Source organism: Eretmochelys imbricata, chromosome 1 (assembly GCF_965152235.1).
Source record: "Eretmochelys imbricata isolate rEreImb1 chromosome 1, rEreImb1.hap1, whole genome shotgun sequence".
NCBI lineage: Eukaryota > Metazoa > Chordata > Testudines > Cheloniidae > Eretmochelys > Eretmochelys imbricata.
Genome location: NC_135572.1, coordinates 79,239,091 through 79,360,986, shown reverse-complemented (window position 1 = coordinate 79,360,986; position 121,896 = coordinate 79,239,091). Strand labels below are relative to the sequence as shown.

The following is a 121,896-nucleotide window of genomic DNA, read 5'->3' as shown; positions in this document are numbered from 1 at the left end:
ACATCAGGTGTTTCCAGAAGTTTCTGTTGAAGGTATGGAACCACTTATCAGAATGCATGCAACACTGAGCACTGGTTCCAAACCAGGGACAGAATCCCCCAAATGGTGGAGAGTCCTAGTGAACATCCACAGGCATCTTCCTGATCCACGGACCTTCAGGTACTTGCAACAGATGCCCACCTAAAATGTTCTATTCTAAATAGGCTTATATACCACACCAACTGAAGAATGTGTGCTTTCCAAAAGTGCCTAGCATCAGCCTAACACCAGTCATGTGTTTGTTCTCTCATCTTCTTCCCTAGGGAAAAGTGTGTGCAGTGGAGTGTCTTGTTTCCTGTTTTACAGGGACAGACACACCGCTATATGTTGTTAGAAAAAGCAGTCAAAGAAATGAGCCTTGCAATGGCGCAGAAGGTGGTTAGGTTTGTGACTGTCCTTGGCTCCTGGAGGAGTTCATTCCAATCTTGTTCTGGCCTCCATGAAAGTCTCCATTGCCTGAACAAACGAGCTTTACCCTTATTGTAAAGTTCCATTTTGCCAAAGGAAGAAAGTCGGTGATCCTGGAGTTCATTGCAGATCTTTATGCAATCTGGACCATAGGCCCAGATCACTGAGCTCACTGAAGATCAGGACCAAGGATATTAAACAGGACTAGAGCAGTGTTCCCTCTAATTTTTTCCATCCATGTGTGGAATGAATTTTGTTATGTGCACCATACCAAGGTAATGTGCAGATGTGAGCCACCAGTAGAAACCAAAAACCTAAATATGGTTTTAGAAAGTTACCATAGGGATAATCATTCCAGTCAGGACAGGTTGGACATTTTAGAACTCACTACTCAAAGAATTAAATTTAAGCATAAGAGAGAAATAAAAATTATGAAATGCATAGATCAGTCCAAAAACTCAAACAGCACACTTTAAAAGAAGTATCAACCGTACAAGTATGTTTTGGGAGGTGAGTGTGAAAGAGAGAGAGAGTGTGTGTGAGAGAGAGACAGAGATGTGTGTTGCCCCTTTAAGTACGCTGACGCCACTATAAGTATGCTGCCCTTTTAAGTAGATCAGCAAGTTCAGAAACAGCAACACCTGCCAGCAAGCGCCCTCTGTCGTGAGCCCTGTCGTGTTCCCTACCCCCCCACTCTGTGGAGATGGAGTACAAGGGGTAGGGGACACCCTGACGTCAGTACCTCTCTCCTCTGCTCTGCATAGGAAGCTGGAGGCTCCCGGGAGCAACTCTAAGGCAGACAGCAGGAGCAGCGTGGCAGTAGGTGGAGGGACACCTGACCTGTGTGGCATTTGATAGCCTGCTGGGCAGCCGCAGAGCTTACAGGGAACTTAGCCAGAGGGTGAACTGATCCGTGTCGCATGGGGGAGTATATCTGGAATACAGAACAGCATAGGAAATGTATTGCTTTGTAGACAGGAATGAAACCATCAGTCTCTTGGAGCTCAGATCAACAAAGCTATCCCTCTGCAGGTTCCAGAGCCACCTCAAAGGCAACCACATGCAACTCAAACTGGACACCATCACAACAATGGTGTATCTCAAAACCAAGAAGGAACTTGAAACTCAACCCTACATTGGGAAGCAATAACAGTAATGAAATGGGTGGAGGAGAATCCGGTTTCTGTAAGAGCAATACACAAAGGGAGAACCACAGCAGAAGGCAGATTAGCTCAGCAGATGTGCAGCCAAAATTCAAAATGGTGTCTGAGGCAGGTAGTCCTCAAATGATCTCAGAGAAATTTGGTATTTCAGCTGTCAGTCTGCATCACAAAGACAGAATGGTGCCAAAATACTTCATTAGGGAAGAAGATCCAAGGTCAGTAGATATGGATACTCTTGTACATAGGTGGAAAAAGGGCTGCTTTCCCACGACTTCCACTTCTAAGGAAGGTAGCTCAGGAGATAAGGCAAGAGGAAGCAATGGTAATAGTTCTAGTTCTACATTGCACAAGGAGACCAGAAGGCTTATTAAAGATTGGTGTGACTGCAACTCTAGCCACTCTTTCCTAAGTGGGATCTACCGCTGGTCCTAACAGCCCTAACCAACCAACCCCTTGAACAGCTGTTACGCCATTCTTTCAAAACCTGCTTCTTGGTCACTAACATGTCTGCTAGATGAGTAAATTAGCAGCCCTATCCATGCAGGAACCATATGGTGTATTCCACAAGAACATGGTTCTAAGGGGTCCAGACTCTTTTACCAACAGTTTAATCCTCTTTCTGTGCTTTGGAGAAAATGATCTTCCCATCATTCTTTCCAAGTCCACAGCATCCTACTGAAAAAACTGTAGCATAATCTGGATTTATGTAGCGCACTAAAGATCTGCCTCGAGCAAAGATCTGCCTCAACAAGATCAGGTTCATCCGTGTTTGTGTCCTTTCACCCGAAGTATCAAGATCTTTGGGCATCCAAACTAACACTGGCCAGATAGATTAAGTTATGCATCGTAGAGGTGCATACAACATAGGCCTGAGATTTACTTTCTATTCAGGCACTTATTTTCAACAAAAGATTTCTCAGTTTCAGTCTATTCTTTATCCTTCCTGGCTTAATGTTTACTGCTCACTACTTCCCATAGAACACAAAATTATATGGAACAATGGGGCTGCAGAAGGCACATAGGGCACATGTGCACTTCAAGTGGAGTAGCTGTAGGGATACTACTCATTGTATGAGAAATTTCTTATCCAGTAGTTTCATTTCTGCTAGCAGCATCTCCCACAATTCTACCCTCCTTTGTATGACATTTAATTTGTCTACAGGTTGTGGGCTAGTTAGACTACTGAACATAGTTCACCAGTTGCCATTAAGGTTATCACTCATTATATTTAAATTTCTACACAGCTTTGGAATGAATCTTCGGGCAGCAAGCCAGAGATGTGAGCATGACCAGCAGAAGGCTATGCTGTAACACTGAACTACCTCCAGAACCACAGAAAGGAGGGGAATATCCCATACAATCACAGAATTGTGGGAGATGCGGTTAGCAGAAAGGAAGTTATCCCCGTAAGAAATTTGTCTTTCCATACCCATTGAAGACAGGAACAAGTAAAGGCAGCTGAATACCCAACAGTATCCAAGAGTTAGTGAAGGATAATGCTGCATATTTGCAAACATTCTTGGAGACGGAAGGAAGAGAATTTGGAGGGGTGACAGTAAGTGGCATACACTTCTGCAGAAGGGAAGCAAACTTGTGAACACAAGTGCTAACAAAAAGGGATAAGCAGCAACAGGGGAAAAGATGAAACGAGGAGCCTGCTGCTACTAAGCAAAGCTGCTGACTCATGGCATTGCTCAGATCAAATATTCTGAAAAGGCCAAGGGTTTTGCCACCTACTTAAGTCAACCTGTGGCTCTGGTCTACTCTTCTCTACTTATGATTCTTCCTAATGGCAAAAAATATGGCTATTGCTTTATGCTTTATTGCTTTAAAAAAGCTGTTTCTTTCCCATACACAAAACCACTGCCACTTAGCACCAGTAGTTTTCCACATACTTGAAGTCATAAGTCACCTCCCTCTCTCCATTCTACTGCCTTAGTTCATTTTTTCAAAACTTCCTCATAAATTCAAATAGTCAGAGAATACTGAAAAGGGACCACTACCATTTGACTCAACTTGTGCACAGTCTGTTGTATTAGATAATTTATAACTAGCATTATACTCTTCAACACCATGACCTGTGCAGCTCATTGTAAGTTGAAGCATCAAAATTAGGGCTGTCGATTAATCACAGTTAACTCATGCAATTAACTCAAAAAATTAATAGCAATTAAAAAATTAATGACAATTAATCAGTTTTAATTGCACTATTAATAGAATACCAATTGAAATTTATTAAATATTTTTGGATGGGGGTTTTTTTACGTTTCAAATATATTGATTTCAATTACAACACAAAGTGTTGTACAAAGTGTACAGTGCTCACTTTATATTTTTATTACAAATATTTGCACTGTAAAATGATAAACAAATGAAATTTTTCAGTTCACCTCCTACAAGTACTGTAGTGCAATCTTTTTCTTGTGAAAGTGAAACTTACAAATGTAGATTTTTTTTTGTTACCTAACTGCACTCAAAAATTAAACAATATAAAACTTTAGAGCCTACAAGGCCACTCAGTCCTACTTCTTGTTCAGCCAATTGCTAAGACAAACAAGTTTGTTTACATTTAAGGGAGATAATGCTGCCCGCTTATTTAGAATGTTACCAGAAAGTGAGAACAGGTAGTTCACATGACACTTTTGTAGCCGGCATTGCAAATTATTTACCTACCAGATATGCTAAACATTCGTATGTGCCTTCATGCTTCAGCCACTATTCCAGAGGACATGCTTCCAGGCTGATGACGATTGTTAAAAAAAAAAAAAAGAAAAAAAGGCATTAATTAAATTTATGACTGAGCTCCTTGGGGGAGAATTGTATGTCTCCTCCTCTGTTTTGCCCCCACTCTGCCATATATTTCATGTTACAGCAATCTTGTATGAGAACACTTTGTTCATTTTAAGAACACTTTTACTGCAGATTTGACAAAACGCAGAGAAGGTACCAATGTGAGATTTCTGAAGACAGCTACAGTACTCGACCCAAGGGTTTAAGAATCTGAAGTGCCTTCCAAAATCTGAGTGCAACGAGGTATGCAGCATACTTTCAGATATCTTGAAAGTACAACACTCTGATGCAGAAACTGCACAACCTGAACCACCAAAATGGAAAATCAACCTTCTGCTGGTGGCATCTGACTCAGATGATGAAAATGAACATGCGTCGGGCTGCAATACTCTGGATCGTTATCGAGCGGAACCAGTCATCAGCATGGACGCATGTCCTCTGGAATGGTGGTTGAAGCATGAAGAGACATATGAATCTTTAGCGCATCTGGCACATAAATATCTTCCACTGCTGGCTACAACAGTGCTATGCACGGCTGTTCATGTTTAGGTGACATTGTAAAGAAGCGGGCAGCATTATCTCCTGCAAATATAAACAAACTTGCTTGAGCAATTGTCTGAACAAGAAGTAGGACTTGAAGGCTCTAAAATTTTATATTGTTTTGGTTTTTAATAGTTTTTTTTGTACATAACTCTACACTTGTAATTCAACTTCAATGATCGAGATTGCACTATAGTACTTGTATAAGGTAAATTGAAAAATACTATTCTTTTGTTTTTTACTGTGTAAATATCTGTAATAAAAATAAATATAAAGAGTACGCTTTGTAGTCTGTTGTAATTGAAATCAGTATATTTGAAAATGTAGAAAACATACAAAAATATTTAAATAAAATGTATTCTATTATTGTTTAACAGCACAATTAATCTTTTTAATCACGCATTAATTGCAATTTTTTTTAATTGCGCAATTAATCAGGATTAATTTTTTTAATTGCTTCACAGCCCTAATCAAAATCAAAATCAGTACCTTCAACACCAGACTTACATCACAATAAAATCAGCTTTAGTCCAAGTTGTTTCCTGCCCCACTTGAAAGAAGAGAAGTATCTTAATGTCCTTAGTCTGGCATGATACTAAAAACAAAACTATTCAAAACAATCTAGGGTGTGAGGGAGAAACAATCAGTCTTTATTACATTAAATCGCTTAAAATTATACAATAATTTTCAATATAAAAAACCCTTGTTAAAACAATATAAATTGTTTTCTTTAAATGTAAACAGTGACCATTTTGTGCAATATGTGCCAACTGATGAATTAAGTAAAACTAGATAAATGTGATGGTCAAAAGGGCACTGTAGTTCATTAGTACAGTAGGTTTTCTAAACATAATTTAAAATGTTTTTCTTAAGTCAAAATAAATAGTTGGTTGCTTCTTGGCACACTCTATTTGAAGAGAGAAAAGAGGATAGACAATACATACAAAAACTTTTATACAATTCACTATTTTCACATTCATCCAGTTGTGCTATTCATTTTTTGCCTTACCTATGAAAAAGCTTATTTTACACAGGGAACAATTAAACAATTTTAGTGATTACTTTATTATTTGTGACTAATTTGAAAACTCTGATCATTGAACATGCAGCTCTGAAGAATCCAACTAAAATTTAATTTTAAAATGATAAACCACATTTAATCTCACATTTCAACCAGAAGAGTCCAGAAGTTCCACTGATACTACAGGGATCATTTTCATTACTGGTACAGGGCAAATTCTTTGGAAAAAAATGTATTGTCTTAGAAATACTTGTACTGGTCTACCAATGTGCTTCTAGCATAATCAGCTCACAAGATCCAACCTTACATTCACATAAAATTCTGATTACCATATTGCTTTCCCTCTTCTTCCCCCCACCTTACATTGGCATAATATTAGCATCCATTATATGTTGGTTATCATAAAAATATAAAACCCCAAACATTCCTTATTACCCTCTGGAAGTCTGAAATCCTTGCTTTCAAATGGCATAAAGCATTAAATTATCTGTTTTGCTAGATAGTGGCTACTAAAATCATGCCAATACAAGCAGGATGCAGAAACGGGGAAGCAGGATGACAAACAATGTTGTTTTAAATTTCTGATCTCATGACATGCCAGAGAACAGAATGCTTTGCACACCATTAGAAAGCAGCATGTTCAGCTTCTAATGGTATAAAGATATTTTTATAACCCTGATGGTTTGTGAGATCACACCTAAGTATACAGTTCAGGACATAAATGCACTGTAAATTTTTAATCCCTGTATTATTCAAGTGGACCTAAGACACAATACAGAAACGTAGTGCCAAACCTAGTTGATAGTTATATCTCCTATTTCAAGGGTTTATCATCACAATTAAATAATGAAGTGTGACTTATCCTCCTTGGCATAGAGACTATGGCAGGGACCAACCTTTATTTATGCCAAGAACCTTAAACTGACAGGTAAAGAAGGACAAAGTTTAAAAATGTAAAAAAACCAACCAAACAAAAAAGGCACCTCAGAAAAGTATGTTAATTTGTTGATTACACATTTTAAATGAATCACAAATTTCGATTTTTTTTTACAATACTTAAGTTTGAAGAAACAGAAAATTAATAATATTTTATTGGTGATATAGAAGTCTTCCTGTTAATTTCAATGTACATTTTCTCCAGAGTGGTCATTGCTGAGGTAAGGATAACAAACATACAGAGGTTTGTGATTTGACAAAATTTCACAAGCTATTTTGCCTTTCAAGTAACAATTCAGATGACTTGTTTTTTAAGTGCCATACAAATCGTTCTCACATTTTATCTTCAAAAAGTGTTCAAAATGTAGTTCAAAATGCAATTGAGACACAACTGATTCCATTTGCAAAAGTCATATGTGCCAAAGGCTACTTGTCAGTCTTGGTCTAATCACTTGGATAGAGGCATTTCTTCAGGTTATTGCATAGAATGACAGGCAGACTCTCCATCCAATATCTTGGGACTGTTTGTCCTTACTATAATAGAAAAAGAAAAAAAAGCTTAACTGAAAGAATTTGATAATGGGACAAATGTGCATTCTAAAGCTTCTAAGATTAAGTTATCCACAAAGGTAGAGTGCCAAGTTCCAATATCTTTGTCTCCAAGAGCCAGGCTGGTGAGTAATTCAATGTATTGTTTCTTCAGGTTTTTAAGTCCAATGGTTTTTGTAAACTTGGCTAGTCAAAACTGACATGTTATCTTTGCCAGTTTGCACCACTAACTTAAACAAATCCAACAATAGCAAAATTAAGGATATATAATATAGTGTTTTTCTATTGAATATCTATTTTCAGTGTTGTCAAATCATTCCGGAAGCTTTGCTAGAACAAAAAAAAAAAAAAAAAATTGAGAAATATTCTCTCATCGAGTCCCTCCACATTCTCTCATTTAGGATTTGCCCTATACAGTGATGGCCACTGTTTATTTTTCTGAATCATCAGACTTTTCTTAGTCAGTCTTGAATTTTTCCCCCTGATACAGTATGACTACAGCAACTTTTTGTATAGCATCTTTCATGCAAACTGTATCCCCAACTGTTTTTCAGCGTTAAATTACAAAACACAAAGTAGATGCAAAATAGAAGAGAATTGAGGCAGATATGGGAAGACTGTTGCAAATATCAGAAACTGTAAAGGAGGTACCAGCAATGTAGATATTATATAGAGGGCCACAGGTCAGTGGTTGTAAGCAAACGGTGTAAGAAAATATCTGAGTGATTAGGGCAAGTCCATGGGAAGTTTTTAAAAACAAACTTCTCTTCGTATTGAAATTGATAAGGAGCTAGTTGAGTTGATTGAGATGGAGATGATTTATTCCTTAGAACAGACAGGAAGTTATTCTGCAAATACGATAGTCCACAGAGGTGGGATTTGGGAATTACCACTGAAAAAGGAAGCTGAAAAAGTGAAATCCTAGCTAAGATGTCAGTGTATATGGAAGTGAGAATATGAACAATATTGCAGAGAGGTTGACAAGCCAATCTATGAACCTAGGAAAATGTGAGAAGAGGAGCAAGAAAATTAAGATCACAAGTTATATTCGGAGGACAGTGAAGGAAAGTGGAATAGATGAAGACGAAATTGGTAAAAAAGAATGAATATGGGAAAAGATCCTTGTGGAACTCCATAAAGGAGAAGTCTTTGTGTAGAGGAAGTATCAACAGGGAAAGAAAACTATCAGATACAGGCAAGAATGCAACTAGACACCTGCACAGCTATTGAAGTTGGGCAGGAGAATAGGGTAGTTCAGTTTCAAATACTCAGCAGATTTCAAGGAGAAAGAAGAGGGAGAGAGCATCAGCAACAATAGAAAAGACATAGTTAACTAGGAAGAAAGGAGTGGCTTCTATACAGTGGCCAAAAATAAAACTAATATTTTCATACTGAAACTCCAAGATACTATTCTGCTAAAAAGTGTTTAAGCAATGAGGTTAGAAACTGAAGATAAAAATTGGTCACTGTGTACTCTCAAGAACTGGTAAAAGTAAAAGGAGTGGTTGACAATTGTCCACTAGAGTGGGCAGATGACAAGCAAGGGCAGGGGATAAGGAGGTAAAGTTTTTGGTAAAGAACTAGGTATCAAACAAGTCCCAGAGGAGTCCCTCACTGCTACTTCTGTGCTTAAATCCATCGGACCACACTCAAGAGAAGTTTTCTTTTGCACATTCAGGAAAAGATTATGAGGGAAGTGTGAGCTAGTTATGGAGTGCACAATGAATAAATAAGGATTACCAATACTGTAGTTATGGAAATAGAACTATATTGTGTGCTTCACACCACCATCTGGCAATTTCACAGCAGATATTTTGATGTAACATGAACTCCGCCCCGTCCGTGAGATGTTAACTAAGCATTTGAGGGCCCATGTCTGGAAGAAATATTGGTGGATGAAAACTAGAGGTGCTGATCAGGGCAAACTTGTTCATGGGCAATGTCTAGGTTACATGTATACTAAATGGCTGTGTTGCAAAATCTAATCTACTTTTTGCTTTATTTAGAGAACAGTGAATTTACAGAGACTGTAGAATATAGTATCCCCAGAATATCTTCCAATAGCTCAAACTGGTTTCTTGTGAATTAGGGATGTCAAGCTATTAAAAAAATTAATCACGATTAATCACACTGTTAAATAATAGAATACCATTTATTTAAATATTTTTGGATGTTTTCTACATTTTCAAATATATTGATTTCAATTACAACACAGAATGCAAAGTGTACAGTGCTCACTTTATATTTATTTTTGATTACAAGTATTTGCTCTGTAAAAAAACAAAAGAAACAGTATTTTTCAATTCACCTCATACAAGTACTGTAGTGTAATCTCTTTATCATGAAAGTTGAACTTACAGATGTAGAATTACATACAGAAAATAACTGCATTCAAAAATAAAACAATGTAAAACTTTAGAGCCTGCAAGTCCACTCAGTCTTACTTCTTGTTTAGCCAATCACTCAGACAAACAAATTTGTTTACACTTGCAGGAGATAATGCTGCCCGCTTCTTGTTTACGTCACCTGAAAATGAGAAAAGGCGTTCTCGTGGCACTGTTGTAGCCGGTGTGGCAAGATATTTATGTGCCAGATGTGCTAAAGATTCATATGTCCCTTCATGCTTCAACCACCATTCCAGCGGATATACGTCTATGCTGATGGCAGGTTGTGATCGATAATGATCTGAAGCAGTGCAAACCGATGCATGTTCATTTTCATTATCTGAGTCAGTTTCCTCATCGGAGTGTTTGCTCTTTTAACACTTTTGAAAGCATGCTCCACACCTCATCCCTCTCAGATTTTGGAAGACACTTCAGATTCTTAAACCTTGGGTCGAGTGCTGAAGCTATCTTTCGAAATCTCACATTGGTACCTTCTTTGTGTTTTGTCAGATTTGCAGTGAAAGTGTTCTTAAAATGAACAACATGTGCTGGGTCATCATCCGAGACTGCTATAACACGAAATATATGGCAGAATGTGGGTAAAACAAAGCAGGGGACATAAAATTCTCCCCCAAGGAGTTCAGTCACAAATTTAATTAACGCATTATTCTTTTAACAAGCATCATCAGCATGTCCTCTGGAATGGTGGCCAAAGCATGAAGGTGCATACGAATGTTTAGCGTATCTGGCATGTAAATACCTTACAATGCCGGCTACAGAAGTGCTATGCAAATGCTTGTTTTCACTTTCTGTTGACACTGTAAATATGAAGTGGGCAGCACTATCTCCTGTAAATGTAAACAAACTTGTTTGTCTTAGTGATTGGCTGCACAAGAAGTAGGACTGAGTGGACTTGTAGGCTCTGAAGTTTTACATTGTTTTGTTTTTGAGTGCAGTTATGTAACAAAAAAATTCTACATTTGTAAATTGCACTTTCACGACTCAGATTGCACTACAGTACTTACATGACGTGAACTGAAAAATAGTATTTATTGTGTTTATCTTTCACAGTGCAAATATTTGTAATCAAGAATAATAAACACTTTAATTTCAATTACAACACAGAATACAATATGTATATAAAAATGTAGAAAAACATTCAAAATATTTAATAAATTTATATTGGTATTCTATTGTTTAAACAGTGCGATTAATCATGATTAATTTTTTTTGAGTTAATTGCATGAATTAACTGCGATTAATTGAGAGCCCTAATGTGAATGTTGTCCAGTGTCCAAACATGGAAACATTAGATTAAGAAACTGCTAAATATTCACCCACTCTAAGGTTGCTAAAATGTAGAGTGTATTTCTATTGAAGCTGGTACAGCTAAGATTTGGGAACAATTTGACACCTCTAGAAACCTGCCACTAGTGTTCACAGAAACAGCTCAAAAGAAAAAATGCTATCAATTTTTGTTTCAAGTCCAGCTCACAGCCTCCCTAATTTTCCATGTCCAGTGGATGTGGGTTAGGAGAACCTGTACAGATTCCTGCTTCCCAGCTCCCTATAATACATATGAAACAAGCAGCAAGGCAGCAGTTTGGTCTGCTCCCTGAACTCATTTGTAGTATTACTGTGTTCGTCATTCTTCAGGTCCTACAAGATAAATTATTAACAGGTACCAGCCAATAGCATTTTAAGTTCTCCATAAAAATCCACATACCATTTTTGTGTAATCCCTGAATCTGATGTTCGTTGGTATGTTTCCAAGTAGAAAAGTTGCAAGTTGCATTTTGGCTGAATAATGTATTGTATGTTTTTACTTTATGGAAACATGGTTGAATCTCTGGAGACTTTGCTCTCAACAGCTGATTGTCTTTATGGTTTAAAACAGGAAACTCCTAGGTTTGTAAACAAATTTCTTTTATTATCATTCTTTCAAAAATTCTCATTTCAATAAGTTAACAATTCAGACCTCACTTCATTTGAATCAGTCCCTGCTATAACGGGTGCTGATCTCAGGATATTACAGAAACAAGGTGGTTGAGGCAATATCTTTTATTGGACCAACTTCTGATGATGAAAGAGAGCTTACACATGCTGTAGAAGAACTCTGTGCAAGCTAGAAAGCTTGTCTCTTTCACCACCAGAAGTTGGTCCAATAAAATACATTATCTCAACCATCTTGTCTCCTTGTTATAAAGGATCATTTTGGGGGTTAAGTCACTGGAAGTTTCAGATCACCAGTATAAAACAGTTTTATCTTCATCCCTTCCTGAAAATTAAAACAGAAATAAAAAACAGCTATTTCCCCTATAGTAACTATGGTTCTTAGAGGTGTTGTCAACTTCTGGTGCACATGCACCCTGTGTGAGTGAGATCGGATGCTTTTGGCCTGCAGTGTCCATTGGGGGAGAGGCATGCCCTGATCGCTCGTGTGTGTCATCATTTCCCCCTCCCCGCAAGGGCATAAAGGGCAGAGCAGAGCCAGCTGCTCCTCAGTTCCTGCACAAATACAGATTTGGGGTAAAAGGGGACTCTGTAGTAGTGGGGAAGGAAGACAGGTCATGGAATACATATAGACAATATCTCAAAGTTACCATTCGCTTTCATGTGATTCTCCATACATATTTCTCTGCTGATGATTCTCAAGCTTTGACCTGATGTATAGAATGTACTTGCTCAATAGCTACTCAAATATCAACTGCAGGACCGCTCTGCCAAAACGGGTATTAGATCCTGATGCCTCAACTGGGGAATAATGTCATGTAAATATATGACCAGATCCCCAGGTCACTGAAGACCTTCAGATTTCAGAGATGGTTACACTTTTCAAAAAAGCCGTAGAATTTACCTCAGCTCTAGTGGAGTGAGCCCTAACCTGCACTGAGGATCTAATTTGCCTAGCTCATAAAACCCTAAAGTAAGTAGGCACCCACTTAGATAGCTTCTGGGAAGATGCCTGACCTTTCATCCAACCTGCAAAAGCTACAATTAGTCAAAAGAAAACTAAACGTTTTGGTCCTATCCAGATAAAATAACAGAGGCTTAAGCACATCCAGGGTATGCAAATTTGGCTTCCTCTTGGTGGGAGTGGAGTTTAGGGAAGAGCACAGGTACATGACTCATTTGATTCAAATGCAAGTCTGAGACTACCTTGGGTAAAAATGTAGTGTGGGGCCTAAGGGTGACCTTCTCCTTATGGACTACAGCATCTGATGGGCCAGAATTAAGCGCTTGTATTTTTCCTATTTTCCACGCTGATATAATTGCCACTAAAAAGGCCATTTTCAAGGACAAATGATATTAGGAGCTCAAAGGGAGTTGCCATCAACCCAGCTAGGACTGCACAGAGATCCTAGGGGGGGAAGTGACTGATTGGGGAAAAACTGATTGGGGAAAAAACACATGAACGAGACCCGTAAGCCTAGCTACCACAAGATGGGAGAAAATGGTGTTGCCCTGCATGGAGGAGATGGTCAGCTGATTCACTGCCATAGAGCTAATGGATAATCCTTTTTTTTAAAAAAAAAATCTTAGTAGATATGCAGATTCCAGCTATTCTGGACTCTGCATATCTAGAGGAAATATGCTATTGACCCCACTTTTGAAATGTTACAGATAAGGATCCTGAGTGTCCATTTGTGGTCTTCTAAGAATTGCTTTATTAGGTGGCAGTTCCCTGGGGACAACTCCAACGTCCTTGGTGCCAAGATCATCAGTCCTGAGAGAGTAAACATCAGTACCATAGATTTGGTATTGGGCATGGCTTGAATCTTTTCATAGGCCAGTACCATTGGTCATGTACCATGTTCTCCAGGGTGTCATCAGGACTCATTCTGGGCTGAGCCACCCTTTGAGGGAGTGAAGTGAGCGTTTTGCTTCTTCCAGCTAGGCCCTTCCCAGAGGCAAAAAAGGCACCTTGAGTGACCATTGTTAAAGAACACAGCTGTCTCACATGAAGGGCAGTTCTTGAAGCCAGGAGACTTTAGGTTGAGCTGGTTGTGTGATTCCCAGCTTGCATAGACATACTTGGGCTAGCTCTTATCAACCTACCACACAAAACAGTAATATAGCCAGGGTAGCACAGACGGTAGCAGTGGCACAGGCTAGCCATGCCAAATACAAACCCATCTGAATCCTGTGCATACATATTCAGCACAGTTAACCTATGCTGCCACTTGCTGCTTCCCATGCTTCACTACTCTCTTTAGCATGCTAGCTACACAAACTGGGAATCACACCCTCAGCTCCAAGTGTAGATAGAACCTTTGGTTCAGACAGAGGAAAAAATTCCTAACACTAACAGAAGCTTGGGGGTGTTTTTGCCAACAGATGTACCAACCCTGTACACACTAACAGTAACTAATTTAACACCTAACTAACAATACAAAGATATGTTTATTTGCTTCATAAAGCACATAGTGATGCAGACACTGCAGGGTTCTGTCTCACAGCCATGGATGGTAAGAAAGAACTGAAGGGCAGTCGGACCCATTCTGACCTTGGGTGGGGATGTCTGAGGGCATTCAAGCTGCAGACACAGCCCCAACAGACACTGCTGTGCAATATAATCTGATTTCATGCACACAGGGCATAGGTGTACCAAGAGTGGAATACATACAAACATTTGAAGAACTGAATAATTCCCCTTTGTTTTAGTCTAATATATCCCCTTTCACTATTCTCAGAAACTGTATTATGTGTTTGTTGCTTTCCCTTGCCTCTATACAATGAGATCACAAGTGGAAGTAGAGATCTCAAGTTGAAAAATTCTCTTAAAGACATTCCTCAGCATACTGAATCAAGTCAACACCATGGAACTTTTAAGATACCCAGGGACGGCACGTTGTCCATTTGTAGTCTCACCAATGTTTTTGCCAAAGAACACTGGACCAAGTTCTCCCCAAGCCCCCAGTGCCTTTTACTCCTGATGGAATTCTGCATGCCTGCACAGGCAGGGAATTGTTATGGTGATCAGATATTCTATCCCTCCATGCAGAAAAAAGAAGAAGAAATCTGCTGGGGACACGTGCCTCTTCCTGGACAGCCTAGGCGGCGCATCTGTTCCAGCACACCTGGAGCAGCCATCAGAGACGCAAATCACTGCGGGGGCGGGACGTACGCACCTGCCTGGGAGACATTAATCACCGTCGGGGGTGGAGTGGGCTGGGCGTGCATGTGTGTGAACAAGCCAGAGAGACTTGCTACAGAGTGGCTTGCCAGGCATGGGGGGCTTGGGGTTGTTAGGCATGAGACAGGCTCTGTCCCCCGAGGCAGAAATGTAGTAGCCTGCCTGCCTATGTTCCTTCACTGCAAGGAAGCAAGCAGCTGTTTTGCCAGAGTTAGAAATGCAATCAGCCAGTGCTATCCCTTAAACTGCATGGAGGCTCATTTTATAACAGGGATTGGATTGAAACAAAATTCAGTCAGTTTTTGCTTGAGACGGGATAAGGTGTGGAAGAATAAGAGTCTGCTCTGTGCATTCCTTCAAAACTGTTTCAATGTTTGAAATAAAAGATTGTTCTAAATGTGAAAATAACACATTGTTAATGTTGCTATTGATCGTTAATTGATCTCATTCTCTGAGACAAAAATGTAGCAGCCTGCCTGAATAGTAACATTGTTAATGTTCCTATTGTTAACTAACTGTTCCCATTCTCAGCCAATTCCCCCCAGAAGTATAAAACACGGAAAAGTTTTAAGGCTCCTTTACATTGCTAGAGTGATGTAAAGGAGCCTTATTATAAATGACCATAAGGGAATCCTCAGCTAGGAGATCTATGTGCTTTCTCACTTTTTTTCCTGTGCCAAAGTGGCCCAACGGAGTTAGATTACAGATCAGGATTTATTTTACTTACCCATTAAAAAACAACAACAAAAAATAAAAGACTGAGGGCAAATAAAACATTTATCAAGAAGTCACTAAAATGTCAGGACAATCAGAACCAAGCACTTCCCAAAATACCCAGCCCGGTCCAGATGAAGTTACTAAAGGGCAAAAGGGATATATTTGTTCTTTTGCATGACATCAAAAACAGCTACACCAGGTTCTCATGCTCGAGAATTCCCTACAAAACTGCATGTAGACGGGGACAAATTATTTTGCACATCCTGCAACGTTGTTCTCATCCATGACTGATGGTCTGTAATTGTGGATCATTTTGCATTTAAAAAACAAAAAAAACCCACATTATTTTGACAAATAACATATGCAGAATTTTTAATTTTTTGGCACAGAATTCCCCCAGGAATAGCCTTTGCTGTCATCAGAACACGTGAATTTTAAAATTAGGATTTTCAGTATATTTTTCTTTATTTTACAGATCCATGTTTTTAATCTAATACTTGACACTAAGACCAAATAAATTTGCTGTCTACAAGTTCCCACAAGTTCTTAGAAACAATCTGTCAAATCCCTGACCTAGCAGGGAGTGGTGTGAAGGAATGGATATTGAAAATGGAAAAACATATTCTACAGACTAACAAATTTATTTGAGCATAAACTGTAGTTCACGAAAGATTATGCTCAAATAAATTTGTTAGTCTCTGAAGTGCCACAAGTACTCCTTTTCTTTTTGCAAATAGACTAACACGGCTGCTACTCTGAAACATATCATTCTATGCATTTCCTACCTTAGTTCTGGAAAGCTGAGATTTGTTCTGAGCCTCATAAGAATGTACATTATTGTCTCTGCAATTGTTCTCAGCCCCAACAGTATCCATAATGCTGCTTCCACATGTCTGTGTATTATAGCCACTGTCCACCTAGGAACAAAAGCCAGGAATTAATATCCTATGTACTCTGTTCCAGATAAGCTCCCCTATTTCTTGTGCATTACTTATTTTAATTTACATTTGTATTGCCCCTACTTCATAATCCTTTCATATTGTATTTATAAACTTAATCTATCATACAAGCTATACATATCACTGATTAAAATATGAACCATTGAAATACAGCCACATCTAAAGGTGATATCTGGCAACTGTTTAACAATGCATGCTTAGAGTCACTTCTGTCCTAAACTATTATCTGATTGAAACTTCAGGGAAAGTTAAATAGGCAAATTGGAAATACTTGTGAGTACAAGTACATGCCCGTTGGACATTTAATGGTCACAACACAGAACTTTTCAAATATTAAGGTGTCAGCATCTTCAGCAGGACAGTTCCTACTACTATCATCATAGTTTCTTCACTACCTTCAAAAACCAGGACTTCTTTGGAGACCTCCTATACAAGGTGATATGGCTAGATGTGTGTGGCTTGCATATTTTACAAGATAATACAATTGCAGGATTAAATAAAATTGACAATCTATTTGTGACTTAAAAAGCAAAAGGCAGCTGCATTATGTAATAACTTAGTTAACTGCAGCAGATTCATCAGAAACAAGAGGAGATAGTAAATTGGTCAACCAGAATCCAAGTAGTTTGGGATTAATCCACATTTACTACTGTGGTAGCATAAGAAATATTTCCTTGAATTGCTGTGTTGCCAGTCAAATAGAACAAGCTTTAAGTCACACAATTCAGTGTTTACACCCCATCAGATAAGAGCTGACAGAAAGTATATCCAGAATGGTAGAGGGACAAATGTGAAAACTGAGAGATTAAACTTGGGGTATAATTTACTAAATTATTTAAATAAAACAAAAACCCTTACCTGAATACTACTGCTGTCACAAGGAATTACACTGCTTTCTGCAAGAGGTGATATGCACATGTGAGAGCTTTCAATACTGAAAGTAATTCCTGTCATGAAGCTGGTCATTGGCATACTGCTATTACCAACACATTCCTTAACCCAAGTGTTCTCATCTGACACCTCAACTGTATCAACCATATCAACAGTATTATTTTCTTTTAAACCTTCTATATCCTGCAACGATGCCAGTCCTTGTTCACAAGCTTCAGAGTGATCTGGTGAAATAGATACAGTCGCCACAACTAGATGTGTACCGTGTGCAAAAGTATCACCATCCTGCTGCTGTAAATTTACTCCAGTGTCCATCTGTGGTAACAGAACTTCTGCAGGTAGGGCATTCTCTTTGTCTTCTGCCTCTTCGTTGTGATTTTCAAGGGTAAATGGTATCCTAATAAGGGAAGTTTGATATTGTGCAGTCCCTCTGCATGCTCCAAGTCTCATAGGAGAGCAATTTTTAATTGGAGAACAGCCATCTATATAAGGACTTCTAGTACTTGGGGGTGTCATTCTGTTTGAGACTGGTGCAGACGGAACATCCGGAGAACGAAAAGTCAACTTTCTTTGTTCTGTCCATAGTAAAAACAGAATAATTCAATTAATTAGATATCAGATGGAGGAAAAGCTAACAGTCTGAATCCTAGGACCAGAAGTCACTAGAACAACTACAGCCACACTAAGCGGTGATTCTCTTGAGTATCATCTCCTAGCACTAAAGGCATTTGATACAACTATTTTTAAAAGTTATACTTGTTACACACACGATTAGCCATCATACTTTCAAATTTTAATCCTGCTTACCTAAAGCTTTCCTTTCTCTGAAAGGTCTATTACTGCAGAGACCAGGTCAGGGATCGGCAATCTTTGGCACACAGCCCGCCAAGATAAGCCCCCTTGCGAGCCGGTTTGTTTACTTGCCGCGTCCGCAGGTTCGGCCGAGCGCAGCTCCCTCTGGCTGCGGTTCGCCGATCCAGGCCAATGGGGGCTGCGGGAAGCGGCAGCCAGCACATCCCTTGGCCCACACTGCTTCCCGCAGCCCCCATCGGCCTGGAGTGGCGAACCATGGCTAGCGTGAGCTGCGATCAGCCGAACCTGTGGACGCGGCAGGTAAACAAACCAGCCTAGCCCGCCAGGGGGCTTACCCTGGCGGGCCCCCGCGTCCCAAAGGTTGCCGATCCCTGGATCAGGTTTTCAAATGGCAGTACCAAATTGTGTCAAAATGAACAGTCCCTTACCCCAAAATGCTTCCAGTCCAATAACCTAAAATCCATACTAGGCAAGTACTGTAGATTTCTTAGAACACATTAGTTCTACAAAAGCTTTTTGAGGGTGAAAATTATCAGAACTTTATACAATCAGGCATAAAGTGGAAAGTAGCTATTCAGACTTTATACATAACTTTGCAGAAGTATCTCATAGCAGGTTCTGACTGAATCAGCTATGCAAACAGACTAAGATTTTACAGAACACAAACTACCAATACTGCCAAATTGCAACAAATTATGGAGTCTGATATGGATAAGCATCCACTAGGTTTCTAAACTAGTGAATTCATTTAATCTCAGCTTAATTTAGTTATGGGGATCAGGGCTCAAATGTAAGACACTAACCCTATCAAAATAGTTTTTCCTACAACAACTCTGACTTCTCATCTTATTTTTGATACATAACTTCAAACAAAACCCTTCTCCTCAGATCATATTGCTCCCCTTTACTTTATTTCATACTATGAGTTTTCATGATTCCTTTTTCCACTTTTTCCCACTAAAAAATTTATTTTTTTGCACTTTCTAAGTAATTCTGTTCAGGTAAACATTTTATACATTTACATTGATGACACTTTACTGTTCAACATGCCATGTGCCATACTAGATGAGACCACTGGACTATCAAGCCAAGTACCTGCCTCTAGATGGATCGTTTTTTCATCACAAGAAATACAAGCTGCATGAAAGGAGACTGTAGATAAAGTCAAACCATACCTGACAATGGTGTCTTCCTTATCTGAAAAGCAATTGGAGAAAAAGTAGGGGAAGCAATATTTGCAGGGGACCTCTCTGGAAACGTGGGACTGGTAATGCTTCCCAGACTGTATGCCCTTGTACCTCCCTGAATAGGACTGGAGGAAAACTGACCCTTTAATACAAAGAGTAAGAATTAGCTTTTACATAATATAAATTTATAGACTGATGTACAAATTTGTAGACTTGAAAGTACAGTGCTACTGGGAAAATAATTCTATTCCTGCTTCACTGACACTCTCAATCAAGCATTTCACTGCTGCAATATTCCATTTGAAATTCTCCAGTTGGATTTTATGATGCCTCATAGGAAATCCAATGCTTCCAAAGAGGAGTACTAATTAAGACTATGTTATCAATCATATTAGAACTAACAGGAGCCAGACTACTGTATAAGGATTTTCCTAATCAACAGCCAAATTACTGTTTAGTATTTGTATTATTGTTATGCCTACAACGTTTCATCTCCCAAATGGCAGACACCCCAAAGCAGAATGGAATGTTGCCCCCAATGCAGTGACAGATTGAGTAGACTGCACACTGACACCATTGGATATTTTAACAGAATCCACACTATCTGAAGGACATAACTTTGAAGTCAACCAAAACAGACCTTTCATCTGAAAGAGTCAGAAGAAGCTGTGCTCTTATCTCAGGCCAAATCTACAGTAGGAACAGTTTGTTGTCATAGGTATAACCCACATATTGTATTGGTAAAGTAGTAATTGTGTGGACACAGAGTTTGCTGGCAAAACTGCGGTTTTGCCAAAATAGCTTATTCAAGCCCCCTAACAAAATAAGTTCTACTGGAAAAAGCACAGTACATAACTCAGCGTTTTTGCCAACACAGTTATAATGGTCAGAGACCACAGACATAGCATCTCTGACTAACATAACTATGCCAGCAAAAGTCTTTTGTTTAGATCTATTCTCAGCAGGAAGTAGCAATTTGCACATCACCAGAAAATGTGAGTTGGAGCTAAGAAAAACAACGTTCAGACATTCATGCCTTAGTTGTGATCTTGTTTTCATTTAGTATAATATGCTCCTGGCTGGTTGAAGGTCTCATTTAAAGTGAGTTTGTGTTGGAAACTGATGGCTCAAGAAATTGATGGACTTCCAATTCACTTGCAGTTCACTTCCAATTCACTTTGTATATTAAAGCATGCCAGAGGTGCATCTGTAGTTTACATTCCTAGACCTAAGAGTTCTGAACAAAGATCACAAATGAGTAAATAGCACTGTAAACATGGCAGTTCTGTAATACGATACCACCCTTTCAAGGAAAATACTTATTCTACTTTGAAGTGTAAAAAAAGTGCCTTTTTTGCTTTATTATGTATAGGGCTTCTCATTTTTGGTTTTATTCCATAAACACCCTTGACACAAATGAGCGGGGGAGGGAAGAGAAACTGGAGTTCATCCACTGAATACCAGAAAATCACCACAAATGGTTACTTGTATCTAAGGCTTGTTTACACAGAGAAGTAATGCAGACTACAGGGGAGAGATTTCTAAAGTGCACTAAACATGCTGCATGTTAACTGGTCCATGAAGATCCTGCTGCTGTGCACTTAAGGTTCCCTAGGGTGCTCTGAAGTCATGTTGTTTGAAGCATTATGTGTTAAAGCATTCTAGGGAACATTACAGTGAGATTACTCATTACAGTATACATAAGCAGAAAGCCCCTATATTTTAATATATTATATATCCACCTATATTTTATATATCTACATAAAACTTGAAAATTGCTACAAACAGCCCCAAAAAACAAAAGCCCTAACTACATATAAATATCTGTAAAGTTTTCCTCAGACATTCTGCTTTTCTTTTCTTTTTTTTTAAATTAAAAATCATGTTTTGCCTACTTTTCCCAGAAATACTATGGATTACTAGAGAATTAGTAGGTTTAGGATATACACCAAGAAAGTAAGCAAACCCTGTCTGAGAAGGAACATGATTTTTATTCAGATTTGTTAACAAAAAGTTAACTATTGTTTGGAGAATGGATCTTTAACATTCAACACTTCCCTTTCAATTAAGGGTTAAAGAAAGTCCACAACCTCACTCAGACCACCAAGTTCTCTGCAAACTCAGGGAAGACCAGATTTTACAATCCCAATATTTCCGAAGTGTTTGTTTTTTTAAAACAAGCACAGAACAACCCCCTTTTAGGTACACTGGGTCATTTATACAAGAAAGAAAGAAAGAAAGAAAGAAAGGAAAAGAAAGGTACAAATCTTTCTTCTTTGCAGATCAACTTTAAGGGAAAGCAACTAGAGCAATCATATACACCAAATGGTGTTTTAGGTACTAATCAAGCCAAGGACTAAGATGATATTTTTGGTATGCAAACTTAATGAGTTTACGAAGGCATGGCTGCAATATGATCTCAGCCAATAAAGTCTTTCTGTAAAGTGCATCCTATATGGAAAGATCAAAGAGACTTCACAAGCTATTCATATTCGAATCATTCCCTCTCATTCTCTTACGTCAATATCATTCAGACACAAATACATTGGGCAGAGAAAATAGCAGCTCTTCAACAGTGAATATCAGGACTACACAACAATTTGATAGGGAAAGAAAAGCATAAATTTTAAGTTAAAAAACATGAAGTTTTAGTTAGGCACAATTTAGTTCCAAAATTGGAATTTGACCAGGACCCTTGGTATTAACACCACACTTTAATTACTTCAGTTGTGTAGACTATTCAAAAGCGGCACTTCAGCTGGTGAAATCTGATCAGACACAATCAGAAGTGGTTCTGCTGCTTTAGAATCAGAGGAGTAGCCTTGTTAGTCTGTATCCACAAAAACAACGAGGAGTCTGGTGGCACCTTAAAGACCAACAGATTTATTTGGGCATAAGCTTTCGTGGGTAAAAATGTTGCATCTGAAGAAGTGGGTTTTTTACCCACGAAAGCTTATGCCCAAATAAATCTGTTAGCCTTGAAGGTGCCACTGGACTCCTTGTTGTTTTTGCTGCTTCAGAGAATTTCATGTGTACCAGCTAAATCAGCACATACACAAAGAAAATGAAAAGGCTTCTTACTGAACTAGATGTTTCCACAGGGCTTCTGCACCGGGCTGGAGAAATATCTATTGAACATAGCACTCCAAGTGATGCTGGTGGATTATTACAAGGGCTTTGTGGAGAAAGAGACAAACACTCAGATACACTTCCATTCTCATCTAAAAACAGCTTTCTTCTCAGTGATGAGGAGCTTAGGCTTTCCTGAGACTGGTCTGCAAATTCTTCTGTTCTAAAATATTCACCTAAAGAAAAAAGAAAAAGTTTGTTGGCAAGTTTAATTAGCCAGTCTTGTCTTATTTCTCCTGTCTACAGAAAAAGTATGGGGGAACAAAGGGGACAAGGACCTCGTCTGCACAGTCATAAACAGCCACTGAATTCTGTAACTGCTGAAATTGTTAATAATATTTTAGCCATGCTGTGGGCATTAGACTAAGCAGTGTTATAACAAGGTTAATATAAAGTCAGGGCTTTCCCCCCATAAACGCTGGGTTTATTAAAATTTGCTGTAATGTGATTTTTCCCACATGGAAGCTGGTCCAAATGTATCAACCCCAGTTCAGTCATGACAATGTTGAATAGTTTCTGTTAAACTATTCTGCTTGTGTAGACAAGGCTTTTCGGACAGCTGCCATTCCAAATGATCATGCTTACAGAACTCCCATAGAATCACAGGACTGGAAGGGACCTCGAGAGGTCATCTAGTCCAGTCCCCTGCACTTATGACAGGACTTAGTATTATCTAGACCATCCCTGATTGTCCAACCTGTATGCAGTGGAATGCACATTCTGGCCATCTTACCCAAGAAAAGATGTACAGGCAGGAAGCACCCAGCCAGAAGGCTGGAAACTCTTCTGAACGGAAGACTGAATCAAATCTGTCTAACAGAAGTATCATTAAGGATGCAATCAGTATTTTCCTCCCTATTACCAAGTTCTAGTGCAGGGCTTCTCAAACTGGGGGTCGGCACCCCTCAGGAGGTCCGCGAGGTTATTCCAGGGGGGTTGCAAGCTGTCAGCCTCCACCCAAAACCCTGCTTTGCCTCCAGCATTTATAATGGTGTTAAATATATAAAAAGTGTTTTTAATTTGTAAGGGGAGGGGGGAAGGGGTTGCACTCAGAGGCTTGCTATGTGAAAGGGGTCACCAGTAAAAGTTTGAGAAGCACTGAAGTGCAAAGCGGAAGTGGTGACAGATAAAATTTAAGAGCCACTTTGTGGAGTTCTATCAGAGATAGAAAATGGTTTATCAGGCTCCCGTTCTCAAAAGAGAAGGGTAATCCCACCCCATCCACCAATGTAGTTCAGTGATGGGATGGAGTCACAAAACCATGGTAGAGATAGAGACTGGTAATTTTATTTGTAATAAGTTGAAAATTCTAAATATTCCATCCAGTGTGTTGCTATGGGTTGAAAGCCCCACCACCAGATGACAGACTGAAAGAAATATTCTGCACTTATAAGCTGGCTCCTCCCTCTGCTCCTTGGGTCCTGCACCATCTCTCCTTGCAGTGGCTGGGTCATGCTTTGTAGCAACGCCGAAGGAAAAACGGTTACTCACCTTCTCGTAACTGTTGTTCTTCAAGATGTGTTGTTCACGTCCATTCCAAATCAGGTGTGTGCACGCCGCGTGCACGGTCACTGGAAAGTTTTTCCCCTAGCAGTTCCCGTCGAGTCAGCTGGGGAGCCCCTGGGTGGCACCTTCCTGGCACTCAATATATGACCCTGCCGACCCAACCCCCTTCAGTTCCTTCTTACCGTCCATCACGGCCGCTGGAACTGTGGCTCGCTTGCTTTGCAAGTCCTCCCTTAGTGCAGTTATCTAGTCTAGTTGTTCTTCTCGTTTTCTAGTTGTTTGCTGATAGTATAGTTATAGTTAATATAAGTGTTTGTGAGCGGGATCTTTCCCGGTCCCCTTACCCCTTCTTGAGCTCTGGGGCATGCCGCAAGGCTTTAAGTCTTGCAGCGCATGCCACAAGCCCATGCCAAATAATGGCCTCCTGGACTCTCGCCTGAGGTGTCTGTGCGTGCACACCTGATTGGAATCGACGTGAACAAGCACTCAAAGAACTATTCTTGGTAAAAGCACTCCATCTGTAAAAATCAGGATGCTGGGATGAGGTTGAATTGCATTTTTTTGTTGTGCTGTTTCTCACTTACTTTTTCCCTATGAGCTGTTTGTGTCAGTCACACAGTGGATGTGACCAGGAAGTAGTAACTCATGAATTATGTGGCCCCAACTAGAGGTAAAGGGAATAAGATGGACTGGTCTAGAATAGCTTATTGATCTCTTCCTACCCAAGTTCTGTTACATAACTCCTGCTTTTTAAGTATTTCACAAAAAGCAAACATTTCCTTTAGATAGGTCAGTGTGCAGTGCAGATAGTATGCACAGTCTTCCTAGTCTGTGTAGCCTAGGAAAGCATGGATATTTTCTTTTGATTCAAGACCTGTGGTCTTCCATTATACCAATGATAAACATGAGGTTACTGTATGCAGTTTTTAAATTCCTGCAAAATGGTCATGCAAACCCAATCCAGCAATTGAGACTGTTAGGCTTCCATAGCTAACTTCCAAGCCAGTCTACATTATGAATGCTGGCCCATACTTTAACATACTATCTTTTAAAATATAGCAATACAATGTTTATGTACACTCATCATTGTCCTACCATTCACCATCCCTCCACCTTTTGTTTCTTGTCCTCCCTTGCTGAGCCATGTCTAAATTAGAGCAAGAGCTCCACAGGACAAGGAGCTGTTATCTGTCCAAAACAACATTTGTACTTTGGGCAATTCTATGAATACTCAATTTTGAATCACACTAGATTTCCAGTGCATTGTATCTCCATTCCTAATCAGCATGCAAAATAGATTTTCAATTTAGACATTCATACATAAAGTACAATACGACATACCTAATATTTTTTCTAAGTTAAAATCCACAGGCAAAGACAATACTGTCTGACAAGCAGCTGCAATGAATAAAAACAATGAAATTAGCCTACAGTAACTTAGTCAACTAGTGCAAGTAAAAAGTTTAACTTTAAATTGTATTTAACACATAGCTAGTTAAATTAGTGAAACACAATGTGTTGCCATGAGGAAAAGGGAAAAACTTATAGGCCTGGGGTCCTGAATTGGCTACAGTGTATGGAGCAGATCAGGCTCAGGGATAAGTGAAAAGGGTTGTTACACACCAGCTCTCCAGATGGCACCATATCCAGCCACACCTTAGCTGGGGGAAAGGCATTTAAAAAAAAAAAAAAAATTCAAGCAAGAAAAATCAATGGAATACCCTGAAAATTGTGTGTTTATGTACAGGTTTCAGAAAATAGTTTCTGTGACCTCGTACAAAATGGAGGGGAGAGGATGTCAAAGAATCTTTATATTATAATGTAATTAAGTTAGTATGCAATTTGGGCTTCAAAGCATAAACAAAAAGAAAAGGAGTACTTGTGGCACCTTAGCGACTAACCAATTTATTTGAGCATGAGCTTTCGTGAGCTACAGCTCACTTCATCAGATGCATACCGTGGAAACTGCAGCAGACTTTATATATACACAGAGAATATGAAACAATACCTCCTCCCACCCCACTGTCCTGCTGGTAATAGCTTATCTAAAGTAATCTTCAGGTTAGGCCATTTCCAGCACAAATCCAGGTTTTCTCACCCTCCACCCCCCCACACAAATTCACTCTCCTGCTGGTGATAGCCCATCCAAAGTGACAACTCTTTATACAATGTGCATGATGCACATTGTATAAAGAGTTGTCACTTTGGATGGGCTATCACCAGCAGGAGAGTGAATTTGTGTGGGGGGGTGGAGGGTGAGAAAACCTGGATTTGTGCTGGAAATGGCCTAACCTGAAGATTACTTTAGATAAGCTATTACCAGCAGGACAGTGGGGTGGGAGGAGGTATTGTTTCATATTCTCTGTGTATATATAAAGTCTGCTGCAGTTTCCACGGTATGCATCTGATGAAGTGAGCTGTAGCTCACGAAAGCTCATGCTCAAATAAATTGGTTAGTCGCTAAGGTGCCACAAGTACTCCTTTTCTTTTTGCGAATACAGACTAACACGGCTGTTACTCTAAAGCATAAACAGAACTTTACGTGTAATACTACATGTAGTCACATGTAGAACACATTTATTCCTAGACAAACAGTAACATAAATACCTTGCTGAATTGGGGCCTAAATACATGCCTAACTTTAAGCACTAAGTCGTCCCATTAAATGAGACTACTCATGTGCTTAAAGACAGGTAAGTGCTCAAGCACCCTGGCAGTATTGAAGCCTAAGAAACTTGTTTTTAAAAAGGAGTTCAGTTAGCTTAAATAAAAACTTTTTATATTCCTTTGAGTGCATGTTCATTTTGTCACTTGATACTGTTTTATACCAACCATTGCTTTTTCCAGGTTGCACAGTTAGCTGTCTTCCAATCGGTGAAATGTTATTTAAATCTATACCTGTAAAGCATCATTTAGATAAATTCAGTTAAAACTTAAATTAAAGCTTTTTACCATTCTGAAACATAACAGTTAATCCGATTGTATTGAGGAACTTCTCAAAAATAGTTAGCTACAATAAAATATTGTAATACTTTAGTTTACATCAAACCAAAATATTTTCAGAGAATAAAACTAGAACATGATTTTTGCAACTAAGTTTGGGACAGAGTAAAAAAAACAAACCTAGAGAGACAAGTGTCAGAGAAGCCAGAGAGAGGTTATATCAGTTTTTCTGACCAGCTTACGTTGTAAGAGTTTTCCATCAGAAAATGCAATTCAATTGAAATCTAAAAGCTTGTCAAATTATGTTGATATTGACAACATACTGTTATTTTTTGGGGGGGACGGGGGCGGAGGAAGGGGACACAAGTGAAAAAGTTATTATAGTGTTAAAAGGCCATTCATGACATTTTGGGAATGAAAAGCTTCAATTTTTCTTTTCAAATTGATGGTTTTGAAATTTATTTTGGATTATGTTATACTAAAAAAATCAAAACTATACGTTTTGATCATTTTTTTAAATTACTCAATTCTAAAAAATTTGGTGTGTTCAATAAAATGTAAGAGTCTGTTCAATTTTCCTAGTCAATATAATTATGCTTGTTTTGTGAAAGGGAGAAAGAAGCAAAAAGGTAATTCCAATTATTACAGTGAAATTTAGGTAATGAGAATATAATTGAGACAAAGTATTACCATGAGATCAGAGCTAGGATGAAGTTCACAGGAACTGAAAAAAAACATGAAGCCTAACTTTTTAGGCAAAATCGTGGCCCCACTTAAGTGAGTGTTCCCATCTAGTCACGCTGTCTATAACTTAAAAAAGTTAAACATATACATATTAAACATGCAAAACAGCTGATTTCTAAATTTAAGCTACTAAAAGACACCTTTAGAAACATACACAACTTACATTTAGTGGAATGAAACTGGGAAACTTGCTTCCCTTCATGATCAGTCCAAGGAGAGGGAACGATAAGACTTTTGGTGAAAAACTAGAGGAAAACACATAACAATTAGATACTCCCAAACATTAAGACTATCTACTTAATTTTATAAATATGTATTTGCAAGCAACTAGTTGTAAAATCTTGAGTTTTGATTCTTATGGGCATGTTTAACATAGCCAAGATTAATCAAAATTCACCTTGGAACAGCTGATAGCTTTCTATCAGATTTCTTCAGCCACTTATTTTCAAATTCCCTCTCTGAGATACAGCCCAAAACAACACAATTTCAGTTCAAATTAGTGTGGCTGGAAGATATTTTAAAAAACCATCCATTGTTAAGAAAAAGGTTAACATTTTGAAGCGCCCCATCTTTTTCGAATTCCACAAGTATACAAATACGTATACCATGTTAGCTTTGACAAAGCTTTCTTCACACATCTGTATTAACATACTCAATGCTGGTGTCTCAAACATGTCTCATTACTCCAGCAGAGTGATTAGATTTTAAGAGGTCCCATGTACTTTACAGCAAGCTGGAACTAAGTTCTGAGGCAATATAGTGCAGCAGAATGGAAATCACATTTTCAGTACACCACAGTTTTGTACTGACAATTCGGACGCTTTGTAGAAGCAATCAAGAGGAAATTGAAGTTGTTATTGAAGATGAATATGTGGTGACTGTTGGGGCTTTTGGCACCTTGGAAGACATTTAGGATCATAGAAATAAGCATATTTATGACAGGTTCCTGCTAAAAGTTAACAGTACTTGACACTCAAATCATCACTGTTAGGTTTGGATTTTGGAAATGCTCAGATATAAAAGGTGATGGAGGTCATTATAAAAACCTGGATAAACAAGGGAGAAATTCTCCCACCCTAACCAATACTAGCAAGACCCAAAACACAGTCAAAAGGAAAACTGAAGTAACTGGACTTCTTTGAGAAGTGCTGACCGTATATTCCATTAACAGTGCACAGGTTTCAGAGTAACAGCCGTGTTAGTCTGTATTCACAAAAAGAAAAAGGAGTACTTGTGGCACCTTAGAGACTAACCAATTTATTTGAGCATAAGCTTTCGTGAGCTACAGCTCACTTCATCGGATGCACACTGTGGAAAGTGTAGAAGATCTTTTTATATACACACAAAGCATGAAAAAATACCTCCTCCCACCCTACTCTCCTGCTGGTAATAGCTTATCTAAAGTGATCGGATGCACACTGTGGAAAGTGTAGAAGATCTTTTTATATACACACAAAGCATGAAAAAATACCTCCTCCCACCCCACTCTCCTGCTGGTAATAGCTTATCTAAAGTGATAGAGTGATCACTTTAGATAAGCTATTACCAGCAGGAGAGCGGGGTGGGAGGAGGTATTTTTTCATGCTTTGTGTGTATATAAAAAGATCTTCTACACTTTCCACAGTGTGCATCTGATGAAGTGAGCTGTAGCTCACGAAAGCTTATGCTCAAATAAATTGGTTAGTCTCTAAGATGCCACAAGTACTCCTTTTCTTTTAACAGTGCACATGCACTCAAGATCGGAGTCTTTTGGCCAGCAGTGTCCATTGTGGCATATACCCTAAGTGTCCTCGTTTCCCAAGCCATAAAGAGCAAAGCAGGACAACTGCCACTTTGTTCCGTTACCACCATGGAACTTGATGGACATAGGACTCCAAACCAGAAGGGAAGAAAGGTAGGTTGTGAAACATATGGATGACATCTCAAATAATTCCAGTTACAGCACAGGTAAGTACCTTTTATTTTCCCTTTGAATGACTGTCCATATATATATATATATATATATATATATTCAACTTATATCGACTCACAAGCAATGAATCAAAGCAATGGGGGTGGGAGCTCGGAGTTTAGGAACATAAAGATTGGAATAGAGCTTTCCCAACTGTAGTTATCAGATCTCGAGGCTTCAGCAACAGAATAGTGCTTCACAAATTTGTGAACAGATATTCTGGTAGTTGCTTTACATATGTCCAAAACAAACATTTTTCAAAGATGCTGCGGAAGTTGAAAAAGTAGGAGGATCTACTTTAGCCACCTCATAAAAGTCGGATATCTATCTAGATCAGTGGTTCCCAACCTTGTTCCACCACTTGTGCAGGGAAAGCCCTTGGCAGGCTGGGCTGGTTTGTTTATCTGCCGCGTCTGCAAGTTCAGCCGATCACGGCTCCCAGTGGCAGCAGTTCGCGGCTCCCAGTGGCTGCAGTTCGCGGCTCCAGACCAATGGGAGCTGCTGGAAGCGGCGCGGGCTGAGAGACGTACTGGCCTTTGTGGCAAAACAGGTCTTTCACCATTCCTGCTACTGCCATAAATCATTTTGGAGTAGATCTCTGAAAAGGTTTAATATTTTGCTAGTAGAATGCCAATGCTCTCAGACATCCAAATATGAAACACAGCTCTTCCTCTCTTAGAAGAGCATAGCCTAGGGGGCAAAATGCGGGCAGGTGAATCTCTTGGTTCAGATGAAAATTCATAGTAATTTCAGGAAGAAACTTGGGATGCATCCTGAGGGATATTTCATCTGGATAGAAAACTGTATAAGGTGAGTCCACCATCAAGGTGTGGATTTTACCAACTCTTCACATTCAATCACAACTAATCACATTCAAAGGTGCCATTTCCGTGGACAGATGTAATAATAAACTGCCTTGGACTTAAAAGGGGGGAGCATTAGGACAGATAAGACCTAATTAAGGTCCCCTATAGAGGGATTCTTTGTTGGAAAATACCCTGATAAGATCAATCACAAACCTTATAATACTCATGTGAGAAAAAATTGTCTCCCCCTCTACAGGAGAGGGATGCACAGAGGTGAACACTGATGAAGCTTATTGAAAGATGTTTTAGGTCAAGTATGTATTATAAAACATCATGAATCAGCATCCTGTGGAATTAGAGATCTCTCCTGCTACCAAGAGGAAAAATCTCTTCCATTTTGATGAGTAGGTTGAACTTGTAGAATCTTTTCCACAGTTTAATATGTTGTTGGGATTTTGTGTGTGTGTGTGTTTTAAAGCAGATGTACAACAGGACTTTTCTAAGTCTAACCTCCATCCAGCAGACAGGTGATGAAATGGAGATGCAACACGAAGGAACTGGACCTAGAGTAACAGCCAGTATGGAATTAGAGATAATGTCTTTGGTTGGTAGACTAAAAGATTCAGTATGCTGGGGTACCAAAATCATCTCAGCCATGCTGATGCAATTAAGATAATTTTCGCTGAGTCCTGCTGGATCTTGCGTCAGACTGTTGGGATCAACAGAACTTGTGGGTATGCATAAATTATAGTTCACAACCACAAAAATCGGAAAGATATCTGAAAGTGAGCCTGAGGTGATGTCAGGACTTCAGTTCAAGAAGGGATATTTGTTGCTTCTATCTGTTGCAAATCTGTCTACTAGAGGATAACCCCATCCCAAAGGATGTTGCAAAGGACCAAGTCCTTGATCTCCTACACGTGATGGGAGAGTTGCCTGCCAAGAGGGAGATTCAATGTCTGATACACCAGTTCCATAACCTGATTGCCTCTTGGCATAATGGAGGAGATTTCCCCCTGCACCCCTTTCTCTGGTTATGTAAACATGGTTGTTGTAATGCCAATCATAATTTGGACTGATTGTCTTCTTGAATGTTACAAAAGCACACAAGCCTTTGTCCAATACGTCCAAGCAGCACAGGACATGCCCTTACTGTGGTGTTTGGATTCAATTTTATCCAGAGCTATTGAGGCAGACATGTTCTTGAACCTATCTTGAGGTAGACACTGTGGCCTTTATGGAGTCTAGGATTGGTCATATGAGCTCCACTCTTGGAATTGGTATTAACTTGCATTTCTCCATGCTGAATTTTAGGCCAAGAGTGGTTAACGGCTCAAGAACACAATGAATAGCATCTCTCACCTTAAAAGTTTTTTTTCAAACTAACCACTTGTCTAGGTATGGGTTGACTATTATATTTCTTAAGTGCACTGGAACCACTGCCAACACTTTTGTAAAAACTCTCAGCACTGCAGAGCATCCAAAGGGTGAAAACACAATTATGAAAGTGTTCCTGACCACTAGGAATCTTAAGTACTTCATATGAGTGGAATTATTGAAATATGGAAGTTCATGTCATGTGAGTCAAGGGATAAAAATCAAGTCCCCAGGATTTAGAGGGGAAATTATGGAAGCTAGCATGGTCATCCTGCACTTTATTTTGTGAATTAAGATGTTTAATTTTCATAAATCTAAGATGGGATGCCATCCTCTCTTCTTTTCTGGAATGAAGTAGTATTTGAAATTGAGTCCCTTTTCTTGGTATTGAGACGGAACTCTTTCTACTGGTCCGAGAGATAGAAGTGAGAGGGCTTCCTGCTGTAACAGTCCCTTGTGAGATATGTCCCTCAAGAAGACCAAAGGTAGGCACAGTGTGGAACTTGATATCCTGTGTAACTGTCTCTAGTACCCATTGGTCTGAAAATACAGAAGGCCACATGTGCCTGAAGGAACTCAAATTGTTGATGAAAGTAGGAGTAGAAAGTTCTGGGTCTTTGGAAGCGATATCATGTTCCTCTACTAACTTGTCAAAACAAGTGATTCAGGCCAATGTAGACCGTTACAAACGTGCAGTGACAAACATGGAGAATAGTCTCTTTACGGAAATGCTGCCTCTTGTTAGATGGTTCTGAAGGTTTCTGATGAAAAAAATGGAAGTAATGGTACATATATCCATGAAGAGTAACTATTGTCTCACATGCTTCCTCTTAAGGGCCTGAGTATAGACCTTAGGGGAGTACGAAGGGCTTTGATTAAGTCCTGCTCCTCAAAGCAGATTCCCTATAGCAGGCTGAACCTCCAGTGGGAAGCCAGACTTTTGAAGCCACGAGGCTCTTCTCATTACCACTGCTATGGCCATGCATCTTAAGGCACATCTACTGCGTCAAGTTCAGCTTTCAGATGAGTCCTGGCCATTAACTGACCTTCAGTCACCAGGGAAGAAAATTCTTCCATAACATCCGGAGGGAGCTTACCTACAAACATCAAGATCTTTTCAATTCAAAAAATCATATCTGGCCAACAGGGCCTGGTAATTTCAATTACAAATTGCAAGATAGCTGATAAATGCAATTTAAGACTGACTAAATCTAGATTTTTTTTAGTTTACTTTCTTTTGTTGTTGTGTATTTTATGTTCTCGATTTCCCATTTGTGGGTGTAACCACTAGTGACCCTGGTACAGGATGTGAACAGAAAAACAGAGCCCCCGGGGAAGGGACATGCATCCCAAAAAAGCGGGTGAGAAATGCCAAGGACTTCTGCAGAAGGAATCTTATTCTTACTAGGTCCATTACAGCCTCATTAATTGGGAGGGCTATTTTCTCTCAGATAGAGGACTGAAGAATGTTAATTAGTGGTGGATTACTGCACCTCCTCAACAGGTTTCTGTAAAGAGCCAGCTACCCTTGCAAGAAGGTCCTGAAACCCTTTAAAATTGTCCGTATATCATGTGATAGGTGGGTCTACAGCCTCAGTCAGAGATAAGGAAAAAATGGTAGGTCCCAGTATGTCAGCTGAATTTGGTGGATGTTACTCACTGGGTTCCTCAGTTTGAGCAGATTGAGAGGATTGCTACATCAGAGCAGCCGAGACAGAGGAAGATCTCTAATAAGAAGGTGATCTTCCTGGATGATGTTCCAGCCTATATGGCCCTCAAGGATTCCAGTATGACCACATATGTATTTAAGATAAAGTCCTGGCAGCCCTGGGATAGAAAGTCATGGTCCATGTCAAGAATGGTATTTGCCATAGGATCTAATCATAGGATGAGTTTTTAGATTCCCTGCATGACCCATACAAAGTAGGATAAGGTATTCTTCGTGAATTCAGCCTGCAAAGTCTCTGCACCTCGAATGGTGCAAGGAAGACGCTCTCTTCCAGAGAGGAGATTTATTAGAGATCTACCTCTAACTGTCTCCAAACTGAATTTTCTTTAAAAAAAGTTTATCAGATTTTCTTCAGCTTGGAGCTGGTCTTGTTTGATGGGACTCCGGTGGTGTAGGCCCCATGCTGTCAGCAGCACTTCTGGAAACAGGCATGTCATGTACAGTGGTTCAGATGCACCAAGGTCTGAAGCCAGTCTCATTGATTTAATCCATTAAAAAACATTTAGAAACAAACTTTTTGGGATTTTAACATCCTTTTAAAAAAGAACTTATATATTGCATATTTGCTAGGGATGTGCAATTCCCCCCAAGTAAAAACAAAAATAAAAATGACATCTAGTGTGCCAGCCATTAATGGGCCTAACACCCTCACATGAGGGGCAGTATTTGAATCCAGGGATTAGAATTAGCCATCCTTAAATTCCAGTATCAGGAGGAAAATATATATTTTATATGCATATTAATTATATAAATTTTCTGGTTAAAAGAGAAGGCTATAAAAAACCCTTTGCCAATGAGCAAACAACTGAACTAGCTGGGATAGGAATATATACACAGGGAAAAAGAGAGCCAGCAGCCTGTGAAGAATGGACAGCAAGCAGTTCAACCTCAAAACTGGAGGTGTTGAGAAGGAACTGAATGGCAATTGATTTGCTCCATCCTTTATACCCTCAGCGAGAGACACAAGAACATTCAGGGTGCATTCACAGCCACAACAGACTCCTATCTCAAACAAATGAGGGGAATGTGTACCATAAGCGAAATGTGTGAACAATAATTCAAAGAAGAATCAACCATTACTAACAAAAACTAACCACTAATGTCAAACACCCAACCAACAAAGCTATTGTTTGAGGCTCTTCAACTCAGCAAGACCACAGTCCACAAGCTTACACAATTTATGTTTCAAAGGCAATTCCATCGGAAGGGCTAGATTTCATTTTTTTTAAATAAAAGCTTAGACTGGAACCCAATTCCATAGCAACAGATGCATTCCATGGCAAATTTTCTGAGTGACAAAGCCCCTGTTTTTACTTAAAGGAAAAAAAGAACAAAAATTCATTCAATACAATATTGTAGGGAAGGGCAATAACAGTAATAAGCACCAACTTTTTTTAGAATCTTGATAATTTTTAAAATCTTTAGTGTTAGACAGAAGAACCATTCCCCTCTGTGACCTTAAGAACCCCTCAATGCCAATTGGCAGAGCACCCACCACACTGTAACTTATCAAGCCGGATGTACTCAATAACTAACACACCACTGTCAAAATATGTATCTAAAAGTTGCCAAGTAAAGTATCATATGTAAATGCTGGTCCAGAAAATCATTGTGTAATATATGCAAAGACATACAAGGGTTGTGTACAAAGAATTTTGATGTGCTGGAAACACGTTATTAAAATGTGTTTGGGAGGCAGTACATAAGCCTGACTGGTTTGACTGCAGGCAAAGAACAATGCAAGTACATTTACACAAGGTAAACATAGCAATCAAGTTAACAGTTTAATGATCACACCGGGGTCTAAGCCTGCACCCCCAGGAAGCCTTTCTGTTTCTTGAGGCAAAGACAGTGGACTTCGGGGAGGAGCAAAAAAGACATTCTAGTTATCCATCATTTAGGGAGTGGCACCCTGCGATTCTGTGAAAGTTGGATCCCCTCACCTGGCGGGCTACAGATGCTGGCAAGTTGACGTAAGTGAGGAAACTGCTACGCAACGATTGTAACTTGCTAGAATTATACTGTAGTCACTAGAAAGCGTGTTTTATTTGTAACCATACCTGTCTTTTTTCTTGTACTTAATAGGACTTAAATATGTGTTATTTTATTAATAAACTTATTCTTGGTTGTACGATAAACCATCACAGTGCTGTTATTTTGATATACAGAGTGAGTCCTCAGCTAATTTAACAGGCTGGTGTTTATACTGTCTCTTTGGAGGCAGCAAACTTAATTTCTGTGATTTTCCAGTGAGAGGGACTGGATACTACAGAGGGATGTTTCTGGTGGAACTCAGGACTCAGTTTAGACTGGCAGAGCCTGAAGGAGTTTGCTGACGAAGAGGACAGACTAATGGGCAGACAGCTGACACACTCTAATCTCCAGCAGGGCTCTCACTTGCGGAAGCAGAGGGGTAACCCAAAGGCTTCGAACAGAATGTCACGCCCTCTTCCTCAGGCTACCAAAGCACAGCTAAGTGGGTTTTGTTTGATTGCCTTACTTTCCCTAATAATCCCCAAGACACTCCTCGGTCCTACCTACAACTCCCATTTGTGCTCAGAAGCCATCAGTATGTTGGCTTCCATTGCCTCTAGTGTGATTTCATTGGCTTTGGAAATGCCAAAGTAAGTAAGGAACCTTACTATCAAAACAGGTAACCTCTCCTCACTCAACTTCCTCTATAGACTAGCATGAAGTAAGGTCAAACGAGATAAGAACAGAAAGGTTGGCTTTTTGGAGAAGCAAAAAGCGAAGAACTGCATTATTACAAATGAACGGAAACCTCACCAAAGGAGATATATACTAGGGGCCTGTTTCTTCTTTCAGACCAGCTCTGCACTGGTGCAAATCCATTGCTTCACTGGCTTTTGAACATTTGTACAAGGCCCAGACAGAAGCATTACAACAGCATCTTTAATCAGGAAATGCATTTGATTGTACCTCTCAAAACAAGGCAAACAAACTACCGTAACTGCCCCACAGGACCCTATTGCTCATAGTTTTGATATATGTTCACCATAGAAATCAGTTTTACACATACATGACTTATTACATATGCTTCTTTGTCACTACTCTAAGCTTTTCCCTTTTCATGAAAATGTTCTAATAAGATATGGGCATATGAAGTTTGTGTGTGGATATATACTAGCTGTGCTTACTGACAGTTGGACAACTGGCCGCCACATGGAACTAGAGTCTGATCCTGCCTTAATGAGGAACAGGAATTTATCTTTGGCATACTATTTATCTAATCAGTTTATAAAAGTCATTTATGCATACTATGTATGGTCGTAAAGAAAGCAGTAAAGCAGTCATCATCAATGGATTCTAGGGTTTTTTTGTCACTGAAAAATTAAACTCATGACAGTTAACGTAATGTGGCTGTCTTATTTGCTCATCTGTAGCTGTGCTGTGGAGTGTTAAGGCAGTTTGAGTTGTCTGTGAAATACAAACTTAATTCTGCATTTCCTGATTCTCCAATGTTTAATTTATTTATTTTTTTAAACTTGGATGTTACTTAAATGTACCTACAACCTTAATTTCATCTAAACAAAGGTGCTTTGCGGAGGAATACAAGGGTTTAAGCACTTAAAGTTAAGTGCCTAAGATGGAAAAGTTATTAGAAAAATGGATTACTTGCTCTTCTCCCTGATCAGAAAACTCCCATAACTGAGTACAAGAGACTATGAAGGTAGAGTTTCCAGAAGTGCTGATACTTAAAAGCTGTACATTACAGCAAGCATTGAGGTGCAGAGGTAAGTTACACCAATGCACTGAAACAAAGCTCTGGGGGGAGGCAGAAGGACTGCAGGAACCAAAAGGGCAAGGAAACTGGAGTTTAGTGATAATTCTGGGCCAAGGAAGACCTTGACAGAAAGAAATAAAAAATCACCACACCACACCACACACACAAGCAGATTTGACTGGAAGCTAGAAAACATTAAAAGAAAAAATACCCAAAGCAGGATGAAGCCGGATAGGTTGGAGAAGTCTGCTCCCATGGGGAGCTCTTTCACTGACTACAGCAGGGATCGGCAACCTTTGGCACGTGGCCCGCCAGGGTAAGCTCCCTGGCAGGACGGGCTGGTTTGTTTACCTGCCGCATCCACAGGTTCGGCCAATCGCAGCTCCCACTGGCCGCAGTTCACTGCTCCAGGCTAATGTGGGCTGCGGGAAGTGGCATGGGCCGAGGGATAGAGAACTGAATTTCTTCAGTCAGAATTTTATTATCTTTTAGAGATGTATTTTTAGATCCTAACCATGACAGCACATGATCTTATGAAGTGTCTTATTGCTTACTAGTCAATCGTCCAAGGTAAGTACCTATGAGGTGTTAGTATACTTCATGGAGGGGGGGAAAAAAAAAAAAGGAGAGAGAATTATGAGAAGGACAAGTTATTCTTAGACGGTACATCTAACTCTGCAGATGTGCAGTACTTTTTCACACTGTTGGTGCAGCAGAGCAGGGCTAGACAACACGGTGAGGAAAAAAAGTATAATCTACACTAACTCTTCCACCATTCCTACAACCAGCACTAGTTCAGTAGTGGGAAGAGTACTAGTGTAGGCAACCCCACAAAAAGCAGTTCTCTCCTCCATACCTCTACGGTGAGATTCCGCTAGAAACTCCTTTAGCTACTTTTTTGGCCCCATGGCATTTGTGGCACAGAGTTGCCCATCTGCTGGTGACAATTACTGAACAGATGGCTGTTTAAATTCTCTTCAAAAAAAAAAAAAAAAAAAAAAAAGCAATTCAGGTCAGAAGTAACAGGCCAGCCAACTCTCCAATAAGATTTTTCCCTCAGTGAAAAAGCAAAGATTGCCGGGCACCATTATAACTGCAAGCAGGACTCAGAAAAATGGAGATTCAACCCCTGGGTATTTTGAAAACTGTCATCTGTTCAGGACATCTTTGGAGAGTTTATATCACAGGTGATATTTTTGTGAAGTGCTCTAAAAGACTTATGCCACATTTCAGGTCTAGATAACATGAAAGTTACAAAGTCTGCTTCTTTGGCCTAAAATTGTAGGGTGGAGGAAATCCAATAAAAGCCACAAATAAGGATTCCCATTCTAAAACTACAAGAGATAAGCAGTAAACTGCATGATCTTCTACTAACCATTAAAATACCACAGGCTCTTAGTGAAGAGCTACCTCATACTTTGTAAAGTTGCTTTCAAAGTTGCTTTGCAAAGTTGCTAGACAACACTGAAAATTTACTTTTTACCATTGTTCATTTTACCCATATACACAATATTAATATCTGATTTAATATCAATAGCAATTTTAATTACCTCTTCAATGGCTTTCTGTCTTTTGTCTTCCATCTCTTTATCTATTCTAAACAATGCAAATGAAAAAAAAAAACAATAAATTACCAATGCCATTACTGAATTTGATGGTTCAAGTAAATGAAAAGTACCATTTTTATAGAAGATTAAGATTAGCGGTCTTTTAAAATAAATCACAATTTACTCTATGTATAGTATTCGTAATGTGCTGTGTGCAATTCCTTTGTATTCAAAATAGATAAGTGTGTATTGTACGCAGACAATTAGCAACTTTAAAGAAGGAGTTCCCACCCCGGGCAATTTTGTAATATTTTATACAGTAAGTGATTTACTTTGTAATCTTCTGTATATCCCTTTTACTATTATGAAAGAGATTTCTAGTTGACTGATATCTGTCTTGCTCATAATACAGCTTCTCTTTCCACCTAAATCTCTGATTTTGAATGCTTCTATAAGCAACTTTTAAAATTACTATAAAATAGACTTAAAGAGAAACTCACTCTAGGATCAAGCAAGACAAGGAATTTGACCATAAGGAAGAAAGCTCTTTAAACAGAAAAAAAGTAAAACCAAAATGGAAAACAAATGAAGGAACTTGTATAGATTTGACATTATCTACTTCTTCCCCAACGAAACGTTTCCTCTTCAAGTGGCTTATAAACCCACCTTATCCCAGCCCAACGCAATAATCACATCAAATATCTGAGTTAAGATTTTTTTTTTAAACAATCTCTAACACTAAATAGGCAATTCCAAAAGTAAGCTTGTATTAAATGGTATTTCCCTCCCCTAGTTCAAATATTTCTCACCCATTTTCAAATGATTTGTTCAGCTTTGCACAAATGGTAGTTTCCTTTTTGTGTCACCATAACTGATAAAGCTTCACTATACCAGTCCTTAGGAGGCTTATAAATGACAACCAAAGAAATTCATACTAATAACATAACTTTTGAAGAACAGCAGAGGCATGAAAATATTTATATGGAAGTTATATGTGAATAATCTCTTCAGACCACATAAATTACATATTTAGAAAGGACTGGGTACAGCATTTGGATAAGTGATAGAACTATTAATTAGTATAAAATTCATAGATGTCCTGATACCTCTTTTTCCCCCCCAAAAGGGGTCAGTCATGGCTCTGACTAGACTTGCAAAATGTCAATATACAAAAAAGGTACCATCTACAACTAAGAGCTTATGATACTGCTAAGTTGTTATAGTGCACAAGTCCAGAATTAAGATAACATAGCAAAAGAACAGGCCAGGCACCTTCACTTGTCATTTATTCGTAAGTACAAATGATCACAAAAACAAGTATCCCTGCAGGTCAGACTGCAAAGCCGAAACATGGGGACTGAAAAGGCAGCATCTAGTTAAGAGAAGAGTGAGATTCATAACATTAAGTGCAAGTGTAAGTGCTTTTTCTTTGGGCAGTGAGTTTGGAAAGTGCAAAGTCAAAAACAACATATGTAGTTGGCACCTAAAATATCAATCCTGTATTAAGCCATGGTCAAAATGCAACACTGGCACAGTATTCATGTTGCTATGTGGTTTTTTGAACAGCAGATACTTCATACCATATCATCTAATCTGAAAACATCCAGCGAAAAATGAAGAGGAAGAAAGCCAGGAGACTGGCCTAGGACACCCCAAGCAAATTTTGTACCAAATATACAGTAAGAATTACAAGAGACAAACAAGTGTGTTCTGGGTCTTTCAGCTTGAACTCATCAGCTGATAGAATACTACAGTGGAATTTGGGAATAGTTGAAGTTGCTAATACTGATCTCAGAAACCTGTAATAAGTTGCCATTTATGCACAGAATAGGCAAATGTGTCCATGCTCACTTGAAAGTTTCCTTTCTTTGAGTAATAAGGTCTACATATTTGTTACAATGGTACTTTAGCCTTCTAGCAGCTTGGAGACAAAACCACACCAGTCAGTCACTGGCAGCAGAGGATTATCTTAACTATGCCATGAGGAAAAAGGACAGTTTCTCTTGATGAGCTGAAATAGCTCAGTTGGGAGAGCATTAGACTGAAGATCTAAAGGTTCCTGGTTTGATCCTGGGTTTCGGCAGATGATTTTGGGATAGCTCAGTGGTTTGAGCATTGGCCTGCTAAACCCAGGGTTGTGAGTTCAATCCTTGAGGGGGCCATTTAGGGATCTGGGGCAAAAATTGAGGATTGGTCCTGCTTTGAGCAGGGGGTTGGACTAGATGACCTCCTGATATTCTGATTCTATGACACACAGTACTTGTCATGCTCAAATACTCTTTTACCTAGGGAGGTGGTGGAATCTCCTTCCTTAGATATTTTTAAGGTCAGGCTTGACAAAGCCCTGGCTGGGATGATTTAGTTGGGGATTGGTCCTGCTCTGAGCAGGGGGTTGGACTAGATGACCTCCTAAGGTCCCTTCCAACCCTGATATTCTATGATACAGCATATTCAACCTAACAAGAAACAAATTCTTAAATGTCAAATTCCATCTTTCTCCTGGATGATCCATTTGTCTCCAGATTGGTCCAGATCTGTGGACTTACTAATTATTCAAAGAAAGGAAATTTCAAGAAAAAGCATGGCAAAGGTTCCCTATTCTTTGTCATGCTAAGATTCAAAAACCTGGTACAGTAGGATTGTCATAGCAGCAAGCCTCCAGGGTAAGAGGCAGGATTAGTCTTTAAATATGGGGATCCAAAACAAGGTAAATGTATATGATATTCTCCACCTTCCCCTGGGCTCAAAGGCATGAAGAAGGCTTTTGCCAAAAGAAAGGAAGTTGCATCGGCTAATACTGGACAACCACTATTATTCCCGGGGGAAAATATGTTCTGCTGGAAAGGCAATGCAGTTACATCTTTCACCCACCAGGGGCTGCTGTAGCACCAGAAGAGAGGACAGCAGGCTCATGGTCCTGAGCAGCCAGCTGTGGATAAGGAGGGCCTGATGCTGCATTTCTCACAGCAACATGCCTGCAGGGCCAGATGAGATGGCACGGGATATTTGGGCGGGGGAGGAAGGAGGGAAGGGGAGAGGAGAGAGAGGAGAGAGCAGGGCACAAAGGGTCAGAGGTTCAGAAGGGCAAGAGGGGGGGACAGACGGCGGAAGGGTCATAGGAGCTAGTGGGGTGAAAGCACTAAGCCAGGGGCTGAATGGGAAAGGGGTGAAGGGCCACAAGGGACGGGGGGGGGGGTGGCTGAGTGGAGGTGCAGGGCCACATGGGGACAAGGGCAGATGCGCCGGACTGAATGGGAGAGGCTAGGAGTCAGCCAGGGTCTGCATGGGGAATGGTCCCCAACACTCCCCTCACCCCAAAAAGTGCCATACTTCTCTCACCCACACCCAACAACCCTCCAGGTTCATTCCCAGGCTCCTTCCCAGCAATTACTTCCCTGTACCTCAGCTCCTCCTTTACTCTTGATTCCCCCAAGCCTTTGCACTGCTTCTGAGGGGTGCAGGAAATACATTTCTATATTGTAGTTTAAATGAATTATTACTCAAAGTTCTGAATTAATATGCCTAGTAAGGAATCTATTTGTCAAAAAACATTTCCTGAATTTTTTGTTTTATGTATTGTAACAGACATGCCTGCTGACAGGTATTTTGAAATAAATTACCAAAATAATTGAAACTGGTGTGATTATAGTTTTATTTTTACAAATAAAATATGCAGAATTTTAAAATATAGTGCACAGAATTTTTAATTTTTTGGCACAGAATTCCCCCAGGGGCACAATATGCTACTCTGAAAAGAGACGGTCAGTGCTCCTAAGAACTGGACTTTGACACTTAAGATGGAATATTTATTGAATTTACTCAAGGGAACAAAAACTGACATCAACAGTTATGAGGACTCATTTTCATCATCATCACTCCCATAACCACACTGGTCATTGGGGCACCATCACTGATGAACAATCAACCAACTGTCTCCACCCCTGACAAATGCGTGTCACTGCTTGAGTCTCCGCAAAGTCCATTCCTGTCCACTCTTTTATGTTGTCAATCCATCTTTTCTTCTGTCTACCTCTTTTTCTCTTCCCCCTGTAATGTCCCTTGGAAGATGATCTTGGATAGGCCAGATGATCTCATTACATGGCCATATCACTTTAGCTTGTGCTTCTTCATGGTCATCAGGAGGTCTTCATATGACCCAGCGCATTGGGTGATGATATTGCGGACCGCTTTATTAGTGACGTGGTGGAAGTAGGAGATGCTTAGGATTTTACGGAAGCATCTCATCTCTACCACCCGTATTTTCCGTTCAAGTTCTGCAGTAAGGATCCATTTTTCTGTGTGCCTGAGAGACATGAAGATGACCAATGCGTGCAGCAGTTTCAGTTTGGATTCCAAGGAGATGGTCTTATTCCTCCAAATTGGCTTTAGCTTTGCCACTGCTGCTGTTTGCGCAGTTCTTGCCCAAATTTCTACCTTGGATCCTTCATCAGTGATGACTGCCCCCAAATACTTTAACTGTTTCACCGTCTCCAGCTCTTGTCCACTGCCAGTGATATGTGAACTGATCCAATCATGTTTGTCTGTCATCAGCTTGGTTTTCTCTGCACTGATTTCCATGACATATTTTGCAGAGGTTTCATCCAATCGTTTCAGAAGGTTGGCAAGTTCATCTTTGCTGCCTGGCAGGCCATCAATGTCATCAGCGAACCGAAGATATGAGAGATTGTTCACCCCCCCAATGCTGACTGTGCATATGTGATCTTCTAGGGCATCAATCATTATGCACTCCAAGTAGAAGTTGAACAGTGTGGGCGAAAGAAGGCAGCCTTGCCAGACTCCAACAGCGGTGCAAAACCACTCTCCTATTGTGCCATTGATGAGAACTGCATTGCTGGCCTTGGCATACAGTTGTTTAATGGTAAGAATAAGCTTACGACCAACATTGTACTTCTTCATGGTTGCCCAGAGAGCTTCATGCCATACTCTGTCAAATGGCTTCTTGAAGTCAATAAAGATGTGGTAGCTATCCTGCTGGTATTGCAAGTACTTCTCACATTGTGCACGAAGGTTGAAAATCTGTTCTGTGGTACTTCTTCCAGCACAAAAGCCAGCCTGTTCTTCAGCGATGATATTGTCTGCTTGTGGCTTTAATTTGTTCAATATGACTTTCAACATCACTTTGCTGGGATGACTAATTAAGCTTATGGTCCAGGAATTTTGACACAATTGCAGGTTGTCTTTCTTTGGCAGAGCGATGATTAGTGACTGTGCCCACGTGGGGAGCCACTCACCGGTCTGGTGAGTACTATCTATTACTATTTCTCCTCTGAATTTCATCAGTTCAGCTGGGATGTTGTCAATACCTGTAGCCTTTCTGTTCTTGAGTGATTTCATAGCTGTCTCCACTTCTTTACATAGTATTGGAAAGTCATCCTCCTCTGTTGAATCTGGGCTGCCTAAGACACTAGGATCTTCCTTTGTATGGTAGTTGTATAGATCAGAGCAGTAGTTTATCCACCTATTGATGATGTTGCTTTCTTCTGTAAGACTGTTCCCCTCTTTGTCTTGAATTGCGTTAGCTTTGGCTCATGTTTCCTTTGTCAGAACTTTTACAACTTGGAAGGCTTGTTTGCTATTTTTATTATTGATATACTCTTCAATTTTAGAGCATTGTTTTTCAATCCGTATCTCCTTGGCCACTTTCATTCCTTTCTTGATCTTTCTGCCAATCCCTCTGTATTTATCAGCTCCCTCAGTGCTGTTCTTGTCTTAAGTTTTCTTCTAATGTCACAGATTTGTAGTATTTCATTTGTGACCCATGGTTTTGTCTTCTTTTGATGTTTCCCAAGGATGGCCATTGTTGCCTTATTCATTACAGTGTTGAAATTGTTGATCATTGTTTCTACATCTTCCTCTACAGCAAGCAGAGGGGCAAATTTTCCGCCAATCATTGCTTGGAATGACTCTGTAATGTTTTGGTCTCCACGTCTAAGTTAAACTTGGTTCTGATGAACTTTGGCCTGATGATTTTTCTTAGCCACAGCCAAAAATTTAGCTTTATAAGGTTGTGATCACTTCCAATATCAGCACCAGGGAAGCTCCTTGTTTTAGAAGCCTGTTAATCCTAGAACGAGATCGGTTTTGCACCATGATGTAGTCGATTGGGCTGTGATGTAGACCATTAGGTGCATGCCATGTTGATTGTCTGGATGCTTTATGTGCTCCTAATGTGTTTGCAAGAACCAGATTGTTATAGTTGGCAAACTACAAAAGTCTCAATCCTCTCTCATTGGTTACCGCATTACAGAAAGGACCACAATAATCTCTCCAATCTGCCTGCGCATCAGTAGCCACTTTAGCATTCCGATCTCCTTGTACAATCAGGATATCTTTCTTGTGTACCTTATTGATGTCTTGCAGCTGATTGTAAAAATCTTCAATTTGCTCATCGTCATAGTCTGCTGTAGGGGCATAGACTTGTACCACTGTGATATTAAACGGTACTGCCTTTAGATGGATGGAAATAAGCCTGCTGGACATTGGGTGGCATCCTAATACTGAACTCTTGATATCTTTATGCACAAGAAATTCTACGCCATTGACATGTTTTTCCTCTCCCACTGTAATAGAGTACATGACCTTCTTCTATTAGTACCTCTCCAAAGTTCTTCCATCTGACCTTAGAGATTCCTAGGAGGTGACAGGTGTATTGTTCCATTTCATACGTGAGTTCTTTCAACCTCCCTGTTTGTCTCAATGTCCTTACATTCCATGTGGCTATGATGAGGATATCTCTTCCACAAATCCGCTTTGTTGGGGTTACACCGATAGTTTACTTGTTGCGTCTGTCCTGGTGGGAGACAGATGGCGTGGTCATAATTAACCCAGGCTATGATCAATCCGGTATGGACATCATTGACTTACTCATCATATGGTGCGTCTTGGTCAAATTTCTAACCTGGCAGAGCCCATCCCAGTCCAGGCAGCCCCCTTTTAATAGCCTCTTACAACACGTAGGAGCAGTGAGCCTATTCTGTCCCTGAACCCACAAGGGATTTGTGAGGACTACCTGTCTGAATGAAAAGTATAATACTGGGTTTCAGTGAAAAAGGTTTCTGTTTTCAGATTAAAAAAACAAAAACCAAAAAGAAAACCCCAACAAAAAAAAACCCACCTTCATCTGACTGGAGCTAATAACCTTTCAGAAGCCTACCCTAATGGACGAGGAGTATAACACCACCTCCTGCAAGGGGTGGAATCTGGGAAGTGCTGTAAGAAACAGAATGAGGTTCCAAAGTTGTGTTCTATGACTTTACAGAGCTGGAATAAGGTTAATTCTCTAAGGAATTACTTAAAGTTGGGATTTGTTCAAGGAGAGGAAGTTTTGTACATATTAAGAACATTTTACTATGGAGACGCGACCTTTTTGCATTGACAATCATACACCCAAATTAAGGCCCTTCTGAAGGAATCCAAGGTTATGTTTCACATGTTAAACTATGGCTTTGCACCAGAGAACAGAATAGCTGTATTTCCCTCCTCTTTTTCTTCTCTTTTGGGGTCCAGGAAAATACTTTATCTATGTATTCATTTTAAACCTATCTGGTCCCAGATGGAGAACTGGTTTTGCAGTAGCTCCAGTGAGATACTGGATCTTCTGATGTCTCGGCTAGGTTAATCAAGCCTGAGAGTCATAGGCTCTTCACTCAGAAAGGCATAAGTAATAACACTACTGCTCCTTCATGCTGAGGCAGCTCTGGAAAAGGTGGAAAGATGTATAGGAGGAACCTTGCTCAGCTTTGAGATGTCTTTCACTACTTTACATCCCAGTTCCTTATACTCAAAGGCATCACAGGGCACTTTTACTGTTTTCAGATGCAAAAGGGCTGACCTGGACCAGCCCACCAAATTGACTTATAATAGTAAGATATTTCAATGTATAGTAGCTATTTTGATAATCCGACTATGGAGTTGACCTAAACGTGTTTTCCCAATGAGAAAACCCTATCAGACACATACACTATTGCAAGCAGAAGAGGCCTGTTATCCATGGTAGGCGCAGACCTTAATCAATCATTGTGTTCCCGGATGATGTCCTCTCTTTCTGATACCCATTCCCTGAACTGAATCAGGAAGTTCTTTAAAAAAAAAAAAATCATCTCTGCATTTACCAGTGTGGGGAGTGGAAAATATATGACACAAGCTAGCTCTGTCAATGGATGAGACAAGGCAAGATGTGGAGGGGATACCTGGAATTACTGGATAGGTATATGAACTCTGAATCACTTAGACATGCCTATGTATGAAATCAGAATTGTTCCAAAGCGAGAACTTGTACCTGTGATAGTACTCACTCTCTGCCCAGGCCTACGACTGACTTCCCGGGCACCATGGTCTTTGTCCTAACCCAAGATACTCCAGAAACCATATCACTCTGTATTTGTTTTATCTTTCTCTCTACAGAGTGATAAGGGCACAGTAGGCTTAGGGGAGGGGGCGGGAAGGGGTGCAGTGGGGGCAGGGCCTGTGGCAGAGCCAGGGGTTGAGCAGTGAGCAGCCCCCAGCATATTGGAAAGTTGGCACCTGTAGCCCCAGCCCTGGAGTCGGTGCCTATACAAGGAGCTGCATATTAACTTCTGAGGAGTCGCATGTGGCACTGGAGACACAGGTTGGCCACCCCTGTATTAGATAAAGAATGTTGAATATTTATATGAACATGAATAAAACAGCCATGCATATAAGGATAGCTTTCTAGTATTCAAATTTCAGTTCAGTTCACTGCATAAAATAAAAAGCAACTTACCTGGCATGACTTAAATACATTGCCTGACGCCGAATATCTTCAGAGTCAATTTCAACAGGATTTATTAGAGCAAGTTGATCAATAGACCACCTAAATTTTCCTGGAGTCTGAGAAAGGAATGAACATCACAGTGAAGTATGCAGCGCTTACTATTCTAAACAGACAGAATCAAAAACACAGAATACATATCTTTAAAAAGAAGCCACATTGGAGCCAAAACCTCCTTATATAAATGAGCTAAAACAACAGTAATTGTTTCAGCCAGCTAAGTGAGCTACTTAAACTTTAAACTACAGAATCAGACCGACTGACCTTGTAATCTATTTTTATTTAATGATCATTAATAGATTGCAATTGTATGTAACATGAAACAAAGCATAGCATATTTAGCATTTATAGAGTGCTTTGCATCTTAAAAGCACTTTACAAACATTAAAACCTCACAAAACCTCCATAAGAAAAGTATTATCGTACTTTTACTGATGGGAAAATTGAGGAAGAGAATGTATGTGACATCACTTGTCTAAGATCACACAGAGTTAGTGTCAGAGCCAAGATTAAAACAGAGTGCCTATTTTCTAGTCCCATGCTCAGTCCACTAGATCAAATTGCCTCCCAATGCTCAAGACTTCTACACCCGTAGTTATATCACCTCTTCCTATAAGGAAATTTTAAAAGTAGAATAAAGCTTGGCCAATATTTGGATGGAAAACCTCAAATTGTTATAGAAACGAATTTAGGGATTCAGAAGGTACGGTCCTTCCAGAAATTGAGCATGACGTTTAAAGGTTCTATACTGCTAGCAGTGCATTCTTTAAGATGCATGTAAAACAGAGATCCAGATCCCCTGTGGTAAGAAATTCATGATACACCCACATCCATACAATTGTGGGTAATATCCCCAAGGACCTCGTCACGTTCCAGTTTGGGAAATTATATTCCATCTACCTAAATTTTTTTGTGTTTCAATGGACTAAAGTTTTCTTCACTGCATGTCAAACTAATACTGCTTCTTCAAAGTGATGATTTTACTCCAGTGTCCTGGAATTTATGGACAAATGATCCAGATAAATCAGAGAATGGGAAAGTGCAATGCTACAGCACCATATAGCAGCCACAAGAGAGCTAGCTCCCTTTCTGGATATGTGCATGCTGGTTGTCAAGGAGAGCCAAATAATGGAGTGTCGGATGAATAGGGTTCTACTGTATATAGATATAAACAATTTACACAGGACTTCAAGGCCTTCACATGATAAAGGTGCAAAATAATAAAAAGAGGAATGTAAAATATCATCATCTCTAAAGATTTTGTATCCAACCTGCTTGCGTCACAAGCCTAGAACAAGAATTACTCCAGACAGAGCATCTATTTAGACAATGACTAACCCTAACAAGTGGTCTTCATTCCTCCCTTTCCTCAAGAATTTGATTTGATAGCTACAAATAGCTTTTTGCATTTAGTATGTATGTTAACGCAATGTTATCATTAATATTTTAAAAACAATTTAGTCATACTGCTAAGTGACATCTGAGTTGTAGCAGTAGGTTTCCTTTAGTATTAAGAAGGTTGTAAGGAACTATGCTACTTAGTCTTGCTTAAATTCTAGTAAAAACTATCTACACATTTAAGAAATGATAAATTAGTATTTGGAAGTATTAATATTGCCTCTGACATTGTACTAGATATTAAATCTTACTGATGAGGATTTTGTTGATTTAAAGACGGAAGGACTGGAAACAATCTGCTCCTGTAGACTATAGTAATCACTTGGACTTTCAAAGGGGTTTAGGACAGCGGCCCGTCCTGGAGTCTTTGGTGTTATTTGCATTTTAGTTTCTTTTGCATCTCCCATAGCACAGAGCTGCACCTAGAAGAAAATAATTTTTTAGTTACAATTTAAGAAGTTACATTTTTCATTTTGAGTCACCCTTAGTTTTAGGAAAAGACAAGAAACCATATCATTTTTCGGTTTGTCAAGCGATTAAAAAAATTGATCGTGTTTAATCTCTCGATTAAAAATAAATCGTGATTAATTATGCAATTAATCATGCTGTTAAAGAATAACAGAATACCATTTATTTAAATATTTGTGGATGTTTTCTACATTAAATATATTGATTTCAGTTACAACACAAAATACAGTGTACAGTGCTTACACTATATATATATATATTTTATTTCAAATATTTACTCTGTAAAAAAACAGAAGAAACAGTATTTCAATTCACCTAAGTACTGTAGTGCAATCTCTTTATCATGAAAGTTGAACTTACAAATGTAGAATTATGTACACAAAGTAAGTGCATTCAAAAATAAAACAATGTAAAACTTTAGAGTCTACAAGTCCACTCAGTCCTACTTCTTGTGCAGCCAATCGATAAGACAAACAAATTTGTTTACATTTGCAGGAGATAATGCTGCCTGCTTCTCGTTTACAATGTCACCTGAAAGTGAGAACAGGCATTCACACAGCACTGTTGTAGCCAGCGTCACAAGATCTTTACATGCCAGATGAGCTAAAGATTCATATGACCCTTCATGCTTCAACCACCATTCTAGAGGACATGCTTCCATGCTGATGATGGGCTCTGCTCAATAACGATCCAAAGCAGTGCAGCCTGACACATGTTTTTTCATCATCTGAGTCAGATGCCACCAGGAGAAGGTTGATTTTCTGTGTTGGTGGTTTGGGTTCTGTAGTTTTCTCTTTTAAGACTTCTGAAAGCATGCTCCACACCTCATCCCTCTCAGATTTTGGAAGGCACTTCAGATTCTTAAACCTTGGGTCAAGTGCTTTAGGTATCTTTCGGAATCTCACATTGGTACATTCTCTGCGTTCTGTCAAATCTGCAGTGAAAGTTTTCTTAAAACTAACACCATGTGCTGGGTCCTTATCCGAGATGGCTAGAACATGAAATAAATGGCAGAATGCCAGTAAAAGAGAGGACGAGACATACAATTCTCCCCCAAAGAGTTCAGCCACAAATTTAATTAACGCATTATTTTTTTAAAGAGCATCATCAGCCTGGAAGCATGTCCTCTGGAACGGTGGCCATAAAGGAGCATACTAATGTTTAACATACCTGGCACGTAAACATCTTGCAATGCCAGCTACAAAAGTGCCATGAGAACACCTGTTTTCACTTTCTGGTGACACTGTAATAAGAAGCAGGCAGCATTATCTCCTGTAGAGATAAACAAACTTGTTTGTCTTAGCGATTGGCTGAACAAGAAGTAGGACAGAGTAGATTTGTAGGCTCGAAAGTTTTACATTGTTTTGTTTTTGAGTGCAGTTAGGTAACAAAAAAAAAAATTTATATTTGTAAGTTGCACTTTCACGACAAAGGGATTGCACTACAGTACTTGTATAAGATGAATTGAAAAATACTATTTCTTTTGTTCATCATTTTTACAATGCATAAATTTGTAATAAAAATAATATAGTGAGCACTGTACACTTTGTATTCTGTATTGTAACTGAAATCAATATATTTGAAAATGTAGAAAAACAATCTAAAATATTTATACATTTCAACTGGTATTCTATTGTTTAACTGTGTGATTAAAACTGGAATTAATTCTTTTAATCACAATTTTTTTTCTGAGTTAATTGCATGACTTAACTGTGATTGATCAACAGCCCTTATAATTTTTGAAGAAGCACTAACGTCCCACAGTCTAGTCAGGTTGAAAAAAGTCTGGGAAGTAGTTTCAGATTTGAGGTATCAGGCTCAGCTATGAGAGGCAGACACATAGAGGTACAGGGAAGTGCGAGGAAGATAAGACGAAGAGCAAAAACTTAGTACCTATCAAAATGAGAGTTAATGAGTACAAAGTCAAGAGAAAGGACAGAGATAGAAAGGAGAGATCAAGTTTCAAAAGACAGCTCTTATTTTACTGAAGGTTTCAGAGTAGCAGCTGTGTTAGTCTGTATCCGCAAAAAGAGAAGGAGTACTTGTGGCACCTTAGAGACTAACAAATTTATTTGAGCAAAAGCTTTCATGAGCTACAGCTCACTGCATCCGATGAAGTGAGCTGTAGCTCACGAAAGTTTATGCTCAAATAAATTCGTTAGTCTCTAACTTGCCACAAGTACTCCTATTTTACTGAAGTGTTTCTGAAGGCATTAAGAATTTGGAGATACCACTCAAAAAGTTGCTTCACACAAAGAAAATCATCTTAAAAGGAACTGCTCAATGTAACTGAAACATTTTTTATGATTAAGTGAGAGAGACATGTAAGCCACCTGAAAGAGACAGAAGTCTGTTTGGTGCCTGGAGTTTCAGAAAAAGGAATATAATCAGAACAGTGCAAACAGGAGGGAGTAGCAGGAAAGTAGAGCAAGACAGACAGCAGGAGTTAGGTAGCAGAGGTTTTAGACAGCCAACTGGGTACTCATCTGTTACAGAAGAGTAATTAAGCACTTGAATGATTTACCAAATATCTACTGGGGGAGCGGGGGGGTTGACGACTTACTCACTAAGCACCCCTACAGGAAAGTGGCGATGCTGACTTTCCTACCAGGGATTTACTTTTGTTCAGCAGCCATGTGATCTCCTGGAAGGATCTTGCCAGGCCAGGGGATGAGAAGCCTACACTGGTGTCCACACTGCCTGGTTCCTCGCGGTTATTTATTGACATTTTGGGGGTAGAACTGGGGCAAAAGAAGTTTCCTAGCGTCTAAGGCCATTCGATCATCTCGTCCAACCTCCCGTCTGCCACCAGCCATTAGTCCGAGGAAAGTCTCTCTACTCTTTCTCCCAACAACTCCCTGCTCCCGCGCGCCCCTCCCGCCGCGAAGAGGCCGGGCTATTGTCGGAGCCGCAGCGGGAAACTCACAGCCTTGCCCGCTCAGCTCCGTCGCCGGTTCCCCGTGAAAGCAGCCACCTGGCGGAGCCCGCCTGGCGAGCCGCGAACGCCAGCAGAGGCACCGCGCTCCCCGCGGACTCGGGGCCCAAGTTAACGACAAGCTTCTCCTCAGCCGCAGGCTCGCGGGACTTGGCCTGTCAGAGCCTCACGGGAGCGGGTAGCTACCTCCGCCGTTGGGTACCTGTTCAGCCACCGTTGAGCTGGGGCGGGCAGCACCGGGCGCGCCTCGCCGCTTTCACTCCGGCGGCAGCATCCCTGGCTTGGCTACTGCTTCCTCACGCGTCCGCCACAGCCCGGGAGGCTCTTTAACTGCCACGCCCCCTTTCCCCGTGGCTGCCCAATCGCCGCGCGTCCATTCTCATGCCCGGCCAATCGCGGCTCTCCGTCGCTCTCGAACGGACCAATGAACACTGGGCCACTTCACAAATTCGAACCGGTTCCTCCTCCCACCTCTCCGGTTGTTAAGCGGGCAGGCTCTATTCAAACTAATACGGCGGGTGGGGCGGGGCTTGAGGGCGACAGAGGGAGGTCAGGCAAGGACGGGCAACGGCGCGTGCGTGGTGAGGTTTTTCTGTTGGGGCGGGAATGTTTGAACGCTAGGGAGAGGGTGTCTGTTTCCGGGTTAGAGGTCTCGCGCTGAGTGGTCCTCTGTCGCCATGGCGAGCGGCGCAGCCAATTTAAACGCGGTGAGAGAGACGATGGATGGTGAGTCCCAGGAGGCCGCTTGTGGGTTTTGTTGCGGCCGCCTCGGGTGTCCGACCCGTGCAGCTGCCGTTGGGGTCGGTGTGTGACCTCGATGGGCGGCGGCGGCGTTCCCGGGCCTCAGGAGATCCCCGCGGGGTCCCCCTTTGCCTGAGGCACGTCTCCCGCCTCCCCCCCCCGGTGTGTTCTGTACGGGTCTGGCAGCGTGACCGTAGCCCGGGCTTCCGTTGTCGCGACCTATCGCAGCGGCGGCGCCCGGAGGCCTCCGTCACGGGCGGGCCCTGAAGCGCTAGGGGACGTTGTACGAGCCTGCGATTGGGGCCCGGCTCCGGGGCCGCGGCGCAGCCGTTAAGGATGGCTGCGAGCGGGCGGGAGGCTGAACTGAGGCGGCCGAGGAGCCAAGCGCGGCAGTGACAGGGAGCTCGCTCCCGTGGTCTCTGCTCTCTCTACGGGCCGCTGCTGAGAGAAGAACAAAACCACGTTCACATGGGGCGGGGGGAGAAATCAGCGTTAATATCCGGCTCTCCAGAAAGCCAGGGGTTTCTCTGAGTGAGGGTTTCCGCCAGCGCCCATGTTGTGTGTGTGTGTGTGTGAGACTCTCGCTGCCTGGATTTTATTTTCTCTCTTAAATGACATGATGCACAAGTCGACTCTGCAATGTAAACCGTAAGGAGTTGTCAGATATTGGCGGCTGCGGATTGGTCACCTTCAGGAGCAGTTTGGTTGTGAGAATTGACAAGAAAAATGGCATTTTCTAGCTCCATTATTTTCATTTTGTGTGTTCAGTTATGTCCGCTCGCTATTGACAATAATACATTTGTCTACACTAGCCCTGCAGAGCCCACAAAAGAGAATGTGAATTGGGTTCTGTTCCTTTTTACCCAGCAGGATTATTTTCAAACTCAATTTTGAAGGATTTTATGTGCAATATGATTATTGTCAATCAGGCCCAAATTATACACGTTTAACTCTATAAAACTGCAATTACTAGCTTTGTGTAATTTGGTGATAATGCACAAGTGGGACAGAACTGTGATTCAACTTTAGTTCTATTCTCTGGCTGTAATTTTAGGAATGAAAGAAAATGTATCCTTCTAGATTTAGTTAAGTAATCAAACAATTGAGGCATAATAAATGTAGGACCTGAAGATGGTTTTTTGTTTGTTTGTTTTTGTTTTTTGCACAAAGTCACTTTTCAAAGTAGAACTAGAATTGAATGTTGCACTGATGCTAACACTTTTAATAAAACTACTTCCCCCTCTTCCCCCCCCCCCCCGTCAGGAGTAAGATACAGGAAAATAATTGAAGATGATTTCCTTCATTTACTGTAATTGTGTTTGCAGTGGCTGCAAATGAAACACAAGTTCTTTTTCTTAAACACTGATATATAAACTTTTTTGGGGAGGGAAACAAATGTTAGCATGAAAATGGAAAACTGTTAAATACCCTTTAATTCAAGCTTTTTCATTACTACTATGATAAGAATATTTGGTGATGTCATGGAATGCATAGGCTCGATGCTCTGGAACCACTCAAAATGAAGTTCAGACAGGACCCTCTGGTGGCATGATACTCCTCAGGGCACACTCTCACTAGGACAAGCCTCCTTTCCTTCAGTGCTTCCTTGGGTCTGACCTCTGAGTGTTCAGCACTTCTGCTCACAGTGTGAGCTCCTCACATTGAGTCCACTTGGGTAGGACACCTAGGAAAGCCTTCCATCGCCCCTCCCAATAGGGGCCATGCACTCTATCTTTGCAGTTATAAGTGACTCAGCCAGTGAGGTAAAACAGAAGGGTGTATTAGTTGACTGGGACACAGTGTTGAACAGATCTTGTTAGTACAGAAACTCAGCAATGTCCATCTTGGGGAATCCAGAGCCCTTGGCTCTCCTGTGTGAGTCCCAAAAGGAGACTGATTCATTTCCAGCAGCCAACCCTCAGTCATGACTAGTTGCTCCTCCTCCATCCTTTGTCTCTTTCCCAGGTCTCCACCTCTCACTTTGTTCTCTAATATCTCCAGCTGGCTCTTGCAGAGGATGGGCCCTGGCTATCAGTTGCCAGGATACAGTGTCAGTTGTTGTCTGGGCCAGGCAGCAAGAGGGCAGTTACACCTGCGCTCTAGGGGTCTGCAACAATCACACACACCCTTGTACCATCACCTAGATACATAGGGGAAATTGAGGAACACACACAGTATTCAGACAAAACATTAAAAACATTCCCAGTTCATCACAAAGGGCATATTTCTTTTTGCGTTCCCATTTATGAATGGACAACAGATTGTCAAACATTAATGGTCGCAATTGGCATTATTTTTATTCTTCATATAAACAATTAAGTGTGGTCAGGTTTAACTAGTTTTGTGTTGAATGTGCATGACTAAGAATATTTTACTAATTTTAAATCTTAATTTATTAAAAGAATAATTGAAAGTGAGGAAATGCATAATTAACACTCTTCAAACATCCTTAACTCTGCTGCTATATGTAGAGCCCTGCGTGGATACAAATTTATACCTATGGATGCAGATTAAATCAGTATCTGCGGAAACGCAGGCCTCTCCCGGGAACCACAGCAGTGAAAGGAGCAGAATGGGGTGGTGCCGCTCCCAGGAGCCAACTCCCTGCACCAGCAGCTCCTCTAGCATGGCTGTACTGTCCCCAGCCCCACTCACTGGGGCAGGCACCAGGCTCGCCGGCAGCTGTCCCTTGTGCTCTTTTGTTCAACCGGCATGCACCCCCTGAAACAGGAGATGCTGACAGCTGCGGGGAAGGGATGGGGGCAGGTCTGGGGGCGATACAGCTGCGTTGGAGGAGCTGCTGGCGCAGGGCACTGGCTCCTGGGAGCGGCGGCCCAATGTTCTGATCCTTTTGCTGCTAAGGTTCCTGGGAGAGCCATGCAGTTTCGTGGATACCGATTTATATCTGTGGATATACATTTGTATCCACGCAGGGCTCTAGCTATATGCCTGATGACCTTCAACCTAAAGACCAGAAACCTTTTTCTACCCATTCACCTTCTCAATATTATATGGAACATACAAAACCCAAAGATAGATGAAAAATACATGGTTAAAAATGAAGTTTTAGCATCTACACAACATTGTCAGTCATTTACACCTGTATATAATATAAGCAAGAAAAAAATCACAAGAGCACAATTATACCAGATACCTGAGAGCTGTGTGTTTGTTGTATGTCATAAAGCAGAGTGACTTAACTTTATTTATCAGATGGGCAGTCTGGTTCAACTACTATACATGGGTTAATAATTTTGGACAATCAAATTAATGTTTTTAATTAATTGTAAGAACAGTTAGTAAAGTTCCTTTAAAAAACATCTTGCAAATTGGGGGAAGTACTAAATTCCTAATATTCAGTAGCTTGCATTAGCTTACACAGGTCAGTGTGCAGTAGCTGAAAGAGACAAGTGATTTTAGCTCAGGGGTGGGCAAACTACAGCCCGTGAGATGTTTTTATCCAGCCCGTGAGCTCCCATTGGGTAGCAGGGTCGGGGGTTGCCACGCTCCGCCTGGCACTCCCTCTGGGGAGCAGGGTCGGGGGCTTGCTGTGCTCCACCTGGCGCCCCTGACTCAGTGATGAGCAGTTTGAGCACCATCTTCCTGGAAGATTCTTCTGACACACAGAAGAGCCACATTGCGCAGGTGCGACTTCACCACCCCTACGCAGCAGCACGCCAGATCCCCTCCCAGTCTCCTACAGCACTACCCTTGAGAGCCTCAAGTGGAGGGAAACCACCCAGGGGCTGCAGTTGCACCCTTCCTAGCTTGGGTGCCTCCGCAAGTGGCACAGCTGCCTTGGTGTCACACTGCCAGCAGTGCCCCTAGGAGTCCCTGGTACTACCCCTGTAGAGCCTCCCCCCACCCCCCCACGTGCCACACCTCATGAGTCCTCTTGCCCCACCTCAGTAACATCCCTTACTATTTACACACTTTTAATGAATGCAACAGTGCAAACACAACTCAAAGTACAACAGTAAGAACATTTTTGGGGAGAGGCTGGGGCATAAAGTTACAGGTGAGTTTACACCTGCTTCTGCCTCTTGTCCACATGGGTTGTGGGATAGAGTGCCATGGCACAAAATTGTCAGGGGCACTGATGCCCAACAATTCCAGGCTAGAGAGAGGGCCCAGTTTTTTCACAGTGCGTGCCATCTTCTAAAACAGTGGTTTGAAATAGGGGCAGCAGTTACAATTTTCTTTTCCCTCTCAAAAATGGTTGCTGCCAAAAAAAAGAAAAGTGGACAGTGAGTGTCAGGTTTTCAACGAAAAATGGAATGCAAAATAGTTTTTCACAAACATGGACTCAAAGGCTGTACGCCTGATTTGTCAGGAGAGCATCGCAGTGTTCAAGGAATACAATTTGAATTGTTATTTTTCAATGAAACATTCTAATTATGGCAGCAATTTAACAAGTGAGGGCAAGAAAAGCTGAGAAACTCGCCACAAACTTAAAAACTCAGCAAAATATATATGTGCGACAAGCTGAAGTTCAGGAAGCCACTACAAAGGCAAGTTATGTTCTGGCGTTTAAAATCGCTAAACAAAATAAGGCTTTTGCTGAATGGGAGTTTTTGAAAGAATGCATGGCTGATTTTGCTGGCATGCTGTGCCTGGAATACCAAAACAAATTTGAGAACATTAGTTTGTCATGAAGAACTGTTACTCGTAGTGTAGACGTGATTGATGAACATTTGGCTTCTAAGTTGAACAAGAAAGCACAGGGCTTTACGTTGTTTGTTGTTTGTTCGATGACAGCACTGACATTAAGGACACAGTACAGTTACTGATTTTTGTCAGAGGAATTGACAACAAATTTGAAATCAGAGAAATTTTTATCAATGGAATAAATGAAAGGCACAACAAAGGGATCGGATTTATACGAGAGGGTGTCTGACTGCCTTGAACATCTGAAGCTCCCCTGGAGTAAACTGGCAAAGGTAACCACAGATGGATCGCCAAATTTAACCAGGAAAATCGTAGAACTTTTAAAAAGAATTCAGGACAAAATAAAAGAAGATGACCCTGATAAAGAGGTGATTTTTCTGCATTGTATATACATCAGGAGGCCCTCTGCAAAAATGTCCTGGACATTGATCATGTTGTTCACACAATAGTGAAAATAGTCAACTACATAAGAGCAAGGGGACTTAATCATCGCAGTTCATTTTCCATCTTGAAGACACTGAACACTAGGACTTACTTTATCATACAAATGTCCACTGGCTCAGCCTAGGAAAGGTATTGCAGTGAGTGGGGGATCTCAGAGATAAAATTTGCACTTTCTGGAGATGCAGGGGAAAGAAAATAATTTCCCTGAATTAAATAATTCAAACTGACCTTGCTTTTGGTGTAGATATCTTGGCACATTTAAATGAACTTAATGGAAAGCTACAAGGAAAGAATGTGTGTTTGTACACAAATTGTATTCTAGTGTGACAGCTTTCAAAGCCAAGTTAGTCTTGTTTTCAAACCAAATTAAGGACAAAGTGTTCACTTACTTTCCAACAATGAAATACTTGGAAGTGTCACCAGAGCAGACAGAAAACTACAGCAAATCTTTGTGTGACTTGCATGGAGAATTTTCTCATCGTTTCTCTGACTTTGAGAAGATAGAGAAGACACTGGAGCTGGTGTCATGCCCACTGTCACTTGACTACAAGAAAGCCCTGCAAGAATTACAACTGGCGCTAATTGATCTCCACTGTGATTCCACCTTGAAGGAGAAGTACAATTCAGAAAAACTGAACAAGTTTTATGCCACCTTGAGTGAAACAAAGTTCCCAAATGTCCGCAAGGTGGCACAGAAAATCCTTGTTTTGTTCAGCTCCACCTATATGTGCGAACAGACATTTTCCCTGCTGAATTACAGCAAATCTCGCTACAGATCCCAGTTAACTGACCAGCATCTCAGCTCGGTATTGCGTATTTCCACAACGAGAATGACACTGGACTTTGATGCCATTGTAAAGAAGGGTGACCAGCTGCATTGTTCACATAAATCAAAGAGGCCGTGGAAAGGGGTTAAGTTTGGTTTAATTACCAGTAACTCCTCACTTAACGTTGTAGTTATGTTCCTGAAAAATGCAACTTTAAATGAAACGATGTTAAATAAATCCAATTTTTCCATAAGATTTAATGTAAATGTGGGGGGTTAGGTTCCAAGGAAATTTTTTGGGGGCAGACAAAAGGCATTATATACTGTACAGTACTGTACTATACTGTGGTTGGGAAGTGCCCCAGGCTTACCCCACACAGGTACAGCCTGTTGCAGGCAAGGACACTAGGAAGCACCTTCACAGCAGCAATGGCAGCTTACCCAGAGAAGAACAGGTGCTGACTTTGCCAGGGGATGCTCCAGGCCCACCTCTTTCCACCCCCACTCCACCTCCTCTCCTGAGCACGCCGTATCCCTGCTCCTTCCCCACCCCCAGAAAGTCCTAAGCGCTGCCAAACAGCTGTTTGGTGGGCTTAGGGCTTTCTGGGAGGGAGGGGGAGGAGTGGAGATGTGGTGCTTCCCTGCTCCTCACCCTCCCTCCCAGCACTTCGCACTTAGGACTTTCTGGAAGGGAGGGAGGGAGGGACGGGGAGGAGTGGAGATGCAGTACTTTTCCGCTCCTCCTCCTCCCTCCCAGAAAGTCCTAAGCACTGGCAAATAGCTGTTGGCGGTGGGAGAAGCGCTGGGAGGGAGGCGGAGGAGGTGGAGAAGAGGAACTTATGCAATGCTCCCTTGTTAAGTCGCTGCTCTTCCACAAAATCTTACATGCAGTGCACAGAGCAGGCAGCCAAACGACATTATAAGGGAGCATTGCACAACTTTAAACAAGCATGTTCTCTAATTTAACAGCGACGTAACTTTGAAACAACGTTAAGTGGAAGGATGTTAAGTGAGGAGTTACTGTATTGTAATACGTTGTTATGATGGTATATTTATAATAGTAAGTAAGGTTTTATGTTTATTTCCACTAAAATGTATTTTTATTAAATTGAGTTTACTTGAATATCTCTGAATTGTTAATTTCGTGAGCATTCATGGCCCACCATACAATTTCCATACCCAGATGCGGCCCTCTGGCCAAAAAGTTTGCCATCTCCTGTTTTAGCTGCTGTTATACACAGAAACAACCATTGGCTAGTTTATATAATATCAGAGTCTTAAAATATTGACTGTATAAATAGTGTTTTTTCCCTTACTTTGGCTAATCTAAATCTTGTTAACAGTGAAATTGAAGTGGCATGACAGTAGGTGGTGATCAACTGAAAATGCTTACTTACTGTTTTCAGCTTCTGCCTGCTGAGCTGTACAAATGCTAGTTCTAAAAAAACCCCTGCAGATTTGTGAGCCAAAAGTGCCTAAAGTGTAGTCTTTCAAAATCTATAATACTCGTATTTCCCCTCTGATGTATGCAATGATTTCTGGGAGGACCCATTTACTGATATGTCCAGGTTTGTATAGTTATGCCTGGTACCTGCACAGTTAGAATCATTAGCATCCAGTCAAATTCTTCTTTTGATAATGCTTGCTAATACAAAATGAAGTGACATTCACCCCAGTTCACACAGTCAGCATAAAACTTAAGTGGTACCTAAGTCTTATGCTGGCCTTTCTCACAGAGGTGAATTTCACCCATTATCACTACATTTAAAATAAAAAATGGCATGCTCCACAAAAGTTGTCTAAAATTATAAAATTGCATCTAGCTATCTATATATCCAGTATTTAGATCACTGTACGCCAGTTTGATGTTTCAAAGGCATTAAGTATTCATATAGTCATTAGTCCCCTTTTGATCTTAAGTGCTGTTTTATGTGCTTACAGCCCTCATTTCCTTGCCTCATTAGCAAAATAATAACTATACTTTTTACCACCCTGGCTTTTGAGAGTAAGTCTATGTCCACACTACAGATCTTACAGTGGCATAGCTGTATTGCTGCAGCTGCGCTGCTGTAAGATCTCCCATGTAGCCAATCTATGCCAACAGGAGTGAGCTCTGCCATCAGCATAATTAAACGACCCCTCCAACGAGCAGCAGTAGCTATGTTGGTGGGAGAGAATCTCCTGTTGACATAAAGCTGTCAACACCAGCACTTCTGTCAGTAAAACTTAGGTTGGTCAGGGGTTGTTTTTTTCACACCCCTGAGTGACATAAGTTATACCAACATAAGTGGTAGTGTAGACAAAACCAAGGCTATCTTGACAGTAGCTTTGATTTGGCCTTTTAGAATGTGTTCGAAAGCATTTGAGAGAAGAAAATAAAATTATATAGCTGAATTTGGAGAGAGAGAGTGTTCCTGCTCAAAAAAATCATACCATGGTCAGAATAAAGTAAAATTAGAGCAACTATTAATGAGAGATTAAGAAAAAAAATAGTTATAAAAGTTGCAAATATGTGAAAAAAATTATAATAGAACCTCAGAGTTACGAACACCAGAGTTACAAACTGACCACTTGACTAAGCACCTCATTTGGAACCGGAAGTAAGCAATCTGGCAGCAGCAGAGACAAGACAGAAAAAAAACAACAAATACAGTATTGTGTTAAATGTAAATTATTAAAAGAAAAGGGGGTGTGGGGCTAAAAAAATTGACAAGGTAAGGAAACTTTCTGTGCTTGTTTACTATGCAGAAGAAAAATGCTGCTTTTAACCATCTTAATTTAAATTAAAGTTTCACAGCTGTATGAAGTCAATGTTCAGTTGTAAACTTTTGAAAGAAAAACCATAATGTTTTGTTCTGAGTTATAAAGGTTTCAGAGTTACGAACAGCCTCCATTCCCAAGGTGTTCGTCTTTCAATGGGAGGTATTTGGTACCTAAAATAGTGGAATTTTCAAAAATACCTAAGTGCCTAATCTCCCTGTGATTTCAATCATGAACACTAGAGTCAATTTTTGAGGCTCCTGAATCACTTAACCAGCTTTGAAAAATCTAGCCTTAGTCTCTCTCTGCCTCAGTTCCCATGTTTGAAAAAGAGGTGAATAGTACTTGCTTATCGCATAGGGCTGTTGAGGATAAATACATTAAGATTGTGAGGTGCATGGGTACTATGGTAATAGAGGCCATGTAAGTACCATAGAGAGATTTTACCCTGTGGTACATTATAATAGCTAAAGAAACAAGGAAAACGAATCAACATTAGACTTTATAAGGGTCTTACTGAGATTTGAAATTCTAAATTATGCTGTATATTGTTTAATTTCATAAAAAGTAAAAGTTATATGCGTAAACGAACTAACCTTAGGCTGGAATGTAAGATATCTTTCCATAAAACCCCATTACCAAGTGCTAATAAAAGAGAAATTCTGCAGAGAATAGGAGCTGAAATTAGTCACTGAAAAGTTGTGAAATTCTCTGCCTCAAACTATCAAACACTACTTTTCCATTGGAAAAAAAAATCCATTAGAACAAAGTAATCAGAAATGTATATGCCCAGGAAATATATACTAAAAGCTCATTTAAAAAGTTAAATATATTGTTCTGACTTCAAAATATACTGTGTTTATATAATTACAGTATTTTCAAGGTCATTATGAGAGAATTACAGCCACCTTTTAGTTAAGCAGGGAGAACATATCAAATAGAACTCACAGTTCAAAAGTGCTGAACACTTGGCAGCTCCCACTGACTTTGTTGGGCTCTTCTGGGTGCTTAGCACTTCTGAAAATTAGGCCATTTACCTAGGTGCCTAATTATGGACATAGATTCCTAACTTTCGGCACCCATTTTTGAACATCTGGGCCTGGCCTATATGTTGTGGGTGATCTTATTTTTTTTTAAGCTATACTTCAGTACACCATAAATTTATACTGCAGTAAAACATTTTTCGTATTTGTGAACTATATATCTTGTCAATATTAGCACATTAGGTATTAGAACAGCCATCTGTTGTCCGAGTGTGTCAAGGTTCCTCCCCCACTCTGAACTCTAGGGTACAGATGTGGGGACCTGCATGAAAAACCTCCTAAGCTTATCTTTACCAGCTTAGGTCAAAACTTCCCCAAGGTACAAAATATTCCACCCTTTGTCCTTGGATTGGCCGCTACCACGACCAAACTAATACTGGTTACTGGGGAAGAGCTGTTTGGAAACGTCTTTCCCCCCAAAATACTTCCCAAAACCTTGCACCCCACTTCCTGGACAAGGTTTGGTAAAAAGCCTCACCAATTTGCCTAGGTGACTACAGACCCAGACCCTTGGATCTTAAGAACAATGAACAATCCTCCCAACACTTGCACCCCCCCTTTCCTGGAAAATGTTGGATAAAAAGCCTCACCAATTTACATAGGTGACCACAGACCCAAACCCTTGGATCTGAGAACAATGAAAAAGCATTCAGTTTTCTTACAAGAAGACTTTTAATAAAGATAGAAGTAAACAGAAATAAAGAAATCCCCCCTGTAAAATCAGGATGGTGGATACCTTACAGGGTAATTAGATTCAAAATATAGAGAACCCCTCTAGGCAAAACCTTAAGTTACAAAAAAGATACACAGACAGAAATAGTTATTCTATTCAGCACAGTTCTTTTCTCAGCCATTTAAAGAAATCATAATCTAACACGTACCTAGGTAGATTACTTACTAAAAGTTCTAAGACTCCATTCCTGGTCTATCCCCTGCCAAGACAGAATATAGACAGACACACAGACCCTTTGTTTCTCTCCCTCCTCCCAGCTTTTGAAAGTATCTTGTCTCCTCATTGGTCATTTTGGTCAGGTGCCAGCGAGGTTACCTTTAGCTTCTTTACCCTTTACAGGTGAGAGGAGCTTTCCCCTGGTCAGGAGGGATTTCAAAGGGGTTTACCCTTCCCTTTATATTTATGACAGAGTGTAATGGTGAAAGGAATGAAGTAGCATTTCTATTTCAAATTTTGGAAAGCTTTGTTTCTTTGCGATTATAGAAACGTTATGAGTGATATTTCTTAATATAAATAAATCACTGTTGTCAGGGAGTCTTGCTGAAGACTGAACCTTGTACTGTTCTACAATAATGAAAGCTTTTCAGAAGATTCAAAATGGAGTAGTATCTAGTCAAAGGATGCCATTTGATCACAAACATGCTTGGATGAAGACAGGTTTCAGAGTAACAGCCGTGTTAGTCTGTCTTTGCAAAAAGAAAAGGAGTATTGGTTAGTCTCTAAGGTGCCACAAGTACTCCTTTTCTTTATGCTTGGATGAAGATGCTTGTACTGGAATGAGCAAGTTCAGTCATTGTTAGCAGATGAGACGAATGTAAGGCAAAAGGGTAATGATGGTGGGAAAAACTAGCCAGTAAAAATCTAGAAGAAGTATCTTGAGTCACTGAATCAAGTGATGGCCATTCTTGTAACACGTGGCATTGTCATTGTCAAAGGGAGAGCCAGGTATAGATGTAGGAGTGAGGGCCTAGGACAGTGGTTCTCAACCCAGGGTTCACGTACCCTAGGGGATGCACAGAGATGTTTCCAGTCAACTCATCTAGATATTTGTCTAGTTTTACAACAGGCTACATAAAAATACTAGAGAAATCAGTACAAACTAAAATTTCATACAGACAATGACTTGTTTATACTGCTCTATCTACTGTACACAGAAATGTAAATACAATATTTATATTCCAATTGATTTATTTTATTTATTTATTTATAAATAATAAAAATGATAAATTAAGCAATTTTCCAGTAATAGTGTGCTGTGACACTTTCATAGTTTTATGTCTGATTTTATAAGCAAGTAGTTTTTAAGTGAGGTGAAACTTGGGAATATGCAAGACAAATCAGACCCCTGAAAGGGATACAGTAGTCTGGAAAGGTTGAGAGCCACTGGCCTAGGACACTTTTTAAAAGCTTAAATTAATATTTGCTTTTGAGAACAAATAAAATTTAATATTTATGTCTGTATTTTCAGACAAAACTTTAATATTGAGTAAAATTGATAATTAAATATGCAGTAATACAAAACAATATTATAATGTTGTAATAATTAATTAAAACTGCTCCTGTTTTCTTTCCAACCTTCCATTTAATGGACAAAGATTTGAATTATCATTACAATTTTAGAATTTTTTAAAATCACTGTCTACAAATAAAAGCTTACTACATTCTGTAGACATGTTGACTATTCTTCCTATAACAACAGTAAACAAGTAATATCCTGGTTCAGTGAATGGGGAACACTAGAGTAGAGAATGTAAGTGTGGATCTGAGTTTGGAGTCTGGGGCTTCTGACTCACACAGGGAAGGTAATTATGAATGTTACAGGAGGGGTTCACACGGGGGGTGGATAGGTAGTGTTTCCATTGTCACCATCCACAGAGGTTCAGCTTTTGAAAATCCCACCCTTAAGAAATAAATTATTTTAAAGAGAAATGTCAGTAATCTCCTTTTAACTTTAACAAAAACTAATTTTAATTTTTTAAAAATTGTTGCAGTTCTGCTTGAGATTTCAAGAATATTAAACACTGGTTTGGATATGGAAACGCTGTCTATTTGTGTGCGGTTGTGTGAGCAAGGTATAAATCCAGAGGCCTTATCCTCAGTAATTAAAGAGCTACGCAAGGCTACAGAAGCGCTAAAGGTAAGGCAGTTTATGTAAAACTTGCAGAGTTTGTTTTTTAAAAAAAATTAAAGCAAATCAAAGTTCAAATTACTGCACTTTCAGCTTTTTGTACGAAATTGTACCTTTTCCTTGCATTTTAAATAAGATAAAAATAATAAGCCTAGGAAACAAACCCTGTTGCCTTCATCCTGTATTGCTAATAGGATTTGGTCCCAAGAACAGAAACTGCAGATAGCAAACCTTATAAATTTTTACTTGCTTTTTTTCTCCTTACTTTGAATGAGTAACATGTTTTGATGGACCAATAAAATTACTAACTTTCTTTATTATCAATCACAGTAGTAAAAAATGGGCAAGTGGGCCTTTTTGTTGTTTGAGTGAACAGGTACACTTTCGTGACAGTTTTGCAAAGGTATAAATAATGTAGAGCCAGAGACTGGATTCTCTAACTATTTGTTTATCAGATTCTCAAATTCTATCAACAGATCCACACTTAGGCTCAATTCCCATTCACCTATATATCAAATACAAGCTCCTTGTTTTTTATCTTTAAGGCTCTTCATAATTGAGCCCTACACACTCTAGCTGCTTTAGTAATCTTTCTCTTTTCTTCAAATCCCAATTTAAAAAAAAAACAAACTACATAAATGTAGACAAATACATGTAACTGAGAAGGCAGTATCAGTTCTTCCCCACATTAACTTTCTTGTATGTCATATCCGCAATCCCTACTTTTGTCTGTAGAGTCTTTCAGGGCAAGGGTATCTCTTCTGTGTTTATCCGGCATCCAATGATACCATTATATAAATATTTACTGCTGCTGCTGCTACTATTACTACTACTATTAAAATGATCTGTATAACTCACTGTAGTGTTATTTATGAATTATGCCAGTGTCCCAAATTCATGCAGATAAAATGTTTATGCTACACCATTATGTATTTCATATTATATAATAAAAACATAAAAAAGACAAGAATAAGGATTCATATACATTTCACACATTTTTTTGTTGTTTTGGTTTACAGTTTAACAAGTAGGTGCGACTACATGACTATGTTTGGGTCTGTAGTAAAACATGCCCTAATCTGAACACCACCTGCATGAGTCAGTGCGAAAAGACCAGGTACAGCTCCTTGTTAGAATTATACACTTGGCTTCCCTGTGTCAAATTTTGTCAAGTGATGGCTAAATGAATAAAGGAAGGATAGTGGGAATCAAAAATATTGTGAAAATGAAAATAATCCATGAAAGAGCCTTTTAAGCAGCATATTAAGATTACATATCACATGATTTATGATCTGTAAACTATTTAAACATTGTTGACCAAATAAAAGTAGTTGCAAGAAATGACCATAAGTGTTCTAGCTGATCTATATCTCCACAGTGTTTATTTTCAGTGGGTTCATTATAATGAATTGTACTTCTCTTTCTAGGCTGCTGAAAATATGACAAGTTGACTTCATGGGAGAAGATCTCTTGATGAGATAAATGTCGAGCTGGCAAAGGGTTTGAAGACTGGCTGCTATTCAGAAATATAGAATGAAGTTACTGTATGTCAGGTTTCAAAACATTTCTGTAATCTTCTTTAAAAAGAAAAGGATGAGATGTAAAAGTATAAAGCTTTATACAAAAGTGGGGGGGAAAAGGCATATTGATGGAATTATCTAATAATTATTCGTTGCTTACTTTTTTCCTTGTTTTTTTGTAGACTATAGTACTTTGGAAATAGCATGATTATTATATGTATTCCTTATAAATCTGAGCTTTAGTTTTATAAACAGTCTGTCAAATATTGCATGTTCACTGAATCTACCTAAAAGTTTAGTGAAACTTAATCACACCAATATAGTAGATATAACTTGTTGAGAGTTTTATTATGAACTCTTAATTTTGGATGGCTGATGCATAATGGATTTATTAGTTTATTTTCTTCTGGTATGAAACTTGGCATTCAACTTCAGGTGCACTTTTTTATGTACAAGTTATAATTTAAATCCATTCTGGGTTTTGTTTTTAATCAGAGAGCAGGGGAAAATAGTGAGAGTTGGCTTGCTTCTTTAAAAAAAAAAAAAGCTTAAAATTTCAAAATGAAACTTATCATTTTGATAGTTTTTTTTCCCAGAACTGAATAATGTTTATTTAAAAAAAAAAAAAAAAAGCCCAAGACTTTTCTAACAAGCTGACCTAAGTCTGCAAGCAGTTACTGTACATACAGATGTGTATATATACTTAAATTCCATAGTACATCTTTTATGCATTATATGGAATATTCTATTGACTTCAGTAGTGCTTTAATTAGGTTTATATCCTGTCCATTACAGGTCACAAGAATTCTAATGGAATATTTGTTATCTTCATCCTAGTCCAAGTATAGACCAGAGATGTCAAACTGATTAGGAAAGAGCGAAATTCCATTTTTTTATTATGGTCAGTGAGTTTGGGTATAAGACTATTTGCTCCCCTCAGTTGACAGTAGAATATCCACTGATGTCTAAAAAGCTTGCATAGGAATCCATGGTAGAATATACAGTAACTACATTTTTTGTTATCATTTTAGCATTCATTATCACTCAAAGGGAAAATATACTTACATTCAGGAGAATTGCTATTTCTCCCCTTTTGTTTCTCTCTCCATCCTCCTTTCTTTATTTCCTTCCTTCTCCCTGTTTCTCTATGTCTCCACTTCAATAATTCCCACCCATTTCCCATTTTATCTATTGAGTAGTTGTCATTACTGAGTTTAAAGCAGTGGTGGGCCGCATGCGGCCCGTGGGTTGCAGGTTGCCCACCACTGGTTTAACGTCACCCCAACACAGATTAATAGGAAGCAGAGATCACACTTCTGTTTTATTGTTTTAGGTTGTCTGCGGACTCGAGAAGATAACACTGTATTGACTTACATTTGGAAAGCTATCTTTGCAGCCTGGAGGCAGAAAAACCTTTTTAAAAAATGTAATCTTAGATTCTGTATAATCTGAGTAGGACATGAGGACCACAGAAATGCATCAAGCAGGCCTAATGGTTCACACCCCTATTATAGACAATATGTAAAATATACATTCATTTTAATGGTGATTTGCATAGTTTTATGTTTATTTTGTTACCTGGTAACATGATCTTTTTGGTTTGTTGTTTTACATATGTGAAATAAAACACTTTAGTATCAAACCTGGGAAATTTAACTGTAGTGATGTATGCTAAGTATCATCATGGTACATTAGTGGCACCATAATGAAAGTTGACACATTTTAATTAGTGCTTTTCTGACTTGAATATTTATGGGGGAGAATAATGAAAATTATAAATGCGAACATGTTTGAATTGTCTAAAGTATTTTCAGTTCCCAAGGTACTTTCAAAACAGTTTTTCATATTTTTACAGTGTCTTGGGTTTTTTGTAATGTTTTTGGTGATGAGTGGGAAGAAGAAAGTAAAAAAAAAAAAGCACAGTTGAATATTGGGGTGTGGGCACAGAAAATTAATAGGTAACTAGTTTGCGTAATTGAGTGGTGTCAAATCAGTTTACAACAGTATAGCAAAAAATGACAAAAGATTGAAGAGCATGCTGGTAATGTCGACTTGCTCATCTCTTTGCGTTTTCCTGTCTAGTTTCCTTACCATAGATCCCAGGGAGGGGCCGTCTTCCCTGAGGACACGCTGATTTTTGTTCCATTTGCAAAGAGTGGGATATAGTGGCGCTACCTAGAGGCAGCCTCACTTCCTCTTGCAAAAGCTCTAGGGAAGTGCCAGCCATTGCTGAGGTCCATCTGTGGCTTCATTCCCTTTGGATACTTGCATCAAAGGCCACATTTAGAACTGTCTGGGTATGCCCTTGGTGACTAGAGTAGAATAGATTTGTAGGGTGGTGGACTATGTGCTTTTAGGTCTGTAGGTGTGAACAGAACTTTACTCTGTGTTTTCTGCTTTTTGTGAATTTGGCATTATTGTCCTTGAAAGACCTTAAGAAGTTTTCAAAATGTTTGTTTGAAGAGACTACTATACAATTTGTACGTATTAATCTATAACACTGCTTATACATGAAGGAAGGATACAAATACAAGGGTATATTTAGGAATTAGGTTCCAGTCCTGCAAACACTGAAATATGTGCATACTTTCATTCATGTGAATAGTGCCAAAAAGGTCAGTGGGCCTATTCAGATGGGTAAAGTTATACAAGTATATAAATATTTGCAGGATCAAGGCCTGACTTAACACTAAGTATTATTATTATTACTACAGATCTTGCCAAATTTGGTCTTGATAGCATGATTTGATTTCATAACTTGTGAGAAACCTGTGCTGGAGGGGAAGAAACATGATTTGATTTAAGGGTGGTTTGTTCTGGTATAATTACATTCCAAATACTGAACTAACAATGTCAGAGGGAGCAAGAACTGATTTGTTAATAATTGAAAGGAAATAGGGAGAGGACATCTCTCATATAAAGTACAATATTTTTAATATGTAAGTGGCACACAAAGCATGCTAGACATTCTAAAACAAGTAATATACATCCTGAAATCTCAGCTTTTTTTGTTAAATTTTGTTAATAGGGTAAATTATTATTTACAGTTTAATCTTCTCTCCATTACTTCCACTTGTTTGTGTATGGAATTTGAGAGACAAAGGATAAAGAATATAGGAGGGTACATGCGGAAGGATTGATGGAAAATTGGTAAGGTACTGGTAAGGATAGGGAATTGAGGGCTGGGCAAAGTTTGGGGAGGAGGCAAGAGACAGTAGGATAAGTGCATACAGCTTGATTAGACTAATGACAATATGAACAGCAAATGCAAGCTTATAGCAATGGCAGTATGGATGAAACAAAATAATGGCAACAGGTTCCAGTGTGAAGGTCAGGAGTCTTTTGTTCACAGCCACCAAGATTTGCACAACTCTGTGTGTGACACTTTATGCAAATTATGTAAAGCTAATTTGCATATGATCAACTTCAATTTACTGTCAATGTAGCTTTCTCTAAGCAGAGGTAGGGATAGGACATGGAGCTGCATAACAATTAGCAGTATGAGGCTGGGGCCTGTGGGGCAGTTGAATGTCTAAGAGTGGAATTGTGTGTTCAGAGCACTTGAGCTGGTGGATGCTGATGGGTGTCTCAGGATGCTGAAGTGACTGGCTGTTGCTGTCAAGGAATAAGTGGGAGAGATATGGGCTCTGTCTGTAGACTAGAGTGGGCAGGGGTCTCTTGAGAGGTTGTGGGAGTGGAGTTTCTGGAGACTGGCATCTGTGGTCTATCTTGATGGTCTCTAACATGAAGAAATTACATCTAGATTGGAAGAGTCTAATCCTACAGAATGTGCTAAATTTAAATACCTGAGCTTCCACTGTCTCCACATCAATTCTAATCTGAATAGCTTCCTTCTGCCCACTTCAGGAGACTGACTTCAGAATCTGATCCCAATCCTCCAATGAACCCCTTTCCTTCTTGTGAGAAAGTGAACAGATAGCCAAGGGGAACCCAATGCACAAAACACCCAGTGCTGGGTGACCTTGGGTAAGTCACTTCCCCTCTCTGTCCCAGTTTTCCCCATCTGTAAAATTAGGATGATATTGACCTCCTTCATAAAGCACTTCAAGATCTATTGACAAAAAGTGCAATATAAGAGGTAGGTATTGTTAACTTAACAAAAAACAAGTTAATTTACAATAAAACAAACACAATTGAAATATGAACTTGCTGAGAATCAGCATTCAAACGTGTTTTTCCATATTGGTATCAATCAAGAAGAGATGCTTTCAATCAAATTCACAGTTAATTCCACTAAAGAGCACAACTCTGAACCATTCAGGGCTAAACATGTGATTGCATTTTTATAAGTATTGTCTACATTTAATATATTCTCAAAAATATTTCTCTGGGTTTGATTTTTATATGTTTTTCTTTATGAATCTTTTTTGGTTTATGCAACATTTGATAGAAAAAACACTGTTTGTTTCGAACAGCCCCAATGGGTGCCCACCAAACTTTAAACTTTTTGTTATGAGAAGACAAGTTGATCTCTAATAAGTTATCAGATTGCAAACATATGTTTACGTAATTTAGTGGACAAACTTAGTTCCTTCAAAACTGAATTTAACAACTGTGACACTCTGTGGCTTACACTCTCACAAGCTTCTCACAAAAAATGGCAGCATGCCCAAAATACCAGCTCTAATACGTCTGCAGTCAGGAATGGAGAGGACAGGTGCTTTCCAGCACCTTCCTGCCAGATGACTTCATCCCCAGGTCCGACAGGGCAGCAGAGCCATGTAATAGTATCTCATTCAAATTGCATTTCTATAATTCTAGATATATATTGTGACAGATATGGCAATTTCCTACAGTGTGCTTAAAAACCTTCTTGAATTATGTTCAAGTATCTTTGTAATACATTGTTTAAATGAAAAGGTTATGTATTATTAAGGGCCTGGATGATCAAAGGACAATATTGAACAGTGTGGCAGACACAAATGGTATTTTGGGAGAATATGTATGAAGTGGATTTCCTGGGAAATATCTAGAGGGAGGTGAATGAAAATTCCTTCCTTCCCCCAGTTATGCAAAAACCCAGCCTTTTGAAGCTGTGCCCTGAAGAGGGGACCTTTGTTACATGAGTCAGATCAAAGGCCCAAACTGAAAAAAGGGAAGACTGGACTATTGGTGATTGGTTGTTCTGAGCTAATGCTGTTATGAACTTACAACCACAGAAAAACACCTTTAAGGGTTTGAAGGACTGATCCCTAGCAGAGCCCTTGGTGGACTTTGTGGGTGATTCTCTTATGTGAATGCATGTAGGTTCTTTTAAACATGTCTTCTTTGTAATATGTTTACCTGAAGAATAAAGAGCTTATAAAGAGCTGTGTGTTAACTCATAACTGCTAGTAATTATATTGCTTTCTCCTCTCCATCTGTGAACAAAGTGCAGAGGCTGGCTTGTTCGGGCTGTCTGGCTTGTTGGGAATGTCACAGTGTTGGTAGGGAACTGTGTAACCTGGAAAAACCCCAGTCAGGAGAGAGAGAGAGAGAGAGACAAAGGCCTCTGCCTAAAAGAAGTGACAGCTGAGAAGCGGGGATTGGGTGCTCTTGGTGGACCACAGAGGGAGAAATACAAGTGAGATGCAGTTTTCCTGAATTGTGACATATGTATTGCACATAAAACTGCCATTACCAGTGAGATAAAAAAAGACCTTTTAATCATTGTGTTTCCCTAACCTGCTTAAAAATAAACAATACATTTATAAATGTAATATGAACAATCTAATTGCAATTTTGTTCATGCATATATTTTCAGACATTTCAGTCCATGGGAGTTGCAGCTGTATTGTTGTCTTTCTCCATCTCTATTACGCCAAGTTCTGTGACCAGTACAAAGTTCCACACATCTACAACTAAAAGTACAACATTATATGAGTGACAGTCATGAGGGTCAGTTAGATGTTCAAAATCCCAAGGCCAGTCCTTGCTTACAGACAGCCCCCCAACCTGAAGCAAATACTCACCAGCAACCACACACCACACAACAGAACCACTAACCCAGGAACCTATCCTTGCAACAAAGCCCGTTGCCAACTGTGTCCACATATCTATATAGGGGACACCATCATAGGGCCTAATCACATCAGCCACAATATCAGAGGCTTGTTCACCTGCACATCTACCAATGTGATATATGCCATCATGTGCCAGCAATGCCCCTCTGCCATGTACATTGGTCAAACTGGACAGCCTCTATGTAAAAGAATAAATGGACACAAATCAGACATCAAGAATTATAACATTCAAAAACCAGTTGGAGAACACTTCAATCTCTCTGGTCACTCGATTACAGACCTAAAAGCGGCAATACTTCAACAAAAAAACTTCAAAAACAGACTCCAGCGAGAGACTGCTGAATTGGAATTAATTTGCAAACTGGATACAATTAATTTAGGCTTGAATAGAGACTGGGAGTGGATGGGTCATTACACAAAGTAAAACTATTTCCCCATATTTATCCCCCACCCCCCACTGTTCCTCAGACGTTCTTGTCAACTGCTGGAAATGGCCCACCTTGATTATCACTACAAAAGCTCCCCCCCCCCCGCCGCTCTCCTGCTGGTGATCACTCTGGTTACAGTGTGTATGGTAACACTCATTGTTTCATGTTCTCTATGTATATAAATCTCCCCACTGTATTTTCCGCTGAATGCATCCGATGAAGTGAGCTGTAGGTCACGAAAGCTTATGCTCAAATAAATTTGTTAGTCTCTAAGGTGCCACAAGTACTCCTTTTCTTTTTGCAAAATCCCAATATGAGCAGTGCATTTTTAATTTTATAATCTACAAATGTTTTTCTCCGTTTAAGCAGAGTTGAACAACAATATTAATTACACTTAGTGTTTTACATTTCCAAAGCACTTTGTAGGCATTAGGAACCATATTTATGAGGTAGCACTCACTCCAGTTACACAGACTAGGATCTTCCCTGTGCTGCTGGTAGCACTCCAGCAAAGTGGGCTCCTAACTCCAGCTGGGCAGGGAAGGGAGAGGACTTGTCCCTCCCCTTCACAGCTGCTCTGTGGGGAGAGACACCAGCCCCACCTCCAGGTACCTCCCTCTGCTTCAGGACACTCTGGGACTGAGAAGCAGCCCCAGAGGTTCCTACAGCTGGAGGAGTGCTTGTGAGTTGTCAGATCTTTCCTGTGCTGCTGGGAGCACTCCAGCAAATGGGGTTCCGAGCCCTGGCTGGGCAGGGGAGGAACAGTCCAGCTCTGAAGGGAGCACAGAAGTGAGAGTGACAATCCACACACACACACGTTAGCCACCTTCCCCCACAGAATCCCCTTTTGGGTCAGGACCCCCACGGTTACAACACTGTGAAATTTCAGATTTAAACATCTGAAAACATGAAATTTACCAATTTTCAAAGCCTATGGCTATGAAATTGGTCATAATGGACTGTGAATTTGGTAGGGCCCTACTCATAATATGGTTCCCTGTAAGTCCCTGACTCTCCCATTCTTGCTGAAATGAAATTAACCATTGCAGAATACACCATGAAGCTCCCATATACATTCGTTCTCCTCAGTCCTCTGTGTTCGATGGACCTATACCGACTCCACTGTCAGGAAACCAGGGTAGATAAAAATGATTTTTTTAAAAGCCAAAATATCACAATTTTAATTTTAAAAATAAATAGAGAGCATAATGATCAAATTTGCGGATGATACAAAGCTGCGAGGTGGGGGGGATGCCAACACTTTGGAGGAGAGAGCTAAAATTCAGAGGGATCTTGATAAAATGGAGAACTGGGCTATAGACAGTAAATTCAACAAAGCCAGATGTAAGGTACAACACTTAGGGAAGAAAAGAGGAGATTAAGATTCAAATAGTTGAAAGGCTGCCGTAAAAAAGATGAAGGAAAGTTCTCTCTTGCCACAGAGGGTAGTACAAAAGGCAACTACAGCATAACAGATTAGATAAAATCTCAGGAAAAGGGACAAGGGAACAGATTGCCTTGGGAGGTTGTAGAAGCTCTTTCACTGGAGGCTTTCAAAAGGAGGCTGGATAGCCATCTGTCTTGAATGGTTTAGATACAACAAATCCTGCATCTTGCCAGGGGGTTAAACTAGAGCAGGGGTTCCCAAACTTGGTTCGCGATTTGTTCAAGGTAAGCCTCTAGCGGGCTGCCAGACACTTTGTTTACCTGAGCGTCTGCAGGTACAGCCGCTCGCAGCTCCCAGTGGCCACAGTTCACCATTCCTGGCCAATGGGAGCTGTGGGAAGTGGTGGCCCGGCCTGCGCCGCTTCCCACAGCTCTCATTGGCCGGGAACGGCAAACTGCGGCCACTGGGAGCTGCGAGTGGCCATACCTGTGGACGTTCAGGTAAACAAAGCGTCTCACAGCCCCTCAGGGGCTTACCCTGAACAAGCCGCGAACCAAGTTTGGGAACCCCTGAACTAGAGGACCCTCGTGGTCCCTTCTAACCCTATGCAGCCAGGTTTCAATCATACTAGGTGCTGTGCATCCTTAACATCCATTGAAACCAGTGGGAGTTGAGTGTGCTCAGCAGCTTGCAGGCTTCAGCCCCCATATCTGAGGGGCTGGATTTACTCCTTAGCCAAGTTCTACCACATCCCAGTGTAATAAATTATCACTATTTCCTATTTATTTTTGTTTTAAATGTTAGTGTAAGTTATGAAGTTTTAGGCCTACAAAGTCTTATGTGTGTGTTTGTTTATACAGAATGTGTAGTCCAGTTGATTTCAATGTCAAGCCTCTGCAGGATTGGTGGCTTCCATGCTCTGTCCCTTTACCAAAGATTTTATTCTAAATATAAAAAAGGAACACAAATGATGTAGTCCTAGCAAACACACCCAAAATTATATACTGTGATCTTATTTAAAAGACAGAATGCACAATGAATTCCAGTTTTAAGAAAACATTTTGTAATATTGTCTCCTATTGACATAATTACAAAACACAGCAAAACAAGGAATGATATAAAGGTTCTCAAGCCCTTACTCTTTATTTTCATTTTCATTGTAGCCTTTTTCTAAATTCACAAGTGTTTGTCTGCATGCGACTTTTGTAAAGATAAGCAGCATCCAGTTTTGTTGATAAAGTATGGCTAAATACTGTGCTACATTGTGATGTTACAGTTTCAAATACATACATTGAGTATCTTGTTTAGGATAACATATCTCATCTATCCAAAGTGTTTCACCATTTTAGTGATACTAATTCAAACTGATAGAGAACTTTCATTTTGTTACAAGAGGAAATAATCCATGGTGAAAAATGCCTGCTCAGGTACTGGGATAAAGGTATTTGCTGATGGGACAACTGAAGGATAGTTATAGGCTTTTCTGGTCAAGAGGTTGTAAATCCATTCCCTGCCATAAATAAAGCTGTTGCTGCATAAAGTTCTCAAGTATTACACTTTTTTATGTCTCTTTTGCACTAAATAAGGATTCTGTAAGTGATACAAGCTTTCTGAAGAACATTAAAAGAGGGGTTAGCGTGGGAGAAACCTTACTTCAGTTCTGGATTCATCAAATCAGCAGGTCTGGATAACTTACATCCATGAGTTTTTAAAGAGCTGGTTGAGGAGCTCACTGGACCATTAAGTTGATTTTCAATAAGTCTTGGAACACTGGGGAAGTTCCAGAAGACTGGAAGAAAGCTAATGTTTGCCAATATTTAAAAAAGGTAAACGGGATAACCTGTGTAAATATAGGTAAAAATATGTCAGTCTCACATGGATCCCAGGCGAGATAATGGAGTGCTTGATACAGGACTCCATTAATAAAGAATTAAAGGAGGGTAATATAATTAATGTCAATCAACATCAGTTTATGGAAAATGGATCTTGTAATCTCATTATAAATCAACTTAATTTGACATCTTATTTTTTGATATTACAAGTTTGGTTGATAAAGTTAGTAATGTGACATAATATACTTGGACTTCTCTAGGGTGTTTGATTTGGTATTGGACAACATTTTGATTGAAAAACTAGAACTATATAAAATTAACATGGCATACATTAAATGGATTACAAATTTGCTAACTGATAGGTCTCAAAATGTAGGTATAAACAGGGAATCACTGAGTAGACTTGTTTCTAGTGGGGTCCCACAGCTATCTATTCTTGGCCCTATGCTATTTAACATTTTTATCAATGTCCTGATGGAGAAAAACACTGATAAGGTTTGCAGATGACACAAAACTTGGGGCATGGTAAATAATGAAGAGGACAGGTCACTAATACAGAGGAATTGAGATTGCTTGGTAAACCAGGCACAGGCAAATAGTACACAATATCGCTCAATATAAATGCATGAATCTAGGAGCAAAGAATGTAGGCCATACTTACACAATGTAGGACTCTAGCCTGGAAACAGTGACTCTAAAAAAAGATTAGGGGGTCATAATGGATAGTCAGCTGAACAAGAGCTACCATACGATGCTATGGTCAAAAGGGTTAATGTGATCCTTGCATGCATAAATAAGGGAATCTTGAGTAGAAGCGGAGAGATTATTTTACCTCTGTATTTGGCACAGGTGTAACCACTGCTGGAATACTGTGTCCAGTTCTAGTGTCTGCAATTCATGAAAGATGTTGAAAAATTGGACAAGGTTCAGAGAAGAGCCACCAGAATGACTAGAGAATTAGAGAAGATGCTGTATGCCTGAGATTTAACTCACCCCATACTAAACCAGCCTTGGGTGAAACTCCGGGATTTCACCACTAAAATTAAGGGGAAAAGTGCTCCACTGCTGCGAAGGTGCCCACCTCAGGAATGCCCCTAATAAGAGTTATAACACCAAGGGTGGTAAAGTAGAGACACGCCAGAGCTGGGAAGTTTAGGGAGGAAACAGGAAGACCTCAAGAATTGGTAAAATAGATAAGATAAGCTCTGACTAGTGAATATATGCTGATCATCTGCACAAACAAACTCTGACCCCTCTGCATGACCGTGACATGCAGAGGCATCGCCGGAAACCCCCAGACGAGAGGATCGTGTCTGGCCATCAGGTGAATTTTGTCTGTATATTGGGAGTGGTGAGCATAAGAGATTTGCTTGGTATACGTATTCTGTGTGTGTTGTTAATAAATAGATGTATAGAGCACAGCTGCGTTAGGCTCTCTCACTGGGAAAAGGTTCCTCAGACATGTAGAGCCCTGAACCCTGTGGGAAAGGGCAGGTACCTAAATTGACCAGGTCACGCCTTGAGCCCTTGGTAGGGTATAGGTGGGGTGCCCTACATTTTTTGCGGTTAACAATGCCTTATAGTGAAAGACACTAGCTGAGGTATACCCGATAGCTCCTCCCCACCCCCTTAGAGACTCTGGCACAAATCAGCTCATTGAGGGGAAAGGAAGGCGTGCCAATTGTTTGCATCCCCCAGCTCCAGGGATTTAACCTGGAGTATGGGCCATGTGGAGCCTCTTTTGGCTCTATTCCAGCAGCTTACTCACCAACCCCACAACAGCAGCAGTTGGGGTCAGGATGCAGAGGCGTTAAAGTTAAGGATTCTGGGGCCATTCTTTCCACAGGTATCAGGTCTGCCTCAGCAGGGGGAAGGGAAGGAGGTGTCTCTGCCCCACTGCAGGGGTCAGATCCCATTCCCACAGCATGCGGGCTCTGCCCACTACCAGAGGATGAACCCCTTAGGGAGGGATTTCATGCTGGTTCCCTCCCCCCACCCTCCCTGCTCAAGGTGAGAGAGGCAGAGGACACATGGTGCTGCTGCGGTAGCCGTGGTGAGTTAGGGCAAGACTTTCAGGGTTGCATCTGTCACCACTGCCCCACCCCGCCCCCCTGCTTGGGAAAGGGGATGTCAGGGAAGTGCTGCAGCTGCCACAGAAGCGCACGGCTCCTTATGTCCTTCTATGCCTCCCGCCTTGTCCCACTTCAGGAGAGGGAAGGGGAAGGCTCATGTGGCTTCAGCTAAGAGTACAACCAGCAGGTCTGTGGGTGCCTGCACCAGGAGTCACTCTGAGAAAGTGAGACAGAACACCTAATCCCTTCCCCTCCCCTGGGGTTAGACAGTGGGGGTCAGGGTATAGGTGGTAAGGTTGTCCTCCAGCAGGCATTGGAGGGACCTAGCCCTGCCCTACTGGAGGTATTGAGAGAGGTGGCCTTAGAGGTGGGTGATGGTTCATTCAGGTAGCTTGCCCAGGAATTCTGAGTGTGGGGTTGTTGCTCCTTGGGGAAGGATGTCCTCAGTCTTCTCAGGAGTAGAGATCAGGGAGGATCAATGGTCTGAAACTGATGTGAAAGAAGAGTCACAGGACAAGGGGAGCAGAGGAGTGCGATTCAGGACCTTGGCTAGGACATTTCACTTTGTGGTTGGTGATGTCAGAGAAGTCCATTCCTCCCTGATGGGATCTTGAACCTTGTACAGGAGGTCTCTTGGAGGCACAAAAAGGGTGAGTTTGAGTCCTGGTCTATACTACAAACTAGGGCTGTCAAGCGATTAAAAAAATTAATTGTGTGATTAATCACGCTGTTAAACAATAATAGACTACCATTTATTTAAATATTTTGGATGTTTTCTACATTTTAAAATATATTGATTTCAATTACAACACAGAATACAAAGTATTCAATACTCAAAAAAAATTATATTTTATTACAAATATTTGCACTGTAAAAAAACAAAAGAAATAGTATTTTTCAATTCACTTCATGCAAGTACTGTAATGCAATCTCAAATGTAGAATTAGGTAAAAAAAAAAACCCCTGCATTCAAAAATAAAACAATGCCAAACTTTAGAACCTACAAGTCCAATCAGTTCTACTTCTTCTTCAGCTAATCGCTCAGACAAACACGTTAGTTTACATTTGCAGAAGATAATGCTGCCTGCTTCTTGTTTACAATGTCACCTGAAAGTGAGAACAGGCGTTCACATGGCACTGTTGTAGCTGACATCAAAGATATTTATAAGCCAGATGCACTAAAGATTCATATGTCCCTTGATGCTTCAACCACCTTTCCAGACGACATGCGTCCATGCTGATGATGGGTTCTGCTTGATAATGATCCAAAATAGTTCATTTTCATGTTCATTTTCATCATCTGAGTCAGATGCCACCAGCAGAAGGTTGATTTTCTTTTTTGGTGGTTTGGGTTCTGTAGTTTCCGCATCAGAGTTTTGCTCTTTTAAGATTTCTGAAAGCATGCTCCACACCTCATCCCTCTCAGATTTTGGAAGAGGCTTCAGATTCTTAAATCTTGGGTTGAGTACTGTAGCTATCTTTAGAAATTTCACATTGGTATCTTCTTCGCATTCTGTCAAATCTGCAGTGAAAGTGTTCTTAAAACAAACAACATGTGCTGGGTCTTCATCCGAGACTGCTATAACATGAAATATATGACAGAATGCAGGTAAAACAGAGCAGGAGACATACAATTCTCCCCCAAGGAGTTCAGTCACAAATTTAATTAACACATTATTTTTTAAAAGAGCATCATTAGCAAGGAAGCATGTCCTCTGGAACGGTGGCCAAAGTATGAACAGGCATATGAATCTTTAGCGCATCTGGCACGTAAATATCTTGCAACGCCAGCTACAACAGTGTCATGTGAATGCCTGTTCTCACTTTCAGGTGACATTGTAATTAAGAAGTGGGCAGTATTATATCTCGTAAATGTAAACAAACTTGTTTCTCTTAGTGATTGGCTGAGCAAGAAGTAGGACTGTGTGGACTTGTAGGCTATAAAGTTTTACATTGTTTTGTTTTTGAGTACAGTTATGTAACAAAAAATCTACATTTGTAAGTTGCACTTTCATGATAAAGAGATTGCACTACAGTACTTGTATGAGGTGAATTGAAAAATACTATTTCTTTTGTTTATCATTTTAACAGTGCAAATATTTGTAATCAAAAATAATATAAAGTGAGCACTGAACACTGTATTTTGTGTTGTATTTGAAATCGATAAATTTGAAAATGTAGAAAAAATCCAAAATATTTAATAAATTTCAATTGGTATTGTATTGTTTAACAGTGCAATTAACCACAATAATTTTTTCAAAATTGCGATTAATTTTTTTTAATTAATCACATGAGTTAACTGAGATTAATTTACAGCCCTACTACAAATTTATGTTGGTATAACTCCATTGCTCAGTGGCATGGAAAATCCACACTGCTGAGCAACGTAGTTATACCTACCTAACTCCCAGTGTAAATAGCGCTATTTTGACGGGAGAGCTGTTCCACCACTTCAGTGCTATAAGTGTAAAGAAGCCCTAATAAGGTGACCAGATAGCAAGTGTGAAAAATCAGGACATGGGGTTGGGGGTAATTGGTGCCTATATAAGACAAAGCCCTGAATATTGGGATTGTCCCTATAAAATTGGGACATCTGGCCTAAGCCCAGAGGATAGCAAGGGACAGAGTCAAAATTGGGACATCTGGCCTAAGCCCAGAGGATAGCAAGGGACAGAGTCTTATCGAGGTGGACAAGGGTAATGAGTGAGTGATAGTCCCTGGGCCTAGGCCTCATTCCCATAATCCACCAAGAGTCCAGTGGGTCTCCTTGGGATATGGCAGTGGTGTTTGCCAGTGGCCCGAGATAACGAAGGAGGAGATTGCAAGCACTGGTGCTCATGGGCAAGGTCAGCTGCCCAGGTCGCTCATCTCTCTTATACCCCCCTTCCAGGGATGTGGGGTGACCTAGCAATTGGTGGCACACAGTGTGAGGGGACCAGGTTGTAGGCAGTCAGGCCAAATGTGAGAGCCAAGAGTCGAGATAGTGTCAGAACCAGGATCCAGGACCAAAGATCAGAATCGAAGTTGGAGTCCAAATGCGAGAGCCACAGGCCAAGACAGTGTCAGAGTCAGGAATCAGAGCCGAGGGTCAGAACTGTCAGGCAATCTAGCTGATTCATTAGGGTGTCGAGTACTGAGCAGCCTTAGTCCTGACACATAGGCTGGGAAGCCTGCCTGAGAAAGCAAGTGCTTCAGACAAAGGGGTAGCACTGTCACAGCTTTGGGGCAGGACTGATAACTCACAAAGGGATACGCAGCTATCAGGGAGGAACCTCTGTTGCCAGGCAGCAGCATTCCTAAGGAGACACAGGTGAGAGATACTGCAGCTAAACCCCTGGGAGATCATATGAGGGATCCGATCAGCCCCTCGAGAATGATCTGTCTGAAGGGGTTCAGGAAACAATTTGGAAGGGGGAGTTCATGGATTTACTTACCTTGCTGTTTAGGGAAGGGCAGTCAGAAGAAGGGGACTAAAAGAACAGAAAAGACGAGGACAAACTCTGCTGCAAACTTGAGAACTAGTCCACCGCCTATTGCATTTATGCAAATATATTTTGTGTGAGGAGCCCCAAGAGGTGTACCCAAGAGGTGTATTTCCTTGTTCAAGTACAAGGATTTAATAGCAACAGCTTATGCTACATATGGTAGGTTAGCATAGTTAAGGTATAGCAGAGAATTTAGACAAAGGGCAGCAGAGGATCCTGGGGTGAAATGGACCAGGAACTTTAGCTGGTGTATATGACTCCTTATATCCCTACCCAGCTGACATTCACAGATAGCAGGTTGCCTGTGCTAAAACCTCGGCTTCAAAATGTGGATATAAAAGTGAATGTTAGTTTTGCAGTTAACAATGGGAAATGTTGTCACTCCCAATGCAAGTATAAACACTGCAGTATGAGATGCAGGGGTCAGCATAGTGCCCTCTCTTTTCATGGGGGCAAAGGATGATTCCAACGGGGCAGTAGGAAAGTGAGTCAGCAAGGACCCAGTGCTTCAGGAGATGCTACGGGGTAGACAGTAATCATGGGACGCCTCCTGCTCCAGTTAAGATACAGGTGTTATGGAATTTGTTATTGAACTACCCCAACAACAAAGATGCCGTTTATTTATGGAATGGATTTTCAGCACATTTTCAAATCCCATATGAGGGGGTGAGGTGCCATTCCTGTGCAGAGAACTTAAAGTCTATTCAAGCATATAGTGAGGGCAAAGATCACCATGGAAGTGGCAACAGGGAGAGTGGCAGTCCCCGTCCCGTGCCTTCCGATGACAGAATTACATTTATCTCCCCTGGGTGAGGTACCAAAGAAGGTGAAGGGGTAATACAGGCTTATCCATCACTTGTCCTATTTTGGGGGCTCATTGGTGAATGACTATATTGACCCCCCCACCCCAGCTGTGTTCAGAAAGATATTCCTCATTTGATGTTGAGGTAGCCATGGTTCAGAAGTGTGGCCCTGGGCCGATGTTAGCTAGCTGCAACATCAGGTCTGCATTCTGGTCACTCCCAGTGTATGCCAGGAATTTTTAACTTGGTTGGGTTTCAGTTTGAGGGCCACTACTATTAGATAAAGCCATGCCCATGGGATGCTCAGTGTCACATGCTGCTCGTGAAAGATTCAGCTCCATATTGGAGTGGGCGATTGTGTGCAATCCTGGCCTGCATTATGCGCGGCACTATCTTGATGACTTATTGCAGGAAAATTAGGGATAAGTAACTGTGTGTACTTGCTTCAGGCATTCCAGAACCTAGCTGAGTGCCTCAGCGCCTCTGCCTCCCCCCCCCCCCCCGCCACAATGGAGAAGACAGAAGGCTCTACCCAAAGTTTAACATACCTGAGCATTGAACTGGACACAGTTCAGTGTTTTTCTAGGTTACTTGCAGAGAAGCTGAACTCAGTCAGAGCACTCAAAGGGGAAAAGAAAATTAAACAGAGGGACCTACTAGTGGTCATGGGACACTTAAACTTTTCATGTAGGGCAGTGACTCCCAGTTGGGCATTCTGTGCCCCATCTTGTTTTGGCCTCTGTAGTAAGATGAGGCCCTGAAACATAAACCCTTGGTATCAGAGGCCCGGTATGAGACCTAAGGCCTGAACTAAAGTAATGGTGAAGACTTTGCTAACATAAAGCAAAGTTAAGCTGTGAGCCAGAGGCAGGCCCTGCTCACAGAAGGTGGCAAGGAAAAGACTGATGTTGCACAAACATATATCTAAAGTGGTGGTTGGGGGAAACCATGGAGTCGCAACAGCAAAAATCACAGACAGATCACGGCTTCCCTTAATTATTGTTTATTTCCCGTGACCTGTCTATGACTTTTACTAAAAATAACCATGACAAAATCTTAGCCTTAATGCTAAACAACTGACGAGCAAGTGAGGGCTGGGGAAGAAAACTGACACTTTATATTGGCTACTGACGGTCTCCAGAAAGGTCAGTAGCAAATAGTTCATAGAGCACATTTTGATAGGAAATTTTGTCAGTCCAAAAATTTAGACTAGTTCTAATCATTAAAGCACCATAAGCATTGATAAGGCCATACTGTCCTTTACACCTCTCTGGCAATATAAAGGAGCCTTAACACTTTTACACTTGTTTTATACTTCTGGGGGAATTCACAAAGACAATGGGAACAATTCACTAAGGAGGCAGGCTGCCTGAGGGGACAGAGCCTATCCCATGCCTACTTCTTAGAAACACCCTGAAGCCTTGCCCCTCCATTCCGAGCGTGCTGCAATAGTGAGTGTCTCTTTCTCACACACACATGACTGCCCAGCTCCCTCCCCCTGCCCGGCGGTGATTTAATCTCAACCAGCTGCTCCAGGTGTCTGAACCAACCTGCCTGCACTGCCGGGGAGGGGCGCATGACTGCTCTTGCGGCTTCCCTTTGCTTCCCTGTCAGAAGGCATTTTTCTGTAGGGAAACAAACAAATCTGTGGGGGACATGAATTCTGCGCATGTGCAGTGACACAGAATTCCCCCAGGAGTAAGTTAAGGTAGATTAAAATAGCCCAGAAGGAAATGGGGGGAGGGTTATGTGATGTGGAAGGAATGTGCATATGAACGTGCCCCATAAAGGCAGTAACAGACTTACTAGAAATCCAGGGCCACAGCCAGGCCTGCTGTTCATTCATGGTGATGGCAGCTTCTTGATGAAGTATCTATTCACTGTGGTACTGAGAGAAACCTTGCACTGCTGCAATCTTGATCTGGGTAAATTTGGAATTTATTCTTTCAGGATTGGGAAAGCATTGTCAGCGGCAGCAAAGTTTTTGGCCCATGGAAGGTGCAGGCAATAGGGTGCTGGATATCAAGGTTTACAGGACTTAAGTCCATACCTAGGGAAACATCCCAGAAATCATAGAAATGTAGGAATGAAAGGGACCTTGATAGGTCATCTAGTCCAGTCCCCTCCACTGAGACAGGACTAAGTATTATCTAGACCATTCCTGACATATGTTTGTCTAACCTGTTCTTACAGATGAAGAGAATGGTAAAATGTAACTTACCCACAGTGTTTTTTGTTTCAGTATACTCAATATTTGGATTTGCAGGCACTGTAGTGCATTGGACCCCCAAAAGGGTGGCCAGGAGGGCAGGTGGATCTCAGCTGGGCTTCAGGGCCAAAGCTGTTTGCATCCAGTGGTTTGGCGGAAGAGGCATGCAGTGGGATCAGGTCATGACACTTCTGGACTCATTGACGAACAATGCAGACCTACCTCACATCCTGGTTATTCATCTCAAGGAGAACCATCTCAGGGGCTGCACAGGAATTAATGTAAGGGGTAGAATCCAGAGGGATATTGGCTTGATTAGTCAATAAAGTGGCTTGATCTGTTCCCAGCGAATACACTTGGCATAAAGTTATTCCCAAGGTGTAAAGCTTCCCCTGAGGTTGCTCTATACCAGTGGCGGGCAACCTGCGGTCTGCGGGCTGTACGCAGCCCATCAAGGTAATCTGTTGGCAGGCCGCCAGGCAGTTTGTTTACATTTCCACAGCCGCCTGCAGCTCCCCATTGCTGCGGTTTGCTGTTCCCAGCCAATGGGAGCTGCAGGAAGCGGCATGGGCCGGCAGCCCCATGGATCACTCCCCCACTTCCAGCGCCTCCCGTCCACTGCGATCAGCTGTTCGGAGGCATGCGGGAGGTGCTGGGGTAGAGGGGAAGGAGTGGTGGCAGGAAGAGGCGGGACAGAAGTGGGAAGGGGTGGGAGTTTGGGGGAAGGGATGGAGTGTGGGGGCAAGGCTTGAGACAAACGGGGGTCCAGTATCCCTGCGGAAATCACAAAGTTGGCGCCTCTGTGAAATTTGACACCCATGGCTGTCCTGTGCCAGCTGACTTGGGCTCTCAGGGGTCAGGCGAAGGGGCTTCAGGCTCGATCTGCAGCCTAAGCTCTTGGACCTTCCCACCTTGCAGGGACCTAGAGCCCAGGCTCCAGCCTGAGGCCAAACATCTACACTGCAATTAAACAGCCCCTTAGCCTTAGCCCCATGAGCCTGAGTCCGCTGACCTGGGCCAGCTACGGGTTTTTAATTGCAGTGTAGACATATTTTAGAGCGCTGTCCCTTCAATATACCAGCACCAGAGTGCAAGTGGTGGAGCTCTATCCCCTAAGAGGGCTTCTCTGTCCCCCTTCTATTGACAGTATAGATCAGGGCTGAGAGTGCACAAGCTATTAGGCTGCCTGTTCAGTTCCCTTTTGAGCGACTTCAATGAAGAGCTCCCCCCAAGTGCACAACCAGGGAAAGCTGAAGGAGAGGGAGTGAAGAGCTGGCCAGTTTGTGACTTCAAGGAGGCAACAGGTAAGGGCCTAAGAGGAAAGAGGGAGCAGAAGGGTCTCTGTCCTAGCAAGGGGTGTGTGAAGTAGGGGCTCAGTGGAATGGGGTCTGTCTGCTTATTTTCAGGAGGTATATGGGAGCAGTGGCTGGAGTTACAGCAGAGGAGTTATGGGAGGGGGAGGGGTTGGGAAATATCCCCAAATAGTTTATTATATCTCTTTTACCTGGAAGATCAAAAATGATTGTGTATGCATGTGGACAAGTGGCAACAGATTTTTGTGCATGTGGGTTTCTGATCATCATCATCATCATCACTGAAAGTTTGTAGCCATCATTAGCAATCTTATCATGCCACCAAAGCCTTTGGCGACCATTCAAGCTGCACATTCAAGTCATGAGGGTGTTTATACTGAAGCCAACCACCTGAGACAATCTAGTGAATAGTCCTTATAGCTGAAATGGACAGGCGCTTCTCTGCCCCTGAGGTTAAAATGACCAGTGAAACCTTGTGGAGGGATGAAAGGGAAGATCTAATACCAGCTCCACTGTTTATTTTGGCCACCAGCCTCCTCTGGGAAGTATAATCATCCCCAGTTTACAGATGGGAAGCTGTGGCACAGAGAGATTAAAGTCACAGAGCTGGAAACATCAGCTATTGCTCCAGCTGTTCCTCAGATTCCCAGCAATGCTTGTGGGGTACCCTTTCTTGGTACAAATCCTGTCTTCCAATAAGTTCTCTGTACAGTCAGAGTGCCTTGTGTGTCAAAATTGATGTTTGTTCCCTAGTAATCTGCTGTCCTCGTGTATGATGTTTACACCCCTGGACCCTGTGGTGCTGGGAGCTCTGGCACAATCACTGTCAATATTCCCTGCAGCACTTACCACATATTTCCCCTACCCCACCTTTTGCCTACCCACTTCCAGCCACTTGAGGAGGAGCAGGATGAGAATCAGGGTAATGAGGGCAGTGACGTGGACTCAGATGATCATTTTGGATAGAGTCAGCTAATCAGGGACACAGGCATAATACCATGCAACTTCTTTCATATGGCCCATCCCAGTGAACCTGACTCAAACTCAAAATATACCATGAAAAGCAGCATCACAGACGATGATTATTTATTATTTGTATTGCAGTACTGCAAAGAGGCCAGGACTGCACTGTACTAGACCCTGTACAAATATAGCAAAAAGACATTCCTTTCCCACAAGAGCTTACACTGCAAGGGCTTGTCTATAGTGTCTTGCCGTTTGGACTATGGAGGGGTGAATAGCAGTGTGCACCAAAGTGCTGCATTGTAACTTCTCCATGTGGATGCTGCAAGGGTGATCTAAAGGGTTCCTAGTACATGTTAACATGGTCCTCGTCATACAAGACTACATTAATGTGAACTAAGAAACTTTTAGTTCGCACCCACAACATCTACACAGGGAAGTTACAATGCAGCATTTTGGTGCACACTGCTGTTCAGACCCCTGTAGTTTGGACTGTGGGGCAGTGTAGACATACCCTAAGTTTAATACTAAAGACAATGACAGACAGATGAGGGGTGGGGCATAAAAGGACAGTAAAACAATTATGAACAGTGGAATAAGCAGTAGTCACAGCACACCAGCTGCCTGACTATCATCAAGTGTTTTGTAGTATTGGTGGGTTTTAAGGAAAGATTTAAAGGCGGATACTGGAGTGGCCTTGCAGATATTTTGAATAAGGGTATGAGCAAAAATATCCAGACAAATCTTCAATAGATAATATAGAAAAGAAAAGAAAGAAATCTAACTGTTACCTCAAGGGGAATAAGGCAACGCTTCAGAAAGGAAAACTTTAGAAATGGTAAAGGGGAGATAAAAGGAAAGCCCCTTTTCTCAGAAGGTGCATACTTGACTCCCTCCTGTATCTGTCACCAGTGGATTTAGCTTATGATAAGGGTGTAACATAAATAAAATAAAGAGAAGACTAGGTGATATGGTGCAAACAAAGGTAAGTGTATTCAGGCTAAAGGTACAGAAAATTGGGAGAAATGGGTGGGGGGTGGGGGAAGAAGAAACACAAACCTAAACAATACAATGAAACCGTGACTGGCTTTAGGAGCTTGAAGCTCAGACCCATGAAGCCTCCCTTGGTGTTCAGAAAAATAATAAATGAAACCCCAATACCGAAACCTCTCCTACTATATTCAGGCGCAGTGGACGCTATGCACAGATGCGAGGTCCACGACCTTCAACTCTCTGGCTGATTGGGAGCCTTCAAGGAGGACCACTGGGGAGTCCTGACAACTGGTGGACTTTGTCGCAGGCGGGGAGACCCTCTGGGATGATGGACACCAGGAAAGCTGCAGGATTCCCTCACAGGTAAGATGGTTTCGCTGTGGTGGGAATGATGATGATGACAGGCCTCTCTTTCCTCTGTCTCTCTTTGGGATAGACGATGCTCTTCTCACTAGCTCTGGAACATGGGGAAGAGCTGACCGTGCACCTGCTGCCGCTGGAAAGGACAGCCCCGCGCAGGCGCTGAGCAAGATCTTATATAATCTTTAAGGCAGGAAAAGTTCTGATGGAATAGTGTGTTGGGGATTGGTTTTGGCGGAAAAAACTGGTTCTGTCCCGTTTGAGCCAGGGGACTCCAGTGTCTAAGTTTTAAACAAATTTGCTTACAAAGATGGAGTCCAAGGGTCACAGATGATATACTCCATATTGGATTTCATTAGAGCCAGTGATTTACATAACCTTTATCTTATATACATTATTAAAACAACTAATTAAACACATTTAAACAATACCAACACAACATTTTTTCTAACATAACTAATCCCCGTTCATTTGTTAAAACAATATGAAGTCAAATAAAGACAATTTTCAAATCAAGTGCTTTTCTAGTTTAAGTAGCACATTTTGTTTGGCTTTATGGCTTGTGAGTGAAGACAGTGACGATTTAGTAATGACTCAACGAGGTAGATAAATAACTATCCATTTCTGCATGCCACAACAATAATTGTGTGCATGGATTGGGCATACAAATATCCATTGTACATACACTTAATATGGCTCATATTGTTAATATGATACCTAGGAGTGTACACCTCACTACTGGAAGAACTTCAGAATTAAATCTGCCAATCCATTTCCATCAATGGCTGGTTGACTCTGCTGTAGGTGGATGACTTTTCAATTACCATGATATTTTTAGTCATGCTGGGCAAAATTCAACACTGATTTACACTCTGTGCCATCATACTGAAGCTAGTGAAATAGCATAGGGCATAAATCAGCACTGAGGATGTCCCACTGAGTGCTATTTTGGATACACAGTTTCAGCTTCCCAAAGAACTTGCTGTGGCCCATCATATTCATAGAATGCCACTTGGGAAGCTGCAGATGGTGTTAGCTTTTTCTCTTGGCTTCTATAATTCCCATTTCTTGATGTGCTATATGATGCAAAATCAATTAAATTCACCCAATTTCTTTTTTTCCCCCTTTGGTATGATGGTGAGATCTAAAGGCTGGACATCTAGATCATTCACTGTCCTAAGTTAATACTTTCAGTGCTACTGCTTATAGCATTTCCCAAAAGTCTCTTTTCCTGCTGCACAAATGGTATTTGGCATTTCTATAGCATCATGTGTCTGAAGATTTCCTTTACAAACACTTATTAAACAAACTTCCCAATAACATAATGAGGTGGGTAAATAATCATATGCTCATTTTATGTATTAGTATATAGAGGGACACAAACAAGTGACTTTGGGTTACCAGGTTCGTTGGCTCCTGCAATTGTTACTGGAAGGGCCAAAATCTATGCACTGGAGCTGGTCAGAATATAGGGGTTTTTCCCTCCATGGACTGTTTTGAGTTTTTGTCCAAATATAAAAAAATCAAAATATTTTGGGCATACATTGAAATATTTTCATTCCAAACCACATTGCCAGTCCTCGTGGGAGTTGTAGTTGGGGTGCCTTGCTCTCTCATTCTCTTCTATGGAACAGGCCGTCTGGATGGACAACAACTCCCATGATAACAGCACTTTCTCCTTTCTTAGTGAGGGCAGAAGCCATGGCAAACATTTTGGGGTGTTCCTTTTTTTCTATAAAATTTCAAAATTTTCCATGGAAAGCAGATATTTTTTACAAAAAATTGTTTTGCTGAAAACCTAATTTTCCATTGAAAAACAGTTTTGATGGAAAGCTTTTAACCAGTCCTAGTGTCCACACAAGTCTCAGTGAGATTTTATTTGCAGAAGTGTGTGAGACTCGTTGCATTAAGAGACACATCAGAAGGATCTCAGTGAGCTGAGATGTCTTTGTTTCTGTTAACTTTGGTTTTCGACAAGTTTTTAATTGCTTTGACTTTTAATTATATTGTACTGTTGGTAAGGGTGTTAAAATTAAACACTAGATATATGAGTCAGAATTAGCCTTAATGTATAAGTTTAAATTGGTCAAAGTACAGATCTATTTTCTGAAGAATTTCAGACACAGAAGAAACAGTGTTTTATGTGGTTATCACTACTCCCACTTTTCAACATGTGCATCCTTTCCTATCCCTTATCCCCACAAAATTAATTGATGTAACATAACTTAAGTTAGAGGGCTGTGTAGCCCCACCTTTTCATTCAATGGCATTGGGCATTTACACCGACAAAACTTGATATTTATCCTTCATTACATTTTAAACAATTTGGGGGGGCGGGAGGAATTTCAGTTTTCTTTTTAATTTTCTATATTTTTGAAGAGGCCTTTTGATAAATTAAAAAAGGAGAATGAAAAAGATTAGGAAATCATAAATATAACATCTCCCCACTGTATTGTCCACTGAATGCATCCGATGAAGTGAGCTGTAGCTCACGAAAGCTTATACTCAAATAAATTTGTTAGTCTCTAAGGTGCCACAAGTACTCCTTTTCTTTCTGCGAATACAGGCTTACAGGGCTGCTACTCTGAAACCTATAAATATAATTGGAAACTGTTGAATACGCCACTAGATGGCAGACAAACATTTACAAACATCTGGTTTAAGCAAGTACACTTCCATTTCTTTTGCATGGATTTTAATAAATGGTATTACAGGATCTATTGTAATTTTGGTAAAGGATCTGTGCAATTTATTCTTTTGATTAATTTTTTTAAATAGTTTAAAATTGACAAAAAAATCTACATTAGCTTACCGTGTGCTGAAAAGGCATGTGTGCGATTGCAGAATTGGGATGTTCAAAACAGAGAACTGAGTTAGCCATTTAAAACCTTAGCTTCTTGTATGTGACTTTGGATAACATTGGGAGTTACTAGACTGTAGCACAACAATAGCAAAATATTCAAAGAAAGTTTTCAGTGTGGAAACCAAATCTGCATTAAAATTTTTATCATTGAATGCAGATTTTAAATTTAGCAGAAGGAAGTCTTACAAACTGCACAGGAGAAAGTTCCGTAATCCTTTTTCCTCTAAGGTTTATAAATACTTCAGGAGTGAGCTTTTCTCTTCCAGGAATTTATAAACTTTTCTGGCAGGTGTTATATGCATGGGTGTCACTAGATGGTGCTATTGCAAATATCTTGCTTGTTCTATTGCATAGCCTATACAGGAGGTAGGTCTGCAAAGGAATGCTTATTGTCCATCCAGCAATATTTATTTCCCCATCACCGGTAGAGTCTGCCCCATACCTAAATCTCTCTCAGACTGAATAATTTTTCTTAGGTGCAGCTACTGCTCACAGTTTATACTCAGTAAACAAACAAAACATTGCATGGTATCAGAAATTCTAAGTGTGGAAGTAGCCTAAAAGAAAAGAACTGGTTAGGATTCTAAAGTTTGCTGGAGTTCACAATTAACTGGGAAAACATGAGTCTTCCTTAGGGCTGGAAGAAGTTCAATCAGCACAGAGCGCCTTGTCCAGGATCTCTGAAATCCATATATGAGGAGGAATAATGCTGCTGTTATCCAATTACTTGGGCTGGACAGAAAAGTAGAGATGTTTATAATAGTTGGATATATATGTCAGCTGAAGAGAAAAAAGAGCTAATGTTTGATTGTTACTTTAATGCCTGTTGTTTGCTTCCCAGATTCTGAGGCATTTACAAGCTAATATTAAATATGAAACTATGAGGGGAGTATCAAGAAAGCAATTAGGAGAGGAAGGACTGAGACAATATCAGTAAGATTACATGGTTACGTAGTGATATAATTATTGAAAGGCTCAATGTTGGAAATTAATGGCAAACCGTTATATATGGACATATATTGCTTTCCTTGGCAAGTATACTTCCTCTTTAGTATGATTTAGGTATATTTAGTGGTGCACATTTCCTATACAATTATTTTCATGTATGGGTGCAGCTGAGAATCTACTCCAAAGTATGTGAATCCACGTTTGAAAAATCTGTGCAATAAACTGCATGGAACTCTATTTATCTAACTTGAAGATGAGGTCAGATCACAGGCCAACCCTGCTTACATTTGAACCACTGTCTGCAGAGTCTGTGACATTCCACTTAATAAGCTGTACTCCTGAGGGCATTCTGGACCAAAAAATTAAAAATTCTGTGCACAATATTTTAAAATTCTGCAAGTTTTATTTGTCAATAAATAAATGCAGAGGCTCCATCATGGCAGTGGAGAGCACAGGCCACTGGCTGCACGAAGTTGGGAGATCACCCTGAAGCTCCCCCAGCCCCGGGACATGGACTCATTATTGAGGCTGCACCTGACCCTGACCCAGCACAAGGCCTGGGCTTGCCCCAGAAACACCCTGGGGCCCTGCCCCTCTGCGCCAGGCGCACCAGATATAGGGCAGTCTCAAGCAGACAGGATCCAAGTGTGGAGGGGCTCAGTGTGGGGTGGATCCAGGTGTGGGGTGAGAGGATTCTGCGTGGGACAATCTGGGTGCAGGCAGCTTAGTGGGAAGTCTAAGTGTGGGGGGATCTGGATGCACAAAGGCTCGTTGGGGGGTTCCAGGTGCAGGGGCAATGGGACCTGCAGGTGCTCCCAGGTGAAGGTGGTTGGGGCTCAGCAGAGGGGTCTGGGTGTGGGGGTCTCTGCAGGGAGGATCTTGGTGCTGGGGGAGTGGGGCTTGGTGGGCTGAGGGCAGCTAGTTGGGGCTCAGTGGCATGGGGGTCTGGATGTGGGGGCTCAGGGTGGTGCAGGGGGTGGTGCATCAGGGTGGAAGTTTGAGTGCAGGGAGCTCAGTGGGCGGTGGTCTGGGTGCAGGGGTCAGGGGTCAGAGGCAGGCGGTCTGGGTACAGGGGACCTCCAGATACAGGGGTTGAGGTTCAGTGGGGTGGGGTAGGAGCAGCTCCCCGTACAGTGACCCTCTACCCCCACGACTGAGGAGCAATGGGGGCAGGAAGCAGGGGAGGATGCTGAGCTTCCTGCAGCTGGAGAAGGTTTCTGGGAGTGGGTCTGACACAGCCCTAGCCACACCTTGCAAGGGAAGAGGAAGTCCTGTCCTCTCCTGCCTCCAGCCCCGATGGGATTAGCAGCTGATCCCAGCTCAGGGTAGAAACCACTGGCTGGGGTGTCTCCAGCCCCGTGGTGATTTACCTCTCTGCCAGCTGCTCTGGGTGCCTGAAATGATGTACCTGCACTGCTAGGGAGTGGTGCGTGACTGTTCTTGCAGCTTCCCTTTGCTTCCCTTTCAGAAAGTCATTTTTCTGTGGGGAAGCGAAGAAATCTGCAGGGGACATGAATTCTGCACATGTGCAGTGGTGCAGAATTCCCCCAGGAGTATAAGCAGGGAGCCACAATCTGCACTTGCTTTAACTTCCCAGCGGTCTCAATGTGTCACCTCATGCAGAACACATTACAGCAATCCAATCCTGAGATGACAAAGGCCAAGAAAGCTGTGGCAAAGTCCACATCCAGCTGAAAAAAATCTCAATGCTCTTGCAAGGTACATGTGAAAAAAAAAAAAGACTTTTGGCCGCAGTTGCTACCCAAACATCAGGAACAAATGTCATACCCAAGCGGTACACGTCTTACAAATAGTAGTCACACTTCCTCAGTCAGGGCACTTATATAAACTTTGCCAGCTCTTCTGGATACATCCCAAAGCCTATGGTTTGCTGAACTGAGGCCTCCAAAGAAGATACAAAGGCATTTCTTATACTGTGGTGTTGGAGACCATGTAAGTGCCTGACTAGATTCTTGGTGTGTTTTGTCTGTGGCAATTTTTTTTCCTTCACCTTTTGCCAGAGATAGTTGTAGTAATCATACACTTGGAGTAATTTAATAGTCATTTACATGCCATCATCACTACAGTTTTTAGTCATTCATGAGCTGTTGCTGGGCTGAGGATAATGTTTTCTCAAGCCATAGCTGAAATGCTAATCCATGTGGTACTTCTGTCACCTCCAAGGTAGATTATTGTAATTCCTTTTTGGTGTCTACCTGACTGTAAAACTTCACAAGTTCTGTTTTACATAAAATGCTGCAGCTGACATGCTTATTCATCTTAAACCAAATTAGCATATCACTCTGGTCTTTTGATCCATGCTAGGGCTGCCAGTTAGAGTTGTGCTTCCTTCCTATAAGACCTGGCATGAATTGATGCATTATGATGGATTCCAACCACAAGTATTAGCACAAGCTTAAGGTTTAGACTATAAAATATTACCTTGGCCCTTCTTCACTCTAAGTCACCTTTATCTTAGTCTCAAGCTGGTATGTTAACACTTTAATAGTGGTTATTAAAATTAATTAATACAGTCATAAATATTAGGGATGGAAATGCTCTATTAGGTCATTCTAGTTAAAGTAATATTACATTTATTAACGAGATATCTAGTATTGTGTCCACTCAATGCAGAATGTCATATTAAATAGCATTCTTTTTAAAGAGATTTTTATTGGATGAACTGGGCCTTCAGTTTTTGTTTTACTTTGAAGTCCCTTCATGCAGCTGCTTGTTTAAATATCTTGAAATATTAGCTATAATATAGATAGATCATAAGTACCAGTTTGGGCTGTGATTCTACCTATGTGATTTTACTTGAATAAAGTAAAGGGGAAAGAACACTATCAAGCAACTCCTCCCAGTTACATTCCCCGATTCTGGTGAGTAGTTCTCCATGGAAAATCACTTACAAATTACTGTTATTTGAAGGCACCTTATTAAAAATGATGTGATGAGCAGGACTGGATGGCTCAGATGAGTGGTAAAGGATTATTTCACACATTCATGAACACAGAAATGTATGTAGTCTCTCCCTTCCCTACGTTGCCATCTTCTCCTAATAGGCACATTCCTGTTCCCATTCAAGTAAATGAAAAAACTCTCATTGACTTGCATGGTGCAGCATGGAGCCCCATTGATCTCATGTTAAGACTTGATCCTGCAAACGTGTACAGACATGAGTAACTTTACTCATGTGTGTAACCGCCTGGAGTGCAGTGAGACTTACTCAAAGGCGTGAGTGTTCACAGGCTCAGAACTTTAGATTGTAAGTGCTTGAGTGTGGAGCCCCCGTCTATGAAGTGCCGTGCCTATCTGTGGTGCTCTACAGGTAATGTAATAATAAAAGGTCACCAGGTGAAATTCTGACCAACAGTTGTTACCATCTGATGACTGGTGATTTCAGTCTTGTTGCAAGTGGAGAAATGCCCATATTAAAAAAAAATTCACAGCACAGTGCAATAGTTATGCACGTATTCTCCTCATTTTGTTATAGATAAGAGAAACTGCAACACAGAGGGATTAAGTAATTTAAATGTCCAGTGAGGGCCAAATCCTGCCTGTCTTGCATGAATACCTGTATGCATAAGGAGAGCTGGATTTGTGCCCTTCTTAGCAGCAGAGCTAGGATTCAAGCTAAGAATGTCTTACTCTAAGCCTTGTGCTCCTTTCAGTAGAAAACCATGCCTTTCAGTTTAGCATAAGAACATAAGAACGGGCCTATTGTTTTAGACCAATGGTCCATTTAGCCCAGTATCCTGTCTTCTGATAGTGGTCGCTGCCAGATGCTTCAGAGGAATGAACAGAACAGGGCAACTTATTGGGGTATCCATCCCCTGTTGTCCAATCCCAGCTTCTGGATGTCAGAGCTTTAGGGACATCCAGAGCAAGAGGTTGCATCCCTGACCATCTTGGCTAATAGCCATGGATGGGCCTATCCTCCTTGAACTTATCTAATTCTTTTTTAACCCAATTATACTTTTGGCCTTCACAACATTTCCTGGCAACAAGTTCCACAGGTTGACTGTGAGCTGTGTAAAGAAATACTTCCTTATGTTTGTTTTAAAGCTGCTGCCTATTAATTTCATTGGGCAACCCCTGGTTCTTGTGTTATGTGAAGGGTAAAATAACATTTCCTTAGTTCACTTTCTTTACACCTTTCATGATTTTATAGACCTCAATCATATTCCCTCTTAGTCATCTCTTTTCTAAGATGAACAGGCCGACTCTTTTAAATCTCTCTTCATATGGAAGCTGTTCCACCAAATAATCAATTTTGTTGTCCTTCTCTGTGCTTTTTCCAATTCTAATATTTTTTGAGGTGGGGTGACCAGAACTGCATGCAGTATTCAATGTGTGGGTGTACCATGGATTTATATAATGGCATTATCATATTTTCTGTCTTATAATCTATCCCTTTCCAAATGGTTCCCAACATTCTATTAACTTTTTTAACAGCCGCTGTACATTGAGCAGATGATTTCAGAAAGGAAGCCACAATGCCAAGATTTCTTTCTTGAGTGGTAACAGGTAATTTAGACCTCATTACTGTGTATGTATAGTTGGGATTATGTTTTCCAATGTGCATTACTTTGCCCTTATCAACATTTTGTCATCTGCCATTTTGTTGCTCAGTCACTCAGTTTTGTGAGGTCCCTTTGTAACTCTTTACAGTCAGCTTTGAACGTAACTATCTTGAGTAATTTTGTATCATCTGAAAATTTTTCCACCTCACTGTTTACCCCTTTTTCCAGATAATTTATGAATATGTTGAACTGCACTGGTCCCAGTACATATCCTTGGGGGACTCCCACTATTTACCTCTCACCACTGTGAAAATTGACCATTTATGCCTACCCTTTGTTTTTTATCATTTAATCAGTTACTCATCTATGAGAGGACCTTCCCTCCTATCCCATAACTGCTCACTTTGATTAAGAGTCTTTGGTGAGGGACCTTGTGAAAGGCTTTCTGAAAGTCCAAGTACACTATATCCACTCTATCATCCTTGTCCCCATGTTTGTTGACTCCCTCAAAGAAGACTAATAGATTGGTGAGCCATGATTGCCCTTTACAAAAGCCTGTTGACTCTTTCCCAAGATGTCATGTTGAGATCTGATAATTCTGTTCCTTACCATAGTTTCATGATATTTGTCTGTTACTAACATTAGGCTTACCGGCCTATAATTGCCACGATTACCTCTGGAGCCTTTTTAAAAAAATCAGTCATCTGGTACAGAGGCTGATTTAAGTGATAGGTTACATATCATAGCTAGTAGTTTTGCAATTTCATATTTGAGTTCCTTCAGAACTCCTGGGTGAATACCATCTGGTCTGGTGACTTATTACTGTTTAATTTACCAATTTGTTCAAAAATCTCTTCTATTGACCCCTCAATCTGGGACAGTTCCTCAGATCTGTCACCTACAAAGAATGGCTCACGTGTGGGAATCTCCCTCACATCCTCTGCAATGAAGATTGATGCAAAAAATTCATTTAGCATTTCATTTAGCTTTTCCCCTAAAAAGGAAAGGCACTTCCTTGAGTGCTCATTTAGCACCTTGATAGTCCATTGGCCCCACTGATTGTTTGGCAGACTTCCTGCTTCTGATGTACTTAAAAGAAATTGCTGTTAGTTTTTTGTGTCATTTGCTATTTGCTCTTCAGATTCTCTTTTGGCTTGCCTAATTATACTTTTACACTGGACTTGCCATAGTTTATGTTTCTTTCTGTTTTCCTCAGTAGGATTTGATTTCCAATTTTTAAAAGATGTCATTTTGTCTCTAACCACCTCTTTTACTGAGCTGCAGCTCACGAAAGCTTATGCTCAAATAAATTGGTTAGTCTCTAAGGTGCCACAAGTACTCCTTTTCTCTTTTACTCTGTTGTTTAACCATGGTGGCATTTTTATGGTCCTCTTACTTTTTTTAATTTAATAAAAATTTAATTTTTAATTAATACATATAGTTTGAGTGTCTAGTTTGGTGTTTTTAAAAAGTTTCCACACAGCTTGCAGGCACTTCGTTCTTGTGACTGTTCCTTTTAATTTTCATTTAACTAGCCTCCTCATTTTTGTGTAGTTTCCCTTTTTGAAGTTAAATGCTACTGTGATGCAGTTTTTTGGTATTTTCACCCATACAAGGATGATAAATTTAGTTACATTATGGTCACTATTACCAAGTGGTTCAGCTATATTCACCTCTTGGACCAGATCCTATGTGCCACTTAGGACTAAATCAAGAATAGTCTCTCCACTTGTGGGTTCCAGGGCTAGCTACTCCAAGAAGCAGTCATTTATGGTGTCTAGAAATTTTATTTCTGCATCCAGTCCTGAGGTGACATGTTCTCAGTCAATATGGGGATAGTTGAAATCCCCCATTATTATTAGTTTTTCTGTGTTTGTAGCCTCTCTAATCCCCCATAGCATTTCACAATCACTTTCATTATCCTGGTCAGGTGGCCGGTAGTATATGCCTACTGCTATGTTCTTAGTATTCAAGCATAGACTTTCTGTCCATAGAGATTATGTGGTGCTGTTTGAGTCATTTAAGATTTTTACTATATTTCACTCTATGCTTCATTTTACAGACAGTGTCACTCCCCCACCAATGTGATCTACTTTATCATTCCTATATATTTTGTACCCTGGTATTACTGTGTACCATTGATTATAATTGTTTCACCAAGATTCTGTGATGCCTCTTGTTTAATACCAGGTACTCAAGCTCACCCTTCGTATTTAAACTGCTTGCATTTGTATACAAGCACTTATACATTTGGCAATATTTAATCATCTGCCTTCAAGTGATGTAACTGAATGGGGCTTTTTCTTTGTTTGTTTGTGGCACCTTAGAGACTAACCAATTTATTTGAGCATAAGCTTTCATGAGCTACAGCTCACTTCATCGGATGTGAGTTGCAGCTCACGAAAGCTTATGCTCAAATAAATTGGTTAGTCTCTAAGGTGCCACAAGTACTCCTTTTCTTTTTGCAAATACAGACTAACACGGCTGTTATTCTGAAAACTGTTTGTTTGTTTGTGTCTCTTCAATTCCTACGTACTTTATCAACTTCTATGCTCTCCTCTTTACTAGGGTAAATCCTCTCCTAAGGGATGAGTTAGTCCAAACTGTGTGCTCCTCTGCACCTCTCGGCTTTCCGTGAGCCCTTAGTATAAAAACTCTTGTACAACCTTTTTAATTTTACATGCCAGCAATCTGGTTCTGTTTTGGTTTAGGTAGAGCCCATCCTTCCTGCATAGGCACCTCCTTTCCCAGAAGGTTCCTGTTATGGAGTGTATGTATCCCGTGCTGGCCCAGCACAAAAGGGTTAATGTAGGTACTGTTGGCCAATGCTGATTGACAGCCTCACAGCAGATGGGAGAATAAAAGTATTGGGAAACTGAGAAACAGGGAGGCTGCCAGAAGAGCAAGCAGGCTGGAGAAGAGAACTGCCAGCAAGTTGTTGAGATGCTGATCAGAGCCAGCATCCTGAGAAGGGATGACTGAACCAACCAACCAACCAACAGGCTGAAAACCATACAGTTCACCTACCAACCCCCTGAGAAACTTAAGAACTGAGGGAGTTTCTAGACCCCTGGGCACAAGGACTAGCTGACCCTACCAGGAATAAGAGGAAGACCCACACACCCCAGCAGGAATTGGGTAAGAGGAACTGACTGACTGCTCTGCCAGCGTGACAGACCCTGGTAATCAGCAGGCAGGATTGAACCTGAAGGTACAAAGCACCACACCCAGGAGGTATGTGGCTTACACTAGACCAAGTGAATTCTGGTGCAGTGCTCTGCATGGCTAGAGAGGGGCTGTTGCATTGACACACCAGCCCACATGTGGTACCAGAAGTGGGGTCTTGCTGGGCCCCTGCCCCCCAGGGAACTGGTGCACCTTTACACAAGCCCCCACTAAGGCTTAAAATGGAGGAAATGCTTCGACTGCTCACCCAACAACAGGCTATTGCCTTAGGCCAGCAAGCAGTGGCACAGGAGCAACAATGACAGATGCAGCAGGCCTTGACACTACAGTTGTTACAGGTCCAGCAATGACAGAATGAGCTGCAAGCAGCCACCCAGTGGCAACAGCGGGGGGCCCAGGCTGTGGCTCAGCAACAGAGCCAGCAAATGTGGGACATGATAACCACTTAGCAACAGCAGCTAGACGCTCTGTTGAGAGCACCCCACTGGGGACAACCCCACCCCCATGGCTGAAGCTAGGGTAGACTGGGTGCATTGGCCCAGTAGCCTTGGGTTGTCCAAGATTGGACCAGATGATGACCCAGTGCCCTTTCTGGAGACCTTTGAATGTCTTGCCACCTGTGCCCTCTGGCATCCTGAGGTATGGGCCATCTGCCTAGCGCCTGTTTTGACTGGAGAAACACAGGCTGCTTATCTGGTAAGGTCCTCATCTGACAATCTGCCCTTGACGATCGAAAGGTTAAGGCGACCATGTTTGACTGGTTGCAATTAAGTGAAGAGACTTACCATCACTGTTTCAGGGAGCAATGATTTAGCCTATCCATGCAGTCCCAGGCACTGGCTCTGGAACAGAGACTCAAGGATGTCGGCTGGATGTGAATGGGGCCTGAGGCTGGGACAAGCAGGAAAATAGCTGGCTTGGTTGTCCTCAAGCAATTCCTTTGGGCCCTCCCTGCTGTCTTGTGTAAAAAGGTACAGAAACACCTACCAGACGCTCTGGAAGAAGTGGTGAAGCTAGCAGAAAACTATTTTGAAGCCGATGTCCCACTCTCCCAGCCTGGGAGTTCAGAGCTTGCCTCTCCTAAGTCAACAAGGGTTGAACAAAAGGGGATGGCCTTTCTGAGACCACAGGGTGGAGGCCAGCCTCACACTTGACAGATAAGAACTCATGACAAAAGTTGACCCCAGCTTACTCCCCACCCCATTTTCTGAATTCCAGAACTTGGAAGTGATGCCATGCTGAAGCCCTGAGTATCCTGGCATTACAGGGCTCACGGGGGAGGGTGGTCTGTTTCCAGTGTGGACATGGGGGCATATCAAAAAAGATTGCCTGACCATGGAGAGTAATTATGGGGCCAGCTCGACCTTCCTCAGCTTTGACTAAATGCCAGGCAGCACAAAACTGACCACCATGGTGCACATTGACAACCTACAGGTACAAGCCCTGGTGGATTCAGGTTGTGAATAGACCCTGGTGAGAGAAGACCTGCTGAGGGAGGCTGAGGTCCACTCAAAAGGCATGTTGTCCCTGATGTGCCTCCACGGGGATGTGAGGGACTACTCCTGTACTAAGATCCGTCTAATGGCAGGTGGACAAACAGGCCACCTCATGGTAGGCCTAGCACAGAAACTGCCATACCCAGTTCTGCTGGGATGGGACTGGCCCCACTTGAAGACACTAATGCGGACCCTGTTGAGAATCCAAATGGAGATATCTAGAGAAGCCAAACAGTCTCTTCATGATCTCTTTATACCCCAGACAAAGGTCCAATGGACAGGGGTGAGAAACACACCAGCAGACTTGAGGGATGGGACTTACGTAAATGAGGCTGGAATTGTTGTCTAGGTGAACTGGATGACGCCACTCGAACAGGTGCTCTTAGATCGCCGAACACCAAACAGGACCTGATAGATGTGGGGAAGCTGTTGGGATCATCTAACTTGGGGGTTGAACAGCAAAGGGAGGGTTCCATCCTGAGGGTTTATGAAGAAGGCATAGTTCTTATAGATGGGGAAGTGGTGAGGTCTGAACTGGCCACTCACCTGCCTTGTTTCAAGCTGAGGGGAGACCTACTCTATCACCTGGCACAAGGTACCCTGCAGGGGGAATAATACCCAACTCCTTATGCTCTGTGTGTTCAAATGGGAAATACTCAAGCTAACCCATGAGGTACCAATGGCTGGCCACCTGGGCCAGGAGAAAATCCTCTTCCATCTATTACCCTGCTTCTTTTGGCCAGGATATTCACAAAAGATTATTGAGCCTTCTGCCCTGACTTGCAATTGGTAGCCCCTAAATGAGTACAGCCTACCCCATTGGTTTCCCTTCCACTGATGGAAGTCTCATTCAAACGGATAAGAGTATACCTTGTAGGATACATAGAGAAGAACGGTGCTGGCTACATGTACACACTGGTTGTCATTAACTACTCTACCAGCTACTCCAAGACAGTTCCCCTATGAACCAGTATAGCCCTGGTGATAGCAATGGAGTTGTTAAAAAGTTGTGAGAGTAGGACTACCCAAGGAGATCCTGACAGACCATAGTACAAATTTTACCTCCAAGCTGACTAAGGAAGTGTGCTATTTACTATGGATCAAGAACTTATGCACCTCCGTATAACACCCACAGAAGGGGCAAGGGGTAGAGCAGGGGTGGGGCCTGGGGCAGAGCCAGGGGTTGAGCACCCCCCGGCACATTAGAAATTTGGTGCCTCTGAGGGGAGGGCATCAGTTTTTAGGGAGGGCAGGGCTGGTACCTATATGTACCATGACCATTGGCTCCTCCCCAGGACTGCATATAAGTCTGTCTGGGTGCCTTGAGAGGTTCACAACCTTCACGCCTAGCAGACAATTCACCATGCAGTTCTCCCAGTCATTACAATCCCAACTATCTGTATTTCTAATAATTGAATCCCTCATTTCTGTTACTTGTCTCTTCCAAATAATAGGGGTCCCTTCCCCTGGAGAGGTCTCCTCAGTGTGAGAGGATACCATAACATCATCAGATCATTTCCTTCCATTTCAATTTGATATTCTCCTTCCCCAAGACTTTCATCCTCTCCATCAGCATGGAGGCTGTCAGACTGGGAATGTGACTCCTCCACTATATCCAGGAAAGACTCATCTGTGTACTGCTCAGTCTCCCTTAACTCCTCCAGTTCATCCACTATGGGCTCAAGAGCCCATACTCAGCCTCTTGAAGGACATGGGCTGTTGCACCAAATGCACACCTGTCGACAAGGCACATAATCAGACATGCTTCATTCAGTGCAACAAACTAGATAGCCCCCACTCTGCTGCTGGATTTCTGCCTGCATTATTTTTACTCTTGCAGGTTTTTTGTTTGTTTGTTTTTGAGGGGGTTTGTTTTAGTTTCCTGCAGGTGTTATTTTTGTATTTATTTTAAATAATTTAATTTCAATTTAGTTTAAAAATGAAAGAAGAGCATAACTTTGAAAAATAATAAAATATACTTTTTGGTAAAATGGTCATCTTATTTTGGTAAAATTGCATCTGCTTCTTATGTAGCAAACCCATATAGAATAGAATAGAATTCAACAGAATATGTAAAAATGCCATTTTCTAAACTAGGTCCAGCATTTCAGGGTGTGCATCTGTAAAGAGGTCCCGTATATGCTACTCTTTGCTGATGAAAGCATAAAGAGCCTGAAAAAATGTGATGTGCCTGTTTCTCTAGCATCTCACAGCATTCCTGGGACAACTAATACAAACATTTATAGCTAAAAACCTACCGTATATTGCGTACATAAACACACATGGACATATGTATATGTAGGCATCACAGAATTAGGCATTTTGAGCTATATGTATAAAGAGTGTATTACACTGAAAAAACTAAGCTTTATGCTGTGTGCCATATAAAGCAAATTCTGATTTATTTATAGGGTTACAGTGAAACACAAGCATGTAGCTATACATATCACCAATTATATAAAACAATATACACAGTGGAGTATTCTGATGGATTGGTCCACTGTTTAGTCTCAATTTCCACCCCTAAGGCTCCATTTCTGCTAGTGCCATCTCAAGTTGATTTGAATCAGGAAGCATTCCGCAGTTTTGAATGTTAATGGATGTCATTGCACTATGGCTCTACAAAAAAGAATATTACTATCAAATAAAAACACTACAAGTTATGAAGAAGAGAGGATAAGTCACACTGCTGATCAAAAGTAAGGATGCTTTCATTTTTTAACGTGAAAACGAATCAAACTTGCAGCATAAATAAAGGAAATTAATTTATAAAGGACAGTATGCTAATATTTTTTTAAAAGCATGCAAAAAAAATAAGGGATTTTATAAATAATAATTATGATAATTTATGTTATGCTAACATCCAAAGGTCCCAGGAAGGATCAGGACCTATTCTGCTGAGTCCTATGCAAACAGAGATGAAGAGGAAAACTCTTCTGGAACAGCAATATTTCTTAAAATTTGACTTACTGTAGTCATGAATAAAAGAAAATTGTCTGTTTAGCCACTAATCCATCCTCAGTAGAGATCCATCTAAGTCTTGTTAAAGAAATTGCACTCCAGCAAAGGCTGTTTGTTTTGATTTTAAGAGGAAAACTATTTTTATGGCAATTGTCGTGTAGTAAGTGAAATGGCAGCAATATTTTGTTTATATTAGGTACAGTGGAAAGAAAATATCTGGTTTCCTACCAAAAGTATTAGCAAAATATCTAGATTCCTACCGGACGTATTAGCAAGCTGTACATTATACGATCAAACCAGTTTTATAGTGTAGAAGCTCTTACCTATTCAAAGAAAATTTGCCAAAAATTGTTATTAATGGACTGCTGTTAACTTTTCAGCAAGCAGACACATCAGGAGTTGGCCCTCATAAAGGCTTTCTTTCTAGACTATTGAATCAGACTTTTCTATTGAAACTTTCCTATTTGGCATTTAAAGTATAGTGTAAATATATTATATTATATCCTGAATTTCTGGATACTATGTGATCCTTACTCACAGGAATGACCTCACTCAGGCATATAATCTTGCTGACATCCATGAGAAGACTTGGGTGAGTATTTCTTACTTTAGTGTTAGTTGAAGGATCAGGCCCTTAAATCTTACATACGTGAAGACTAATGTGTGAGGAAAATTGACACAGGTCATGTTTTCTGGAGATATCTCCAAAATCTGTCTTAGGGGAAATTCAGAAAAACAAATAAGAGTCAGAGGAATACCCACTAAGAGAAAAATTAATGTAAGCATGAGGGAAACAAAACTTGAGGACATAGCATGATATTTGGTATTCAGAAGTAATTCATTAAAGCTGTAATGTATTAAAACATTGTGTTCTGATTATTTGTTGGTAACAGTCCATGCAACCAATGGTTTAATTATTCAATATAGTAAATAAAAGAGTTACATAACTATGGTTTCCCCGTTCTTGCTTTCTCTGATCTTTGAAGTGTGTCACTCTTTCATTTTACCATTCAACAGCCTGACATGCAAAAGCTTTGTTCAGACAGTTTAATTTAATCACTGCCACTGGTTCAACAAGATGATAAAATCCCCTGTGCTGTACAACATCCCACATCCCGCTCACTGTTATCTGATACTGTTTGAAGCTCTTCTCATGAATGCATGCTGATAACACAAGAACTCCAAACATGTCATAAACAATATATTAATACCCTTGATTGAATTCCATTAGAATAAGAACTAGATGAAGTTCAGGCCATCCAGGCAGGCCAATGTAATAAAATGTAATTTGGCCTAATCTTCCCAAAGAATGTCTTGTGTTTGAAGCTGACAGTCTCCTATCACATGCAAAAGTAATTGCTTGTTGACTGCACTGAGGACTCTTTTGAATCCTGGCCTTTGTACTTCATGCACCTTCCAGGTGTCCCTTGTAGCAGACAATCTACGTCTTTGTTTCAGTGGAGGGATGTCAGAACTACAAATAATAAAATAGACAGTGGGTATTTTAATGAACACTGCTGATCCAGACTGGAATTTATAGAAACCTGAGATTAGGAGCTCAGATGTTTAAGGCAACAAAGAAATGTAAAGAATTCATTAGGTAAAATGTTAATTCAAATGATCAGATTTCTTAAATTGCACCAGACTAAAAGATAGAAAGGTATTTCAATGAATGCATACCTACAATTATCCAAAAGCTATATGACCAAATCCATCCCTGGTGTAACTATTGGTTTCATAGGAGCAACACCAATGATGGATTTGACCCTCAGTGGTTAAGAATTTCACTTGGTTTAAAACTAATAAAAGACATACCTGGATGGTGTATTGTGGTGCTGCCAGGAGTTGTCAAATTCATGAGAGATGATTTCCGTTATTTTTGTCAGATTTTAAAACTACATTTTCAGTGTACATGAAAGGTGGTGGATCTAAAGGTGACAACACTGGAAATTTGTGGTCTGTTGGTTACAGTTATTACTTGATTTTATTTATTATTTTTTAAGTATTGTCCATTTACTTTCTTCAATGAAAGTCATAACATGAAGATAGTCCATTTCTCAGACAGTTTACAGCTTAAAAGCTAGACAATCACACTGTTTGCTCCTGTTGACTTCAGCGGGATTTCTGGGATCAAGCCCAGAAAGTACCTTATATCATTGGCAACCCTTTTCCGTGCTGACCCAACAGTGTGTCTGAACAATGTGAGGGACCCACCTCCAGTGCTGAGAGGATAGGTTGGGCTCCTTTTGCCTGGTTACCAGTCTTTGTCTTTTGCCTGGTTACCAATCAGGATACTAACTAAGCTCGTGATATTTATGATGTGGACACCAAGAAATGGACTGCAACCACCAATTACTTTTGTCAAAAAATATGTTAAACAGCAAACTAAGCATTTCAGACAGAAGCATTTCACTTGAGTATCTTGAGTATCTTGCAGTCCTGCTTCAAACTAGTCTCTGCAAGCTGCATGCAGAGGGATGGGCAAACTAAACTATTTCCACATCTCACTCTCACAACCGATGAGAAGCAAAATGGGCTTTGGCAGAAAAATAGGCTCAAGGTTGTTCATTTCTCAGCATGTGTAAGGTTCTCCTGGTATTACTGTGACATCTCTCTCGCTATTTTGTTATCGTTCCTACTTGCATGCATTTATAAAGTGGAGTCACCTGAATAAAAGAAAACAGCTTTAGTCCTTCTAATTTTGGGGAATTTAAAGTAAACAGAATTTGTAATGCATACACTTAAGCTCTCATTAAAACAGAATTGCTTTGCATACTTTTTTAGTTTCTTTGGGGCCAGATCCTGCAAACACATACAAGGGTGCTTAACTTTGTGTGAGAGTAAGTCCATGGAAATCAGCTGAGGGGCCTTCTCTCATGCTTAGGGCTAAGCATAGGTGTTTGCAGGATTGGGGCCTTCAGATTTTATTGGCAATGCAAACACTGCATTTCAGCCCTTTGTAATATGCACAGCATATATCAACAGCTATTAAAACACACTTCAAGAAAGAATTCCAGAGATTGATTGTTTCTTCAAAAAAAGACCAAAAAAATCAATCAGAATTGTTTTATAAATGTGCATACTATGCACCAAGTTCCTGTTTTCTTTTTTTTTTTAACAAAATGTATCAGTCCATTAAGGAGGGGACAAGTAAACAAAAATGAATTGTCATTTGTATTATTTTATTAGTGTCACATGAGATTATGGCATATTATTGACTTCTTCAAGACTATTTTACTCAAGGAGGTTGAGTTTAACATGCACAAATCAGGATCAATATTGGATGTGCATTAATTTTCATAAAAATGCTGTAAGGCAATTTTCTTTACAAATCCCATGATTATATTTATAGTTCTATAAACAAATCATCACTGTGACCAAATGATGGTCTAGCTAAGATTTAATTATTAAAACGATGGATTATTATGTGCATTGTTGCTTAGCTTCCCAGGTGTGTTATTTACTGACCAAATTTAATTTATTTGCTCACCCTGTTTAGTGTGAAGTTGAATAGCCTGCATACATTTTGCTGACTCCACTATCTTAGCTAGCTTTATCAATTCTTTCCCCCCACCTTTTTTCATTAGAGATCACATATAGTTTAAGAGCTGTAGACTGACACCTCACAGCTCTAGTGGATACTTAAAAGACTCATTGATATACTTTGAAACATAGACAATTGAATAACATTAGCAACAGCAGCATCTAGCCATTAGACTGTTAGGATCATTTGCCGAGGCATTAAAATTAAATATAGGGACTCTGGCAATTCCCCAATTGTATTTGTTAGTATAACAGCAGTGCCAAGGATATTTTTTTCAGTCAGTGCAGTGCAGATATCACAATAACCCCATTGTTTTACATGTTATAGATGTACATATATATCGGGATCAGGAGACAATAAAAGATCTTTAACATTTACTTACTTCTGTAAAGCAAGCAATGTAAATCAGCACCATGGGCTGATCCAAAGCCTATTGGAGTCTTACCATCAGGCCGTATGTTATCTGGAAATCCCTATTTCTTCAATTTTATTTAATAATACCATCAGTAAGTGAAAACTGTACAGTCTGGAAGGACCCATGTTGGGAGTGAGGTGGGAAGCAGCATAAAGTCAAGGGGAGGAAGCTCTTTGCCTCCATTAGCTGGATCCCACAAGATCCATACAGATCTGAAGGGACTGCCTCCTCTATGAGGGTCAAGTTTTCTCCTACCCAATGACAGAAGAGTTCCATGGAGATGTCCACATTCCTGAGTCCTTGTCTAATAAACTTGTAATCTAGTCATTTGTTTAATTCTTTGCATTTATGCCATTTTCTGCATTTCTTTCTCCTTCTTCCTTCAGTAAGTTCCCTATACTATTGCTTTCCTTCAACACCTCAGATACCTATGGACTATAGATTTATTTGACCCACAGACTGCTCTGCTGGGCAAGAATATTAATTCTCCACTGAAAACCACAATAAACACCTTTGTCTTCCTTAGTTCATCCACACTCCTCTTACGACTTCTTATCCTCCAACTACCTCTTCAAATCCTCTTCTGCAACTCCCCTTGTCTCAGTGTCCCCTCTTGAAAACAGGCATTGTGTTACACTCACCAGCAGCACTAGCAAAGGCAGCAGACGCCCTCTGACAAAAGGAATCTGAACTACCAACCTAAAAAGTGACCTTGTTAAAATAGGGGGGCATCAGCCCTCTAACTCCTCAACCTTGCACCCTGCTCTGTTCTCATGGCAGCAGGTTTGACTCACTGGTTAAGAGCTGCACCAGAACCAGTTGTTGCAGTTCACCGTGTCCCATTCTAGTGTGCAGGATTAGATGTTACCACAGAGAAATGTGTATTAGACTCCATTATCCATGGATACATGATCACATTTCTTTCCCTGTCCCCTACCTATGCCTCTTCCCCATCCCTACTCATGGACCCTTCTCATGAGAGTCTTTTACAAGCAGAACTGGCCTCCTTGCTCCAAACCGAGTGGTAGAAGGAGTTTCACAGAAATACAGGGGAAGGGGGACTTACTCTTCGTACATTCTCTTTCTGAAGAAGAAAGGGGGTCTTTTGTCCTCTCCTAGACCTGAGGACACGCAACAAGTAGGTACATATATTCATAAATGATCTGGAAAAGGGTAAACAGTGAGGTGGCAGAATTTGCAGATGAAGCAAAACTACTCAAGATAGTTAAGTCCAAAGCAGATTGCGAAGAGTTACGAAGGGATCTCACAAAACTGGGTGACTGGGCAATAAAATGGCAGATGAAATTCCATATTGATAAATGCAAATTAATGCACACTGGAAAACATAATCCCAACTATACATATAAAATGATGAGGTCTAAATTAGCGGTTACCACTCAAGAAAGAGATCTTGGAGTCATTGTGGATATTTCTCTGAAAACATCCACTCAGTGTGCAGCAGCAGTCAAAAAAGTTGACAGAATGTTGGGCATCATTAGGAAAGGGATAGATAATAAGACAGAAATATCATATTGCCTCTATATAAATCCATGATAAGCCCACATCTTGAATACAGTGTGCAGATGTGGTCGCCCCATCTCAAAAAGATACATTGGAATTTGAAATGGTTCAGAAAAGGGCAACAAAAATGATAAGGGGTATGGAACAGCTTCCATAAGAGGAGAGATTAATAAGACTGGGACTCTTCAGAATGGAAAAGAGATGATTAAGGAGGGAATATGATTGAAGTCTATAAAATCATGACTGTTGTGGAGAAAGTAAATAAGGAAGGATTATTTACTCCTTCTCATAACACAAGAACTAGGAGTCACCAAATGAAATTAATAGGCAGCAGGTTTAAAACAAATAAAAGGAAATATTTTTTTACACAACGCACTGTCAACTTGTGGAACTCTTTGCCAGAGGATGCTGTGGAGGCCAAGACTATAACAGTTTGAAAAAGAACTAGATAAGTTCATGGAAGATAGGTCCATCAATGGTTATTAGCCAGGATGGGAGGGATGGAAAACCATGCTCTGAAGTGTCCCTAGTCTCTGTTTGCCAGAAGCTGGGAATGGGTGACAGGGGATGGATCACTTCATGATTAACTGTTCTGTTCATTCCCTCTGGGGCACCTGGCATTGGCCACCGTCAGAAGATTGGGCTAGATGTACCATTGGTTTGACCCAGTATGGCTGTTCTTATGTTCTTACATTAGCTCGCATTCAGGATGGTAGTGCTTGCTTCCATCATTTTGGCACTCCAAGCCCAGGAATGGATCACAGCTCTCAACCTACAAGATGAATACTTCCACATGGCCATTCATCCAGCCCACAGGAAGTACCTCTGATTCAAAGTTGGCCCAATAAGTACCAATATGAGGTTCTACCATTTGGACTCTCTATGGCACTAAGAGTATTTACCAAGTGTTGTGAGGTGGTAGCAAAGCATCTCAGGAAACAGAATACATATTGACCCAGATCTGGATGATTTGCTGATCAGGGGTGTATCTTCATGTGAAACTGAATCAGCATTACAACAGGTGTTATTTCTTTTTTCCCAGCTGGGACTTCTGAGGTATGGCTACACTGTGATAAAAACCCCACAGCAGTGAGTCTTAGAGCCTGAGTAAGCTGACTTAGACTCATGGGGCTTGGACTGTAGGGCTAAAAATTGAAGTGTAGACATTCAGGCCTGGGCTAGAGTCTAGGCTCTGAAACCCTCCCCACTTGTTGGGTCTCAGAGCCCTAGCTCCAGCTGAGCTGGAACATTTGCACTGCAATTTTAGTTCGTTGCAGTTTGAGCCATGCAAGCCCAACTTAGCTGACCTTGGCCGGCTGCGGCCATGCCATGAATCTTTTATTGCAGTGTAAACATATCCCTGGTGAACTACACAAAGGCATCTCTGAGCCCCTCATTTTGAGCCTACTTATCAGACAACAGGTTGGAATCCATTTGGGCCAACATAATCAAATTTCAGACAAAACTATCAACCATGTTTTGCACATGTTTACCCCTCCTGGGACACATGTCAGTGTGTATTTACATGATACATCTTGCCAGATTTCACCTCTGACTGTTAACATCAAAGACTGAGATCAGTTTACTCCCCAGTCAAGCACCAGATAACCAAGTGGGTAGCATTACCTTCCTAGATTATATAGGAAGTCACCTGGTGGATGAATCCTGTAGATGTGCAAAAAATAGTATCTCTTGTGGTCTTGTCCTCATCCTGAACACTGATGATGGATACACCAGGAAGTAACTGGGGTGCTCACCTGGAACACCTCCAGAAGGAATGGGGTCCTCAGGTGACTTAAAACTCCATATGAATGCCCTGAAGCTGAAAGACATAAGGCTGTACAACTTTCTAACCCATTCTCAATAACTCAGTAGCGCAGATCATGATGGACAACACATCAGCAATGCACTACATTTACAGAAGAGTGGCACACACTTGTCTCAGTTATGCCAGGAGGCTATCAAACACCGGGAATGTTGCCAACAACATGTGATGACCGCAGTGGTCCTTTACCTCCCAAGGATCAAGAACAGTGCTGCAGATTTTCTAAGCCGGCATGGTATCGGAACATAAATGGTCATTGAGAGACATCATATTTTACCCCATCTTCCAGACATTGGGATACCTAACTATAGACCTATTTGCACCAGCGGAGAATGCCAAATTCATGGAGTGCTATTCCTGGGGATGCATGAATGTTGGATCCCTACTGGATGCCCTGTGTGTTTCCCTCAGTTCTGCTGATTCCCAGGACAATAGCAAAGATCAGATGAGACAGAAGCACAGTGATTTTGAGAGCCCTATTCTGGTTGAGATGGTTTTGGCTTTTGGACCTCCTGCAATTTTCCACTCATCCTCCCATCCATCTCCCTGTCTTCCCTGACATAGTGGCTCAGGATCAAGGCCAGATACTGCGTCTGGACACCAGTCATTACTCTTGATAACTTGGATGCTGGTTGGATGAGCAGTACTGATAGACAGTGCTCTAGACAGGTGCAAGAAATCCTCACTCAAAGTAGAAAGGCCTCCATCAGGAAAACTTTTGCAGCAAAATAGAAAAGAGTTTCCATATGGGCAGCCCAGGACAACATGGACCTGGTTGAAGCCCCAATATGAAGGACTCTAGACTACATATAATCCTTGAAGCAAAAAGCCTTCATATTTAGCTCCCTGGAAGTCCATCTGACTGCAATCTCTGCATATCACACTCCAGTTCAGTCACAGTAAATCTTCTCACACCTCATGGTGACAATGTTCTTCAAAGAACTGTAACACTCATGGCCCTCCTCCCCCAATCAGAGACACAGCTCCTCTGTGGGACCTCAACCATGTCCTGCTACAGCTCCTGGAACCACCATTTGAGCCTGTAATGGAGTACATGAGCCTCCATGCAAGGCAGGAAGGGGTTAATAGGCTATTAAAGGCCCAATTAGCCCAAATTCAGACACTTGGAGCAGGATGCAGGCTTCCAGGGAGGGGCTTAAAGAGAAGAGCCTTGCTTAGTTGTGGATGAGCAGGCAAAGAGAGTAGATATAGAGCTCTCATTGTGCGAGATAAGACTGGCTACCCCCAGGGACTGAGGAAAACTGGAGCCCAGTAGATCTCCCTGAGGAAAGAGAAGAGTTTATGTTTATGTTACTTCAGACATGTTTTGGACTTTTGGGTGCTGTGGAAGGTGGAGAACTGTAAGTGACCTAACCAGAGGGTTACGACTCTGTAACACAGAAGGCATGGGAGAGTGGGCAGAGTAGTGAAAGTCCTTCTGGGAAACTGAGGCTGAGCAGCTGCTGTACCACACATTATAGAATGCTTTTCTATATTCCCCTTTCAGAATACTCTTTGTACCATCTCACTATCACAATGGCATTTTCTGGAGGCATGAGATCAGCCTGGAGAGTGAGTGAGATCCATGCCCTTGTGGCTGGACTACTATATACTACTTTTATAGAGATAAGGTGGTTTCTAAAAGTTTATTCCTAAGAAAGTATTGCAGGTTCATCTGAACCAATCAGTCACCTTACCAGTCTTCTCAAAGCCACACTCCTCCTTGGGAGAGAACTTGCATTCTCTGGCTGTCTCCAGGATGCTGCTTTTATTACCTGAACAGGACAAAACCTTTCAGTCTCTCTCCCCAGCTCTTTATTGCTCTGCTGGGTAGACCCAAAGGTCAGGCAATTTCATTTCAATGACTTTTAAAGAGGATCACTCTGTGCATCTCCACCTGCTACCAATGGGCTGGTGAGACCCTTCCTACATATGTCAGGGCACACACCAACAGAGCTCATGCAACATCCATGTTCTGCTTCAAAACTGTTCCAACTGCTGAGATCTTTACGGCAACTATATGGAAGAATCCAATGATCTTCGTAAAACATTGCACACTTGATGTAGCAGCCAGAGCAGATGCTAGATTCAGTCATTATTTGACTGATATGGCTGTGACTTCTCTCTCACCTCCCAGCTACTATGGGCTTTGAAGTGCGAGAGAACTGACGTAGGGGTGGGGCCAACCATTGTACAGAAGAATGATATGCAGGGCACAGGGGCAACCCCGCTAGACATGGCTAGCTACAATAATCTGGTCTCATGTGCATGGCACGTATGCGAACCTAGAGTGGGATTACATTGTATCAAAAAACTAGTTACTGTAGGGTAAATAACCTTATATTAAATAACCTCTCCTCAAGCTTGTCACTAAGTACCACTCTATTTCTAACCTTTCCTTTCTCAACGTGCTTGAGAAAGTACCATTTTTTCACCTGTGCAATCTTCTCTCACACAACAGTATAGATCAGTTACCACCTGAGTTTTGTTCTGGTCATAGGTGAAGATCTCAGAGGGAGTTCTATGAGGTGTGTGTGTGTGGGAGGGATATGACATTCTGGGGTACAATCCAGACCAGTGAGGGGCTGTGTCACCACTTGCCCTGCAACCTGGGGTGCCTCACAATGCTTTGCCACTGAAGCTCTGAAACTGGGTTTCTTCACAGTCAGACAAATAGCATGCAGGTCACACCCTGATTGTCTGTGTATAGCCCTGGTCCAACAGCTCTGACCCCAGCAGCCTGTCAGCAAACACCAGCCACACTCTGACTTCCAACAGCCTTGTTTACTACTTGCAGGGTGACCCAAACACACTCCCAGTCCTGGTTTTATCCCAAAACATTTGAGGTGCACTGTCCTGCCATCTCCTGGACAGTTTAGATATATTAGGTCTATTGCCCCTTTAAGGGGATCAATATACAATAGTTTGCGACCCTAATGGAGTTACCCAAACAATTCAGTTGAAACACAGTGCTGGATTAGTTTTGATTAAGGAATCAAAAAAGTTTATTTAACTACAAGGAAATAAGTTTTAAGTGAATACAAGTATAAAACATTAAAGTCAGAAATGGTTCCAAGAGAAATAAAGATAAAACACTAGTACTAAGACTTAACAAATTGGACATGGTTCAAGGTGAAGCTCCTTACCACATGTTTCCAGTAACATTGCTGACTAAACTCTCAGGCCCGGATCTGCTCCCAAAGTTCAACAACTGTTTCTTTTTTCTTCTTAGATGAAAAGGAGAGAGATATGTAGGAAGAGATAAACGTGGGGGTGTTTTTGCCCCTCACTTTTATGGTTAAGTCACCCTTTGAATGCATTTTCCCTAGGGTTACACCTAGTTAAAGTTCATTCAAACAATAAAGAAGACGACACGGTATCTGGTGGTGAAAGAGGTTACACATTGTTTCTTCTGACCTGTTTGTTGAAATGCAGTTTTTCTTGTTTCCTGTCTGCTCCCTCTTGCTGGCTGAGGACCCTGTTTACAACTTATATGTAAACTGAGGTAAACACACTTTCCTTTATTTAAGATCTGCTTGATCAGTCCTGCCTAATTGGGGCTACCTCGGTTTGAACATGTGCTACCAACATTATTCAGGGAGAATTCATAACTTTACATATAATGTTGCTATACACATTTTGTCATGATATTATTGACCAGTGTTATTAGTTTTCAAATGATATCTCACAAGGCATATGTAATACAAAGATTATTACACTGGTATGTGGGGTGTGAATTATTACACTGGTATGTGGGGTGTGAATTATTACAATAGTATGTGGGGTGTGAATACAGGGGTGCATTCCATCACAAGGAATAAATTGAGGGAGGGGCCAAATGGAGGGTAAAGGGGATGGGGGAGCCTTAAATGGGGAAACTGAACTGCCCAGCAACATGAGTGGGCTGGTATGTAGTATGCTGACTTCCCAACAACAACCTCAGTGTAGCCTGAATGAAATACTGAAAGAGGTGAACTGCAGGAGTCACATCAAGAATGAATCTGGCTCAGTGTTTTTTAAAAGAATTGATGATAAAAAGGGAGATTCTGACCTTGCTGAAGCCAAGGCATTGTAAACTCTGTTTTTGTCACTTTCTATGGAACTTTGATAAAGAGAACTTTGCTAATTATAATGAGAATGGATTTTTTGGGGCAGGCCCTCAGAAATGAGATGCTACTTTTAAGGAACGCTGGGTCCTGTCATTGGGTTTGGAATGGCAGGTGGCTGGGAATAAAGGACAATTCAAAATGCTCTTCTGGTAAATGTTAGGCACGGATAAGCAATATGCCTTTTGCTTGTTGGAAAATGTATTATATTTCAGTGTTCTCATGGAGTTTGTAATCCACCTATGGAGCAAAGAAGGAACAGAAATACCTGGATCAATGCATTTGAGTTTAGTCATTGGTTTTTTGACAAGGGAACATAAAGATGCTCAAAGAAAAATTGCCCTTTTAGAAGACAACTTTTCATGACATTCCAAGATTTTTTTTCCTTCACAATATAAAAATTATGTTTCTTCAAACAAACACAACTTTAGCACATCCTCTAGCCAAGGGCAAGATGGAAAATGTCAAAAAGCAAAATTATTAAGGGGAGAGAATCAGATGATATACTGTTGTTGCTACATGACATACAAATTATATTTCTCCTATGAAACATAGTAGTAAGCTCACCACATCTCCTAGGCCAGGACCATATGAAAACTTTCAAAAAGCAAAGTTGTCAAGGGATGGATCAATATAATGTACAGACACAAAAGATTTTTCTTTCATCGGCAACTCAAGTCACACGATCCACTGGATTTCCTGGACACTATCTTAATGACCTGTATTGTTGTTCCATAGTCTTGCACTATCAATGTTTTCTGTAAATGTGTTTTCGTGAATCAGTCAGTTGATTAAAATAACTATAATAATATTCAGAATGGAGAAATTCCCCACTAACAGCATTGGCTCAGAAGGGGTTGGAGTTCTGGGATGCACTAAAATTGGTGAAGAAGTCATAGATTCAGAGATAATATATTTATGATAGAAATACGAAGTGACAAGATTGATGATCAGAATTTACAGAATGGGGAAGAACGTTTTGTGATCCCATCATGCAAAGAAACCGATTGGTGCCTAGTCACAGTGCATCATGCCATCTGTTGGTCATTTTACAAATTACATGGACTAACTGCTGTATAAGAGCCACTGAATAGCAAAGCAAGGTATGATGCTGATAACATGTGGATTGCAAGGGAACTGAATATGGAACTGTGATGCTGTAATGCTGTTCCATTGCTGATTTAATATAGTCAGCATTAAAATAGTGTTCAGCACAGTATTTTCTCATTAGAAACCACTTGCTTTTCAATAATGATACTGTAAGAACTTGTTTACTGATGCATTTTTAGATAGCCCATTAGAATAGTGATTTTCTGTCCAGTCCTGAACAGTAGAATGGTAAAAAAAAATAAATTTAAAATTTGAAATTTTGACCAGAAAATGGGGGAACCATTTTAATGATTTTTTTTTTGGTGAATCTCCCCCATAGCTTCCTTTTTCTTACTTGCTTTACCAAAAAATGAAAGAGCTAGCACAGGCTAATAGTCTGAGGATTGGACTGGAAGCCTGACATTCTAATCCCAGGTTCACTACCAAGTAACAGTGTGGTTTTATAAACCTCCTAGGTTTCATTCTGATCTCATTTACACTTGTGTAAATCTGTAGTAACTCCAATGAAGTGAGCAGAGCTATCATGGTGTGAAATCAGTGTAACTGAGATCAGAATCAAACCCTCTGTGTCTCATTTGCCTGCCAATGGGAATAATATTGTCCATCCCTCAGAGGAGTTGTGAGGAACAATTAGTTAATGTGTGCAAAGTGCTTTGAAAATGAAAAGTGCGCAGTATTTTATTATCTCTGTTAGTTATTATTTTTGTACTTGATGAAACTAAATGAACAACTTTTCAATATAACCCTTTACAAAGTAGTGTGTAACCATGATTTATAGCAAAATGCCATGTTTTCACATGCACCTAAAACTGTTCAGTAAAGTCCCCTAGGGCCTGTTCCACCAGCAAGGGGGGCCCAGAACAGGTATAAAGCTGCATTCAGACAGCCCAAAACATCCCCTGGCTTTACTCCAACCTAGGGATCACCAGGGGAATCCTCAGTTGTTCTTAGTGTAGCTACCCCATTTTCAATTTGGTACCAAGGGCAGATCAACTTCTTTGTTCCAGTCCAAATAGTAGAGCCACTAGTGTGTCTCTTTTCTGAGCAAGTCTTTAGCTGGAGCACATATCCGTACTGGTTCTGTATTCATTCACTTAAACCATGTGCCCAATTGTTGCAGAACACTACTGAACATTAAAAGAAAGGGAAGTAAAGCAACTCTTCAACCTTCTTAATAATGTATATACCCACCTAACCTTAATGATGTGTATGAGGAGGATGTGATGTATTAAGCAGTTTTAATGCAGTGCAGAAATTACACGTCAGTGCTGCTAAAGCAAATTAGTGCTACCTAGATGTGGGCAGGGTGGGGCAGATTATGTGACCCCTTCATAGTCACTAGAAACTCATCTAGAAAAAGAGCTAAGGCAGTTCCAGCCTGATTCTTTTTAATGTCACAGTTCATTTGCAGACCCATAACTGGAATAAAAAATTAAAAAGCCTTGTATAAAAGTCAGTAACATTAAACCTTTAAGACTCATGTTTCATGTGTCATAAAAAGTCTATGAAAGGATTTTATATTCTGTACAGTGTTTTAGCACTTTCAATCATTTTTTTCTACATAACTTTTGTGAACACTTTTATGGCCTCTAAATGAAAAACTAAACCATGTGTCATTCAAAAAAAGGTTTTATGGATCACAGAATTTAATACAAGTTCTGCACCATAACAAGGAACTGATAAACCTACATTCAAATTAATTTAAAATGTTGAAAAATATTTTAGGAGAATGTTTGTCACACATTACGGTAAACATCACTATTGTAGGAGTGAAAATGTTTGCCTTATGTACCCATTCAAAGATGGTGAAATACAGTACATTAGAGGAAATAGATAGCAAGAGCTATAATGGTTAAAATATTATCCTTGTATCATGTATCTTAAAATCCAAAGTTTCCATATTTGCTGTAAGAAGAGTTAAATCAACTTTAAAAATCATTAAACAGGCATGATAATAAACACAGCATGTGACTGTGTCTGACAAATATAAAATTCGGTATAAGGTCTAATCTTTCTCAGGAGGAAAGCCTATTATTCCCCTGTGTCATTAATATTTATGAATTATGCTTCTTTATGAAATGGCAAAATTACAATGATATTCTTCACGTGCTAGCCCTATATTATACATCTGTTTTACGCTAACGGGAAGAGTTGTCGTCTTAATACATTTTAGTCATGTGCCTGTGCCAAGGGGAGAATCAATGCCACAGCAAAGATGTATAAAAATAATACTGTGCACATTTCATCTACTGAAAAATGCTGTGAAAACATTAAAATAATTAATTTTCACAAGATTTTTGTGAGATAAGTATAATTTCCCCATTATACAGACTGTGAAACCTGGTTGCAGCTCCCTGATTCTCAGGCTGATTCTATGCAGGTTTCTGTTCTTACTGCTGGGTGGACAAGGGCAACTATCATATTTATCTGACATTAACAAAAATTGCATTTTCTTAGAACCATACCAGTAATATCACAACATTGCACCAATGTAAGCATAATGTGAGCACTAGCTAACGCTTCTATAAAAATACCGTAAGTCAAGTTCTTGAATTAAGATAATTTAACTTTACAAAACTGGGACAGGTCTGAATTTTTCAATAACCCATTCTCCTATCTGTTCTTTAAACCTTGAACCTACAGACTGTGTTCTTCCAGCACAAAAACTGAATACATAGTCTTTGTGAGAACAAGTAAATCATGGGCAAGATAGATTCATAAATGATCTAGAAAAAGGGGTAAACAGCAAGGTGGCAAAATTTGCAGATGATACAAAACTGCTCAAGACAGTTGAGTCCAAAGCAGACTACAACGAGTTACATATGGGTCTCACAAAACTGGGTGACTGGGCAACAAAATGGCAGATGAAATTCAATGTTGATAAATGCGAAGAAATGCACATTGGAAAACAAAATCCCAACTATACATATAAAATGATGGGGTCTAAATTAGCTGTTACCACTCAAAAAAGAGATCTTCGATAGTTCTCTGAAAACATCCACTCAATGTGCAGCGGCAGTCTAAAAAGCGAACAGAATGTTGGGAATCATTAGGATAGATAATAAGACAGAAATATCATATTGCTTCTATATAAATCCATGGTATGCACACATCTTGAATACTGCGTGCAGATGTGGTTGCCTCATCTCAAAAAGATATATTGGAATTGGAAAAGGTACAGAAAAGGGCAACAAAAATGCAACAGCTTCCACATGAGAAAAGATTAATAAGTACAGGAATTTTCAGCTTGGAAAAGAGATGATTAAGGGGGGAATATGATTGAAGTCTATAAAATCATGACTGTTGTGGAGAAAGTAAATAAGGAAGGATTATTTACTCCTTCTCATAACACAAGAACTAGGAGTCACCAAATTAAATTAATTGGAAGCAGGTTTAAAACATATAACCTGTGGAAGTCTTTGTCAGAGGATGTTGTAAAGACCAAGACTATAACAGAGTTCAAAAAGAACTAGACAAGTTCATGGAGGATGGGGCCATCAATGGCTATTAACCAGGATGGACAGGAATGGTGTCCCTACTCTCTGTTTACCAGAAGCTGGGAATGGGTGACAGGGCCTGTGTTACTTGATGATTACCTGTTCTGTTCATTCCCTCTGAAGCACCTGGCATTGGCCACTGTTGGCAGCCAGGATACTGGGCTAGAAGTACCATTGGTCTGACCCAGTTGTTTTTATAACAACTGTTAGTGGTGACTGTGTTGCTGATCACTGCTCTGTGTCCTGGCTCAGTGTTGCTCTGTGATCATGCAAAATGTTTGACTACCCCTTCCTGGGTTTGTGACCCCTTCTATGCATAAGTTAATTAGCATACTCAGCATTGGGAGCGGGTGGAGATGAACTGGCACAGAAGGTGTTGTAATTTGATTCTGATATAGGCCAATAACAATTCACTATTCCCACCAATGTAAGGGGAAAATGGGGAGGGAATTGTGTCTCAGAGGATTGTACTTGAGGCATGGTGTCTGTCAGGGCTACTCCTTAAAACGCAATCTAGCCCTACCTGATTAAAACCCTACATCACCCATCCTCAGTAAGGTAGGGTCTTATCCTCCCAAATAGCATAGAGAGAATACATACACT

The 121,896-nt window shown here is 40.7% G+C and overlaps 2 protein-coding genes and 1 non-coding gene across 9 annotated transcripts; 2 read left to right on the top strand and 1 right to left on the bottom strand.

Moving 5' to 3' along the window:
- Positions 1–5,569: 5,569 nt before the first annotated feature.
- On the bottom strand, positions 5,570–52,871 carry BORA (BORA aurora kinase A activator). 3 transcript variants are annotated; one of them, XM_077812258.1, is made up of 13 exons: positions 52,827–52,871; positions 49,473–49,643; positions 47,776–47,882; positions 39,015–39,060; positions 28,020–28,101; positions 27,002–27,067; positions 25,511–25,567; positions 22,616–22,839; positions 19,523–19,676; positions 17,502–18,109; positions 16,470–16,601; positions 11,557–11,734; positions 5,570–7,431 (listed from the first exon to the last, which is right to left on the bottom strand). In XM_077812258.1, exons 2-13 carry the CDS (start codon positions 49,626–49,628, stop codon positions 7,373–7,375), a joined length of 1,869 nt encoding a protein of 622 aa, XP_077668384.1. In that variant the 5' UTR covers positions 49,629–49,643; positions 52,827–52,871; the 3' UTR covers positions 5,570–7,372. The 3 variants fall into 3 exon arrangements, with proteins under 3 accessions (XP_077668384.1, XP_077668374.1, XP_077668394.1); XM_077812248.1 differs by having other exon boundaries at positions 52,616–52,868; XM_077812268.1 differs by lacking the exon at positions 11,557–11,734 and having other exon boundaries at positions 52,616–52,868.
- On the top strand, positions 41,022–41,094 carry TRNAF-GAA (transfer RNA phenylalanine (anticodon GAA)). The gene has a single exon. It is a non-coding gene; the product is annotated as a tRNA-Phe (tRNA).
- A 362-nt stretch (positions 52,872–53,233) lies between the features above and the next one.
- On the top strand, positions 53,234–69,083 carry MZT1 (mitotic spindle organizing protein 1). 5 transcript variants are annotated; one of them, XR_013345528.1, is made up of 5 exons: positions 53,234–53,350; positions 65,771–65,916; positions 67,335–67,451; positions 68,223–68,328; positions 68,761–69,083. XR_013345528.1 is itself a non-coding variant. In XM_077812217.1 (3 exons), the coding sequence occupies exons 1-3, from the start codon at positions 53,302–53,304 to the stop codon at positions 67,356–67,358; spliced, it is 219 nt and encodes a 72-aa protein (XP_077668343.1). In that variant the 5' UTR covers positions 53,234–53,301; the 3' UTR covers positions 67,359–69,083. The 5 variants fall into 5 exon arrangements, 1 of the variants encoding a protein (XP_077668343.1); XR_013345526.1 differs by lacking the exon at positions 68,223–68,328; XR_013345525.1 differs by having other exon boundaries at positions 68,223–69,083.
- Positions 69,084–121,896: the final 52,813 nt, after the last annotated feature.

What these genes read in the sequence shown, in the direction of transcription:
- BORA (XM_077812258.1), bottom strand. Translation starts at nt 49,628, where the DNA reads ATGGGAGATGCAAAAGAAACTAAAATGCAAATAACACCAAAGACTCCA. An exon ending in CCAGTTTCATTCCACTAAAT is followed by an intron (nt 27,068 to 28,019) that starts GTAAGTTGTGTA and finishes GATGCTTTACAG; the next exon opens with GTATAGATTTAAATAACATT. An exon ending in AAGGAAGACACCATTGTCAG is followed by an intron (nt 18,110 to 19,522) that starts GTATGGTTTGAC and finishes TACTATGGACAG; the next exon opens with AACAAAGAAAGTTGACTTTT.
- MZT1 (XM_077812217.1), top strand. Translation starts at nt 53,302, where the DNA reads ATGGCGAGCGGCGCAGCCAATTTAAACGCGGTGAGAGAGACGATGGAT. An exon ending in GGTGAGAGAGACGATGGATG is followed by an intron (nt 53,351 to 65,770) that starts GTGAGTCCCAGG and finishes AAATTGTTGCAG; the next exon opens with TTCTGCTTGAGATTTCAAGA. An exon ending in AGGCTACAGAAGCGCTAAAG is followed by an intron (nt 65,917 to 67,334) that starts GTAAGGCAGTTT and finishes TTCTCTTTCTAG; the next exon opens with GCTGCTGAAAATATGACAAG.